The 121896-nt window shown below is 40.6% G+C and overlaps 5 protein-coding genes, 2 long non-coding RNA genes and 1 pseudogene across 17 annotated transcripts; 5 read left to right on the plus strand and 3 right to left on the minus strand.

Moving 5' to 3' along the window:
- Positions 1-1393: 1393 nt before the first annotated feature.
- Positions 1394-3702, minus strand: MRPL30 (mitochondrial ribosomal protein L30). The gene is made up of 5 exons (XM_069005922.1): positions 3559-3702; positions 3145-3225; positions 2548-2694; positions 1681-1754; positions 1394-1581 (listed from the first exon to the last, which is right to left on the minus strand). Exons 1-5 carry the CDS (start codon positions 3607-3609, stop codon positions 1449-1451), a joined length of 486 nt encoding a protein of 161 aa, XP_068862023.1. The 5' UTR covers positions 3610-3702; the 3' UTR covers positions 1394-1448.
- Positions 3703-3756: 54 nt separating this feature from the next.
- On the plus strand, positions 3757-8090 carry MITD1 (microtubule interacting and trafficking domain containing 1). Its single transcript, XM_069005915.1, has 7 exons — positions 3757-3976; positions 4135-4236; positions 4693-4829; positions 4912-4998; positions 5661-5776; positions 6101-6161; positions 6249-8090. The coding sequence occupies exons 1-7, from the start codon at positions 3823-3825 to the stop codon at positions 6342-6344; spliced, it is 753 nt and encodes a 250-aa protein (XP_068862016.1). The 5' UTR covers positions 3757-3822; the 3' UTR covers positions 6345-8090.
- A 1333-nt stretch (positions 8091-9423) lies between these two features.
- On the minus strand, positions 9424-11175 carry LIPT1 (lipoyltransferase 1). Its single transcript, XM_069029117.1, has 2 exons — positions 11099-11175; positions 9424-10899 (listed from the first exon to the last, which is right to left on the minus strand). Exon 2 carries the CDS (start codon positions 10648-10650, stop codon positions 9532-9534), a length of 1119 nt encoding a protein of 372 aa, XP_068885218.1. The 5' UTR covers positions 10651-10899; positions 11099-11175; the 3' UTR covers positions 9424-9531.
- Positions 11176-27580: 16405 nt separating this feature from the next.
- LOC138117328 (testis-specific gene 10 protein-like) lies at positions 27581-32980 on the plus strand. Its single transcript, XM_069027509.1, is given in 5 exon segments — positions 27581-27649; positions 29491-29646; positions 29961-30134; positions 30322-30399; positions 32831-32980. Coding segments are annotated over 5 exon segments (609 nt in total). The 5' UTR covers positions 27581-27598.
- A 3906-nt stretch (positions 32981-36886) lies between these two features.
- Positions 36887-40575, plus strand: LOC138118242 (uncharacterized). The gene is made up of 3 exons (XR_011155053.1): positions 36887-37068; positions 39293-39402; positions 40500-40575. It is a non-coding gene; the product is annotated as an uncharacterized lncRNA (long non-coding RNA).
- A 363-nt stretch (positions 40576-40938) lies between these two features.
- LOC138117335 (testis-specific gene 10 protein-like) lies at positions 40939-47020 on the plus strand (annotated as a pseudogene).
- Positions 47021-51858: 4838 nt separating this feature from the next.
- On the plus strand, positions 51859-121416 carry CRACDL (CRACD like). Of its 11 annotated transcripts, none has more exons than XM_069005944.1 (14): positions 55798-55880; positions 65366-65467; positions 76639-76801; positions 77230-77293; positions 93656-93732; positions 94689-94854; positions 97827-97962; positions 98331-98495; positions 99121-99189; positions 102368-102598; positions 104833-106411; positions 116171-116370; positions 118003-118135; positions 118955-121416. In XM_069005944.1, the coding sequence occupies exons 5-14, from the start codon at positions 93666-93668 to the stop codon at positions 119098-119100; spliced, it is 2892 nt and encodes a 963-aa protein (XP_068862045.1). In that variant the 5' UTR covers positions 55798-55880; positions 65366-65467; positions 76639-76801; positions 77230-77293; positions 93656-93665; the 3' UTR covers positions 119101-121416. The 11 variants fall into 11 exon arrangements, with proteins under 11 accessions (XP_068862064.1, XP_068862027.1, XP_068862033.1 ...); XM_069005946.1 differs by having other exon boundaries at positions 55800-55880; positions 65369-65467; XM_069005963.1 differs by lacking the exons at positions 55798-55880; positions 65366-65467; positions 76639-76801 and adding exons at positions 51859-52921; positions 53012-53384.
- On the minus strand, positions 53399-55613 carry LOC138105928 (uncharacterized). Its single transcript, XR_011148806.1, has 3 exons — positions 55290-55613; positions 54993-55103; positions 53399-53676 (listed from the first exon to the last, which is right to left on the minus strand). It is a non-coding gene; the product is annotated as an uncharacterized lncRNA (long non-coding RNA).
- Positions 121417-121896: the final 480 nt, after the last annotated feature.

Below are 121896 nucleotides of genomic sequence, written 5' to 3' on the forward strand. Positions count from 1 at the left end.
AATTTGCCTAATTTTTTGTGTCCTAGTACTTGCACCATCTCTTTAAAGAATGTCCTGTGCCTTAGATGCACTACACGTCCTTCAAAAGGGCTCAAATTCCACCTTGTACCTCCCTGTGGGAATATGATCAACACCTCACAAAGACTGCAGTTATAGCACACTGCAGCACAAGATGCTGTGCAGATGCTGGAAGAAAGGAGGGAGGTGAGAAAAGCAACATTAATTTATCTGCTTCACCTTTTCCATGCTATTTTATTTCAGCTCAAATTCTCGTTTCTGCCTTCAGCCCGGCTCTAAGGGCCATTACACTCCTCAATGCCATTACCATGGCCTATCCTTTTCCCTCTGCACAGTGCCTCCAGCTTTATGTCCCGGTGCTGATGTATCTATTCCTTTGAACTCCTACCAGTGTTTACTCTTCTCTGCAAGCAGGCAGCAAGGATAAACACTAATTTTCGGGGACTGCATCCCTCTGATCTTTTCACAACATGCAGTCATTAAGATTAACTCCTCTTCAGTGTGTCTAATGTGGGAGAGGCTCACAGCATGTTAAACTACATAGTTTATACTGCCTGGAATGCAACTACTTTATCATTTGATACAGCGGCAGCTTGCAAACTTTGGCTGCAGCTCTTAAAACTGTAAATGAAACTACGCACGCAGTAGTATTTTCTAAGCTGGCAGCCCATAATTCTAACTCACATCAGAGGTATGCTTCAGGATCCCTACATTTCTAAAGTCTGCAATTTTAGAACAGGAAAAGCATTAACCTTCACAGACTGCAGCTCTTAGGCTATTCTTATTGAACACTTAGGATCAGGGGATACATATGAAGACAGCAGGTTTCCTGAAAGACAAATTTGACAACTGACCAAGATGTGAGTAACTTCTGTTACTCCCAAATGGAGAGCTCACCTACTTTTTAAGCTACAGAAGAAGCCAGATGACAGATTGTTTGCTAGGGAATGAATGTGACATCTGGATAACCACGGTAAATCACTCTGTGCATAGCTAGTCAGTTCTCATGTGACTACAAAACAGAGGGCTTTTCAATTCCAATTCCCTCCTTTGTGCAGTGAAAGTCCTGCAGTATTGCTGTAAATCTTTACTGTTAGCTGTGAAATGTCCTCACCATCATTAGCTAGATCTATTCTACTCACTTCTCTGCCTATTTGACTCTATAAATAAAGTTCTCTAAAAGCCATAAACTGCAGCAATCTAGCCACAAAATTAAAACACGAAGACAGAGAGCCTATAATTAATTTAATATTTCATGTAACTATTAACAACATTGAATTTCATATCTGTACACCTGCAATCCTTCTTTAAGCATCAGTGTCACCTTTGCCATTCATACCAGAGTAAGAATTTTTAGAATTTCATACACAAACTCTTAACTTGGGATTTAAAATATTTATTTTATAAAATCTAAATCCAACCAGCACACCTCATGACTTAATTTCTTTCTGCTCCACAGGTTTCAGGCGCTTTTTAATGACAAGCTCTCCCCTGGTTGTCAGAAAGGTGCTGGACACTTCCTCTTCTGTTGGCAGCCCGTGGGGTAGTTTCAGTGGCTGTATTCTACAGGCAAAAGAGTCTGCTTAGTGAAGTCCTGTGACTAGAGGAGAGTTACATTAAATGTTCTAAATTTACCAAAAAATAAACAAACAGTTAGCAAACCTTATTAGATGTTTAATAACTTTCAGTCTGGAATTCACGGAAGGGATATTTTTGTGCAGTCTTGGCTGATGTGCCTATGTAAGGGAAAAAAGAGATTTTACAAATGTGTTGCCAAATCCCAAATCTTTGTTTGCTGAATTTTGCACACTACCAGTAAAAAAATAAATCACACTTGCAAATCTAAGATTTAGAGAAGTGTCATGCATCAAGAACACACATAAACATGCAATCAAAACCTGACTACAGTAAAATTACAATTTCAGCTTTATTCCTATTCCATTATAAATGTATTTTTCTTCCAACTGTTAATAATAGTGTAAATGAACAAGAGTTTAGGGACAAAACTGCTTCCTTCAGTTATATCTTACATTGATCAAGCACACATTTTTTTCTCTGTAATATAACACTGACTAGACAAATCTTTGCAGAATGTGCAGTTGGCCTGAACAATGTGGATAAACACATCTTTAACACAAACTTTTAGAGTCTTGAATTTGGAAGCCTTTTCATTGATAAATGAGTTTTATTTGCCTTCCTACAATATCTGAATAATATGACCCCCAGAGAACTGAATTCATAGTATTTACAAACCTATTTCTATTATTTTAGAAGAATTGTCAGGGTAAAGTTCTCCTCAGGCAATGCAGCACAATACCACACAGAGATATTCTGAATTCCCACTCAAAGCACATTTGGCACAAACATTCCCCTCAGCTCCTAAACACATCATCAGCTTCTCAGATTGGCTTACAGCTGCTATAAATGTAATTCTGGTTTGTGACTGTAAAACTGAGGTCCTTAAAAACCCCACCACCTTAGTGCTACATTTCTGACATACACAAAAAGTATAAAGAACAACAATCATACTTTATCCAGTCCCAGATCACGTATTATCTTCTTTTCCCAATATGGGCGACCAATGACACTTTTTATTCTAGTAATAACGTGGATTTTGTGGGGCTCCTCAGGGTCACCTCCATACTTTTCATGATCTCCAGGCCGTGGATGAAATACCTAGAATAAAAAGTTCACAAAACCGGAGGTTTTTTCCCTAAATATCTGTTCTACAGTTAACTACTGTCTAAAACATACTTCAACCTTGGTAAAAATTCTTACATATATTTTTCTTTTCAGGTGGTCAAAGCACCAACAAAGTGATCTCAAATTTAGCTTTTATAATATGAAGTCAAACACACTTTCATAATGGTTTGCTGATAAATACAGTAACTCTTGAGCTTGGCCCCACAAATGCACAGAAATACAAGGACAACACCCTGTACCAGCACAACACCTAATTCACGTGAATTTTATCAGGGAGCCTGTGCTCAGCCTCTAGATGGCAAGTTTTTCCACAGGCTTTAAGAATGCTTTTAAGGAAAAGAGTCAACCGACACCAGATGGTATCTTACAAAAATAAACTAAAACTGTAAATGGAAAAATGTAAAGCGCAAGTCAAACACATACCGAGTCTGGAATTCTCGACCTGGTAAAGAGACAACGAACCCACGCCGGGGACGCCATCCCTTCCATCCTCCTCCCCAGCATCTGCAAAGAGAGGAGGGCATAAGTCGTCTGCGCTCTCCTTACAGCTCTGAATAGTCGTAAACACACGATGATACAGCTATGAGTCCCAGCCCCACCTGGATCCCCACCTTCCCAGCGGCTGCGGAGCCCCGAACAGGATCCCCAACTGGATCAAATCCCACGAGACACCACTTGGATCCATCCCCTCGCCGGAACGCCATCTGGATCCCCACTTTCCCGGAGGCTGCAAGCCCCAGCCGGATCTCTCCACGGATCCCCACCTGGGTTTCCCCTCCCCCCGGACCCCCACTTGGATTCCCCCCACACACGCGATCCCCACGCCCCGATCCTCACCTTCCCAGCCCCTGCGAGCCCCAGGCCCGCCCGGCCTGCCCCGGCCGCCATCTCGGCGCGCACCCTTCGTTCCGGCCGGACAGCGGTGTCGCGGCACTTCAGTTCCGAGGGGGCGGAAGGACAGCGGTGTGACACGTCCCCTCTGTTCCCCCGCCCAGTTTCTGGTTCCCCGTGCCGCTGCCCGTCGCCATCCCGGTCCGTGTCCCGGTCCCTGTGCCGGTCCGTGTGCCGGTCCGTGTGCCGGTCCGTGTCCCGTCCCTGCCCATGTCGCAGGCGCGGAGCGATGGCACTGCCGCGCTGGAACGGGCCGGGGCGGAGACGGTGAAGCGGGCGGTGCAGCTGGACGCGGCGTCTCGGTTCCAGGAGTCGCTGGTGTGTTACCAGGAGGGCATCGACCTCCTGCTGCAGGTGGTGAAAGGTACCGGGCTGGGCACCGCCGTCGGGGCTCGGGGTGGCCCTGGGGACACGCGGGAGGGAGGGAGAGCTGGTGGTCTCCTCCCGGGAGAGCCGGACCAGGCAGGGCTGGGGAGGGCCGGCCCCTGTGTTTAACTGGCCCATGACTTTTTTGATTCACAGCCACGGCAGATGAGGCGAAAAAGCACCGCTACCGGCAGAAGATATCCGAGTACATGACCAGAGCCGAAGACATTAAAAAACACATTGAGAAAGAGAAACAAGGTATAAATACCTACATGGGGGATACCAAGAGGAGGGAGTCAGGCTCTTTCCAATGATGGACAATGATCAGGACACGAGGCAAGGAGTAGAAACTGATGCACAAGAAATTCCACCTGAATATGAGGAGGAACTTCTTTACTGTGGGGCTGATGGAGCACTGGAACAGATGGTCCAGAGAGGGTGTGGAGTCTTCCTCTTGGAGATACCCAAGAACCGTCTGGACACACGGTGCCCTGTGCTCTGGGATGACCCTGCTTGAGCAGGAGGTTGGACCAGATGTTCCACTGCGGTCCCCTGCAGACTGACCCGTTCTGTGATTCCATGAGCTGTGGTGTACCCCACGTACCCATTTGCTTTTAATTGTCTGTTGTTACGTGAATGTTTGATGGGCGAGGTGGCTTAACACAGAAATTATGTCCTGACCTTTACTTAAAAAGAGACTTACTTTCCTTTCAGATGGCAAATACCATAAACAGATCAGGATAGAAGAAAACGCAACAGGTTTTGGCTATGAAAAGCTTTTCCATGAGTACCTCACTGAGATTGTTTCTGAAGTTTGGGTGGAGGACCCGTACATTCGGCAGGTTCATCAGGCAAGTAGATACTCGGTGTAACTGATACAGATGTAGCCACTACAGAAATTCTGAGCTACTAAATTAAATAAAACTTTTTCAGTTGTATAACTTTCTACGATTCTGCGAGATGCTAGTTAAGGGGCCGTGCAAGGTGAAAACAATCCACCTCCTCACTTCCTATGATGTGGTAAGTGTCTAGATTTTGGGTTCTATTTCCCTATACTCAGGTGATGTCACATGCAAAACAAAATATAAAAATACAGACTTATTCCTACTTACCAGAACTTGTTGGGCTCAGATGCTTTCAGCAGAAAACACAGATTAAGAGAAAAATAAAAATGTGATAGTTGAACGTAAGTAATTTTTTAAGTTCAGAGTTTTCTCATAACTCTAGCAAGTTCTGGGTAAGCGGAATCTTAAACTGAAATTTCTGTGAAAGTTTTGTTGTGGAAAATGTCATAAAAACCAAAGCATCTGTTGAGACAAGGGTTTTTTTGCTCTTCCAACAGCTGTATTTGTCATTTTAGAGGCTTTCATGAGCGGAAATCTCTCAAGCTATCACTGCACTTACTTAAACTATTACTGCACTTATTTTGGCTCAAATACTACATATCTAGTTTCAAAGCACTGAGTGAGCTCCTCCTCCACATCCCTTAGCAAATATACCTGGTGTCTGTCTGCTTTTTATCCTGCCTTTGAAACTGTAAATTTGCCTTCATCCAAGTTACTTTTTTTTGGTTTACTTTGATACTAAAAACGTTTGTGGGTTTAAGAAGAGGTGACCAGAAGTAGAACATATAGTTAAAAAAAACAACCAAAACCCCATCACGTTATTTTCACTTTTGATAGGGTAGTGGGAGGAGTCAGCAGTTGAGTGTCTTGGAAGAAATAAAACAGTCATTGAGTAATTATGGAGTAACACTGAAGATTGACTTTTCATCTTCAATACACGATCGAGAAATCAGGTGAGTGATACAAAAATGAGCGAATTCCAGTTATTTGAAGACATACTATTTAACCCTAACTTTTGAGACAATTACAGCTGTGGTTAACAAAGTAAAAGGCAGTGGCCCTCACTGGATGAAATCAGCCCTCGATAGTTCCACATTTTCTAATTGTGAATATAATATTAGTTGTGTCTGTACAGAATGGTGTCTTCTGTGGTTCACGCAGGTATTGGTGACACTAGGAAATAATTGTGATTGAAACAAGGTGCTTGTGCATCACATGGATGTAACCTTTTTATCCAGTGTACTCATAGCATTAAAATTTGTGCATTTTTAAAACAGATTCAACAATGGGTGGATGATTAAGATTGGAAGGGGTCTTGATTATTTTAAGAAACCAAAGGTAAGGATGCTTTGACTTTTTAAATTAACTTAAAATGAGCTCTTCTACAATATATGCTCACCATGTAAATTCTGTTCATTTCTGCAGGGTCATTTCAGCATTGGATACTGTGACTTTGATTTGAGACCTTGTCATGAAACAACAGTGGATGTCTTTCATACTAAATACACGAAGAAAACATGATCAGAAATGACTGCTTTTAATAAGTGTTTTCATAAGCATAAAAATGTAAGACTGGAAGGTGTTGCTTGAGTCCAACTGGTTGTCCACAGAAGCAACTCTTTGAAGTACTTAGTGCAGCACAGCTTTTATAATCTATAGGTTTAAGAATATTTGAGACTTTTCAGTCTGAGACAACGCAACTACATGATTCCTTCACTGTACTTCTGTAATCTTAATTAATACAATCCATGTCTAAATTTTATCTTGATTTCATAATAGACCCTCAGTATTGTCTTTCAAAGGTCTCTTTACCGCCATTTTTATTTTTACTGTTGATTTTGTCTTGAGCCAGTTTTGGATTTTGTATCTTCAACTGACCACCTCACAATCATTGGAAGCTGGGCTGCCACATGTCCTCTTTTATAAGTAGTCTTATTTATTTCCTTTAATTCCTGTATTCTAGTCATGACTACTGTTTTGCTGGGTTTTGGTCAATCCTGTAATACTTTATTTCCCAGACTTTACCAGCAATCCCAAATTTAACATTCCGTTTTCCAAGGTCTTTGCCTACAAACGTGGTAGCATTCAGTACACAGTCATTTTAGGGTTGTCTTACGTGTCTCTGAATAATGGATTTTGGACTGGGAAGGCTGCAAACACCTGTATTCTCTTCCCTGTCACTCCTGTGTGTTCTTTGATTCTGTGATACATGGTCATACACCTGATATCCGTCCTTTGCGTTAGGTGTGGAAAGGATGTGTGATCCTCTCCAGTCTTACTCTCTGACTTTAAAGTCCAATGGCTGCCTTTTCATGCCACTCTCAACTGCAGTAAGCTAATTCCCTACTACTAGGTAGTCCCCTAAAAAGAGTAAATTTAAGTTTTTTCAGAAGCTGGATACCCTGAGTAGCTCAGTTGGTCAGAGTATGGTGTGAGTAATGCCAAGGTCATGTGTTTGGTCTCTGTAAGGGCCATTCACTTGAGAGCTGGACTTGATCCTTGTGGATCCCTTGCAACTCAGAATACTCTGTGATTCTAAGCAATATGCTATTTAGAATAAAGACAGAGTCTTCCCTTGTCATTCCTTCACCCTTTGGAAACCAGAAGGTATTACCAGAGGAGCTGCTTTTTTTCTTTTATACAAGAGTTCTTTGTTAGCAAGGATCTGCCTAAGTCATACACTCTGACATGAAAAACAGGCAGTGGCCTCTTTTTCAGGTCCCATCAAAATCTTTTCAGCCTCAGGAGTGACATGTGCCTTACACTTTCTGCCTTGTAATACAGTAGGACTCTATATTCTAGTAGCATGTTTATTGCTAGAACTTTTTCTGTCTCCTATATTTCTTTTTCCTGATGGTTGGTGTTTTCCATTATCTTCTTTTTTTCTTAATGTGCTATATTATTTAATTTTCTGTCATCTAATGCTGATATTCTTTTCCTCTTGCCTTTAACAACAAATCTGTTCCACAGCAATCAATAAGAAATGGAGCTGGTCTTTGCCTTGTTTTCTGGGTCAGTTTGCCAGTGGTCTGCCTTCTTTATCCTTTCTATAATAATATTTCAGCTTTGCAGTGTTGCATCAGCAAAATGAATAATACATGTGCCACAGAGCTGTGTGCTACTAGTCATTCCCCCAGACATTCCATAGGAGCTCCCTTGCTTGCTGCTGTGATACCAAGTTTTTAGTCACTGTTGTGAATTTTATTCAGTTATGTATAATATATGCCTATTTTTAATGGGAATAAAGGTTATTTTTTATTATTTGTAGCTTCAGTATTCTGTTTGATTTCTTCACTGAATTGGGAAATTCAAGGAAGCTGTGTAATGCCTCATAGATCCACCCATGTTCTGGAGAAGGCTTACTGTAAATACAGTAATTTCCCAAATGTGAAGCTTTGTGCCTTTTAACCTAGTCCAGCAATTTCAAACATAGAGAATCACAGAATTAACTAGGCTGGAGAAGACCTTTGAGATCATTGAGTCCAACCTATGACCTAGCATCACCTTGTCAACTAGACTATCCAGTCTTCTTAAACACCTCCAGGAACGGGGACTCCACCACCTCCCTGGGCAGCCCTTCCAATGCCCAATCACTCTTTCTGTGAAGAATTGTTTCCTGATGTTCAGCCTAAACTTCCACTGGTGCTGCTTGAGGCTGTGTCCTCTTACCCTGCTGCTGGTTGCCTCGGAAAAGAGCCCAACCCCCACCTGGCTACAACCTCCTTTCCGGTATCAATAAATAGCCTGTGTTCTGACCTAATCAAAATTGCATTACACTTATTCTTCAACAACAGTAAAATACATCCTGAGCCTTTCTTTCATAATTTTACTATATATTGAGCTATTATTTTTATTTAGCATTGAAACTGTCACTTCCTGTTCATTATTGCCTTTTAATGGAAAATTTCTGCTAGATGGTAACAGAAGGAACCTCTTTCTCCTAAATATGTATTTGAATTTCCAAATGTTCAGCTTTGATACCAGTACCCATGGCAGCAGGGACTCTCAGCTTTGTGCCAGGCAGTGCAAGAACAAAGGAGGCACAAACAGCCTCTGTCCCAGTTAGCCTCTCCTGCCGTCATCACATAAATCCCAACATTAAACTTCCTAATCCTTCCCCTGCTCTTGCACACGCATGGACAAAAGCCCTAACGCAGGGTGGAACTACAGTGATTCACCACCCAGTGATTCACTACTCAGTGCTGAGCTGAGCTCACTGCGGTGCTTGTACAGCAGAGGCACGGGGGTACCAGCACTCTGCAAGAAGGGACTTTCAAACAGAAACCAGGGAACATCCCTCTCCACACAGCTCAGGGGCTGAGACATGGCCTTTGGGCTACTACCCACAAAGAGCAGGATGCAGGCTGGGGCATCCAGTGCAGCAGCACAACACCAGTTTTGCACCTGCCCCATCCCATCTGTGTCAGCCATTTGTACCTTCTCTGCTACAGGGCCAATTTGGGATGCCCTCACCATTTTCCTGATTCAAGCAGCAATGATGTCTTGTCAGCAGTGGTTTCAATCCTACAGTTTGGGAACATCAGGTGCAGGTAGTGTGAAATTTAATTGTGAGATTAAAAAAAAGCACAAGATTGAACAGTTTGTTTTCTACAAGCTGAATTTTTCTCTTACTAGTGAACGTTTTAATTTTGTTTTCAGTACATTAAGTAAAAAAGCAGAAGTTTAACTTCCATTTTCAAAATGCAAGTCACATTAACATTATCATATTCTCACACAGTAGACTCCACCTGCTGTGCAACTCATCATCTTGTGGACACACTCTTAGCAATGTTGTCACAAGCGTAGTGGTTTCGTTTGGGCAAAACTTACTGCCAGTAAGACTCTTGACCAGTTCACTGTACAGTCCTGGTGGCAGCCACTGCTCTGGCAGATCAATGTTACAGACTTCAATCCTTCCATGCTTTACATCCATATTTACTTTAATGTCAAGAACAGAATCTTTATAGGCCATGTTAAAACAAGTGCTAACGCTGAACTTTGGTGTCTTTCCGTACACCCATTCCCAGGTTTGTAGTTCTTTAGTTTTGTTACTAATTCCAGGAAGCAGAGTCTCATCAGCTGGATTTATTATGGTGATATGGTGATCTATTTGGTGTTGTGTAGCATATTCTTTAGCAATGGCATCCAGGAGCATCTCAGAAGTTAAACTAGGATCCTCTTCAAAGAGATTTTTCACTGAGGCAGGCACACTAGGAGTGGCATTACTCTTTAGCCCTTTATAAGGACTTTTTAGCACAGAAGATAAAACAAACTTATCTGCATTACAGAGCAAGGTACAGTGGTGATAAGCACTTGTCCTTCCCAGCTTTGCAGCAGTGCCTGAGATTTTGTATTGCCTGTCTAGCAAGATGTCGTATCTGTCAGTGACATGTACATCTAACTGGGGTCGCAAGGCTTTCAGTGCCTTCACAACAAGCTTCAGGTTTTCCATTCGTTCATATTTTTTTCGGGTTGTGAAGAAAGTCAAATTGATATTACCTAAGTCATGGTAAACTGTCCCTCCTCCACTTCTCCTCCTAGCTAGTTTTATATTTTTTTGCCTCAATAGCCTGAGGTTGCATTCCTGCCAGGGATTCTGATGTCTCCCTATTACCACAGCAGGGGAATTTCTCCAAAGGAAAAGGACCTGTTGCTTCTCTAAATCCATGTGGTCATGGATCCAGTCTTCCACAGCTAGATTTTGGTAAACATCATTAGAAACAGACTGAATAATGAGGCCTCCACTAGCTGTGCTCCAGAAGCAAGCTTTTGGAGTTCTGAGGATGCAGGACAGCCAAAGGCAGTTCTTTATTGACTGGAGTACCATGTTTTTAATAACTGGACAGCGGATGGAAGGAATGCCTGCTCTGCTAATACCGAATGCGGCAGGAGCGCAGCCGGCTCTTGTGACTGAACTGCAATGCCAGTGGCAGCCATGAGACAGTCATGCACTTCCCACAGAAGCACGCGAGTTCCAAGGCATGGCGCTCCTCCGGTGATGCCGCTCAGACCCTGGCGGGAGCCTCCCAGAACATCCGGGGGTGTCAGGGTAGCTGCTCCTCGCGGCCCCTGGTGCCTGAAAGACCAAAGGAAGAAACGGAATGTGTATTTTCCCCTCACTCAACGCAGCCTTGCTAATGCCGTTTCGCTTTGTAGTCCAGCTTTGTTAGGGTTTTCTGCCTTTTTTTCCATGGGGTTCCTGGCGCGGTGTCCCCGCAGCCCCTGGCGCCGCGCCCCCGCCCGCACAGCCCCGCCGGGCGCCCTGCGCTACTCACGGCGGGGAGCGGAGCGGTCCCGGCGCCCGTGACCCTGCGGGCTCCTTGGAACCGGCGGCCTCGGGAGCACCTTCCGCTTCCCGGGTGAGAGGTGCTGGGGGCGGGCGCTGCGCCTGCCCTGTAGCCGGGGAGGAGTCGCGGCGCCGGGCTGGGAGCCGGGCCTGGTGCTCGGTGAGGGCCGGGGTTCCGCCTGTCCCGGCGCAGCCACGGCGCTGGGCGGGGGAGCGAGCTGGGAAGAAGCGGGAATGACTGGGTTACAGACTCACAGCATGGGTCAGGTTGGAAGGGACCACATTGGGTCTTCTGGTCCAGCCTCCTGCTCAAGCAGGGTCGTCCCAGAGCACGCGGCACAAAGTTGTGTCCAGGATGTTCTTGAATATCCCCAGTGAGGGAGACTCCACACCCTCTCTGGACAATCTGTTCCAGTGCTCAGTCACCTTAGCAAAGAAGTTCGTCCTCATGTTCAGGTCGAATTTCCCGTGCATCAGTTTCTGGCTATTGTTTCTTGTCCTATTGCTTGGCACCTTTGGGAAGAGCCTGGCTTTGTCCTCTTCACACCTTCACTTCAGATACTTAGGGGCATTGCCCACAATATTTACAGCGTCACGGCAACAAGAGGCCGGTGCACAATGCATAAAATGGATGATTTTTCTTGCAAGACCCAGATGTGCAGTTCCTCTCTGCAGGATATTGTGGATGCTAGAAGCTTTTATGAGTTCACAAGGCGACTGAAAGGGTTAACACAAATGCACAGAGACTTTTGAAATAAACAGAAACTCTCTATAATGCTCATGAAGGTATAGAAGCTAAATGTTGATAGCATAATTCGTTAACAAGCTGGAAAGTGATCAAAGACTACCTGTACTGCCGGCAGCAGATTGTCTTCAGATTTGCATTTAGGCCATTCGAGCAGACCTCAGCTACAATTCTTCTTCAAAAGCTGTTGTCTGTGCTTAAGCTCACACCATGGGACAATGTTCAGTGCTAGCTGAAGATTTTTATCCACAGTATTATCCCTATGGACAAATATGTGCTGTATTTCTCTCGGTGATGGATGTGTATTTCTAAAAGGTACATTGCATGTCTTTGTCTTCCCTTCTGCCTTAAAAGAACTGTGTGGCTGTAGTAGGGCAAGTAGAAAGTAAGAAACCATCACAACGTGTGCTGGTGGTGATTAGTGAGAGAAACAGGTTCTAAAAGGAACTTGGTGTGATGTGTGTGCCAGCAACTGGAATGTTGTACTGTCATATTAAAAAAACAAAAAAAGATTGGGAATTTTTAAAAGCAATTTGAAATGGGCATAACTTTTCACTGAATTAGACTGGTGATAATTTTTCACTGGGGTGAACTATTCTGTAATGTACAAGATAAAGAGCATGTGGACTTTGTCCATAAAAATGTGCTGGAAATCAACGTTGAAGGCAGTTGACAAAATACAAAAGTGAACCCATGCACTCTAGCACTGGTCAGAAGTATGGAAATGCATCTGATGTTACTAAAACCCAAAGAAAATGTGGGACCATTTGTTTCCATTTTGTCACTTGATTCTTGAACATTTGCAGTGTGTCATTTTGCCACGGGGTGTCCCTAAAAACCTACTGTGAACTGTTGCAGTCTGTTTTTCTATTCAAAAACTGTTTTCATAGTTAGAACCATAATTTGCTAAAAAATGTAAAGTGCAGAGTACTAGGTGGACATAAAAATGTCATGGGTCTGTTTCTGATAAGCTTAAAGATGAAATACACGTGCAACGATAAATGCTTTCCTATTGTTGAGGACAAATCCAGCAAGATAATTAGAAATATTCTGACGATAAAAGTATGAATTTGTAAATGCACAGCATGATTTATTTATCTCTTCTGGATTGGACGTTTAAAAATTTTTTATGTTCCTACTACTATTGTATAAATCACATATCTGTAAAATACAGCAATTATTATTTTCACTTTTGAAAACAATCCTGTGTATGAATTTAATTTCTTCTTTGATCAACAAAGCATTGTTTGGTATACAAAAAGCAATGCAACTGCTCTGCACAACATTAACCAGCATTAAGATATAAAAGATAACTGATCATATGTCCCTTAGAGGATACCTTAGACATACCAGAACAAAACCAATTTAAAATGTATAATGCCACTCCTAAAATGAATTTTTATGCAGAGTAATTCTGTTAAAGTTAGGAAAACATGAAATGCCCTTTTCACATCTCTTTTGGAGATAAAAATGATAATGCAGAGTCTCCTCTTCCACCTTGCCAAAATCTGAAAGAAAGATTTAGAAGAAATCCAGGATGGGGAGAGGGAAAAGAAAACAACTTGTCTTGCTCTGTTTCTGGAAGTTAAAATCTTCCAATTTGTTTTCTGACTTTCGGTGGGGATTGTATTTCAGAGGTGTTATTCACTCCTAATGTCTCAAAAGGTGAGCTGTATCCATGAGTGCTTAATAGTGGCTGCTTGCCAAAAGACCCCATTATTCACCCTGCACTGTCTCCAGAATATAAAACCTGTGCTAGTGGCTAGCAGGGAAGAGAGGACACTTTGTCTGGTTTCTCACCTTGACTTTGGGACTACCTAAAGCAGCCTCTTTCAAAGGCTGTTTATATCCTTGCCATGAGGAGGCAGTAGGAGTCACAGGGTTCAAAAGGCCTCCTTACCCTTTTTGCATCACTTTTCTTCAAAGGCACCAGTCTGCTTGTCCCTGTCTGTGCTGTTCCAGGAAGAAGATATGTGCAGCCAGAGGTACTGTAAATAAGAACTCTTATCTTGGGATATAAGAAAACATAAGAAGTAATTTCTCTCAAATGATTTTGTTGGTGGAATAAAGAAAAGCATAATTAGCCTCGTAATACTCTGAGGTTTTAACTTCACAGTGTTTGTAAACCAGTAATAATGTTAGTCCTGGCATTAAAAATCAGGAATGTGTTCAGACTGGGGTTTATTATATATGCAAAGCTAATGTTTGACACTGTGAAGAAACAAGTGTAGTGCTAAGGGTAATATTTATTCTGGATGATACAACTGGCACATAGTCTTACAAATAGATACATAAATTAGATGGGCTTTGGATAGAAGATAAGGTTTAATTAAAGGAAGCTACTTTCACAAGATTAAGTCAGCCTTATTTAACACTTATTTTGTTCTTGTCAGGCCAGAGAGATTGTGTGGCAATTGCTGGAGTTTTCATCTGTAAAAGTGTCTCCTTGGATATTAGTTTCTGGAAGAGATGAACCTAATTCGAGGTGTTCAGCTGAGCTCCCTGAGCTCACTGTCAGTCCCGGCTGATCAGCTGTGGCAGTTTCAGAATACCCATCTCTCTCCTGGGGCTGGACTGACAAGACTTGGCTGCTTGGCTTTGTCTCTGAAATCTTCTGACCTGTAAGCATTGCTCATGCTGCCTTTCCCTGCCTTTTGCTGAGGCTTTTGCATTAATCACAGGCAAGGCCTATGCTCCATGTGTGGGCCTGGGAAGTTTGGGTTAAAGGTGCTTTAAAAGAATTTTTTAAAAGATTTTCACTCAAAACAGCAATGGGCGGTGTCTGAGTATGCCAATTTATGATCCATCCCCCTGTTTCCATCCCCAAATAACTATGAAGAATTTAACTGTTATTTGAGGAAGTAACATTTTTTTCTGTCAAGATGTGGAGAGATTGTTGTGTCACTTGAGGAGAAGCTTGGCTTAACTACCTCCCCCAACAAAAAAGCTCTTCAAAAAGATGCAGTAGCAACCGGTCACTCAGTATTCATTTGTACTTAAAACCAAAAAGAAATATGAGCACCTTTCCTTGACTTTAGTAATGTTTATTGAGAAACTGTGCTCTACATAATAAACCTGATACTGAAAGTTGAATTTTCATAGATAAGAGTTATTCAAAAACCTCCCAAGATGAAATCAAGTAGAGAAATAATTAAAATTTCTATGGAAGTAGTGGTCATAAATATTTATATCAGAATTAACGGGAAAAGGGGTTTACTGATAATTTTGTACAAGATTTTACAATGCATCTTTTTAGAAATGTTTTTTAGGAATATTTCTAACCTCTCATTTTATAGAATTTCAGTCATATACACCTGTAGGAACTACAGATATTATGATCATTTTGGAAAGCAAGAGTAAAGAAAATAAAAGTGCAGAGACTGCATGCTTACTAGAAAGCTATTTAGGTAAGCTGTTGTGCTGGTACTGAGCCAGAAGTCAGTATGTCCATTACAGCTGCTTGGCTTCTGTCCTACAGAACTCCTGGCTCAAGGAAATCATGGAGTCACACAATAGCTTGGGTTGGAAGGGACCTTGAAGACCACCTAGTTCCAACTCCCCTTTCATGGGCAGGACACCTTCCATTAGACCATGTTGCTCAGAGCTCCATCCAGCCTGATGCTGAACACCTCCAGGTGTGGGGACTCCACAGCCTTTTTAGGCAACCTGTTCCAGTGTTTCATCACCCTCCTAAGAAGAAGTTAATTCTTCTTGAAAATAAATCCTTCTTCCCTATTATCTAATTTAAACCTTCCCTCCTTCAGCTTAAGGTCATTCCCCCTTGTCCTATCATTACATGCCCTGGTGAAAAGTCTCTCTCCAGCCTTCTTGTAAGCTCCCTTTAGATACTGGAAAGTCTCCCTGGAGCCTTCTCTTCTCCAGGCTGAACAACCCCATCTCTCTCAGCCTGTCTTCATAGGAGAGGTGCTCCAGCCATCTGATCAGCTTGGTGTCCCTCCTCTGGACTCCTCCAAAAAGGTCAGTGTCTTTCTCTAGCTCCAGACCTGGATGCAGCACTCCAGGTGGCGTCTCATGAGGGCAGAGTAGAGAGGGAAAACCACCTCCTTTGCCCTGCTGGGCACACTTCTTTTGCTGCAGCCCAGGATGTGGCTGGCCTTCTGGCCTGCAAGAGCACATTGCCAGTTCATGTTGAGCTTCTTGTCCACCAGCATCCTTAAGTCCTTCTCCCCAGGGCTGCTCTCCATCCATTCTCCTCCCAGCTTTGTGTCCATGTCACTGACAGATGTTAAATTGCACCAGCCCAGTATCAACCCCTGAAGAACACCACTGGTCTCCACGACATTGAGTCATTGGCCACTTTGAGTGCAACCATCCGTCTAATTTTTATCCACAGAATGGTCCATCTTGAAGTCCATGTCTCTCCTGATTGGAGACAAGGACGTTGTGCCAGACTGTGTCAAATGCCTTGCACAAGCCCAGGTAGATGACAGCAGTTGCTTTTCCCTCACCACTTACTTTACATCACTGCTGTAACCCCCTTGTAGAAGGCCACCAAATTTGTCAGGTATGATTTGCCATGGTGAAATCATGTTGACTGCCACTAATTACCTCCTTATTTTCCATGTGCCGTAGTATAGTTTCTTGGGGGATCTGTGTCATGGTCTTGACAGATACCAAGGTGTGAGGAATGAGACAACTCTTTTTAGAAATTAAAACAATTTATTAAAACAGAAAAATTGAAAAATTGCAAAAAAAAAACCTAACAAAATATAAAAATTTGGGATCCAGATGGCTCGAGAGATATGCCCCAGGAGCGCAGGGATTCAGGAACTTTAGGCTTAAGACAGCTCTGAACCTCAGGTAGAGAAAAAAATAAACTTGCAGTTTAGGCTGGTCAAAAAGAAATCTATTTCTAAAAGCCCCTAGAAAGGGGTAGGCTTCTCCAGCACTGCCTTAGCAAGCTGGAGAGGAAGGGAGAAGAGAGTGGGCGTGTCTTCTCTTACACTTTTATAGCTTTTGCTCCGCCCACAGTCCGCCCACAGCCCACCCACAGTCCACCCCCCTGGTTCAAGGCGGTTGGTGTTTTCCCCTTGACAGACCACCTCTGTCCACCAATGGCTCCTCCTGGTCAGAGGGGTGATATTAGTTGAGATAAGGGTCATGTGCTTATGGGGGGCTGGGCTGTTTGTTGCAACTGGGGTTTTTTTAAAATCTGCCTTGAAACCAAGATACAAGTAAAACATAAAAATACATCCAACACATCTTAAAACACTTGTAAAGGTATACAGTAAACACAGGAAGATCATTAAAAACTTGATTAGTGTACCTGGACTGATGGATTGATTTTAACATTCAATTTAAAAATATTAAGCTCAAATTAATTAAGGCACTTAATATGCAAAGACCAAGCACAAATAGGGATTTCATGTATGACAAGTCCCCCCTTTTTCTCTTATGCTCACATCTTTGGTCTTTGCATTTAAGTGGAGGTGGATAACTCTTCAGGGATAGATTCAAGCTCTTTAAAACTGTCCCACACTTGCTGGGCAATTTTTCTCTCCTTTCTAGTTTTCTTATTGTTACTATTATTGATATGCATAATCTTTTGAGCGAATGGTGGACGCTGCTGTTGTCCTTGAAGATCCTGGATCAGTGGCATGCTTTGGACGACAGTGGTGATTAGACGGATGAAACAAGGGATTAAACAAGGGAGAAAAATAAGTCCTGTAAGGGAAAGTCCAACAATAATTAAAGCTTTCTTCCACCATTGTCCTTGGAAAATATTTTCCCACCATTCAGAAGTGATCAAGGGCTGCCATTTCTGCACTGGAACATGGGCTAGTTTCCTGATGTTTTGGGTAATCTTGGTGATGGCTTCGCCGTGATCATCAATATGGATGCAGCAGTCTGAGGTGTTAAACTTGCCACATACTCCACCTTCTTCAGCTAGTAAATAGTCCAATGCCAGCCTATTTTGGTACACGGCTGCTCGAGTTTGCCCTTGCTGTGTGTTAAGTAGTTCAAGAGCAAGAGAGGTCTCATTAGTGATTACCTCAATTAGTGCTTGCAGTCTGATGATCCGGTTTAGCATGTAGATGGGAGTTCGGTACCCCCAGCTCCCATCCTGTGCCCATGTTGCAGGTCCATAAGTCTCTAGGATCCTCTCAGGTGGCCACTCTTCTTCTCCCCATCTCTGGGTCCCTCCTATTACATGTCTCTTAGTACGGAAAAGTTCATCATAAAGGGAGATTCCAAGGTGGGCTCCAGCGTTTTCAGCAAGTAGGAAGAAGTTTGGTTGAATGGCTCCAAGAGTGCAGCTCCCTTTCCAGCGAGGTGGTAAGTTGGAATAAGCTCGGTTACCACAGATCCAATAAAGGTCTTGTGGTGCTTCCCAGAAGTGGGGTTGTATACTTGCTGCTGTAATCCAGTACTTGGAAATTTGTGGCAGGACAGAATATGGATTTCCTTGATCCCAGCACTGCCAGAGTTTTTTAACAGGATTCAAAATGCAATTTTTGTTTTTAACCTTTTCTGCAGACCAGAATACATCTGGTTCTTGAGGTATCCACCAATGTTTTTGCCCATCAGTTACCAGGTACCTTTTGCATATTGTCTCACCAACTTCTTTTAAAAATTTTCTTCCTTTCCTCCAGATGCATTCTTCTCCAATAACAGTATTGCTTAGCAGCCAGGTTTCATTGTCATGTCTGGTTGTGGGGGAGAGATTACTCAGTCGGAGTAAATCGGGGGGTCCAAGACTGACTCCCCGCCAAGGCCAACTCTCCGATTCTAAAGTTCCTCCGCACACCCAGCAATTTGTTAAATTTAGCTGCTGTCCAATCCTTTCTGCCAGGTCAATAAACAAGTTTTTCCTTGACATCAAAGGATTGTTTTCTTTTTGTTTTTCCTTTTCTTCTATGACCACCTCTTGGATCAGATCAGTGTCATAGGTCTTTCTTTTTAACAAATCTTCTGTCTTGGTTATGTATCTAAAATTGAAACAGAGCCAATCGTCTTGGGAGGGGCACTCTCCCTTCTGCTTATGTATTTGGGTGCCAATGTTTTTGCCAATCCAGTACTTGTGACCTTTTTCTGAGCAGATACTCAACCTTGTTATGTTGTAACAAGATGGATTAACATAAGTATGTGCTCGGAAAAAGTGTCGAATTTGAAATGAGCCTCCTTCTGCCTGGTACACAGTCTTGTAACATCTGTTACAGCGGCTGTCGGCTGCTTGTGTAAAGGGAGGCCAGAGGACCCAGAGACAGATGACACTCAGTAGCAGGATGTTGCTCACTTTCCCCTTTAGGCATACCCGAGAGGAGCTGTCAGCATTTGGGTTGCCTCTGCTGGTGGGGGTTGTCATCTTTGCTTCTTTCGTCCTTTCTTTAGGCATCTCACCTTCAGATGGTTCTTCAGTGACCTCAGGCTTCTGGAAACTCATGGTTATTTTAGGGTTGGCCTTGTCAAAGATTAGAGTTATCGTGCCCATAATTTTGGAGTCTGATTGGACTGTTATTGGAAGAGAATGCTGGCTTCAAATGGAGCCTTACTATACAGTTGATGTGACAATATGGTTGTGTGAAGGCAGAATCTGTAAAAGGGAATAACAAAGAACAGAATTAACAGCAAAATATTTTCAACTTAGTTTAACAACTTGTAGCTAGCACTTATTACTGAGGTATAACTGGGGAAGAACTGGGAGTACAGGATTTTATTAACTTGGAGTGAGGGATGCTGAGTGGAGCTTTCAAACAGGGTGTTTAGTTTGATGGTTTGTCTGGAGGTTTCTTCTCTTCAATTGGTGGTGCCACCGGACCCTTCACTCTCTTGACATGCGTCCAGCCCTTTTCAAATGTCCGGACAGCTGTTTCAGTGGTTAGCTGGACCTGAAATGGACCTTCCCAGGATGGGGTTAATGACTTTTCTTTCCAGGATTTTATTAACACCCAGTCACCTGGATTGATGTGATGTAAATTGAAATCAAGTGGGGGAGTTTGTGGTAGAAAACCTCTTTCCCTTAGCAACTCTAGATTTTTGGCAATTATCTGTACATATTTTTGTACATTGGTGTTTCCACACTCTTTCACATTCAACTCTTGTGGTGTAGCAAGGTAGGGTAATCCATACAACATCTCATATGGTGAACAACCCAAATCAGATCTTGGCTGTGTCCTAATTCTAAGAAGAGCAAGTGGAAGGCATTTTACCCAGGTCCATTTTGTTTCCAGCATTAATTTTGTGAGGGTGTTCTTGATTGTCTGGTTCATCCGTTCCACTCTCCCAGAGCTCTGTGGATGCCACGGGGTGTGTAATCTCCAATTTGTTCCTAATTGCTGAGCCAATTGTTGTACAATTTGGGAGGTAAAATGAGTACCTCGATCTGAATCTATGCGGTGGACTATCCCATAACGGGGGATAATTTGCTCGAGGATCACCTTACTCACTGTCTGGGCTGTTGCATTGACAGTTGGAATAGCTTCCACCCAGTGGGTAAGGTGATCAACGATTACCAATAGGTATTTCCACCTCTGGACAGGAGGCATTTCTGTAAAGTCAATTTGAATGTTTTGGAAAGGCCTGATTGCTAATTCAATTCCTCCGCCAGTGTTCTTTTTCATTACCTTTTTGTTAACTTTTTGACAGATTACACAGTCCCGGGTTATTTGGTTGGCTATTTCATAAACACCAGTGCATCCAAAGGTTCTGAGATAGTGATCCGCCAGAGCCTTTGAACCCCAATGATTGCTTTGGTGGATATTTTGTAGAATTTCTCGGGTTAAATTTTTGTTTAAAATTTGGCGTTTATCTGGTAAATACCAGCGGCCTTGAGAATCCTCATTGGCACCAATTAAAACTAATTTCTGTTTTTCCTGATCAGTAAAAATGGGCGTGGGTAAAATGTTAGTTTGTGGAATAGTGTCAGATGTGGTGGTGTTAGTTGGAAGTTGGTTTACTTCCATCACTTTTACCTCTTCTTCCACTGCTGCTTCTTTTGCTGCCAAGTCTGCTAGGTTGTTCCCCCGAGCTTCTTTTGTGGTTCCCGATTGATGACCTGGAATATGCACCACTGAGATCACCTGAGGCAGTTGCAGTGCTTTTAGAATTTTTAGGATCAATTCCTTATGTAGGATATCTTTCCCTTTGGTGTTTAGGAACCCCCTTTCGGACCAGATTTTTCCAAAGGTGTGGACTACGCCATAAGCGTATCTGGAGTCAGTGTAAATGGTCCCGATGCTTCCTGCTAGTCGGTGGAGTGCTTTTTCTAGGGCATAGAGCTCACAGACCTGAGCTGACCAGGTCGGTGGCAGTCTGCCCTTTTCTAGCACACACATTTGGTGTCCATCGACCACTGAATAGCCAGAGCATCGCTTTCCATCCACCACTCGAGATGACCCGTCAATGAAGAGGATTTCCCCTTCATTGAGGGGACAGTCCACTAGGTCCTCTCTGACTTTTGTTTGGATATCAATTATCTCAATGCAATTGTGTTCAATTTCTTTTTCTGATGGGGTCCCATAAAGAAATTGAGCTGGATTTTGGTGTGTACACACAACTAACCTCAGGTGGTCTGAGTGCATGAGAATGGCTTCATATTTGACTATTCTTGGGTCAGTTAACCACTCTGCAGCCCTGTGAGCTAAAATGGTTTTGATTGAGTGTGGTGTATGCACTGTCAAGTCTCCACCAAAAATGAGTTTTTGACTCTCCGAGACCAGAACAGCTGCTGCGGCGATGGACTGGATGCAGACGGGCCATCCTCTGGACACTGGATCTAGTAATTTGGAAAGAAAAGCAACCGGCTTCCTGACTCCTCCCCACTCCTGGGTCAAGACGCCATAGGCAACTCCTTTCTCCACATTAACAAATAGATCGAAGGGTTTTTCTAGTGAAGGAAGGCTTAAAACAGGTGCTTTTGTTAATTTCTCTTTCAGATTTTGTAATTTTTGTGTATCTGAATTAGTCCAATTAAAAGGTTCTTCTTCTATTAGTTTTTCATATAAAAATTTGGCAGATTGTGAATACTGATCAATCCACAGTTTGCAGTATCCAAATAGGCCTAATAATTGCCGGATTTCTCGTTTTGAAGTTGGAGGTGGTAGATTTAGGATTCCTTCTACTCTTTCAGCACTGAGTTTTTTTGTGCCATGGCCAATTAGATGTCCCAAATACTTCACCTCCTGTAGCACAAATTGTAATTTAGGTTTTGACACCCTCAGCCCGTTCCTCCCTAGAAAATTCAGTAACTGAATTGTAGCAGTTCTTACCGTAGACTCCTGTTCCCCAGAGAGGAGCAGGTCGTCTACGTACTGAGTTACCTGAATCCCTTCGGGTGGAGAAAAGGAACTTAGCAAATCTTCTAGCGCTTGGCCAAAGAGTGTGGGTGCCTCGGTGTACCCTTGAGGCAGGCGAGTCCAGCGCAGCTGCTGCCTCCGTCCAGTGTCTGGATCCTCCCAGGTAAATGCAAAGATGTCTCTGCAATGAGAATCTAGAGGACATGACCAGAAAGCATCTTTAAGGTCAATAACAGAGAACCAGGCATGTGCTGGGGGTACCCGACTCAGGAGTGTATAGGGGTCCTGCACCAGTGGGTACCTGGTTTGGACTCTCTTATTGACCTCACGCAGATCTTGTACAAGCCGGAATGACTTATCTGGTTTCTGGACAGCCAAAATTGGAGTGTTGTAACTGGATTTGCAGGTCTCAAGAATTCCATCTTGTAATAAGTCCATGATAACAGGCTTCAGGCCCTTTCTTTTGTCCTTGGAGAGGGGATATTGTGGTACACGTACTGGCTGGCTATTTGGGAGCAACTCAATTGTTAGAGGTGTGATGTCCATTTTTCCCCGGTTGCCAGGTTTGGCCCACACTACCGGGTCAATGTGTTGCTCATCTACTAAAGATAAAACAAACAATTTAGTGGTCATTTTTCCACCCTGCGGTACCACCCCAACCCTCAGAGGTATTTGGAAGTCACGTCCTAAAAGATTGATCCCAGCTTGAGGTAGGTATAACACATCCCCTGTATGGGTACGTCCTTGTATGGAAAGGATTACATTTTTAATTACAGGAACAGCAAAGCTTTCACCATTAGCACCATATATATCTAATGTATCTTGAGAAATAAAACATCCTGGAGGTGTTTTAGTGACACAGGTTCTTTCAGCACCTGTGTCCACTAAAAACTCCACTTGTTGTCTCTGGGGTCCAGCTTCTAATTTTATCAAGGGCTCTTTAAGATGTTTTTGCCCCAGAGAATAAAGCCCCTGACCCCTTCAGTTGTTCAAAATTTGTCCCTCCATTTGAAGGACTCCTTGATCTCTCTGCTTTTTAAAACAGTACCACTGCCCGTGGCCTGGTTTATTACAGTATGTGCAAATTAACCTCTCAGGTCTTTGAACAATTGGGGTAGATTGTTTATTGCAAACACAAACCTGTGGCTGTTGCTGAGAGCAGATTTGGGTTTGCTGTTGTGGGATGCCCCTTTGGGAAGTTCTTTGTGTAGGAGGGTTGTGGTTTGGAGCATTAGTACTGTTATTCATTATTCGGCTTTTAGCCTTCATCCTCTCTTCATCCCTCCTAACAAAGACTTTTTGGGCTTCCTCTAGTAATTCATCTAGTTCCCTCTCTGGCCATTTTTCCAATTTTTCCAATTTTTTCCTGATGTCAGGCCAGGAGTGAAGCACAAAATGTACCTTTAGCATAGTTTTGCCTCCCTCACTGTCTAAGTCAATGACAGAATAAAGTTGAATGTTATTCCTTAACCGAGCCATCCAAGCTGTTGGGGACTCATCCTTTTCCTGTTCCCCACAAAATGCTTTTTTCATATTATTAACTCGAGGAACAGCTTCTCTAATCCCTTTTATAATTAAATTTCTGTAGTCCTTCATGTTCCTCCTGCCCTCTTCTGAATTTGGGTTCCATTCAGGGTCTGTCAGTGGTAATTTTTGTTCTCCAATTGGGCCTTGATTAGAATTATTTTCTCTGTCCCAGACTGTCACTCCTGCAGCTCTAATCAATTTTCTTTCCTCAATGGTGAATAAGGAGTGAAGGATGGATTGTATCTCTCCCCAATTATAAATATTAGGGCCGAGGAATTGATCAAATTGGTCAGCTAGACCAATAGGGTCAGCCATCAGACTTTTCATTTCTTTTTTAAATTCTCGTACCTCAGATGAAGCTAGAGGTACAACTACATAACCAATTCCTCCTTGAGCATTTCCCATGGGTACCTCCCTAAGAGGTAAAATTTTAGACTCATGGGGAGTGCTAAGGCAGGTGGGACAGTCAGGTGTTTTAAATGATTTCTTTCTAGTGCAAGATGCTGGGCCATCCTGGCTAGAAGAAATCCTTTGTCCGGTTGTCTTTTTGTGAGAGCAGGAAGGAATAGAATTTTCTTTTTCACTTTCATTCTCATTTTCTGAGTCCCTTTCGATTGGGTGGCTTGATGAAGGAAGGACCCTTTCTTGTTCAATTTGGACCCCCCTTTCTGGAGGAGTTACTGGAGGAAGGTAGTCTAGGGGGTCCCACTTTGGTTTATTTAATTTAGGTTTTTGTTTTTCTTTCTGTTTGTGTTCTTCTGCAATGGAAAAAATTTGGTTTGAATTTTTATTAAGTCCAATTGAATTAGATTTAGTTTCCTCTCCCAATTCTAATTTTTTGCTTTGGTCTTCATTTTGTTTTTGCCAATAATTTAACCAAATTTTAGCATAGTCTAATTCATCAGAATGTTTTGGAGCTTTGTAATGTACATAAGAATGCAAAGCCTCACAAAGCCATTTTTCAGAAGACCCATACTTGGGCCATTTGAGACCATCTTTGTTAATTTTATGTTTTGGCCACTTAAAAACACAGTACCTGATCATTTGACACTGGTCTTTTTCTTTAGTTAAAAGATTTTCTTCCCACTTTAGGAGCATTTGCCCTAACGGGCTTTCTGGGAAAATTTTGTATTTCTTCATTAGGTCTTTCTTTTTGCTATTCGCTTGTCCCATTTTGTTACTGGGAAGCAAACAAGTAGCTAGTGCAGAAGAAAAAAAATTTCCTTTTTTTTTTTTTTTTTTTTTTTTTTTTTTTTTTTTTAATTAATTAAATAAACCAAAGTATTGTATTATATAAAACAATTAAAATATTGCATAAGGAAATAATGTTACAAAATAACCTAAATTCAATACACTATCACAATTAAAAAAATGATAATAAAGTTATAAGCATAAAATACAATACAACTAATATAGAGAAAAGCAAGCAGGGTTAGTAGATATATAAGGGAATGAATGATGGTGAATCTGTGGGAAAATTAAATATGGTAGGCTGGTGAGAAACAAATATGTTGCAAGAAAATATTAATTTTAATTATAAAAAGAATAATTAGTGAATATTTAAATTGGTTAAAGTATAACTGAAATTTAGATAGTTTTATACATATATACTTAGAATTTAAGAAACAAGAGTTGTCTTTATTAGCAAAGGAGAGATAAATTTAAAATATTTATAATCGAATTAAAGGAAAAAGATTATAATGAATAACACAAACAGTAATTCAAAATATCAAAGTAGTGTCTTATGATTAAAGCAGATAAAGCAAATTACAACTACAATCCAATAACCCAAACACTCCAAACTAACAGGAAGTATAAAGGTGCTAGATAGCACTGACCAGAAGAGTGCAGCTAAAACAAGTTCACACATGCACTTAGAACAGCAAAAGGGGTGCAGTTCAAATTAAAAGGACACAAAATGGCGGCCGACCACGTGGCGGCCCGAAATTTCAAAATGGCGGCCGACCACGTGGAAACCCGAAATTTCAAAATGGCGGCCGACCACGCGGCGGCGCGAAATTTCAAAATGGCGGCCGACCACGCGGCGGCGCGAAATTTCAAAATGGCGGCCGACCACGCGGCAGCCCGAAATTTCAAAATGGCGGCCGACCACGCGGCGGCGCGAAATTTCAAAATGGCGGCCGACCACGCGGCAGCCCGAAATTTCAAAATGGCCGCCGACCACGCGGCGAAAAGAAAAAGAGAGGGGTTTAAAATGAGGTTTCTCCTCAGTTCTAGACCCGAGGAGACTGAGACACTAATAAAAATGAATTTGGGGCTGCGCACACCCCTAAAACGTGGAAACCTCCCCCCAGAAAGGCTGATCACCACACTCGATCCTCCCCTCTGTGTCTCTAAAGGGGTGATCCCTCGTGGTGCCCTTAAAAATGAACCCTTTCAAGCACACTCACACACACACTGGGGGCGGCCAACCCCCCCACACACTCTCTCACAAAAGGAATTCCACTCGGAGGTTCCCCAAAAACTAATAGCCCTTAAAAAGGGTAAGTCCCTAACTAAGTTCCCTTTAAGAAGGGTTCAAGCCTTACCACAAGTCTTTCTCCACCGGAGGTGTCCTTTCTCTGCTGCAGTAATCCTTGTGGGAGCCCAGAAAATCCAAGGAGAAAAAAAACCAAAAAAATCGCAAAAATTCAAAAATAGTAAAATTAACCAAAATACCTGGATTTTAGGGCAAAAATAGGATCCCGGAGAGCCCCCAAAAGAGTTGTGAGGAATGAGACAACTCTTTTTAGAAATTAAAACAATTTATTAAAACAGAAAAATTGAAAAATTGCAAAAAAAAAACCTAACAAAATATAAAAATTTGGGATCCAGATGGCTCGAGAGATATGCCCCAGGAGCGCAGGGATTCAGGAACTTTAGGCTTAAGACAGCTCTGAACCTCAGGTAGAGAAAAAAATAAACTTGCAGTTTAGGCTGGTCAAAAAGAAATCTATTTCTAAAAGCCCCTAGAAAGGGGTAGGCTTCTCCAGCACTGCCTTAGCAAGCTGGAGAGGAAGGGAGAAGAGAGTGGGCGTGTCTTCTCTTACACTTTTATAGCTTTTGCTCCGCCCACAGTCCGCCCACAGCCCACCCACAGTCCACCCCCCTGGTTCAAGGCGGTTGGTGTTTTCCCCTTGACAGACCACCTCTGTCCACCAATGGCTCCTCCTGGTCAGAGGGGTGATATTAGTTGAGATAAGGGTCATGTGCTTATGGGGGGCTGGGCTGTTTGTTGCAACTGGGGTTTTTTTAAAATCTGCCTTGAAACCAAGATACAAGTAAAACATAAAAATACATCCAACACATCTTAAAACACTTGTAAAGGTATACAGTAAACACAGGAAGATCATTAAAAACTTGATTAGTGTACCTGGACTGATGGATTGATTTTAACATTCAATTTAAAAATATTAAGCTCAAATTAATTAAGGCACTTAATATGCAAAGACCAAGCACAAATAGGGATTTCATGTATGACAAAGGCAAGAGTTACTGGCCTGTATTTCCCTGTGTCTTCCATATTTCGTTTCGAATCAGTAGGAACTTTCACCAAATTGCCACTACTTCTCAAATATGATGGATAGTGGCTTAGCCACTTCATCCACCAGTTCCCTCAGGAATGGGCCTGGAGGAAAGGACAATACTGTGAGAATGTAATGGTTATATGAATAGCTTTTCCTTCGGGGGAGAGCTGGAGTCGGGGTTTCTAGGAGCTCTTCACAACCATCCAGAATAACCAGATACCTGGAAGAAGACGAACCACCTCCCGGCTTGGCATGCGGAGAGGGGCGTTTGGGAGGGCGCGGCAGCTCGCCGGCCGCTGCCCGGCTCCCAGGGAACGCGGCGGGACGGATGGAGGGAAGGAAGGAGGGAGGAAAGGAGGCGGGTGTTGGGGCGACAGCGGTGATGCCCGGGGCGGCAGCAGACGCCAGTGCTCCCCCTGGCCCCGGTACTGGCCATGAGCGGCTCCCCGAGGCGCCGGAGGGGGAGAGCGGAGAGTCGCGCCGAGGTAGCGACCGGCGGGACTCGGGCGCGCCCCGGGCGGCGGCGTGTGCGGGGGGCCCGGGGCGTGCGGGGGCCCGGGGTGTGCGGGGGGCCCGGGGCGTGCGGGGGGCCCGGGGCGTGCGGGGGCCCGGGGCGTGCGGGGGGCCCGGGGCGTGCGGGTGCTCTGGGGAGCAAGGAGGAAAGGGCATCTGAAGTGGTTCATCACTGAACTACTTGGGAACGCAAACACGTTTTGGGGGGCTTAATCAGTCCAAAACGTTTGCTAACTCTGAGTGCTCCTGGTCCTGCAAGAAGGGCTGCTGCGGGTGTCTCTAGTGCTGCATGAAGCCGCGAGCGAGGAGTTCTGATGGGAAGCTGAATCCCAGTTGCGATGGGGTTGTGTTTTTGCAGTTTAGAGGATGGTGGTGAAATGTGTCACAGCAGTAAATTCTTACCACTTTATGGCAAGTATAGTGTACGTATTTATTTTAGGATATATAATATTGTCATGTTTTCCAAAAAGTGCTCTTTCAATAGTTGGTAAAAGCAGTATTGAGAGTGAGCAAATACTGTGTGTAAATTCTATGTGTAGATTTGAGTCCTTAGTGCTCAGTGAGGTACTGAAGGAGCCAGCTGCTCTGATCTGTTCCCTTCCCTAGGACTGGGGCAATGCATATAACTGCAGAACCTGAGAGTGCCTCTTTCAGAGAGAACAGAATATTGGGATGGGATTCACCTAATATAATTGATATGTCAACAGTGATGATGATTGTAATAGATATCTAGGCTGTCTTTATCATCAGAGGTACACCTAGGATATGACTAATTTTAGTATGAATGCAAAAAATTGATTGTAGGAATCACTTTCTAGAAATTACTCTTTGTAAAGACCCAAAATTAAATTAGTTTACTCTAAAACAAATGGGATTAGATGTGCAATTTTGAATTTCAGAATTGCAGTTTATCTTCAGAATCCGTTTTAGGCCCCTACATGACTTTCTGGATTTCAACAATACTTACTTGCACATTACTTTATTTCCATGGCAAAAATTTACCTTTTGTGGACCTTAAACAAACATGGTGGCCTACTTCCTTTCATATTTAAAAATTCATTAGCTATTCCAGGACAAATATACTTAATTGTCCTCCTTAGTTTTGAACAGATATATTTCAAGTTAATTAACATTTAGTTTTTATGTCCTTTTCTTTCTTGTTAGATCCATATTAGAAGGACATTCAGACATATTCTGCAATATAACAAAAAAGAGAAAATACAGACATTCAGAAGTTACTTTAAAGTATTATGTGGATATTTATTTTAATTAGATATCTGCTTCATCTTCATTTTGAAGAGTATATTTATCTGTTTTACATTGAAGTATCAATATTTACAAAAGTTTTATTTCAGTGAAGGTATTCTTTCATTTATGCTAATGCAGGTTATTTTACAAACAATCTGAGATAAAGCAGGGGAGGTCACCTTCAAGGCTTGATGCCTTTATTAAGTCACTGGAAAAGGACTGCTATAAATGTGAGACTGAGAATTTGTTGAAGGTATTAGGAAACACATTTTTAAGTCCTAAGTGAACCTCTACTTGTGGCAGCATGTAAAAAAAAAAATTACCCATCCAGGTGAGCTTGGGGAATCACTTTGGAAGAGGAGGAATGCACTTTTTAGAATGTCAGTTTATCTCATGTTAAACTACTAAAGCTATAACTACCAGGAAGAAAAACAAATTGATTGTAAACAGAAGGATGCGTAAAGCAGGAGTGGGCCAATAATAGAAGTTTTCAAACCAGATATAATTAGCAAGTGTTTTAAGTTCTATTGCTCTACTTTAACCTTATATCTCCATATTCTTTAAGGGAGTGATTTCTGATCCAGGAGTCTTGAAAATGCCAGGAGAACGTGAAGAACTTGAGTCAACACTGAAAATATATGAGTGTCATGTGGCAGAAATTCAGGGTAACTTCAAAGTTTTAACAGCTGAGAGCAAAAAAATTGTCAATCTTTATGAACAGGTAATTTTATTTATATTTGTATGATTAATAGAAATAACAAGGTAATGTGCAAGAAAAAATATTTTTGGCTTTGTATGAAAAAAGAAAGAATGCAAAGTATTTGTTAAAAAATAGAAAAAAAAGTTATGGAAATTCTGTTATTTGAATCTGTCAGTTCAATGCAAGTTTGTAAGTGCTGTCCTGAGTTAAAAATGCTTTCCTGAATCAAAGAATGTGTGCACAAATGATTACTACATCTTTGAAATTACACAGTTTCTGGGATGTTCTACATTACCAGCCATAGGCCATAGTAATATATTGATTATCTATTCCAGGCGCAGGAGGAGAGTTCCCAGCTTCATCAGGAAGTTATAAAATGCCCCAGGACTCCCAAAAGCACTGTGATAGGTCAAGCTGTATTAAGACACATGGAGATAGAAAGGGATACAGCACTGCCAGATTTCTGAAGGATGCCTACAGAACGTGATAGCTTCAGGGAGCAGGTACAGGTTTGATTCTGTTCCATCCCACCTCAGCCCCACCCCACAGGTTATTTAAACATGAAAACTACTTAGCAGTGTAATTAAAGTTGCTACAGATTTCTGTTCTGGTCCTGAGAATTAATTGCTTTACAAGTCTGTGGTGAGCTGAGACTTGTTCTATATGTGATTTTGTTGTTGCTCTTACTTGATAGAGATTTCCCAAGAAACTGCATTTAATGAAAAGGCTCATTTGGAACAGAGAATTGAAGAGCTTGAAACTACTGTTCATAATGTAAGGGAAAATAATTATTTATGGAATTTTAAATATAATACAGGTGATGTTCATGGTTAATCCTGCAGGACCAACCTGACTGCTATCAGGAAACAACAGGCTGAGAGCAGTGGATGTTATTTACCAAGACTATTTCCCTCTACTCTGCTCTGGTAGGACAGCACCTTGAGGACTGTGTCCAGCTCTGGGGTCTCCAACATAATAAGGACATGGACCTGTTGGAGTTAGTCCAGAGGAGGCCACGAAGATGGTCAGAGCAGACTGGAGCACCTCTCCTATGAAGACAGGCTGAGAGAGTTGGGATTGTTCAGCCTGGAGAAGGGAAGACTTGGAGGAGATATTTTAGTACCTTCTAGTACCTAAAGGGGATCAACAAGAGAGCTGGGGAAGGGCTTCTCACAGGAGCATGTAGTGACAGGACAAGGGGGAATGGTTTTAAACTGGAAGACGATAGGTTTAGAGTAGGTACAAGTTAGAAATTCTTCACTGTGAGGGTGGTGAGGCCCTGGAACAGATTGCCTAGAGAAGCTGTGGATGTCCCATCCCTGGAAGTGTTCAAAGACCAGTCTGGATGGAGCACTCAGCAATCTGGTGTAATGAAAGTTGTCCCTGCCCATTGCAGGGGGTGTGGAACAAGATGGTCTTTAAAGTTCCTTCCAACTGAAACCATTCTGTGATTCTGTGATTTTAACACTGTACCAAGCTTTCAACACTGTTACCCACAGTGTTCATATATCCAGGTTATGATAGGCATGTTCCACCTGGAGTAGAAGTGGCTTAAGAGGGACATAAGTCCTGCCTGCCAGTACTCATCAAGAAATCATAAACAGGCTTTTTACTGCAGTGCTCGGTGGAAAGATGAGCAACAATGGGCATGCATTGAAACCAGAAAGGTCCAGGTTGAATACAAGGAAATACTTGCTTCTCATGAGGGCAGCTGAGCAGTCCCCAGCCTTGGAGATTTTCAAGACTGGACTGGACAAAGCCCTGAGCAGCCTGACCTCAGAGCTGGCCCTGCTTTGGGCAGGGGTTTAGGCTAGAGACCTGGGTCCATTCAAATGTGAATTGTCTTATGACTGTGTATTACTAAGACCTGGTGCTTCAAAGCTAAAAGTAATTGTTCAGTTCTGGCAAGTTGTATTTAATATGGTTTAAGTACTTGTGTGTGCAACTGTTTGCTAACATATGGCACTAAAATAGAAAATGAATATAAATCTTAATAAAATGAATATAAATCTTATATTTACTAACAGTCTTGCTAGAACTTGATGTTTAAATAAATTAACAACATTGATTTCTGTAGTATATCTTTCTTCTAGATCTTGTGGTTACAAATTCTGGTTTATCTTCTTTTTCCCCCTCAGCCTTCTAAAATCCTACCAAGCTTATAAATATAATACCACAGTTTATAATATTAAACTGAGTGCATCTGATATGAAGAATACACTGTAGGCTGAAATAGCTCTGAGTAGTAAATGATTTTTAATCACACACCTACGTACGACATGTAGTGAGTATTGGGAGTCCTGTTTTAGGTACATCATCTTATTTCTTCAGTTCTTTTGGTACCCTTTGAGGGTGATACATCAACATGAAATTTATGGCACTAGTATTGAAAAAGGTCCTGTATCCCAGAGGCTTACTGACTTGCTCTTTAGAGGCCTGACCTTTGATTATAGTAACACAGAAATTACTACTGAAAGATTTGGTAAGTGAGGAGGGGGATGAGGTGAGAATTTTTGTACTTTAAAAGAGGTGTTTCAAATAATTTAGAAAGGACAGTCTTTCAAATGTTAAGTGTAAACATTTTAATAAAAAGACAGAGGTTTCTTTAAACTGAATATTTCAAACCAGCTTTGCTGGAGCCTGTGCAGGAGGCTTTGGATCTATTCTTTGTTCTAGCTACAGACCTGAAGGCCTCATGATGGTAACTTGGTTACATAATGCTTTATGCAAGTGTTTTACAGTGATTTCTTTACCCGGTTATTGGCATAGGTGTGTAACTTAATAGAGGCCTAAAGCCATTATTGGTCATGTTGTATCCCAAACTGTGATTTCTTCCTTCATACACTCACAATAATGTTTTCTTTTATGTTATTTTGCACTAAAAACTTTTAATGTTGATCAATGACAAACATTTTTTACCTCGGGCATGATTACCAACAAAAAATTTACATGAATAAATGAAAATATTCCCAGAGGTCTGAAAGATGGGAAATTGATTTACCTTCAAAAGAAGTGAAAGTCACATTTCAGCTCTTTGCCAAGTATCTTCAGTAAACTGAGTCAGGCCTTTAGTAAATAAGATGCTTGGACATTTCTTCTTCAGCAAAAGAGTTGTGCTAAAAACAGAGTAAAAATTGAAATAATATAAATTCTATAAATCAGCTCTTTTTTTCCCTCAGCTGTTAATGTTTGATTATATTTATAGTTAGATAGTGAACAGTTAGAACAGATGTGCAAAGTGGCACTAATGAAAGACACATCTCTGGAAACTGAGATGAAAAGACTGACAAGAAAAGCAGTGGATTCTGAAACTGAGCTGAGTTGACAGGAAGCTGAATACGTTTCTCTTAGTTAAGTAAGAGCGTGTAATTGCATTAATTTGACTCATAACATCAGCCAGTGTTCACTGGTTTACATAACTGTTATATAGCACAAAGGCAAAGGAATTTACGAAAGCTGCTTATGAGCCATCCTCCTTTTTGGAATGAAATTGTTTTCCTCGTTGCTTATTTATATGTAAATATTCTTGTCTTGTTGATATGATGATATGGTGGAAACCATCTTCAGTGAAAAAGTAAAATTCACTTAATTTAGAATTAGGAGCTTGCTATTAGAAACTACAGGGATTGATGAGTTTTGGTAAATTGCATATGAACAATTTTCTCTCCATTTTTTAAAATTGTTTTTTTATATAGAAACAGGCAAACGTGTAAACCAGTGAGTGTCGTGTTGTTAGTTTTAAAGATCCGTTTCTTAAGTCTTGAAGCCTTTTCATGAGAGGAAATAAAACTGAATCTTTGCATAGGGCTTATGGTCTGCTGCTCAGCTGGAATTCCTAACCATGTTCAGAAGCATGGTAGGACTAGACTCAATCAAAGCCTTTAGAGAATAAAACATAGATCAGCAAGTGCTGCTTTATAATAAATTGTCACATTCATGAATACTGTTGAATTGTTGAAAACTAGTTGCTGCTACTGAAAGGTCTTTTTCTTTACACCCCCAAACCAGACTGGTAATTCTTTTCAGTTTCTTGAACAGTGTTTGTCATTAATATTACTACATTTGAACAGATAATTTGGTTATAACTTGAAACAGGTCAGGCCTTCCAATGGATGTCCCAGGGGATGATTTTTATTTTCATTATTTTTGTGACTGTTTTATAATTGCCTGTTGCAAAGAATTCTTCTTATTTTTCTGTAATCCTTTACAGGATTATTCAGAATTTAATATACTGAGATTAAAGTTAACATTAATAAAATATCCCAAATAGTCAAAAATCGGCAGAAAAATATCAATTTTCCTATCTTTTGCAATTTTAATGACCTTTCCAAAAGAAAAAAAAATTAATATACCAATGTCTGAATTCTCCTGTTTAATGCTTCTGCTTTTCCAGTTTATTGAATGAAAAGACATAACTGAGTCTTTCAGAGACTCAGTGAAGCTTTGTAAAGAAAAATCTTGAAATGCAACTTAGTCAAGAGAAAATTATGCTTTTAGGTGAAAAAGCTGGTGAGTGGCAGATCCAATTTTTATAATGGAATTCAATAGGCTAATTTTAATATTCTGCAGTTGTCTTTTTTTTTTTTAATGGGTTGAAATAAAAGGTGTTGAATGCAAATAAATATACTTCTGAAAGTTTTAACATTTTGAGTGCAAAACTTTGGTTTTCTTTCATTATTGAAAGGTTTTTGCATTTTAAAATTATGTGACAGAGCTCTGGCAAATGTAAGTTTCAGTGACAACACATGCTGTCAGCTGAACAGCATGTGCTAGTACCAGTGTGCAGTGTCTGAGCACATCAGTTATATTTGTGATTCACTAAGGCAGTGGTAGCACCTCCCAGCACTGTAAGATACTGATGGTGGAAATGAGGAAAACATGCTTTATAGTATATTGTAGTATGTATCCTGTACTGTATGTTGCACCTTTTTTATATTATGGGAGTAAAGGAGATGAATAGAAGGATTTTTATTCCCGTAGTGCCAAGGAATGTGTTCTTCCAAAACTACAGCTGTAGAATGGCAATACTTTCCCTAATGCAGAGCAAGATACCGCTTGCCTTCTTTACAGCAAGGGCACATTGGTGGCTCATGTTCAACATGATGCCCATCAGGACCCCCAGCCTTCCTGCCAAGCTGCTCTCCAGCTGGGTGGCCCCTGATGTGTACTGGTGCCAGGGGTTGTTCCTCCCTAGCTTCAGGAATTCTGTTTATTGAACTTCATGAGGTTGTTCCCAGCCCATTTCTGCAGCTGGTGAAGGTCCCTCCGGATGGCAGCATGACTCTCTGGTGCATCAGCTACTCCTCCCAGTTTATTACCTCCTGGGTAATATCAGGAAAACAGTCTCTTACTTCATTTGTAATTACATGCTGAAGTCTACATGTTGCTTCTGTCCATAGTAATTCTGTTTAAACTTTGTTATAATACCGGAGAAAGTTATTTTCAATGATCTAAGTATTTGCTCTTGAAAAATAGATTTGTTCTGAGACATGTAATTTAAGGTTCTGATCTAAAGAGAATTCAGTTCTGTAAGTATAATTTATAGATTATTACTGTATTTTGAAAAGGTGCATGCTTCAGTGCTTTCTTGAAGGGGAACTTCTGCCTTTTTATTTTATGCTTTAGAAGTGTATTAAAAGAATTTTAATTTCAAATGGGTTGAATTAATAAAAAGTGAGACCCTTCTGATTGCATCCAGAAAACTTTTCAAGACAAAGTCTTTTACAACAAGAAGACATCTGTGCTTTGAAAGAAGCAATTGCACAACTTAATAAGGAGAAGTCATCTTTGCAAGACTGTGTGGAAGAAGGGAGAGAGAGAGGATTGCTACTTCTGAGGAAAGCCTGGCAATTAAAGTATGTTCTAATATTTAAATAGTCACAAAAGGTAAATAGGGGGATCTGTTGGGCCATCACACCTGCCTTACGTTGGTGTCTACAACAGTGCTGTGTGCTGGTCTAGTTCTGCTCCAGTTTAAGGGCAGCAATGAAACTCATGTTGACTCCAACAACAGTAGGTTTGACCTGCGCTGATCATCTCAATTTTGTATTTTGTATCAGTTATACTTACCGAGAGAGGAGACTTTACCTACTCTCCTGAAGTGGAGAAAATTAGCCAAAAAAATATTTTGTTTGTCGTAAAAGTTAGCCTCAGTTCTTCCTTGGGGTCCTGGGATGTGAAAGATGTAGGATTCTGAATAATATTGCCTTCCTTGTCATTGAAAAAACATCTGAAATATGTTCTTTTCATCTTCAGGTTTATTGCACAGTGTGATTTCAATCTATATAATGGAACTGCTCAGTTGTTAGTTATGAAACTGGATTTTTCACTTCAGCCTAAGTGACATGGATGTTGATTTAGGATAAACTAAACAAGGTATTTTTAAGCTGCTGTGGATTAATGCAAGAATTTGCATTGATTTTTAACAAAATCTTAAAGAAAAATGATTGCAGCACATCTTTCCGTAAGCACTGACTTTGCATTTTTCAAACAGTAAATTGTAAAATTGTGTCTGTTTTAGAGAAGAGATGGCTGTCTCTTACCTCTCTTGTGTCTCTAGTAAAAGACATTTTCTAAGCCTATGCTTCTCTTAGTATCTGTGTCTAAAGACAAGGGAGGAAAAGTAATATACTTTGTGATGGAGTTCTTTTTTATCAATTAAAAACTACCAGACTAGTAGTTTATTCATTATAGAAGAGCTGTTTTAACTTACCTAATAGGCAGAAGACATCATTTAGGTTTATGACTTTGAGCCAAATGCTATATTTGGATAAACAAAGGATTTAAAAATTTAATTAAATTTATTATATTCTGCAAGAAGATAACATTTGTTCCTTTATTTGCCAAATTAAAAAAAAGAAAAGAACTTTCAGCTCTAAACAGTATATGATGAAACTTGTAAAATCACAATCCATTTTGCATTAAATAGGAATTTATTCAGCTAGCTGAATAAAGAGTAATATAATATTCTTTCAATTTTTTCACATTTATACTCAGCAGTGGTGAGAGATATATTTTAATTTTGCATTTCTTTTAAAGGAGAAATATTTCAGATTTCAAGATCCTGATTTCAGAGTTGGAGCATTCCACAAAGTAGAGGACAAAAATTCAAGATCATTATAAAATTTTGATTGCTTTATAGCTTTAAATAAAAAATGGAATCATAGGGTGTGCTAATATGTTACAGCTTTGTTTCATGACTTGAAAAACACTGGAAAAGCTATAATTTATAGTTGGTTGGGCAGTATTGTCGTACCTGAACAGTTTTTTATTTGCTGCTTAGAAAATCTGCTGAAGAAGTCTCCGTGAGAAGGATATCACCAGTTTTCACCAGCAGCTGCAAGAAACCAACAAAGAACTCAGACTAACAAGAACAGAGAATCATTAGCTCAGGAGAACAACAGATTACAAGAGCATCTTTCTAATATTAAGCAAGAAATTCAGGTATATTTGTAGAGGGAACCCTTCACTAGAAAGAAAAGATGGTGTCTTTTACAAATAGCACTGAGAATTGGTGGGTCCTCACCTGAAATAATTCCAGGACTAGTTTTTAGGTTCATGTTTCAAACCCAGATTTTCCCCTTATTGCTCAGCTCACTTGTATAAAGAGGACCAGCTATTCTTACGCAGTGGCTTGGATATTTGTCTTGAGGAACAGCTAATTAATGGGGTTTTTTCCCTGATCTTGAAGTAAAAACAATGAGGCAGCTATAATTATCACTTACATGGAAAAGCACTATAAAGGAAGTAGCAAGTATTTCTTACAGCATATTTCTTTCTGACTGGCCTAGAGTACATAAAAGCTTATGGCTTTGACTTGCTAATAATTCAACACAATACACATTTTAATGAGGTTCTAAACTTTATTAGAAGTATTGTATTTATGTTTCTTCAAGAGCGGCTTTTGGATAAAAGATACTTGAAACAGTGGCTTATAATACAGCCTTACATTATCTACTGTGTTATTTATCTCTGTCCAGTTCCTAGTGAAAGTAGTTAAAATATTTCAAGTGTCATCTCATGCACACACAATACTCCTGCATTGATATGTTTTCCAAGCAGCTAGAAGTTTAGCTTAATACCTGTAGGAGTCCCTCACTGTAATGTTATGGATTTTCTTCTTTTTCTTCAGCTTCTTGCCTTAATTTAGATTTCCTGGTATTTGATCTGTGTACGTATTCTACTGCTTGCTTGACTTTATCTTCCTTTAGAAGTGCTGCTCAGTTTTAAAGGAGCAAATTAACTGCACCTGATGTTAGGTATGTAAAAATTTTAGGTCATTAAGGCTCCCTTTTAAGTGACGAAAAGTCCTCCAGGACATTCATCCTATCCCAGTTTTTAAAGTAATTAATTTTACCTCTCACCCTTTATTATAGAGGTAGTATAGCTAATGGCTTTATAAAGATCAGGTGCTTAATTCTTAGGTGAGACCACAATTTAGGTGAGACCACTTGCATTCTAAATAACTTTTCTCCCAAACATATTAATTGTTTCTCTTAAGTGCTCTCCCAGAAATGGTGAGGTTGGTAGTGGCTTTGACTGCCAAAGGTTCACCAGGGAATCACTTCTTCACCTTCTTCTGGAATCACAGTTGATAAGGATGATGTCAGCTGGTACAAAATACAGCTTCCTGTTGCTCCCAGGTACTTTTGAAAGCTTCACAGTGTTCTTTGCAATACCTGGACACTTGCAGAAGCAGTTGGAAACAAAAAATCTTGGTCCTACGGGATAAAATACTTTTTAGTAGGGTTGCCTCTAGAGTATGTATTGGTTCCTCTAAGCTCTTCCATTAATTGAGGTAATACTCCAATTATTTAAAGTATTATATAAATTATATTTATATAATATTATATATTATATAAATTTATATATTATATTTAAATTGTATATAATTTCTTTTCTTGGATCCACTGGAAAAGTTCACAAATTTCCAGAACACCTTTCTCAGTAACTTACAGCCTTTTTGCAACGGGAATAGGGGTTTCTCCATAGTCTTCCCCCACACCACCACACCTTCCCCCAGTTCTTGCAGCTGAGTTCTCCTAGTTATTTTGCACAGAATTTTCTGAACTGTGCAGTTCAAGACAGCCTTTCTGCAGTTTTTTATCCTTTTTCTGTTCTCTTTCTCAAGCAGTAGTTGTCAGAAATTCTGACAACTATTCAGACAATTCTGAATGTGTTCTCCAAATACTTGTGGCTTTATTTCTCCTGATTGGGAGTTAAAGACTTAGTTAATTAGGATATAAGCGATTCATTAATAATTAAGTTACTTAATTTTTTATCTGTCTTCTGCTTTTTAAAATGTAGGCTTTTGAAAACTGTAATGTAAAAAGAGATGGAACTGACTGAGCTCTGCTTGTTAAATGGGACAGGCTGTTTTGTTATGACAATCTAGCTGCTAAATAAACCATCTGTATTTTTCTTCTTAACTGCTACATTCCTTTATGGATGTTTTTCTTCATTCTAAGAAGACTTAGCATTATTTATAAGTAAAAAAAAAAAATTTCATGAATGAAAAATTTGGTTTATAGAAATACACATAATTTGAATTTTACATAGCCTTTAAAAAACTAGTTAATATAGCCCTAGACCTTAGATACAAACTAACTGGTTTTTTTAAGGTACAAGCAGTATACTTAAGCCTTATGGAAAAAACCTTTCTTCATAGGTACTATATAAAAAACCTGCAAAGTACCAAATTTAGCTTGATGATATGAAGTTGAAAGCCCAGGATTCAAAACAGTTATTTTCAGGCTGAAGCATGTGCTGAAGTCAGAAGTGAGTATACAAATTAAAACTGTTGGTTTTTAACTAAATATGAAATTTTAATGATATCTCCATGGAAGAATTTGCTTCCTAGCCAAAAAATTGTTTGCATTCTATTCATTTGGTTTAAGCTGTTTGAACATATTTTCATAGCTGTTTCTGCAGTGCAAAATTAATGTAGTATACTTAATTGTGGTTACATATATACACACACGTGTGTGTTTATTAAACTTAAAGAACCAGACAGAATAATACAGAGACGTGGAACTCTTTTGTCTTCATTACTTTATGGGATTAAAGTAAAAAGACATATTACTGCATTATATTTCTATACCTTGCATGTCTAATGTATCCTAGCAATTCTGAACAGATATCTTTTGCCCACTGAAATGTAGTCATCTTGAACAAATTCTGGTTCTTGAGAAGTCTCTCAATGTTTTGGCTAAATGGCAAAATTTTCAGTGGAAAGAGAATATCCAATACTGTATCTATAGATCTATAAATATCCCTATTTTGTGGAGCTTACTGTAAATTATTAAATAAACAAGCTTAACATGTTGGGAGAGAGAACTGTGAGCTCTTGGAGAATTACCACAAAGCCCATGAACAAGGAGAAAGCTGGGAAGCAAAATGCCATGAAGCAGAAACAGGCTTTTCCTGTTACACTGGCACTGGTCTGTGCAGAGTCTGAGAGCCACAGTTGGAAAGGGAAAATAGAGTCCATTGAAGCACAGATGGAACAAGTGAGTTGAAATCGTTCTTTCCATAGTTCACCCTTGAAATGGTCTAGTAGTATTTTAAAATTATGTTTAATGCCGCTTCTGTTTAAGAGAGATTTTCCACCATGAACTGTATGATTGTGACTTTATATAATAATATGGTTAAAATTCCACTAGTTACACTTGCAGAAAAAAAAAATCTTTAAAAAAATAATAGCAAATTTCAAGAAAAAAAAAATTAAATGCTCTCATGTTTGGAATGAATGAAGGCATAAAGTCACACACAACTCCACAACATACCTGAAACATGTCAAGTGCTTTGTCACCTGTCATGTTCCTGTCCCTGCTCTTCTTGCTTTGAGCTTCTCAATCTTCTTTCCACTGCTTTAGATGTCCCAAAGAGCCTCTGAAAATCTGAAGAACTTAAAGGAAAATTCACAGCTTGGCTTTGGAAATATGTTGTGAGTATATAAACATGGTTTTGGGGTTCTCCAGTTTTTGTTACAGATCATCTCTGCTTCCTGAATATCACATAAGCTGCTGAGGGATACTCAAGAACATCAGATACTCTAGAGGAATAAAACTGTTGCTGTTCAGAAAGTGGATGAAAACACAGCAGTAACTAAACAGCACAATGAGGATGGTGTGGCAGATTTTGACATTCCTTTAAGATATAATAAAACCAGTACATGGTCCTAGTTTGTGCAACAAGCCTGAAACCAGCAGATGTTTCATCCTTCTAATTCCTCCCCACATGCCTGCTATTAAGTGTAGGAATAAACAGGTCTCTTCATGAACACTATGTCAACATATTGGGTCCAAATTCCAAATGCCATATTCCGGTTCATACAGTTACATGCAAGGCATGTATCTAGAACACAGAAGTTTATATTCAAAAATCTTAATGTGCTCAGCAGTGCTCTGTATTCCTTGTGCTTTTTTTCAGGTGAGACGGAGCTAGAATTAATGTGATGTGCTCCCATATAATAATCCCTTTGGATGTCATTTCTAGCAAATCACAGTGCCTCACCTCTCACTTTGCTCTGTTAACCTTCCACACTCATTCTGCCACCTTCTGAAACTTAAGGAGTTGAAAGTGACTGACCAGGAATGTAAGTATCACTGGGCACAGTACAGGCATTTTTTAAAAAGGAAAAACCTAGGTTATGTTAATTTTAAATGTACAAAATTCTTAATGCTTTTAGTCAGACCTGCTGCTGCTGCCTTGTGCACTCCTCTTTAATGTGATTCTCTCATCTCTTACTCATACCTGAATTCACACGTGACAACAGTATAAATATGACTGACAGAATCTCAGCATTCATCTACATACAAAACCAAATTTTATTGCTAAAATAAGAGGATCTCATCTGAAAATAAAATGTGGTCCATGGCAGAATTTTCTACCTTATTAATTCTGCAGGAGTAGAATTCTAGGAAGAGAGTATAAAATGTCAGTAGCTAATTTTGCTGTCAGAAGCAAGAACTCTTCTAGTTTTTTTATACAGGAGTTATTTAAAGAAATAACTTTAAAGTTTATTGTAGAATAAATTACTGTGGCCTCTTAAAATTTGCCACAATTACATAGAGATATTTTGTAGGATTTTGGAAGCGGTTTTAATTCTTTTTTTTAGTAGAGTTTGATATTGCTTTACTGTAACTTTTAACAACAGAAGCAGCATACAAATGTTCTATTTCTGCCTTAAGCAACTCTCTTGTGAAAATGGGTGGAGAGCCTCAAAACATACGTTGGAAGAGAGGCTCTCTATTTCCAAATGTCACATCTACACAAGAAATTTGCATTAAGCTAGATGCAATCAAAGAACAATTAAATTAGCATTTCATTTCCACAGCAGAGAAGGTAGAAAGGGTATGTGAAATATATTAGAAAAATAAGTTTATGTTAATGTTATGCTTAAGGGATCCAAATATACTTTAGGATCATGAATGATCACTTTTTCAATTTTTTAAATGTTTAATTTGGCATTTCTCAGGGGCTTACTCCTCAAAGGGCTTGTGTTGTACACTCTTTGAAAAGGAGTCTGCTTCACTCCTTTGCAGGGCTTTACTATGAATACTCAAAAGTCAGGGCTTAAAATTACTATTGGTTTCATGAAAGATACCTTGGATTTTACAGCTAGTTTCTAGGTAAGCAGAATAACTGGAGCTGTTTATTAGCAATGAAACTTGACATGGAATTTAAAATGATTGACTGTTTTAGGAAGTAGCAATATCTTTAATCTTTTCTTATTTTCCCTTTAAAGTCAGGTTTTGTTGACCTTGATTTTTACAAAAACTACAAAATTAATGTGTGATACACAAATTATTTAAAACTCAGCTTGGATAAACTTTGAAAAGTTGTTCATACCCACTCAGATTATTCAGGTATTTTCAGTGTGATTCTATCACTGACCTGTCCATCCTCTGCTCCAACTGAGATGATTTCTTGTTCTTTACAAGAATAAGACTGCTTCCAGCAGTCTCTTTTAACCTTTATACCTTTTGCAAACACAGTGGGTAAAGCTGCTGTTTGCCATTTGGTTATCACTTCCAGCCAAATGTGTGTGATGTCTTTTGTATCCTTGTGAAATCTTCTATGATTCTTTTGATAGGGAAGGGTTCCAGCATATGACATTTATCTGAAACTTTTATGAGATCTAATATGGCAGACTCCCTGGATCCTTCTGTGAAGGGGATTGCTGGAACTGTGGAGAACAGCAACAGTTTCAGGAAAGAAAACTGCAGAAATGCAGTTGGACAGTTGGAGAAAAGTCAGAAGTTGGGAAATTTTCAATCATTTTTCAACCACTAGTTGAAAAATATCTTTTCAACCACGAGTCTTTCATCAGCCATGTATAACCTTCAGATAAGGCTCTTACTTTACACAATATTCCAGTGCAGAATCTACATTACTAGATTGCAGCATATTTATATTCAGAAGTGGAAAGTAAACCTGATTCTGAATAATATTGTTCTTTCAATGTTTCTAATATTGTTTATTTTCCTACATCTTCTTTGCCTACAGTTTTCAGTATTCTTTTGTTCTGAAATACAAATGTAGAATATCAAAACTGTTTCTCTGCCAAGGAACTAGATTTTTGAGTGACAGTTCGTAGAAAATGGGATGTTTCAGAATGAAGAAATCTTTCAGTTATGTTTGGTAAAAGAAAAAAAATTGACTTTTGCTTTGATAAATGTCTTTTTCTTTCTTTTTTCTTTTTTTTTTCCCGCTCTGTTGGCCTATCATCTGAGTTCTTCCAGTATCTTTCTCCTTTGAACATATAAGTGGTTATCTTCTGAAATTTCTGAGGAATGTGCTGGAGAGGTGGAGTGTTTGTTAAGATGTCTCAGTTCATAGATTTCCCATGACCTTTGGCTAAGCATTATTGTGCTTAATGTAAACTAGGCTTGAGTAAAACACAGATAAAAGTGTTGCAGCACCCCAAACAGACTCAGTTAGACAGACTATAATGTATACATGAAAAGATGAAGGGAAAATAGCATCCAGTTTACTTATGCTAAGATTAAAAGAGGCAGCTTTCTTTGTCTCTGTAGCTGACCCAATACTGATTTTCCTGATTCTCAGTTTCTGGAATTATTTTTTTTATATGTGTGTGTAGCTATGGCTCAGGTATGTCCATCGTTCCCTTTGCAGTGGAATATACTAGGTTTTATGGGTATTCTTTTTTAAGTTCCTCCAAGATATATAGATATTTAATCTCTTTTTTTTTTATTTTTTCATTTTCCTTTTTCCCCCGGTTTATTCTTGACGCTCCTGTAAATAAAATAAGTGTAATCTCACTCTGCTGATGATGCTGGTTTGTAGTACCACATGTTATTTCCTGCATCCAAACAGTTAAAAAATAGTTTTTTGCCTCAAAAAATGTGAAACTTCCGTCCTCTTCTGTAGTGAGTCTGTCTACAGAATCCAGTGATCCATATATTTCATAGCATTTTGTCATTTGTATCAAGTACATTTATATTAAGATATAAATTGATGATTTTATAAATCTGACAGAGGATTTTGATTGGGAAAATATGGAACTAATCACCCATCTTGGAGAGAAAGCAAATTTTATCATTGATCCCAGACTTCCTTTTCTATTTTTATCTTTTTTTTTAAAGGTTACCCCAATAGAATGCCAGTAAGCTTAATAAGCATACATCTGAAACCTTAAAATCTTTATTTAAATCTGCAGAGTAAGTGTGAGTAATACCATTCTAAAACAGAGCTGCTAAGAGAACAGCTGGGAAATGAAAGAGCATCTATGAAAAACCTGGAATCTGTGCTTGTGTCCAGTTGTGAGAAAGCATTTCAGTCACAGAGAGCAAAGCAAGAGAAAGACTCTGAAATTCAGTTTCTCAATGAACAGCTTGCTTTGGTAGAAAATAATCTGTGCATAAATGACCAGGAGAGTATTGCCGTTTCTATCATTCTTTCCAAGTGTATTTAAACAGAGGTGGTTTTATATCTAGCTGCATTTTCAAATGGCCAGTGTAGCTTGATTACCTTAATAGCAGAAGATACCAAAGACCTGCTTCTGATTCCTCAGTTATACTCTAACAGACTTTTCTACATAGTGTTATATTTTGCTCCAAAAAAATGTTCTTAATCTCAATTGCATGGTATAGGTTCCCTTTTAATTTTGAATAATTGCATGTGGCTACAAGCTTGGAGAATTACAGTTGCTATCTAATTAATGTGTATGGACTTCACAGTGCTGTGCAGAATCAAGATTTTACTCACCTCAGAAACAGAGCAGCTCAGTTAGAGTCAGAACTGGATATCACCAAAACACAGCTGGGGACTGAGCTCTTTGACAAGCAAGTATATGTTTTTGTATTGTGCTTCCTGCAGCTAATTGGGGTGAAATGCAATATAGTACTGAGACTTAGACTAATTAGTCAGATAAACAACAAAGTTTGGGTTTGCACTGCTGTACATCTCTTGTATGTTCAGACTATTCATGACACTAAATTTAATCTGTTCAGCTGTTACACATGCTGTCTAAATTAATTCTGTAGGTTGCCTATATAGCCAACAGAATGAGACAGTGAGATAAACTACCCTGGTTTCGGATGAGATGGGTCACTTTCCTGAAGATGCTCATCTCTCTTCACCCATTTATATTGATGCCTGTCTTGATCTATAGTGAAAATCCAGGTGAGTAGTCATTTATACAAGTGCTTTACAGCCTACTAGTTCTCTGCACCCTCTGGAATGATTTTCGCCTGTACCAACCCCCATTCTCCCAAGTACTACTTGAAGTGCTGTGGATGGTTCCCAAATGGCAGTATGACAAGTTGCTTGTTTTTTTTTTATTTTTTTTTTTAACTTTGCAAGAAGAGACTTTACCAACATGTAGGACCTATTTCATATGATTTGGCCACAGCACCAGAGAATGGTCCCTGTCCTGCTTCATGAATTAATTTATCTACATAGTCTTGGTGTCTTATATAGTTTCCTTATCTTTGAAACAACAATACTTCTCTATTTCATGGACATATTGAGGATAATATCTTACAGTTTGGGGTATTATTTTGGATATGTAAAATAGTGAGCTAAAAGAAGCAGAGTGATGTGATTATAGCACAGGTCTGAGAATGAGGTGTCTCATTTAACTGGTAAATTGTTGATATTCTGTTCTCTCATAAGTAAGGACGAAGGGTCTGGAGAGGGTATCTCTGCTTTCATGGAAAGAAATTAAAGCTCCAAACCAGCTTCTTAGAGCCAATCTATTCTTCTGGCACTGGTAAGTGAAAACCAGAAAATTGGCCACATAAGAAAAATATTATCATTAAAGTCAGTATCATGTTAGTACATAATGAGAGCAACAGCTGTGAGTAGTGACTGGTTTGTTTTGTTGTTAGTTTAAAGGAGTGGGTATATGATATCCTTGTTAAAACACTCATTGGATTAGACGTACTGATTTACTGCCTTGGTGCAGAACGAAATAATGCCTGAAATTAGGAGGTGGAAGTGCCAACACTGTCAGACCTTGAACAGGCACCAAAACAGTGATACCAGGAGGCTTGATCCATCTGTCTGGCTTTTTCTTTACCAGCCAGGAAAAGCACCTCCCCATCCCTCAGACTGCAGAAACAGTTTGGACTCCTGTGGAAACAACACAGACTAGATTCTTGTTATGTAAACAACTGACTGACTGAAACCAGGATCCCAGAGGAGTACGTACCTTCAAAACTTTCCAATGTATTATCCAATCCCACATACTTCCTTCCCATACAGCCAGATGCAGGAGTTATGGATTGATTCAATATCCAGGCCCCATCTCTTGCAGTCAAAATGACAGGTACTTCCATTTTGCAACTTTCCCATTGGGGATTCCAGCATCTCTTAAATATCCAGCAGTTTCAGGGCACTTGAGTAGACTCTAGTCCACTGGCCTTGCCAACTCAAACAGCACAGGAATACCACAAGCAGCACTGCTCTTACTTTTGAATAACCTTAAAATTAGGCTCTTCCTCCCTGGAGATGTTTACAGTTTTTAGTTTTAAACTTGCAGTAACCATGGCTATCTTCTGTCTTTCAGGGAAAATTGAGACAATGGACATGCAGTATCTCAGTAAGGGAATAACACGAAAAGACTCGCTCATCTGTCTTTCAGAGAAGCATATGATGAAAACTACATTTCCTTTTAAAATAAAATTTAGAAGCTGAAAATCTTAAATAGAAAAAAAGGGGCTTATAGTGACTGTGAGATAGTTTTGATGGTTTTTCAAAAGTGCTTAGTCTCACAGTAAAATAATATTTATTTAGGGAACTTCAGGAGCTTCACTGCCAGAGTTGTACAAATTCACATCACTTAAGCTCTACATTAAAAAAATCATCACCTCAACATTCCCATCACTGATCTCCTGATGGGTCTCTGGACTAGTCCCTGGAAGGCTAGGTGGTTCCACAACATTTAACTTCCAAACACTGGGTGGGAAATAAAAACAAAAGCATGAACTCTGACATTTCTTGTCGAAATATCAACTGAGTTCCACGGAATTATATTCATGGAGGAAAAGTTACGAGACGATTCAGAACCACAATATTTTGATGATACTCCTTTTATTTTGTTTTATTGAACTGTATCAAACTATATAGTCAACAGCAACTACTTGTAGTGGGATGCTGTAATCAAAAATTCTTAAAACAGTAATGGAAATAATGCTACAGAAAATATCAGCTTGTCACTGTTTTGCACTAAGTGTAAATGTAAATATTTTCATCTTTCTTACAGAAAAGCTCTTAACTATCCAGTCGTTCTTCCAGTTTTCAGGATAGGTTTTACTCTATATATGTCCACATTTTTACAAGAACATAAACACATTCTGTAAGTCTTCAAGTACTCGTAATCCTGAGGAGGAGCAAGCCCAGCTTTCTTTTTAACAATTAGTGGAATGGAGCTTCCACAATATGGAGCTACTCCTGACAGTTTCAGTCTCAGCTTAGTTTCCTATTTGGTAGCTGCATGCTTGTTGCATCACATGTTTTTGATAGATTGATGGCAGCATGCATTAAAAAAATACTGCCAGTTGAGGGGGAAAAAATTCTCAGTTCATGACTTGCTTTTGAGGTTATTATGCACTTCCAAGTTTAATTTATTAACTGAGATTATTACCTTTGGCACTTGATTAATCTTTGCAGTCAAAGGCTCCTCTAACTATTAAAAATAGGTCCCAATAATATGAGACAAGTTTCCTCGGGTCATTGATCTGGTTCTGGTGCCCCTAGCAAGAAAACACAGCTGTGCTAGACAGTTATTTTGTAGCTATTGCCAATCCTTGATAGCAAGTACAGGGAGTCTTCAGTCCTCTGATAGAACTGAGTCTACTCCTCCTTCATCCGAGTACAGTGTAGCTCTTAAATTTGTTGAAGGAAACATTGTGTCATTTGGAATGGTTTAATTTGCCTTTAATTACCATAACACTTTCTTCTATTTTTGATACTTACAAAGAAAAGAGGAAACAATCCATGTAGTCACCGCATTGATACTAACAATTATGGTGCTTTTTCTATTTGCATTACTTCCTTTTCAGGGTGATAAAATTCCATTCTAAGTAGTAAACTTCTGGCTAAATAACAAATGAAGCCTAATCTTCTACAGACTAGATTAGGAATTAAATTCCTATCTTGCTTGATGTTCCTTTTCTTTTTTCTTTTTTTTTTCCGGTTTTGTGGGGGATTTTTGCTTGGTGTTTTGTTGTTTTGGTTTGGTTTGGGTTTCTTTATCCTGGTTGGCCTTATGTGGCTTTTGCACATTCCTAGGGTACAGTGAGTTTAAGGACTAAAATTGAAGTAAGTGAGCCAGGTTCATTTAAAATTTTCAGACTGTTTTAAGCTAAGTTTTTCCTCAATTAAATCAATGTAGCTTTTGCATGGAAATGAACTCAATTTTTCTTCTGCTTGGTTATTTTCCATTTTTGAGAATTCAAGATATACAATTCATATATAATAACTAATATAATTCATAACTTCTTCTCCTCATCCAACTCTTTGTTATACTTTTTTTTTACTAGGTGGGCAGAACTAGGGTTGTTTCAGACTAACTTACAGAATCCCAGAATGGTTTGGGTTGGAAGGGACATTAAAGACCATCTAGTTCCAACCTTCCACTACACCAGGTTGCTCAATTCCCTTGAACACTACTTAGTTACTTGTTTATGCTAAATGGTTTGGGATTGTTTTCATTTAAAAAAAAATGTGCAAGAACAACTGAAACACTGGAAGTTTGTGCTACATTTTAAAAGCTTAAACGGAAAGAATTTGTCAGGTTTGTGTAATGTAGTGATACAGTGATGAATAGAATAGCCTGTTAGAAAAGGCTCTCCTAAAACAGAGCAGAGATCTGAATCTGGAAGTGTCTGCTTTGTATAAGTGATTTACATTTGAGTTGCCTATTTGCTTTAATGTCCACAATACTAAAGTTCTTGATAAATTTTATGTCAAGAACGTAGAGTGTCTATTGGGAAAAAGATGGAATAGTAGAAATGTCTGAAGTATCTATGCATGATGATTTTCCTCTCAGCTAGCTCTGGAAAGATTTAGAAAATTCATTGAGTCCAGAACGAAATAAAAACCAATGTAAAATATTGCCTGAGAGTAAAAGCAAGAATATTAATGCAAATATTTGGGTGTAATAATCAGCAGAATCACAGAATTAAGACTTTTAAAATGGATATTTGGGGAATTGATGAAATATGATCTAGGTGTAAGTTCCTGTTAAGTAGTGTACTGCTACTTCAGGAGGGTCCTCCTGGAGGGGAAATCTCCTTTTTCAACTGCTTTGAGACAAGTTATCAGGCATTGAAACAGGTATTGTAGAAACAACTGCTAGAAACTGGAGAGACTTCTTCCACAGCTAATGTGTGACTCTACATGAAGTATAATGAAACAGCAGTGCTGGAATTACTATTAATGCCCTTACTTTTCTCTGGGGTTCTGCTGCTATTTCAGCAGACAGTCTGATGGGAGATGAGGCAGACAGTCACCTTTTCATTCTATGGAGGATGTGATATCAGCAGTAAATTGGACAGTAACTTTTTCTTATTATTCCATCTTTCTCTGTATCTTTATTGAACCAGACTCCTTGCTCCAGTAAAGTGAAAAGGATGTGTCCTGCAGTTTGTGTTTCAGACCTGGTGGGAAATACCTTGTCTGTCTGATTTTTAAGTGATAGGAGTCCAAAGCTTACCTTACACATCAAATGTGTTATAACATTTTTATACAATAAAATCTAATCTGTCAAATGATCTGGATTGACTGTTAAAGAGACTAGGAAGTGCTTTCAGAATTCACACCTCTATTCATCCTTTTTTCTATCTTCATAAAATAATTGTTTAGGTCTCTGGTTTATTTTTGCAAGCAAAGGCATGTTGGTCATAATAATGGGTTAAGCATAAACTTTCACATATGTTCCTTTATATTAATTTTTTTTATAAGCTGACTGCTCAACATTAACATTCATGTTTGAGTAATAATTAAAGACAGCATAACCCATGCAAATGCACCTAATACTGTGAAAAAGCAACTGTGTTGCTTTTTAGGAACAGGTAGCTTTAACAAGCCTGTAAAAATAGTTTCTGAATAATGTTTAAAAAAAAAAGTATAAATATATATGTGCTACATAAAGTTTAGGATTATCTTCCACAAGAGTAACAATATTTTTCAGTACAGGTGGACTGATTTTAATTTGGAGGTCCTGGTTCTTCATTCCTTATTTGGCACAGCCACGGAAGTCATTTCAGCCATCCCCAGTGTTAATGGGACTGCTTGCAAGTAATAAAGACTGTAGGAGCAGACATAATGATATTAACCATTGCCACATTATGCAGTTATTAAAAGGCATATTGTACAATTTTCCCAGATGAGAGAAGATGATCATTGCATTATTCTGGAAGATGAGAAAGAGATTTGTTGTTTTGCAATCATATTGTCATATTGATTTTTTTTTCTAGAAGATGATCATAAAACAGTTTGAGAAATGTGATCTTGGTCTATAAAACTAATATGCTATCATCTAGAAGATGAGAAGCAGATATTAGATAAACTTAGTACAGATAAAAGGAGTTCTTTTTGGGAGTGGATATGCTGTGCAGAGGCCCATGTTCTAAGATGTAATTCTTTAGTTGCAATAATGATGCTTTTCCATGTAACATAATAAGGAAGTCAGTAAAGAGGTGCTCACCTACAAAGTAAAACCAGAAGATTCTTAAGCAATTTGGACTTTAAAATTCTTCTCTTATGCAGAGGAATAAGGGAATATGAGATTATAAGTATCAAGATGTAATAAACCTGCTTTTTCTTGAGTACTCTGGTAAAGTAATAGCCTTTTTATTAGGGTTAGCCTTTTCTTAAAAATTTTTTTGGAAATGAAAACTTTTAGTTTTTGCAGGAAAATTGCAAGGGGGTTACAAGGTCATGGATGGAGCCAAAGGAACTTTTGTCAATGGTGATGAGATACAGACTTCAAGTGACTTCTGACAGAAATTAATTGCTGCAAAATTTTTGATGGTTAAGGAAAAGAAACCATACGAGTATATTCAGAGAGCAGGATCACTGCTAAGTCTGACCTAAGTCAGAAACTGAGAGAAAGAAAAAAATGAAGTAATTAATTGAATTTGCTGAAGTTTGCAAACAATATATTTTATTTGACAAATTTGCTTATTGGCAATGTCTGTAGTAATAGCCCAAGAGGAATGGAACGGTGTTTGTTGGTTGGGAATTGTATGTTCTGTCCAGTAGTATATTCTAAAAACCTTCAGAACATGACTGAATATTAAACTTTGTTCTTATGTAAAGGGCAATAATGAGTTCAGAGTATTTACAGTTCTTTACTTTTGGTTGTAAACTCTCTAATCTGTAATACATCTTAATTTTTTCAGTACCCAGGAATTACTGTCATATATGCCCAGACTAAAATGTGTCACACACTTTGTGATAGTATCTGTTTCGTCATGTTGTGGGTTACTTGTGATTTTCTTGTCATTGCTTAGTTACAATATTTTTATTGGAAAGAAACCTGCACCAAAAAAATCTATTTATCATTTGTTTGCATTTGTGACAGTTATTTGCAACCATGAACAATGTTATACTTAATTTTTATATATATATTTAAATTGCCTTTTACCACAATCTTTTTACATAGGTAAACCTGAAAATACAATTCATGGTTTTTATACAAAATAAGAGTATTTTAAACTCAGCTATACTGTTATGATCAAAAATCATGTGGTTTGCATAACAAAGAAACCTATAGTATTTGTAAAAGTATTCATGCTAATTTTTAGCCACTGGTTATAGAGCTGTTCCCAACTAAGTTTGTTTACCTGTGGCAATGGAAACTGTCCCCATTACTCAGTAGAAGGTATTTCACTTGAGCATAACTGGTTTACAGGGTTTTTAGAAGAAAGAGTTCAGTACCTCTGGTGTCCTTCTCCTTCGTATCTCTTCTTCACACTAGAAGCAGCAGGATGTATGGATACAGAGTAGTATCTCCATTACAATATAGTCCCACCTTCCAATGGGGAAGAATTCATTGTGTGTTTCTGGGTAGAAATATTCCCCTGCTTCTTGTAAAATCTACGCAAGCAACCTTTCAGCAGCATTTGGAGCCTTGTATCTATGTGATTTATCCTGGTTTTTCCACTCAAAGAAAAGCAGATTTAGAATGAATCAGATTCATAGAATCATAGAATGGTTTGAAAGGGTTGGAAAGGACCTTAAAGACATCCAGTTCCAACCCATGTGGTACGGAGGACACCTTCCACTAGACCAAGTTGCTTGAAGCTCCATCCAACCTGGCCTGGAACACATCAGGGATGGGACATCTACAACTTCTCAGGGCAATCTGTTCTGGTGCAACACCCTCTGAGTAAAGGATTTCTTCCTAACACCTAATCTGAACCTGCCCTCCTTCAGTTTAAAACCATTGCCCCTTGTCCTGTCCCTATCTGCCTGTGTAAAAAGTCCCTCTCTCTCGTTTTAAAAGCCCCCTTCAGGCACTGGAAGGATGCAATTAGATCATCCCATAGCCTTCTCTTTTCCAGGTTGAAACAGTTCTCTCAGCCTTTCCTTATAGGAGAGGTGCTCCATCCCTCTGATCAACTTGGTGGCCTCCTCTGGAATTGCTTCAACTGGTCCCTGTCCTTCCTGTGCTCAGGACCCCAGAGCTGGATGCAGCGCTCCTGGTGGGGTCTCACCAGAACAGAGGGACAGAATCCCGTCTGTCGACCTGCTGGCCACACTGCTTTCAATACAGCCCAGGATACAACTGGCTTTCTGGGTTGTGAGTGCACATTGCTAGGTAATATCCTGCTTTTCATCCACAAGACACCCCAAGTCCTTCTTTGCAGGGCTGCTCTCAATTATTTCTCCCTGTCCACTCATAATCTAGGATTGCCCTGACCCAGGTACAGCACCTTGCACTTGGATTTGTTGAACATCATGAGGTTCTCCTGGGCCCACTTCTCAAGCTTGTCCAGGTCCCTCTGCACGGCATCCTGTCCTTCTCTTGTGTCACCTGCACCGCTCAGCTTTGTGCCATCTGCCCAAAGTGCAGTGTGCTGAGGGTGCACTCAATCCCACTGACGGTGTCTTTGATGAAGATATTGAAGAGCACCAGTCCCAAGGCGGAGCCTTGGGGGACACCACTCATCACCCATCTCCACCTGGACATAGAGACATGGACCACAACTCTGCATCCATCCAGCCAATTCCTTATCCACTGAACAGTCCACCGATCAAATCCATGTCTCTCCGATAAGAAGGTAAGGATGTTACATGGGACAGTACCAAAGGCTTTACAGAAGTCTAGAGAAATGACATCTGTCTGTCTCCCCTTGTTGACCACTGCCATCATTCCATCGTTTCTTTTTCCTTTCAGTCACTAATAAAGCTTGAACTTTAGCAACACTAATTGAAGATTCTGCTGTCAGTGTTAAAGCAGGTGGTTTTAGTCTTTGAGCAGAAAAAAATCTTCATGGTGTGGCGTAGTCTATGGTGGTACTACAGCTGAGTTTTTTGTTCTGTCCCCTTCATTTCTTCTCAGACCAACTAATCCTGTTGGTGTCAGTGTAGGTAGTGGAGTATTAGCAAAATGGCTAATCAGCAAAATCAGCATCAGATATAGTTTAGCAGTTCTGTTACTCAGTTTCCTTTTCTATATTTATTTAATCTTTGATATTGGCAGTTACAATGGTACAGTAGAATGCATAAGAATTTAGTATACGTTCCATATTTAACTAGTTAATTTGCATTAGCTTCTCCTTCCACATCATTTTGGAATGGATAGCCTTGCAACAAGAAATGCAAATTGATTTACTGATACAGACTGGAGGGTCTGTAAAGAAGTGTGATCTTCTAATAAAAGAAGCAAAAGAATCTTTTTAATGTATCTTGCACTCTTAATGATCTTTCCTCTGAGCCACTGAACTTTCACGCTAATTCCCAGCAGAGGGAGTAAGTGAAATGAAGATGAATGAATCATACATAGCTTGTGGTATTAACATGCACAGTTATCTGAACACGTGGAAAGATATTTCAGTTAGTTTTACATTTTGGACACTTTCCAAACAGAAGAAAAAGAGCTTGATAAGACGGATAAAATTTGCATGTGACTCCACTTGGATTTACTACATTAAAACATAACCTTATTTCATGGCAAGGATCAGATTTTTTTAGTAAACTTTGAATAAACAAAATTTGCTTGTAATTAAAACATTATGTATAAAGGCATGGCCTGAAATGATGTTCCCTTCCAATGGATTTTTATTCACCTGACTCTCTAATATACTGTAATTCGATTTTTCTCTAGGCTGTCTCACATTTTTATTAAAATCCATGAAGAAGTTTAATAATTTATTTCAGCAGATGCAAAAGTCTAAGCTTAGTTTTAAGTTTCCTATCTTGGGCTTCTCATCTATCTTTTATTTTTGGTGCTTTTATTTCCTGAGGTGGGAGAAGAACAAACATTTTTTATCTTGAATGCAGCCTACACCCAAGCAATTATATAGAGTACACAAAGCAGAAAACGTCTTTGTTGTCAGAGCTGCAGTGCAACCAAGCAAGTGAACAATGTACTTCTCAGATTTGCTTTACACGAGGATATCTCTTTCCTGTACATAGCAATATTTCATAAAATCACTTTTGCCAGTATAGCATGAATATTTTTAAAACAATGCTACTTGGCAGAAATAAAACCTATAATTGAAATTTTTTTTAACCCACAGTGGCTGCTCTGGAAGTAGTGTTGAAATTATTTTTCATTTGAAGAGTGAGTTAGTGTGCACCAGCTTTCCATTTTCATTTCTGCCTCCCTTATCAGTGCCCTAAGAAACAAGCAACCCCCACAGCATTTTCCAGTCTAATGCTTTTACCTTGGACTGCAAGGCAGTATACTGTGGTGTTCATTCATTTATCAGGCAACACCTGTATTTTCTATCCAAAACTGCTGTCCTCAGACTCACTGACTTTACACGGGAGAGACTCTTTAGAGACAAAAAAAGAAAAAAAAAAAAAAAAGAAAGAAAAAAAAAAGTGCTCATGTTGAAACCAGAACTCACAAGTTTGAGAGGAATTTATTGAAATAGATAAGATGCTGAAGTGGGGAACAAACTACTCGATGTTATTTTGGTCAGTTCTTCTAACCAGCTCGTCCAGCCTTCCTTTCTCACCTCTTGCACAGAAGCTGAGCTTGAAATACCCCATTTGAAGGTCCAAGGGCACTGCTGTTCACAGATGCAAGCAACTTCAGCTAGAGCCTTTCACTCTGATACCACCGCAAGGATCCTGACTGTAGCTACGTGCTGCAAGTACCCCGCCACCTCCAACACTCTAACTCGCTCGAGAAAATAACCTGGAGATGGCTCATCGCTACCTTAAGCTACTTCGGGTAGGCGACAGGGGAAAACAAAGCCGAGGCAGAAAGATGTGGCGGTGAAATCGGCCTTTCACAGTGCCTGGTCCACTCCTTCTCCTCAGCCCCGCGTGCCTCTGTGACCCGCCGCGGTCAATGTCTTGCCGAGGTGGAAAACACCTGAGCGCCGCACCCCGCCCGCCCCCGGGGCAGCGCCGCGGGCTCGCCTCGCCTTTGGCCCCGCGGCCGCGGGCGGGTCCTGGGCCGCAGGTGGCGGCGGGCCCGGGGAGGAGCGGGCAGGCCCGCGGGCAGGTGGCGGCAGGTCCGCGGCTCGGATGGGCCCGCGCCGCCCGGCTCCGCCGCTCCCCGCCGCCAGCACCGCTGTCCCGCCGCCCCACACGGGCTCCAGGTGAGTGAGGGCAGCGAGGGACCTGCCGGGCAGCCGCTCCCTCGGGCCAAGCCGCGGGCGCTGCCGTCGGGGGAGGCTGGGCGGCGGGCAGGGCTTTGCTTCCTTCCCCGCGTCTTCTCCGGAGGCTGTTTGTCTGGAAGCACAGCGACCGGAGACGCTTAATCTGAAGCAAAACAGGCGTTTAATTTAGAGGCCAAAGGTACCTCGTGGGACACCGGTTTCCACGTACACAAACGGCTACGTCGCGACCGGCGTTTCCAGGTTTCTCGAAGGTGTGAATGGGATTGAGGTGAACAGGCTTGTGCTCCCACCAGCCCGGCTCCCTGCAGGAAGGCTGAGCTCAGCTGGCAGGCATGTTTTCTTGCCCTAAAGGCTGTGATTTTTCCTCTCCCATTCCTCAAATATCTCTCAAAATGCTGACTGATCCTCTACCCTGAAATTAGCCGTAAATTGTGTGACTTTCCCCTCTCTTTAGTATATTTTTGGACACTAGACCTGAAATACCACAAATGCGTTGTTTTCATTATTATGCTAGCTTCTGTTGACGAACTTTACTGTCAACAGTATATTTAGTGTATTAAATTTTAATTGCCAGTGATGGATCTAAGGTTATTGTACAGGAATCTCTCCAGTTCAAAACCTTTTAAGAGCACCATGAAATTTTAGGTGTGAAAACATCACCCTGCCAGTTTTGCCATACGATTGACTGAAAACCACCCCATATATAAAGAGACGTTTATAGGAGCACCCCAACAATACAAACACTAATTGCTTGTGTATTTTCACACAAGTTAAAAACATAAATTTTTTTCTATAGCTATTTTAAATGTATTTAAATTGGGTAAAGTTATGCATGTCTTAGGCTTTATATCCATATAAGTACCAAAACAATGTAAGTATCAGCTAGAAGCATGCAGTGGACTGTACATTCTGTCCTTTGTCTGAAAGTAGATTGTTTTTCCAGGTAGACACACAAGATCTTCCAGAAGGTTTTCCTGCTCTCTTATTTTGCCATTATAAATCTTAGGTACCATAACTATCTCCCATAAATCTCTCTTTGGTTGGACATCATGTTCTCTACTCAGCACTGTACATTCTCCTGTATTTGTCATCATTAAGAAGTTCATTTGCTTTATCACTCGCAGATCATTAGCTTCCAAAAATAGCAACCATGCATCAAAGCCGGTTTGATACTGATACAAAGCTGTACATCATTTTTGCATCAGAGTAAATTCTCAGTCTTTGTATCACCATGCCAATAAACACTGGGGCAACAGTCCTTTTCCATGCAACATGATATGGATTGTTTTTATGTAAATTTTAAGTGGAACTGAGCTCTCATCAGCAGTTTCTACAGGGCAAAGATTAGATTACAGAAGGAAAAAAAAAAAGTAACTTTATTACTGGTACTTGCCTTGTAGCTCTTTAATCATTGAAAGAAGGCGGTTTCAGGGTAGGAGTTGGCTTATCATTAAAGGAAAGGGAGCAGGTGCATTTAGGTTTATCCAGTGATGAGGTAGGAGCTGTCTGTGGTTGTTTATAGTGGTGGGTAATTAGTTTGTCTATGTACAGACGTCAGAGTTTATAGAAACCAGAAGGTCATGTTTCTTTACTTTCACAAAGACCTTGTGAGCTTAAATTCTGCTGGGTTTTTAATTAAAAATGTTTTCTTTAGCATGTGCTTCTGGTTGTATAGGGTCTAATTCTCTTGGAAAAAAACCAGCTAACCTAGCAGTGTTGCTTCTAAGGCAGTGATGGGAATACGTGTGTGCTGCCTGCCACTGAGCTTTACAGAGGAAAGGGTTTGCTCACACTCAGCCTGTGGTGGTACTGACAGCCTCTGCTGTCCTCTGTTGTGCAGGACATTAACAGCTGTACAGTACTTGGCTGGCAGCTTCAGCATTTATAGTCAGGACAAAAGAGTAGCAAAAAGGAGGAAAAAAACTCCTTAATAACAAGGACTGGCACTGAACTGTTACCGAGGAACTGAAAATGGGATTGAAATATGGAAATGTCTCAGGCAAATATTTATTGCAGCAGCAAAGCTGCATTTCAGATTCACCAGGACAAAAGTGACATCATCGATGTCTAACAATACATAGACAAGTTCTCCCTGTTTTGTGTGAAGATTTAATAAATGGTCATTGCCTCATAGCCCAGCTGTTCCACTCTTGATTTCAGATGTGTGTTTCCAGCACAGCCAGTCGTTGACTGGAGAGTATAACCAGTACACATTTTAGATAGGGACCTGCAGAGCACTCACTGTGCAGAAAGTGAAGGTGACTCTGAAGTCTGTTGTTACTAGAGTCACAGATCTCTTGTCCAGTGCCCTGCACAGCTGGAATGCATCAGTTCTCTTGTCCTCTGAGGTCTTGCTTCATAACAGTAAGCTCTGGCTTTGGCCCATTAAACATAGTATATATCCAGCAATGCACAGTTCATTTATCTATTTGCTACAGAAGCCTAGAAGTGCCTTTCTGCAATTGTAGGTGCTGATGAACTGAGTATGTCTAGTTTGTTTAAATCCAGAATACTAAAGGATATCCACTTGAACGTGGAAATCTTTGTTGGAAGGCAGTAGAATGAAGGTTATACATGCTAGGATTGTAACATGCTCTAAGAAAAAGCTGCTTCCTTTCCCAGCTGTGCATATACTGGAAGAGAGTTAACAATCACAAGAGAGATGGAAATTCAGTCATAAAATGTAATGTATCCAAGGCATTAAAGATACAGTCTTCTCTTACTGCAAGATTTATCATTCTGTATTATTAAAGAGAGGAGAGAGTCTATGCAAAAAGGTCAGGAAAGGAGACCATTTACTTACTCATTTTCTTACAGTGAAACATCCATTCATGGACATAGTCACTTAATCTTTATCTGTACCAAAGCATTTCTGTGCATTGCTCAAGTCAGCAGAACTCCCTCAGAATTATTTGGGTTTGAGAAGGTTGAGTCCTCTCAGTTTATGTTTTTGAGCTGGCCAATACTTGCACAAATCTCTCCCCAGTGCCTTCTCAGTGTGGCACTGCAGCCTCTCTCATTCCATCACTACACATGAAGAGGGTGAAGCTAGAACAGGCTCATTAAATCTGTGTCATCTCATAAAGTCATTAATGGAATGATCTTCCTGATACAGTATCAAATTTGATTAACTTTTTGGAGATAGATGTAGGTAAAAGTGCAATATAAGAGGCAAGGTGATGTCTGGCTGCTCTGAAATACATTTAAAATGGAAAGTTTTGAAATTAGACATAAAAGTAAACAATGCAATCAGTATAGGAATTCTGGAGTACTCCATTTTTTGGTGTCTAAAAAGAGTGCACATAGTGGGTTGTAGAATTCTAAGTGTAAAATGCCTACATCTGTTTGATGAGTTTTAACAGGATGAAACTAAAAGTCTTGGCAGCTCAAAGCCAAGCAACTGGGTGTGTTGGCCCCTGAGAAAACAGAGAGGTCTGGGAGAAGAGTGTAAATGTATTAGTAGATGTTTCTGTGAAAACGATTGGCAGTGGTACTTCTAGTGAAGCTCAGACTTAAATAATCATTGTCTTAATTTCAATGGTACCGTTTTACTGTGTTCATACCTCTTGCAAGTCCTATTATTCCTGATGCCTGTAGTCTCTATAGCCTCAAAGGGAGTCAACAGAATTCCTCTTGGCAGTAGTAGCTTATCCAGTAGTTGCAGGAGTGTAACAGAAAAGTGTCTTGGAACCCTTCAAACAGCAGATGGTGCATCTGCTTTTGTACAGCGCTTTTGAAATGCACCTTGGGAGCAAATCCCACTGTACACACTGGTGATGCTTTAAATTCTGACAAATTTTGAAATAATTCAAGAGGAAGATTAAATCAATGACTTGGAGAAATATGCATCAAAACAGGTATAAGAGAGGAAGTGGGACTTCTTAGCAGTTTATCATCATTGACTCTTCATGACCTTGAATGAGTCTAGTGAAGTGTAATTACAAGAGTATTTACTTAGGGCAAATGGTTTTTTAGCCAGTCTGTTGATGTTTGAAGAGAATGAGATAAAAGAGGACACTGATTTCTTTGGTATTTCTTCCAGTGCATTTTGTTTCTCAGAATTCTCAGGCCCATGGTTCTCCATGCTCCCAGCTGCTCGAGAGCAGACTTCATCAGTCAGCTCCAGGAGTATGGAAAACCGGCTCGTGTATAAGCTGGCACATACGTTCTGTGCTGTACTCTGCCAGCTGGTTTTCTGGTGAAGTTTGTTGCTAAGTTAAGACAGAAGTAGCTTTGAAAAGAGTCCTTCAAGGAAAATTTCTTGACAGTACTGCAGCAGAATTTTTTGGTTTATGGAAACACTAATGATTTTAGGGATAATGTCTGAGTTTACAGGCAAGCCACTCCTGAGAGTACACAGTTATAAAAAGTGCTTCAGCTCACACTGCCAAGCTACAGTGCCTGTAAACAGTTTGTTTGTTCTATGGATAAAAATACACAATAGCTCTTCATTTTGGTTTGGTTTTTTTTTTTTTTTTTGGTAGCAGAAAAGGAGTTTATTTTTTCAAAAAGTCAATTTATTTTTAATGACATTGTTTAATATTGCATCCCTGAAAAGCTAAAAACTCGGTGTGTTTTGTTTTGTTTGTTTTTCATCTGCAGCACATAAAAGTTCTAGACAAGGGAGACAGGTTGCACTTTTACTCCTTTGTATCTTAAATTGGTGAGCAAGATGGGAAGATTACACAGTTCTCATTCTTCATGTCATTCTTCTTTTATCACATCAGCTTTGGCAACTCTGCTATTTAAAGAGAAGTAGAATATAACAAAGGAACGGCTTCATCTTCTAACTCATTGTCTAATACGATGCAATCAGCTGCCTGTATTTTACAATTAAGGGGTTTGTTTGATTCTACACTCGAGTAGATTTCTTCCCTTCCTAAAATGGAAAATATTCTAGAATTGACCAAAGAGGTTATAAATACAGTATAATGTGGAACTTAAAGGACTCGGGGCACTGTAGGCCATCAAAATTAGTAGCTCTTTTAATCTTACAGTTGTGACATTCTTTCCTTAATACTGGAATCAGTATCACTAAGGTTTTTTTCCAGGTATTGGGGAGTTGGGCAGATGCAGGGGTTGCACTGCATCAGCTGACCATGGAAACATGCAAGAGTTTCCATAGGTACTTGGACAGATCGGAGGTTAAGGAGGGACAGACACATGATCTGTCTATTTGTCCTTCTAACTAATTCCATTCCTAGAAGAAGAACAAATTGCTAATTTCTGCAGCTACAGGCCTTTTGAGTTGGTGTAGTGTTTAATGCATCACCATTGGGTTGACAGTTTCATAGCTAGGAACACTCCTATGGCGTAGGTCTTGGCTGGTAAGATTACAGGACAGAGAGGTTCCAGATCCACAATTGTGTCTTGCAGTGGAAGGCATGTATGTCTGGTCTACTCGAGGTCTGATTTTTACTTAATGATAGGTTAGCTTAAGAAAACTGTTGTACAAAAAAAACAACAGGAGAGGAGGAGAATTAATATCACTGCTTAGTTGTCCTAATCAGAGTATGGGAGTAGAGCAGGAATTAAGTATATATAGGAGTATCTGGTGAGAGTTCTCCATTAGGCCTCACAGAAACTTCAGATCTGATTTCCATCCTGTCTTCTGCACTGTAGGCTGGTTGTGTAGTGTGTTCAGACATGCTCTCTGGTGTTTGGAAGTAACCATTTATGCTGGTTTGGTAGACATTCACCTCAGAGTCGCCTGTTCTTCTCAGACTTTCTGAAAGCAGAGTTTTCATCAGAGAACATCAGAGTAGCCAAAACTGGGGAGATTTCTTGGTGGGGCTGGAAATCACAGAAGAAAGATAACAAAAGCGTGTCTCTCCAAACATTTTATTTGACGTTTTCCTTGCAGGGTGGGATGATGTTGAAAGTTTTAGCAAAGGATAAACAATGCAATTTTTAGAAATTTAAATGCAAATCAAAACTGTGGAGAGGTAGTGTGGTGTTCAGAAAGACTATAGGTGGCAGCATCATAATAAAATAGAGTTTACTTGATGTCTTTAGCCAAACAGAAATCAGCCCTTAATTTCTTCAACAGTGTGTTGTGAACAAATATATAAGACACTGTGAAACAAAAAGAGCATGAGAAACCTGAAGTTGATTATCATTTAAGCAAACAGTTAAAATACGTTAATCAGTCTCTTAAATCTGTGTGATGTCAGTTTTTGTAAACATGAATGAACATGCAGACTTGCAGAGATCCTTCTCCATATTTTGCTTGGTGCATCCAAGCTATCAGTGGTAGCTGAATTTTGCCACACCGGCAGATAATCCAAGCAAGAAAAAGAAAATGCTATTCTCATCAGCACTGTTGTCTCAGGATTTTAAAAAGGAGTATTTAAAGAAAGACAAGTTAGTGTATTTCAGTGAAGTGTCCTGAATTTTCCTAGGTGGCTAATGTCTTTGGGACACTGAAGGTGGATGAACTAAAGGTTGATTTTTTTAATGGAGAGGAGTACTCAACAGTTTATGAAATGGAGCCCATTTATTTTAGATTTAGCTTCCAAACATGAATACTTCTAACTTAACTCTGCAAAAAGATGTCCCTTGTTAAAATAAGGAGGATAACTTTTGTCCCTCTTACTTGCCATTAATGTTTATAGGAACAGTTAATGAGGAGCATTTTCTTATGACAGTGTGTGTTATAATTTTCTCCTAGTATTGGTTTATAGGAGAAATGAGAATTGTCCTGCAACCCAGGGAGAACTGTCAGACCCATTTGGCAGGGCACATATTCACTTTCTTTCTTGTCCTAATGCATTCCCCTGGAATCACTCAGTCCAAAGTTATCAAAGTGAAGTCATAGACTGTATCTGGTCCATGGGTTTCTTGTTCCTCAGCAGCCTGCTTTATAAGATACCGTAGAGGTTACTGCTCTCAAATATTCAATTAAATATGTACTTTTCTCAAAAGTTATTTGATACAAAATCATGGGAGCACAGGTATAGATATTTTTTTTTTTTTAATCTTGTAGCCTAGCTCTTTTCAAATCTTATTGTGAGATGAAAGTATGGTGCAGACTGTAAACTCAGTTTGTCTAATTGCTACTGAACCAACTGATGAAGAGTGCTGTGTTTCTTTACTGGTTTATTTCTTTAAAGTGAGGTGCTAACTGTACATCAGTGTTTTAAGGTGATTGTGCACATCACAGAGTTCTGGGTAACTTGCACCAGTGAAAGGATGCTGGGGAAAAAAAAAGTCAAGTGTCACTGTGAAAATTATTTTTCTTTCTAATGACTTAAGGTTCCCTTTTTCTGATTACTTCTACAAAACCTCTTTGACCAAATGCCAAACCAGTGTGAATTAAACTACTTAACTACTTCTGCCTGTCTTGTGTCTCACACTACTAGGCAGTGTTCAAATTTACCTGAGCAGCTTCCATAGGACTTCAATTTATTTTCTCAGAGATAGACATGAAGCAAGATTGCAAAGCTGAAATATGCGGGTGATATATATTTTTTTTTACCCAGGAGAAGGAGGAAAACACTTGCCTGTAGTATTATTCCTGTATTTCTTTCTTTCATAAGCCAGTGTAATGGATTAGAGACATTGTACTTTTGTGTAAAGGGATAACAAAGGCATCACACTCAACACAGAGGCTTTTAACATCTTCAGGGATATAATTCCAGTCAACTGCAGTAGGAATGAGGCACCTAACCTGAAAACCCCATTGTGCATCTTATTGGATAATGCTTCCTATTCACTGCAAGAAATGATGGCTCCCATCTCTATCTTTAGGCATTCAATGGCTGTGAAAACTTTACCCTCAATAACTATTCATCTAAACGGTGGATGCTCATAGGGAGTACTTCTGAACTTGTGAGCCCTGGGTGGGTGCCATGTCTGTAGTATAGCTCTGTCTGGGTAGTAGCTGTATGTATATATGTCAATTTCACCCTCTTTCCTTGTTCTCATACCTTGATTTCAAGGAAAGGAAATTTGGTTCTGTGAGCAAAGGTGGCAGCTGTCATGTGCCTTGGACATATCTCAGATCTGAACAGTTCAGGTAGGTGGACAGGGAAGTTGCATCTAAACTACTCAATAGTGCAGGAAATGTTCCGGAGTCAGGCTGTCATTGATCTTGTGTTGTTGGAACGGCCCTGGACACAATCCTGGTTGGATAGACTGGTGATGGCTTTCAACAAGGGGAGTGGATGTAGTCAATCTCTTTTGAAGATCATGAGAGTTTAGCAGTCTTGTTTCAGGTACAGAAATGTCTCTGGTGCCGCAGAACGATCCTGAGAGTGTTTCGCTTACAAGAGCAGATGTAGCCTGAGGCAGAGGCTCCTAGATGGTGGCTGCATCAACCACACCAAGCAAAGTGATTTTGTCCTTACCCTGACAGGTGTCAGTAGGTGACCATTTAGGTGTATTGAAGGGGAGGGGAAGTTGTGTCTTCTGTTTTGATGATTTTTTCAAAGCACAGTTCTATTTTCTGTGCTAGCCTGTGGACTTTATATAGCAAGGTATGAATGATTTGTGTTTGATCCCACAGCTAGAGAGAGTACTTCCAGTCTGTAGGGCAGAGGAGGTCATTTATGCGTTGCTGTAAAAGGCTGTGGGAGCAAATGCCAATTTTCTCACAGTCACAGCTCACACTTCTCTTAACACTTTGGAGCTAGAGGTAAGGTCAGTGGGCAGCAGGGTGCTGGCAGGAGTAGGAGTTCACTGGAACAAATGAGTATTCACCCAGCTAACACTTAATACTGTCATTTTTTTGCTGTAAGATTATAGCCCCTAACTCAAAGATGGTCTAGTACAATGCTGTTCCAACAGCTGCTGTAAGCAGAAGATATTCTGAGTATAATCAGGCTCTGTACACTGATGACTGATCACACAAATCTGATAAATTCTTATGACAGGATCTGTGGCTTTGAGGTTCATTGTAGAAGCCAGATTGTGCCTTATTTGCTGTTAAGGCTTAATAGAATTGCCCATTGATTTCTCTGCAGCCACGTCCCCCAAGGGATTTATTCATTCAGGGATTAAAATTGTTCCACGGTTGTCTGATTTGTTTAAAGCTCATGCGTTTCTCTTAATTGGAGACAGTGACCTCAAAAGCAGCCGAAACCTTCCATTATCCTTATGTGGTAGAAAAAGGTGTACAAAAAAAAAGTCATATTCTAATTAATGAAGGCTCCTACATCTCTACTTTTGTACCTCCCTATATCTGCTTGCTTGAGTCAAAAATGAGTTGAAATATCTGTCTGATGAATTTGTTTGGAGTGGAAGGAAGCCAAGAATTATTTTAACAAATGTTTTAGCTTGACACTGAGTGTGGAGGCTTAGTTTGCCAAGCTGGAAAAGTGAATAACTAGGCAGTTTTTGTGAGGCTTATATAGGGTGTGGGTCATCTTGAATGTCAGTTCCAATCTGTGTTACATATTTGTAGATGAGCATATATTATGAATGAATTGACATGTTCTCATAAGTTTCATGTTTCTCTGAAACAGCAGATTCGTTTTGAGAAACTGTGGCACATAGTGCAGTCAGCTGAGAAGCCAAAAGTACTTCAGGGAATCGGCTCCTTCTGTGTGCTGGACAAAATTTCTGAGGTATCTGCAAATGTGTCTGAAGGAGCACTGTGTTGGGTGCCGTGATGGTGTGAAGGTAACGAGTCTGGTAAGCTGGGGTGCAGAATACAGTGAGGAACGTTATGGCTCCTGGGAAAGGTGGATGGAGTTCAGCACAGGAGAAGGGAGCCTTCTAGCACAGCTCCTGTGAGCGCAGGGTCCTGTGGGTTGGTGGGGTGTGTAGGTGTTGTCCTGTCTGTGGCCTCTTGGCTGGAGAACAGGCTCACTTGCTTCTTTTGACAAGTGTGCCAGTGTTAATTCTTGCCACAGCTGTGAAAGAAATCATCAAAAGTCACCTGAAAGTCGATCTGCTGCTGCTGCTGCTTCTTCCACTTTTGCATGGGCATTTGAGATCACAGTGTAGTGTGTATGAATAAAGCTATATGTGGGCAAGACAGAACAGCGATCTGCTGCAAGGTCAGAATTGGGTTGTATCCCTGGATTCACTTGAGATCTGAGGCTGTCAAAACTTAGGTCAAAACCAGGCTTTTAGCTAATGTTAATCTGATGATGAAGCCAGGTCTAATTGTGGTAATTAAAAAAGCCCCCAAACAAACCTTGATTCCATGGATGAAGCAGAATTCAATTAAGAGGAAGGAGGCTTCTCTGAGTATCACTCCCTACTTTGTTCTGCCACCAGTGAAGTGATGCTCTGTCATTAGCCCTTTTTAGGATTTTTTTTGAATAGCTATTCTTGCTTTCCCTTGGTCTTTCCACTGCCTTTGCTACTGTTTTTCCTGCAAAGTTTCTCCTTCCTTGCTTTCATCTTTCACACAGAAACATCCCTGCAATACAAATATCTGCATTTGTGATAGCAATCTGAAGGGACATCTTTTCTGCCCCAGAACATCAGTTGCTTCTTTGGACTTGCCATGCATCTATGATGATGGTTCTGTTGCTCTCATTATGTTCTTGGATAAGGAAGCTCTGTTGCATTTTAGATTTGCTTTGAATTGCTTCAGTATTGCTTAAACCAGTCACAACAGTGTGTTATTAACTTGAAATTTAACAGTGGAAGACGATAGGAGAAAAAGAAATATATTTCTTTCCTAGAAGCAAGTTGAAATCATGGGTTTGTAATAATATACTACTGGATATCTGATATTCCAGAATCCCCAAGTGGGCTTCAACATTTGAACAGGCAAAGTTCACAGTTTTATGGGACTGAAGGTTAGTCCATTTCAGAGATACCTGAACCAAGTAAACGGTCTGGCTCCTCTGACATTTGCATTGAGTCTGCAGTCTATGGAAGGATAATGGTAGCTGGCCTGCTGTTTTTGTTTGTAACTCAACACTGTTAGCACAAGCATATGAGTGTTTCTATTTGGACTCTATTTCTATTTGATGGAGTGCTTTGAGGAAGTGCTGTCTGCTCTGGGGCAAAGAGGTTGTTTCCATGACCTTTCTCACTGTGAGAGGATTTTTTTAGCAAAAGCTAATCCTGTGAATCTGATATGAAATTACTCTATGAGCAGAGAGCACTGTAAATTGTCCTGTGTACACAAAAGATTTTTGGTCAGTTTTCTTGAAACTTTCTCTGCAACTCTTCCAATGAGCCTGATGTGGCAAGTTTCTTAGTCAAAGCAAAATACTGACAATTAGACTGTAACTTTAAAATCAGATTCTGTAGTTTTTACTTGCATTACTTCAACAGTGTGGTTTAATAACCAGCTCAGCTGCTTTGCAGTCTTATTCTGAATGAAAGTCACAAACTGTAGGTCAATCACAACAAGATAAGAGGATTATGTGTGCAGATAGGTACATCTCAACTTCCTGTCGGACTCATAGGTACTTTGGATCTATGGGTGATGGTGTGGGAATCTCCAGCAAGGGCTTCCTGGTTCCACCTCCACAAAAAAAACTTGCAAATTCTGCTGAAAAGTATTTCACTGTTTTCTCAACCACATCTGCTCCTACAGCACTGCATTTGTCAGCTGTATTTCCATAATATAAAGTCTAATTTCCTCCTAGCTTTTTGTATCTGACTAGTTGTTATTTTAATAGCCTCTATTTCTGAAGCATAGGGCAAAATAAATGTGACCATTCCAGTTTTCTTCATAATATTTGTAAGTGATTACACCATTTTGTTTTCTCCATCCAGTCTTCAGTATGGAATGTGGCTGGAATTTACAATAGCACTGAGCATCATCCTAACTCTGTTTGTTTGGCTATTAGAATTAGACTAAAGCTGAGTGCTTGTATTAGCTCAGCCCAAGAGTCTGCTGTGATGTTATTAAAACTTTTTACTCCACAACAGTCTGTACAGTTTGTAATGATCTGGAGACAATATCTGCTTTAAGAGGTTAGGGTAAGGAAGCAAAAGCCATCTTCTAGTGAAGGTAAGAGCGCTACTGTGATAGGAACATGCAGATGGTCTACTTACATGAGAAGGTTTGTAATCAAAATGGTCTTCAACTTTTAGGTAGTCTTTGTGATGTTTCTTGTTAAACTCTGAGCCACTTTGCTAAGGAGCAGCAGACTGCCAAATACCAGGTGAAACCACTTCAGCTTTTAAATGTCTTATTTAATTATATTGGATATGTAATGCCTGATAATGTGCTGTGTGTTAAAACAGAACGCCCTGACAATTTTGTGCTTGTAAGGAGCATTATTTACTTTGCTGAGTCAAAGCACAAGGTTGAGTGTGTCAGAACCAAAGTTCATTGTGCAGCCAGAACCTGCCTCTTGTATGTGGGGTGGACTCCAGTTACACCGTCACGAGTTATTCATCCTTTTGTCCCCCCACCCAAAGGACCTAAAAGTTACACCACTTGCCAAAGTTATGAGCAACTGAATATAATGAAGGAAATTAATACAAGTGGCAATGTTATCTCTAATAAAATATCACTGGCTTACAGTGAAAATTTGAAGGGAAGTTAATCAAGAATTAAAGACATTGTGTGCTGCATAAATCAATGCTTATTTCATGTAGCTGTAAAAGTGAAGGTGTAAATTGCTTACATGCAACTGTCCATTCTAAGACTTTCAAAACTAACTAAAATAGAAAATTACTTTTTCCTGGGCTTACAAGTCATTGGGGAAAAAAAAAAGTTACTTAAGTCCCATTTTCTTAAAGGCACTGTAGAGTTTTAGATCTTATTCCAGATTAGGAAAGTAGTTTGCTCTGCTGCGTAATTATCAAGTCATACAATATTTAGTAACTAGATCACACCCAACTTATTTTAAAACAGACTATTAAAAAACATACCATGTAGTTACTATAGCATGGAAACAGAAGATATATTTAAAAGAAGAAGGAACTTTTCTGCTCCTGTTTGGATGTTCAGATGACTTTCTGGGTATGTTAAGGCTTTGTTTTCCTCACTTTTCTTTCTATCCCCCTTTCTTTTTGTATCACTCTTTCCTGCCTCTAGTAAAACCCAAGGAAAATCTGGGCCAGAAATAAGCTGGAGAATCAGACCATGTGCAGAGAGCTGCCAGACTCACATAGCTAAAACTAAAAATTGTAGCAGGGCAGGAGAATAAGAAAAGGAGATTATTAAAAGAAACTGTATTTGTAGAAATTTTTCATCCTTTTACTTCAGAGGTTATGTACAGCAACCTGGAAGATGGTGCCTATTTCTTCTGTTCTGTCTGACTTCCTGTCTGGCAGCTCTGCATGCAGGTACCCAGAATCCAGTCCAGATGGGCTCAGCTCAGTGCTGGCAGTAGCACTGCCCTCCTGCTCCAATGATGGCTGTAAGGAAATGGAGAGTGATGGCAGCTCTGTGAGAGTTGCTTGGGGAACGCAGAGCAGTTGGGAACTCAAGTGTTGCCCTTTGAATCATTAGAATAATGGAGTAGGCACGTGTGTGAGGACACTGGTATCACTCTGTGATGCACATAGTTTTTTAACTTTCTAATTCTACTGAAATCACTTATACTTTATCTGGATGTTGTCCTTCAATAGTAATAGAAATTTTATGACTAGTCATGAAACAGTAAAGATTGTTAAACCCAGCCTAGAATGGATGCAATTGCATCATCATAAATGTATTCAGAACATACTCATACATGCAGAGAGAAATGAGCTACACTGGTACTTCACAGTGCTAGATTAAAGGTTGGACTCGGTGGTCTTAAAGATGTTTTCCAGCCTAAATGGTTCTATGATTTGTGCCTAAATACTGTATACTGAGAGCTGCATAAAGGCCATTGTTTCTTTCTGTAGCCTGCCCATCCCAACCAGCCAGTGTATATCTTGGGTACTGTAGTGTATTATGTATACTATAATGGGTTGTTTGTAAGGCCACTGGGTGTGTTTGCATCAACTTCAGCTTAGGTGGAACAAGACCTATGAACATGCAGAGACATGGACTGCCATGCAAGCTAGACAAGCCCTCTGAGGACTGAAGATGTCATATTGTTCTCTACTGCTCGTTGCTCTTATAATCCAGAGGTGCACATGTCCCCAGCCTAAATAATCTCACTAGATAGTGTGAGCTACTTAGCCCTCAAAGGGGAAAAGAATTCTTTGTTCCCCACCTCACAGCTCCTTTTCTCAGGAGATCCTCTCTTAGTTACCATGGATATGCAAACTGGTGGTACAGTCTTCCTATCCTTTATTCATACACCTACTAACATCTGTACCAGTGCAGCTTTCAAATATAGACCTGGCTTGTGCTGGATCTGGCTAAATCTGGAGCTGTTTTACACATTTCTTTGACACATTGGTTTTGCTGGTCGTTCTACCTTTTTGAGCAGATGTAACATTTCATAACTTGTCACTGAATTTTTATCCTTCCATTCATGATGGTGACAACCAGAAATCTGATTGTGAGCCACCAACGTGAAGCATATAAAGCAGCTTGGGAATTTCAAGAAATCTGTTTCTCAGCACCACTCCCTTGATGTCTGGGTGGTGTACAAAGTATCGGGTTACACAGAGACCTGGAGCAGGTGGGTCAGTTCCATACAGTTCAGCAGCAAAGGAATTTGCATTGCAAAAGAATTTATACATCTTATTCTTCAGTGGCACTCGAGCCTAATTGCACTTGATTTGACACTAATGGGCTAATTAAGGAATCTTTCTTTTGGCTTCAATGGGCATTGGATCCGAGCTGCTGAGACCAAGGACACTGAACCACTGGGTTAGGTTTATTAGCTTCATAACTGAGGTAGGAAGCTCTGGAAAACTAGGACCAGCTCTGTAGTATCAGCATTTATCTAAACATTAAGAGATCATGCACTGCAAATGTCACACTGTTCCCACTTACTTGACCATGTAATGCATGGAGAAAGTGGAGAGTAGGCAGGCTACTGGATGTCAGCTGAGCCACCAAAACCACAGGGGAAACAGAAAAAGGCAAGTGTATGTGCAAATTTATGTATATGGAGAAGCATTGAAGTAGGAGTTCTCAAGCTTTTGTTCACTTAGACTGTTTGGATAAACTGTTGGTCTTTTGTGCCATTCAGATATGAACCACAGTTAATATTTTTTTCATGACATTTTTTCTGTCTTTACCTTTAAAAGAAAGCTACAATAGTAATGAGAGGATTAGAAAATGTGTTTGTTGAGAGTGTTGCTGTGGTTATGATTTGTCCAGAGCCATGTGACATCTTCTCAAGTATGAATAGCATCAATATTTTTTACTGCTCTTATTTTTTTAAACGTATTCTTACAGCATTCAAAGGACTCAGCCAGCAAAAGAAGCTATTGTGCTTGGAAATGTGCAAACACTCAAGAGACAGAATTGTCTCTAAAGAATCCTGAGTTTAACGTAACAAGATAGGTAAAACATGCACATTCAGGCCACTCAGTAATACCTTACTGTTAGGCGTTTAGGTGGGGTCATAACAAGACTTTTTGGCACCTTTCCCTTCCTCCGCCTCTTGTGCTGTTTCTGTCCTCCTCCTGATGCCTTTCCCAGCCAGCTGCTGTTGCAGTTCTGCAAGCCCTTGTTCTGGCACTGCTCCTGTAGTGCAGCCCAGGCTGGGTACCCTGCAGGGGGCAGGCATGGTCCCATATCCACATCGGTTATTTCACAAGAGTCCTCATACATTTTCACTGAAAAGAGCAAGACAGTTGCTGAAGACTCTGGAAAATGATTTGAAGTTTCTAAGTCAAGTTTTTTTCCACACAGCATTTGTTTCTTTGGGAAGTCCACATGCAATTCTCTGCCCTTAGGTGCTGCACAACTTGATGTCTTCTCTTTGTACAAGAACACAGAATGCTGGGGCTGCAAATCCTGCTTCCAAGAAATAGCCTCAACACAGACCACTTTCCATCATTGAGATAACATGGTTCAGTTCTTCTTGGTACCTGTCTTTTGCTCTGGCTTGTACTTTGTTCCCTCTTAAAAACTTTTCTCCTATGCTAATGGGTCTCAAAGGGACAAGGAGAAAACGCCTGTTGGTGGAGCAAGGCCTTACCCAGATCTGCCAGTCTGCCTGCCATACTATTTTGGATGCCAGATTGACAGCAAGAATGAATTTATGCCATGAGATTGAAAAGGAAGTGTATCATTCAGCTGTTTGGACCAGCAGATGGCAAATGTAAAGGAAAAAAAAAAATCAATCTAAGAGCCAATCCAGAGAACAGACTCTAAATAAAGCCATCTGGCAAACTTATGAAGGGAAAGAAGATGATGAGACCAAGTTCTGCTTTAAATATCTGTTCACATTGAGAGGAAGTTGGTGGGAACTAGTACCATGGGAGATCAGGCTTCGAGCCTCTGAGGAGTACTGTGTGTCAAAGCCTGTGGCAATGTTGAGGACTTATAAGAAGGACCCTAAACTATCAAGTAGATAGAGCCTAAGAAGCAGTATTCCTGCCTGTGTGAGATCCTGGTGATATTCCACATTGAAGAGTGACTGCTTGATCCCCCACAATGGGATTGAAAAGGCCACACCTAGGAACCTCATTTGTAGAGAGGGACTAGAAAGATGAGCATGGACGTAAGCAAAGAGGGTGATCTAATGTAAGTTATAGATGCCTCATCCCTTCCAAGTGTTAAAGGCCAGGTTGGATGGGACTTTGAGCAGCCTGGTCTAGTGGAAGTTGTCCCTGCCCATGACAGGGGGGTTGGAACTAGATGATCTTTAGGGTCCCTTCCAACCCAAGCCATTCTATGATTCTATGATATCACAAATTCTGAAAGACATTGATAAATCTATTTTTATGCCAGTGCCATGGCATTTTGTTACTTTGCCCTACTACATAAGTTCCTGGAGAAGAAAGCTGGATGTGGTTTTGGACTCAGGCTTTTAAGTATAATTTAAAAAGAGAAACATAATCCATTGAAAAGGGAATCGATATTTTACATAAGTGCCCAGCCTTTCTTTTGGAAACTTGCTCTCAGGGAATGTGATTTCAGAGCCCAGAAGTCTAGCAGATGTTATTACTATTTCTGTTTTACAGGTCAGTGCTTTTGGTTTTTATGCTCTGAGAAATGCCTACAGCTGCTAGCCTGTCTTTTATGTTACGAAAAGAAGTCAATTCTGTATTGTATTCTTAATTTATACATGATTTTTTTTTTTCTGGTAAAATGGGAATACTGTTGAACATTGCAAAAACATCTAGTAACCAACAGTTTTGTTGGCAGACTGTGTCAACTTATTTCCATAAAGGGCAACAGTGGATAATTTTGCAGTGAACTTTATTCTTGACATCCAGGCCCGTGGCATTAAACAGAACAAATAATCCCACCACTCAGACTTAACTGCAATAAAAGAAAAAGATTTCAGTATTGTAACCTAATTTTTTAATGCCTCTGTTGATAATAAGGTTCACATGAGTGATGGTGTTGTAGCAGTATTTTGTGCATTAACTGTTAGTTTCAGACATTTACATGGGAAAAGGTTGCCAACTTTCACTGAACAAAATTTTCAAATATCTATTTCCTTTCCATCTCATCTGTGTTGTTACTGATTAGTTACTGTATCTGAGAAAGTCTTTAGTTTCCCTCAGTGTCTAATAGCCAGACTAACAAAAAGGCAGTTTTTCTGTCCCTCTACTCAGATGAATAATTCATTGCCCTGCATTTCTTGTGTAAAGTAAATTTCAACTCTTTCTTTTGTAAAGATGATTTACAAGAGGTCCTGGACACACAGAAATTAATTTTCTGCCTTCAGGCTCATCATTATCTTTACTGAGACGGAAGTAACATCTTATTTCTGTTAAATTTTGGTTAAAAAATTTACTATACTTAGTGTTAGAGGGATGGTACCCTTTAACTGAAGTTGGAGTTTAGAAGGTTTTTTCAGTGCTGTTGTGCTGCTATTCTCCCGAGCTCAGCTGAACAATGGGCTGGAGAGATGCTGGCAGTGTTGCTTGGTTACAATTCATCAGCGTGAATCAGTGCTTCATGCAGCTCCTTCTGCGGCTGAACAACCGGGAGACTTCTCAGCGCTGTGCTACTGATGTGCGCGGAGATGTGAGCGGATTACGGACCGTCTCAATTACTGTAACGCTGCACCTTCGCAAGCGGATTTGGACAGCAGCGTTTGACTTTCAGTGGTTGAAGTTAGGCAATTTGGAGCTGTCTGGTTTACACTTCATTACAAGTATATAGCCAAGTAAAGCAAATTTGTAACAGTGTGTTTTATTGCAAGGTGTGTTTGACAAGTTTGGTACTTTGGCATCCTTCTGTATTCATCAGAAGATTAAATCCTTCATTAAGTATGTTCCCCTGGAATAGACACGCAATTTGCTGAAACCTGCCTGCAGGCAAAGTGAAATGTAAGAGGAACTGCAGTCTTCCTCTTACTGCATTTGACCACATCTTAAGCTGGCATAAAATGAAGCTGGTGGAATTATGCCAGTTTAGACAATACGAAGATGTGATAGGTTATTTTTAACACTATGGAGTGGATTTTCTGTACCCCACCCAGAACCATTTTACTACCTACCTGTTCTTGCTGTTCAAGACATGACTGGAGGAGATGTTAAAAGAGAGGAGAGGTGTCCAGTTTGTGCTCTCCATGGAATCAGCATTTCCAACAGCATTGTTCCCATCTACATAGTTTTTCTAACTTTTACATGAATCCTGAAAGGATTTCCTTCTTCATCTGTCTTTTGGGCTCAGCAGTCTTCTCAAATCTACCATATTTGTGTCTTTCAATTTCTCTTTGCCTCTGTTAAGGCCCTCACTAGTAAAAGCTTATATTTGCCACACCTTTCATCTTGCCAAGCTTTCTCTGTTTTCTCTAGTATCTGCTATTTAATGCAGCTTGTTGCATGGCTGAACATTAAGACCATTTGGAAGAATTTGTAGGAAAAGTTGCACTGAAGTGCCATCCACTTCACTTGGTATGCAAAAGCTGAATCTATAGTAAAAAAATTAGTCTAGCACTATCTAAAACACAAATATTTCTATGAGTAGATTTTCTGCACCGTTTTGCCTCCTGGTGATGGTATCTGTAAGATGGCCTTTCATCCGAAAATTGTTTCAGAGTATCTGCACTGCTTAAAAATCAGTTGCACTGCACAGAGCTGTGGCTTCTGATTTGTGCCGGCTGTGTTGTTACGTGATCAGTTTTTCTTTAGCAGCAGGTGAGTATATATTTAATATCTTAAATTTTCACTATGTTTCCTCCAAATGTCTATTGGTTTTCTATAGGGGTTTTTCTATTATGAACCTCTATGTAAAACCTGGATTAATTTAACCCTGCTGAATTCAGATTGTGACATCCGTAACTATTTTGTCTGGAAATGTAAGTGCTTAGGGGATAGACTTAACTCTATGTGCTTTTCCTGTTTCTGCAATAAAATGAGAAAGGGAAATGAATAAAAGAACTCTAATTTTCCTATCAATATGATGAGCTTTAGCTCTTGTTCAGAAAGGTACTTGAAGTACCATAATACTCATCTGGTTTTGGGCAGTTATAATTGCTGCAGGGGTAGACCGATTCCCTGGATAAATAGGGACATTTATGGGGAGGGAGAGATATCAAGCATAGCTGAGAGACTGCTTCCTGACCTCGAGTCTGGGCTTAACACAGATTTATTGGGCCACTGAACCTGGCTACATTGAAAGGAGAGCCTTTTTGGGGATACACTACATGCATTAGGAGTAAGCATTAGGTGTGCCATTGCATGGCTGAGCAGGGCTGGCTTTCTGCAAAGACACGTGTGTGCCTTTCCCTTCCATTAAAGCATTGCTTTGTTTCTACCAGATAAAAGGCTGTTGTGGAGTAATTCCCTTTTAAGGTCATAGCTGGACTTCTCTAGACATGACTGGCCAGTCCTCCTGTCCCTGAGACCCTTCTTTAAAAGAGCTGTTGCCCGTGTGGCATTTGGGTAGTAGGTACACCCACTGCAAACCTCTCATGTAGAGATATGGGAGCTGGAGTTGGAATCCTGACAGAGTTGGAATCCTGACAAATATTCCTATCTGGGACTGGCAGAATCTACTTGAGCAAGGAGGGAGCTGCTCACATGTGCGAATGTGCTCAGATGTGATGGGGAAGCAGGCGGCTGGAATGAAAGGACTTTTTTCTGCACCGATACCCCCCAGCCCTCCTGGCCTCATGGGCCCCTCCAGCCTGTAGGAGCCATGCCACACGTGGTGTGCACAGCATTGCTTTCATGCCATTTTTACCAAGATGTTCCTTGGAGCCAGTAGAAAGCAAACAGGCATCTTTTCCAGATAATTGGGTCTTTGACATTTGTGTTATGCTGCATATGAATAGGCATTATTTCCTTTTGCTATACAGGATGACAGGGTTGGGTATACCCCATCCAAGGGACCCAGAGGCACTTTAGCTCTTCAGGTCTGGCTCAGCTCTTACTTCTTGTCTTTTAGAAAATACATCCTGAGGAATTTGCAAGCTAAATAGAGTAATTAATACAATGGTATGGCAATAATTTAAAATATTTACATGGCCAGAAAATGCAGAGTTCCTGTGTCATCATAAACTTCCATTATTTGCTTCCTTTCAGTTTTCTCTGTTGAGTTTGGCTTTATATTATGCTTCATAGTGGATGTGTATGGGTAATATTAATTTTTTTATTTTCATGTGCTTAATATTCTCTCATTGCATTTGTTAATGTTGAGGCTGTGCACATGATGGGTGGTTTCTTCTGCTTTATTTAATGACCAGATTTGAAATAGATTGTATTTTAAGATTGAAAACTTTCTGGTTTCATTGGCATGAAGAGCAGAAAATGTCACCCTCCATTTTTGTATGTGTGCTTCTTATTTTCGCAACAGGTCCCTTTTTATCATAAAAATAGCTCAGCAGCTCTCCCTTGGTCCTGGGTGCTACGCAGTGGCCTTTAACAAAGCCAGGAGTGACTTTTTGGCGTAGCCCTCCCTTTCCAGGAAGGACCCAGCTAAGCTTCCTGAGTAACATCAGCCTGTGCTAAGAATTCAGGTCAGGATCTCCCTGCTTGTTACCTAGCAACTGGGGGATACTGGTGCTTTCTCCTCTGACCGACTCCTTCCGCGTTAGACACAGGGATCACTTGGTGAAAGGATCAGGGCAGTGCTAATAACTCATGCTTCAGCAAGGCAGAGTAGCCCCGTGCTGGGTATCTGATGGGACATAGGGTGCACTGTCCAAGTCGAACTGAATTGAGACTTTCAGAATTCTCTGCACAAACTTGAAAGTGCCTCTGCTGGTTTTGCTACCACTTAAATGTCTGGCAAGGTGACAGATCCCTTTTGAAACACCAGTAGCCTTTTGTGGTGCATTGAATCTGACAAACAGGAACCTACGCAGGTAAGCAGCTGAAGAAAGTTTATGTCTGAGGTACTTTAAGGGTTGTTTTCCTACAGGTGAAATGTGTTTCTTGGTAACAGGTGCACAACATTCAATTCTGGGACTATTGACCTGCCTTTGTACTTATTAAAGTTTCGTTGGATGGTAAGTAAGAAAGTTAAGTAGAAAGATGAACTGTCTTGTCTTGTTCTTTGTGGTGTGTGTTTATAAATTGTTGAAAACGACCTTTAAACTTGTCTAGTTAATTTACTGTAGAATTGGCTAATGAAAAATCTTGAAGTGATCAAGAGTTATTGGTTGCCATGCTCTCGCTGCAACTCACTGCTTGTAGCATATTTGCAAAATAGAAAGCAGCAAGTCCCTCTGGCTATGTATTGTTTGCAGAGGCCAGCAATCATTGCCTCTGGTTGGTAACACAATGGGATTTGTTACTGCTTTTTGTTTTCCTTTGATAGATTACAAGTAGAAGCCCTTTGTTAAATGTAAAAATTAAAGCGATGTGCAATTCTAAGAAAAATACTTACAAAAAAATATTGTGTTCCTTGTGTTGTACCTTCTCTACTCACAGATAATAGAAATGGTGGGAATCAAACCAGAGTCTGTTCATATCTAGTGCTAGTACAGGGCTGGCATGATGGTTTTCTGAAGAACCACTCCTCACAGAAAATACAGTTTTCTTATTTTGAAAAACATGGAAATTAATGTCTCCAGGTGCATACAAGCTGTTTAACTCGCCTTTTTCAGAAGTCTATAAGCAGTACATTCCATCTCTTCAGATATGTGAATTGATACAGCTCCAATTAACTTGAGCAAAGGCCTACCAAGTGACATCAGCCAAAGATCTGGCTGCACATCTCTGGGATAGGTACACTGCAAGCATGTTTATAGTTTTTGCGTAGGAAGTTGTAGTGGTGGATTCTGAATAGGGACATAAAAGACCAGATTATTTTTAAGCAATATATTTTAATTATCTCTAATATGAAACTGTTCAATTTGAGTGTTGACTCTAAGCATTCAGAAGCTGATTTCTTCAGAGGGACTAAGTGCAGCTTCAATTGATGTTTTCCACATTTAGTATTCAGAAAAACAATTCCCACAGTCTCACATTGCATACCTGATACAGCAGCTGCTTTTCAAGTGTACATGTCCAATTTGGTATCCCAGACTTTTTGTCTCTATCATACTTATGGGAGAGCTCATACATTCATTCCTAGGACTCACAAGGTGTGTGTCCACATAAGAAGATAGAAAAAATATATACCAGGGCAGTGTCTTCATGCAGTTCAGGATGTCCTTTATTACAAAAAGCTCTCCCAAGTGTGTAACTTCATACTACTGTCTGATTAGGTGATGTAGGACAGAGTAGGAAAAATATCTGTTTGAGGAGGTGCTTCACGTTTCATTTAATTGTTCTGGTGTCTAGGTCAGCAACTTTCAGGAGACAGTTAATGGCAGAAACCTCTTTAGTAGCTTTGATCTAGCTATTTCAGTAAAATAGCACCCTCAGAGCATAGCATGGGACACGAGAGATTAAGTCACCCAGCACCTCCTGATCTTTCCTCTGTTCACAAAGTCTGGTGGCGTCCTCTTAGTAATGCTTCTCTGCCAGAGCTGGGAGTTCTGCTAGACGTCTCATTCCTTACCCATTGCTGTGACTCACAAATATTTTTAAAATTTTTAAGAAGAGGAGGCCCCTAAGCAAAGACAATCGGAATTTCCTCAGGCTTGAGCCAGTATATTTGCCAACTTCATGTAAAAGGCTAAATATTTTCCCATTGTATCTACACCAGAGACACTCTGTAGATACACAGATGGCTGGGCCCTTGCAAATCCAGCCAAGGGAGCGTATGCTGGCACTTCGGGGTTTGAAAAGAAGCTGGAATGAGTCCTGAAGTCTGGTATTGGCAGCCAGCATCAGCATCTGGGTGGTTGGATGTAGGAAAGAGCCAAGTCTGCAGAGGTTATTGAAACACTGGCCTTGCACGATCAACATTTCTTAATAGCTCAAACATGTACTTGGACTCTACAGTAGAGAGCAGGCTAGAGGAGGCAGGTGAATGCTTTCCCTCTATTTGTCTGCCAACGTGTGCAAGCCTAACTAGGAGCTGGGAAGCTTAAATCCAAGAGTGACCTCTGTGTCATTTAGCTATAGAGGCTGCCTGGGACCCAGTGTCTGGCTCTGGGCATCTGGCTGCCAGAAGAGGTGAGCTTGGAGTAGGGCAGGTGCAGAGAAGAGTTAGTAAGATGGAAGGATAATAGAGAGCTTATATCTGCGAGGAAATTAAGATGCCATGGCTTGTTTGGCTTTGAAGATGAAGGCTGAAAGGGGAGATGGACATCTTCTCTAAATACCTGTGGCAAAAGAAAAAAGCTGCTTCAAGGAAAGTATTACATTAGCACCGGTCATGTAGTCTGGGATTTTCTAACCATCAGAGTTACCAAGTTCCGGAATAGCATTTGAATTTGAATAGTTTTCAAAATAAGAATTTTATCAGCCTGTGAAGGGATTATATCAAGTATTTGCCAGCAACAAGGGACTGAATGCTCAGGAAATTCCCTCTGGTAGTATGTTTCCAAATTTTATTCTGAAACACCTATATGAAGCTCAAAGATGTAAGTGTACCAAAACATTCCTCAGGATTTCCCTAAGGAGTTTTTACCATATGGGAGAACTGAAAAAGTTCAGGCAATTCATGGAGCTCCTGCAGTGAGAAGGACCTGATAGGTGGGATACATCTCATAGTGATAAATCTTGCAAAACCACACAGCTAAAGAGCCTTTGTGAGCAAAATGACTCATCACTGACTTTGGACCTGCCCAAGGGATGAGCAAAGGCCAAGAAGTGCTGGGACCCTTCTCAGGTGCAGTGAGACTGGTTACTTTGGACTTGAGTTTTTGATTTTTTGCTGCGACTAGCTTTGTACATGCAGAATTTTCACCTACCTCCCTGGTAGGGGAGCAAGCAAAGCACAGCAGTTTGAGGCAGGGAGTTCCCTCCCCAGGAGCAATGGGATGACCCTCCAGGGTCTGTGCCATGCCTCAGACACAAGTTGTTCCTGACTGAAACCACTCTGGTGGTTTTACTCTGCACTACCTGCCTTGGTAGGAATTATTGCAGACCCACAGGAGGTGGGAGAAGAGCCCACACAAGTAGGTTTTGTTTGCACAGCTTTGCTTTTCGAGCTTTGATTAGGAATACTGCTCTGCCACACTCTCTCCTGATGGTGTCCTTTTTGCTGCCCATGGGGATATTGTCTGCTTCTCTGTTTCTCTTCCTACATCTGGGCTCTTTCTAGCATATGAATGTCAATGGCATTTAATTTATGAATCCTGCAGTACATTTTGTTGTGCATATTTAAATCAAGCAGAGATCAAGCATCGTTCAGTCACATGTAAAGGTGATGGCAGATGAGTGCTCTTTATGTCATGCTGGATTTCTGCTTCACACTTGCATTTATATTTGCCAAATTACAGGCAGGAAATTTTTGAATTAATGACAAATATTTCCCAACAGTAGTTACTTAAGTGCCTGCACATGTTAAATTAACCATAATAATCTTGTCATAGTCATGAATTAATAACCTGCATCTCATTGGGCTTTTGAGAATTGAAGTAAAACATTTGTGGTATATTCAAAGAAGGGAGCCTGGAGACAAATGGGATGTCTCCAAATGGCTTTACATTCCCATCCCCACCATCCTATTCCCCATGCCAAGTAAGCCCTGAAAGCTATACAGGAACCTGAAAATTAGGTTTAGAACAGGCAGAAAGGAAGAGATCTCCTCTGCAGAGGTGTGTCTCTTTCAGGTAGACTTATTAATTCCTGAGACGTCTTCCTCTTTCCATTGCCAAGAGGGAGATGCTGCCAGAGGCAAATGTGCACACAAGAGATTTCTGACAGACATCTTAAGCAGTGAGGAGCTTCACAAGGAAGGTGCTTATCATGTCAGAGGGGGATAGGGAGAACTTCTGTCCCAGTTGCAGAAAGGAGAAGAGACTGAGGGCAAGCGGTGATGTGGGAAAAGGGAGACATTTCTCACAGTGTATTCCCCACAAGTGGTCCATGGAACCCCTTCCAGCAAAGACCTGGGGAGAACAAATATGTTCCCTTTGCCTCCTGAGTTCCACTATGCCACAAGGTGCCATGGGGAGCTGGGCTGTAGGCCAGAGAGGGCACCTCAGTCGATGCCATTGGCTCCAGCAAAGCTGGACCAAGGGACAGGCCTGGAGCTGAGCATCGCTTCTGCATGACAGCCTCACTCTGGTCCCTGCTCTGAGAGCTGCTGCTTGAAGAACGTTGGGAGAAGCGTTTAATCTCTCTTGCGAGGAGAGGTTGCAGGAGCTAGGCCTATTTAGTCTAGAAAACAAAAGACTGAGAGGGGATCTCATTAATGAATATAAATGTCTCAAAGGTGGATGTCAGGAGGATGGTGCCAGACTCTTTCCAGTGGTGGCCAGTGACAGGATGAGAGCAATGGCTATAAACTAAAAACAAGAAGTTTCACCTCAACATGAAGAACTTCTTTACATTTGAAGATGACAGTGCAGTGGAACAGGTTGTCCAGGGAGGTTGTGGAGTTGCTCTCTCTGTAGACATTCAAAAACCCACCTGGATATGTTCCAATGTCAACTGCTCCAGGTGACCCTACTTTGGCAGGGGGGTTTGGGCCAGATGATCTCCAGACGTCCTTTCCAACCCTAACTATTCTGTTATTCTGTGATATGCTTTCTGCCTCCCAGTCCAAGGGAATGAGTAGGCTTGTGCAGGTGGTATAGGGCACACTAGAGCCTTGGGTCTGGATTTCTGACAAGGTGACAGGAAAATTATTAGGCTGCACTCAAGAGTTTTGACTTTCAAAAGTCTACAAGTCTGAAGCAGCAGCTGGAGGTGATACATGCAGAATGACTCACCAGAGGTTATATTTGTTGAGGTTATTGCTGCAGGGAAGGAGTGAAGGAGAAAACAAGAATCTGAGCAAGTCGCAGTTATTTCCATTTGCTCATGTCCTTGTTTTGGAGCACAGTGTGGTTTGGAGCATAGACCTGCAAGTAAATGAGATAAGAGCTACAGAAAAATATTTCCTCTCTTTCAAACATAAAATAACAATTACATCCTGAATGGATAGTAGGAATGAAAAGTTTGCAAACTCATGTCATGAAGGGAGTAAACGAAAAAAAATTAGGGTTCTTAAATTTGTGAAATCCTGAGTGTTTTTCTTATAGACTGTGGAGAAGGGTTCAAAGCAACGATGAAAAGACTGAGACATGATGTTTATTGTGGCATGGACAGAGAGCAATCTTCTAGTCTTTTTGTGTAGGAAATTATCTGGATTATTAAATCCAGCTTAACTGGACTCCTACCTGAAGCCTCTGAGGAAGCCATGTATTACGGTCACCTTGTGTTAAAAATCTCATGCTCTTTTTTCCTGAAGTGATCCTAATGTTACTAGTGTGGAGGAAAGAGAAAGGAGCCCATGGCTCATCTGTCTCCCATCAGGGCTCAAGAAAATAATTATAATTTGAAGTCTGAGAGAGCCTAAATTAGGAAGGGTCAAAAGAGGCTAAATAAGGTCCTTTCCAAATAAAAGTCTGCCACATGTACTACCTCAGAGCAAGCCTTGTACAACAATTGGACAAGAGGCTGTTCAGCTTTGCATTTGACCTGTGGGGTTTAATGCAACAGGAATGTGGAATGTGTTTACAAGGTAGCAGTTATTGCTGAAATATGTGAGTGCTGTTGCCTGGGGAAATTTCAGAGGATTGTGACTGTGCTGACAGTGGCTGTACCTTTTGGACAGACCGTGTGGATGTTGGGGAGGAAACTGGTCTCGAAGCTTACAATCTACAAAGGGAACACGGGGAATGGTGCTCCCCTTCCCCACCATGTCCCACTGCCATCCTGTCGCTTCAGCTGGATCTCACTCCATTCTCACTGCTCGTTCGTGCTAGGATGACCCAGGAAGGCGAACTGGTCCTTGGGCTGGAGACATGGCTTCTTGTTATCCCTGCATCCGAGGGGACTCCAGGTTAGCACATGGCTGCAGCCGGTTCAGCAGAGCAGTCTTGGCTGAAATGAGGTAGAGCTGAGGACTCAGGGCCCCTGATGGCACCTTTCATGAGCAGGTCCTGGAAATTAGCCTGCTTATGTTCTGGCTGGTCTCAGCTGGTAGGCAGGTGTATCTCTGCCTGGAAGGGCTCAGGCTTCTCCTAGAAATACCTATTTCATTCATTTCGCATTTCCTACTTTCTTTTTTTTTCTGTCTATTTTAAATGTTCAATATTAAAACTATTCTGCACATGGTTCGTGGATGATCTCAATAATTATTTCATCCTTCCAGCACAGGAATTCCCAAGGAAGCTGGTAAAGCCCAGCTTAATTTCATTCACTTTCCTTCTTACTTAAGTTTGCCTAATTTTCATTGCACTAATGGCAAAATATCTGCAAGTAGGCCTAGGATATAACTATATTCTGTGTTCAGTTGAATGCAACATTTTAAAAGATTTGTCATTAACTTTTAAAGAAACTTAACAAAATGGTTGAAATTACTCTATTGACTACAACCCTCATTATGGACCTGTGAAAACTGGGCCAAATTCAGCTCTAGATGTTAGCAATTGACTTCCTTGTCTGGTTAACTTGGCTCACCGAATCTCCTTCAGAACAGCAGATAAAGCTGAACAAGGATCTAATTCCGGGTACTGCTAAACATTTCTGCATCTTAAACTCCCATTAACCTCTGCACTGTACAAGAACACCCTTACATTAGGCTAATTGATGGGGCAGCAGGTGTCAGTGAGCTGTTGCTCAGGGCTTGCTGTGCTTCCAGGGGAGACTTGCTCTTTCTTTACCACAAAAGAAGTGTGTGTGTCTGTATGTAGGTGAATAGACAATTTATTGTATTCATGGTTCCAAAAAAGCAAGAAAGGATCAATGAAAGCCCTGTTATATTTCCGTGAATTTAAAGGCACTGAGACTTTATAACACTGTTGATATTTCTACTCATTCTGAATACCAAAAGACCTGGTATAATTATTTTTGTGAAATAGCTTCAGGAATGTTCCCAGTGCTGAATTCAACAGTAATTGCAATCGCAACATGTAGAATCAAATGTAATTTTGTTCTAACTGAAGAAAGACATTTTACTTTATTTTCCATTGCTTTTCAAGGAGAGGCACAGTGAATTTTTAATACTTCACTGACCCTTGACTCTGAGTGATGTTAGCCTGCTATTGTAAAAAAAAGTATGAACTTCTTCAGAACATTATTAGCAAAATACTCTATGTGAACACTTGATATTATTTAAGTTAAAAATACAGATTGTTCTTCCATCAGTAAAAATGGCTGGTACAAACCTAAAAGTCTGGTAGTCTATTGAGCTGTTTGTGCTCATAAATATAGCAGAGGATCTCTGGTAGGCAGCTAGCTGGGGGAGATCTTGTGTCTTTGTGTAAAACAGCTACGCCTTTATTATCCCTGCATGCTGAGGAAGAAGGAGAGCCAATGTGGCTTTTTTACTTTAACAGTTCTCTTAATAAGAATGCTTTCCATGTTGGTAGAATAAATCTCCTGGCCGCTCTATTAAATCACAAAAAATAAAAGACCAAAAGCAAGAAGGAAAGGGTTACGGCATAGGAATAAGACATTTCACTTGAGTTTGCTTTATTCTTTATTCTGCCAATGCAGACTCCCCCTCCCACCTCCCTTCCTGTAGTTCTTTTATATGGTTCTTTGCTTTGCTTTGGTTTTGGTTTGTTGGGGTTTCTTGTTTGTTTAAAGAAAGCATGCAAGTCAAGTTAAGGCTTTTCCCGTGAACAAAATATGACCTTTGTGAAGGTGTACATCCTCAAGTTACTGGGCTCTATTCGGGAAGAAAGTTCCCTTCACCCTTCTGGAACAGCCTATTCCCTGCACTATCCAGGACACCAGACTGGACAGTCCTAGTTATGCCTTCTGGCCTGTTTGTGTGTTCTGTAGCAATGCACCATTTAATAAAAACAAAAAGTTCACTTCTCAAAAGCTGCTTAGGAGGAAAGTTTATTTCATGGAGTGTTTCTCACTTCTCTCAGAAATTCTGAGGAAAGAAAGGACTATTAATTCTTGGGGGGCAAAAAGGTAGAAAAGGAAGGTTTTCCCCTCTCCCTCCCATCCCTTGGAAATGCATTGTGCTTGTAATAGAGAAAGGAATGTGCTGTTGGCAGGGTTGTGGCAGAAGGGCTAATGAGGATCTGATGAGAATCTGCACAGCCTTTGGAATAACAGGGGCAGATGCACCAGAGAGTAGTTTGGGCTGGTTAGGCAAAGGAAAAAACACACTGCCCAACAGCAGTGAAAGACTGAAAAAACTGAATGCCCAGAAAACCCTGAAAGGCTTGGGAAGATTTTTCTCTTGTAGCCCATAAAGCCTCACATGCTATTCATGGCAGACCTTGCCTTGTTTGCACAAAGGCTTGGGCTCAAAGCCCATGCAGCAAACTCTATCCTATCTCCTCTCTCCAATCTTCCTTTTAGCAGGTATTTTATTACATGACATCCCTTGATGTCTCTTCTCAGTGATCACAGGGACATCCAACCCCACCTTATCTTTACATCGTATGCAACAGGAATTTGAGTGATAGATGAAGTACTGCAAAGGCAAGGGCTGAAGCCAAGGGGCAGTAGTGTGTATAGTAGTTATACACACTACAGTAGTTAACGTTGCTGCTCTGTGTGGCACAGCTTGGTATTCTTCCACCTCCACCCACACTGGGGGTGGAAGAATAGCAAACTGGCTCAAGGAACAGCATTGGAAGAGATATGTGCTGGTGCAACTGGCTTTTATTAGTTATTTCTGAGAGAAAAGGCAAATCACTCACAGCTAGCTCTATTCATTTTGACAGTGGGTGGGAAGAGGATCAGAGGATCAGAGTTTTAAAAGAAAAGGACATTGACTTTGTATTCAGGTTGGGTGTTCTCACCTGGATGCTGGCCTAGGACCCATGCAGCCATGGAGAGGATGCTGGCAGCAAAGATATGTGAGCCAGCCTTGCTCTGAAAATGAGGAGTGGCTCAGAGGCTCTCACCACACCAATGTGGTTGTGCAATATGCAAATTTTTCTTTTAATGTAAGAGCATGCCACAAACATTGCATTAGCTGGAGAAAAACGTTAGCCACAAGCAACAAACCCTTTTATTAGCCAAAAATGCAGATAAGAAAAGATGGGGAAGGTGTACCAGCTTCAGTGGGAGACAGATGAAAATGAATAGCAAACTATCATTTAGACAGTGAACTGTTTGTGAAAATACCACATTTTGATGATGTTCCCATGGACATCAGTCAGTGTAAACAAATAGGTGCTAACAGCATCTGCACTAAATTATTAAAACAAGCAAAGAACACATGAAGTCATAGACTTTGCAAAGCAATACTTTTTGTTTACTGATTCGCAGCATTTGAACAAAATTGAAGGAGATGATTGTCTGCCCAACTTTGAAAACAAAATGCAAAGTTGTATACAAAAAGTGAAAGGATGTTTTTCTTCCTGGTTTGGCATGAAGTTTATTTTTGATATTTTATATGGACTTGGTAGTAGAAACCAGTGCAGTTTTCTCAGAAAATGTCTTCTCTGGGTAAGTTATTTTTAATAATTCACACATGATGAGGACACAGGCAGAATATGTACAGATACTGTAGAGATGCTGACATATGGTAGAAAGGCAGTGTGACCCTTCAGTCCCAGTGCTGGGACTCTGGATAAAGCTTCTAGGATGGCTGTGTGTACGTAAGCAGGCATTCAGGTGCATTTGTTCACTTGATTTAAAAATTGGAGGCCAAATAAAAAATGAAAAGTGAAACAAACTCCTTTGACCTAATGAGAGGTCTGAAGCAGGAAGATGTATAGCTTTGGAAAGGAGGTTACAGTTGTTATGAAATTCTCCTGTCCTTTTTATGAGATTTTTGGATATGTTTATACAGACGAATCAGATTCCCAGAGACCTGCACGTCACACATTTGGACATTCCTAATACCTGGCCTCATACATGCTGTCCTAGCTCAGGGGCAGCACTTTGCTATGCTTCTTAGACCTCCTGTTGCAGGTGGTTTATCTTAGAAACAAAAGCTCAAGATGATGGATGCCTTTTGGAAATGATTTTATAATTGGACATACTGTGAGAGATTTAGTTTTAGCTAGGCTCAAGCATTATCACTTGGGAGTACTGACAGTTACTTGGGAGTTTGAAAGGAGGGGACAATGATCTCTGTTAGCAGGAGGAGGTCTGAGCAGAGAAGTGTGTTGAACAGCAGGGTTTCTTGAGCTGTGTGAATACCTGCCTGCTGCCCTACACTTCCTTCTGCCACACCCCATTGCGCAATGTTTTCTCCCCTGGCTGCAGGGGTAAACCTTTGCTTGGGAGGCAGGTGATCACAACACACTTTTGAGCATGTGCTTTACCAAGGCATGGCACCCTGGGGCTGTGTCCAGGTGATGCTCTTGTTAATGCACATGCCAGAGAGCTGGAGCATCTCCAGGGTTGTGAAAGCACTGCTGGTGTGCCTGGGATGGCCGAGGACCATGGCAGGCGCCCTGGGCTTGCTCCCTCTGCAAACTTTGAGCTGTCCCCTTTCTGCAGTCCAAGTGACAGGAGAAGAGGCTGTGTGGCCTCTGGATGGTGCCTTCATTTCGGGTATGAGTCCTCAGAGAGGGGGAGGATGAGAAAAAGCTGCCTCAGCCTTTGCCCCTGGCATTTGGGATGGTTTTGGGTTGGTTACTCTCTCAGCTAGAGGAGTATCTTTGAGTATTTGGGTTTTCTTTATATCCCCAGAATCCCTGCTTTTTTTTCTTCCTTTTTTTCCCCTCTCCAAGTCTCCAAGGCTGTGTAATATTAGTAGGAATGCTAGTGTATATCATGATGTTCAGAGAAAAGGGCAGCTCTTCCTCTCATGTGAAATAATTTCCCTCAGTTCAGATTTTTTTAACTCCTCATGTTTCTTTGTCTACTAGAAAAGAGATATTCTTATACAAAAGAGAAATGAAAGGTGTTAATTGCTGTTGTTTCATTATTGGATACACAATTTTGAGTGTACTGGCATTTGGAAGGTATAGGAAGGGGAATAAAAACCTGTTGTGCTGCTATATTCCATCTCTATTCTCTGCAGTGGCAGAGTCTTAGATGTATTTCTTGTATCATAGCTTATCTAGAAAGGACCTAGGAAGGAAGAAGGAGAGGGAAAGAAGTCTCTGCTGGGAAAAGTCCAACATAGCAAAAATAGTGTTATAAAGAGGTAATATTTAGGAATTTGTCATCAGACATTTTTGGCTTATAAAGCTCATAATAAATTGATAAACCAAGTACCTCTAGTATTCCACTGTGAAAAGAACCACAAATACAATAAAGAAAGAGGAAAAGGTGTGACTGCCAGTGGTGTGGCAAATCTTGCCCTTGCTAACAAGGGAGAACCAAGGAAGGTTGCTTCTCTAGGATGAAAATCCTGCTGAGTTTTCAGATCACAGGATGATTTAATTAAGTGATGGGCTTCAGTAAATCCCTGGGGAAACTGGAAATGAGAAAGCTCAGCAGCCAAGCCTCTAGATCCAAGCATAACTGCACAATGAATACCACCCGTCCCAGTGGGTGCTGATTCAAAGCTGCTGGATTTTGTCAGTATTTCGTTGCACAGCTCTTAAACTTGTAGGCCATTGTAGACTTTAAACAAAGATTTGAGTGTGAAAAAATTTAGCTCCAGAGCAAAAACTCCGATCTCTGCTTACATCAGGGAAATGACAAGCAGTTACAGTCATATGAAGGGTAAACTCAGGATTTTTTTGTTTCTCCTCCTAAGTATCATGTTTGAATCAAATCTTTCCTCTGATGAATGTATTAATACTGGAAAGTTTGTTACAGATGTTGAGCAAGAGTCTTGAAAGATACCGTTAAAATACATTACACTGAAGGAAAAAGGGAAGACATAGATAGTAGGGTTTTCCGAGTTTATATATTTGGGAAAGAAAATAGGATTATCTCCTGGTGATGAACGCCAGTGTTTCTCTGACAGTGCAAAGGAAGCATTCAAAAGGAAAACCAGCTTCCCCCATGTTAATAAAAACATCATAGTAAATTTTAAGGTAGAAATGAATGTGATTGTCTACAGCGAGGTTTGGTGAGACACTAAGCCAGGCAGTGCCTGGCTTGCAGAGCATCACAGAGGGATCTCTGGCAGCTGCTGGATGCTCAGCAAGGATCAGTATCTCTTCACACTGTCTTGGGATATTGCTCCAATCCAAACCATCACTTGGCAAAGCACTCAAGTAAGTGGCTTCAGTGTTTGCTCAAAACCAGGGTTTGCTAAAAATGAATCTGTTGACTTTTGAGCATGTTTCTGAAAACCTGAACACCAGCACACTGCCTAGAAACATTTTGCAAGTTCTTCCAGCCCCCTCTGCTACCTGTTGATTCCCCTCCCTGTTCTGTTCTCAGGTTAAGGAAGGATGTGTCCATTTGTCCCTTGATGCAAACAAATCTCCCCTTGGTAACAGCAGGCACAAAACTCTTCTGCATCCTTGGTATGGGGTGGGTGGCTGCACCTTGCTGCCCTTGTCATAGTGTATGTTTGCACAACGTAGTGACTGCTGCGAGGGCGGCTGTCACTCCTACTCTGTGTCACCCACCATTGGCCTGGGACAGTCACGTGAAACTCTGGGTTTGCACTGGAAACTTGTCTTTTGAACTGAAAACCAAATCCTTATAGTTGCATGATGAGTTGAGAGGCAGTTTTTATAAAAGCTCTACAGTCACCCTGCTGCAAACCCAGTATTGCTTACCTGACCCAAACTTACAGGATTTATTTGCCATAATTTAAAATAACCATTTCCTTGCTGAGGATAAGAGAGTCTCTGGGCTCCTGCACAGGAGGTAGAGGCCACTGGTACTTGTGTCCAGTGTCTCCTGCACCCAGGTGCCTCTGATGCCACCTTAGGTTGCTTTCTGCCTCACTCCAAAGTTATCCTACCTGGACAGCCTTCCTCCCTGCACACAGCCCAGGTCTCTTGGGCAGCTCTCCCACAGCAAAGCAGCCAGTTTTTGCCCCCGGTGACACTGAGCTGTCTAGGGATGACTCTGGCAGCAGTGGTGGAACCTGGTGTTACGGAAATTACGCATGCCAGCCGCAATACCTGGGTTTGACTGGGTTTCAGCTGAATCAATAAGCTGAAAGACAGATTCCTCTATAAACGTGCTCTTTTTTAATAGCATTACAGCCTGAGTTGGGTATCTCTCAAGAGGGTCCTTGAACAAAGAAATCCCTGGTTAACCTGCTAAAGCAGTACATGGACAAACAGTATCTTTCAAACAGTCTTTGTGTGTTTTGCTGGCAAGGAACAAATCATTTATGTGTTGGACAGGTTTAGAACCTCCAGGTAATATAATATCTTCCTAATTTTCTCTTTGTCACTCTGACATGTGATCCTTAAAATAGTTGCAGATGTCAGAGCCAGCTGGGTCCACAAATACACTTGCTATTATATTTTATCATAATAAATAATAATAAAGTATTATTAAGATTCTGGAGAGCCATTCCCCTGTACCTCAACAGAACCCATTACAATCTTTTCTAGTAGTTGTTGGATGTTATGCTGGTCTCTGTCTACATTCCTGTACTTTAGTTCTATTTACTCATCTCCTCACAAGCTCTAATCACACTTTGGCAATTATCTCTGTCTGATTATTACAGCCCCAACCAGGATCAGTCTGAGGTCAGACAGCCCAACTTCCCCTTGCCAGTAGCGTCAACTCCACATGTTTTTTTCAATTGTTTCATCTTGCTCATGTGGATGGCACAACTCCTTCAGCAACAGGCCAGCATTGGCCCAGGATGGGCTATATCCAGAACAAATAATATAGAATAATGATGTACATTGACCTGCATCTTCCCTTAACCTAGGAATTTGATTTTCCCTCATAATGAAATACCCATGATTCCAGGGGTGATGGAGTAAGAGTACCACATACACACACACACACGGACACGGTGGCCAAGCACCTCCGTCCTCACAAGCCAGGGCTCCAGCCCTGCACCCTTGCAGGAGACACAGCAGTGGAGGGCTGCCTTCCTTGGGTTTTGGGCGCTTTTTGGTAAGACACTAATTCTTAAATATGTTAGGAAACAGCAAAAACTTGGTGGGCCTGAAGATTTGCTGCATGAGGGCAGAAGGGGGAGTGAGTATCTTTCTTCAAGATGCATGACTGGCCAGGAGAAAGCCCTTTAAGGTTAAGTGTCTTCCTGTTTACTCTAAGTCAGGAGATTTATGCTGCAACCCTGGTCACGTATTAGTGTTCCTCAATGTTTGGGGCATCCAGTGGAAACACTCTTTGTGACCTCAGATGTCACAAAATAAATCACACAAATCTTTGCACGCATTATGGCGGAGCTAACTTTTTTTTTTTAATTGGTTTTATTCTCTAGAAATTTGTCTGCCAAGGTTTGAGACAGGAACACAATTCTGGTTTGTCAGGAATATAATATACTGTCTGATTGAATTTTGCCAGAGGGAACATGTTCATACTTGCCTGCATGTTTCAAACAAATATTGTCACTGTGTGGGGATTTATCCCCCAGTGGCTTTACTATGGAGAACTAGTGAAGTATGGCATACAAACATTTGGATAAAAAAACCCAAACCCTCACCTGAGTGCAGCTGGATGCAGCAGGGTGATGCCAGTGAGCCACAGATAGGGATGTGAGTTATGTCATCCATAATTTATACAGAGACTGTAGGATCCCACTTCTGGATGTGTGTAGCTTATAGATGCTACAGGGCATGCATATAACAGCTGAAGCTTTAAAGGTATTGATTTACATTCCTGCCATTGCTACTGCAACGTGACAGCAGGAATCTGAGACCCCCTGTTTAACACAGCCACAGCCCACAATACGTATTTATCTGTCACCTCCCAGTGAGGTGACATTTACTTTAAAAATAAAGGTATCCTAGAATCACAGAATTGTTTGTGTTGGAATGGACCTTAAAGAACATCTAGTTCCAACCTCCCTCCCATAGGCAGGGACATCTTCCACTAGACCAGATTGCTCAAAGCCCCATCCAGCCTGACCTTGAACACTTCCAGGGGTTTGGTATCCACAACTTCTCTGGGCAACCTGTTCCAGTGCCTCACCACCCTCATCTGTGTTTTTTTCTAGGGTAGGTTCCTCATTAATTCTCTACACTTAAGGCAGATGCCCTTGACCAAAAGTTGCTCACTCTCGTGTTTGTGTTAATTGTAATTTGGTACCTGGTGGGTGGTGGCAGGGGGTGTTTTACACCCAAGGTGTGGGTCCATCTGGTGCAGAAGCCCTGGAGCTGCCAGGCAGTAGAGGTGCCTTTGCTGTGGCTGTCCTGCAGCTGTGTGCTGTGGCCAGGCTCAGGTGGCTGCGGATGGTTCAGGAGATGTGTTGTGTTTTAGATTTGAGTAATAAGGGTTTCATTTCCATTTCACTAACTTGTTGAATTTACGAGCCTTGTTTCTTAAGTCTCCCGGTACTTCAGTGGATCAAAAAAGCCACAATCTACTCACCCTCCCATCTGGGTTGTGGCATGACCATCTGTCACCATTACAGCCCAAAGAGTGACTCTACAGCATTTAACTCACTATCCAATCAATGGCATCCGTGACTTTATTCTCCCTTGACCATGGAATTATGGCTCTCCAGATGAAGAAAAGAGAGCACAGACTACTGCATGGGAAACGCAATTTAAATTACAAATATAATATCTTCAGGCTTTGGACGTGTACAGTTTAGCAATTATTTTTTAATTTAGGAACCTTAATAAGCAAAATAATATTTTGCTTTTGAAAAGTTAAAAAGAGAGAAGAAAATAAGAAAATCTGTTGGTTTATATTATACTTGTATTTCTCTGTTACTAATTCTCCCTAACTGTTATCTATTAAAAATAAAAAAAGGAATAGAAAGAATCATTATTTTTTCACATGTTTCTTTAGAAGGAAGAAAAACTACAATCTGTAGAATACTTCAAATTGGATATAAATAAGGGAAAAATACATGGGGTTCTCTACTATTGTTACTTGTACACTTATTCAAATGCTGTAATTTTGTCATTTTGTCTCTGGTCCTCAATGGGCTGAGAAAGGGAGATCAAAGAAGCCCACTTCCTCTGATGCATGTTTTTAGAAGCATTCAAGAATTCACCAAACTCAGTCTTCAGACAAGAGAGGCTGTCGACTAAACTGTCATGTACTATTGTCTTCTGAAAGTGGAAATAATCTGTGGAATCTATTATACCTTAGCCTATTAAGTACCATATAGGATATTTTTATATATTATGTATATTTTATGTTTATTTATATACACACACATATATTTAGACATATCTGGAGACATATATTATGTAAGCATACGCATAATATTCTATTCTATATTTTTATATTTTAGTAACTTGCCTGTATGTGTACATATATTTAGTAAAGTACTGTTATTTTGTTGATATGACTAACCCTTTTTGTACCTCCTTTAGTGATTGCCACATGAGTTCCTCAAAGATAATGGACTCTAAGATGAGAGAGGCTGAAGGAGATGGAGAGGACAATTCAGGTAGAATTTCTTCCTTCCCCAGTGAATGAAAAGTGCTGTGACTTCTTGAGCTTCTATGCCTTTGCTCTATCATAGAAGTGAATTTGTTCGTTTAGAGAACACATTCTGCCTTTCTCTTCACCTGTTTCCAAAAGCTGTTACATGTTTTCAGTATTTTCAGAGGCTTGAAATAAGATTTTTGCAGCATCTTGTGAACAAGCTAACTTTTTTACCCAACAAGATCCAAGAGTAAGTGAAATGCTGACAGGGATGCCTCACAATGCTGTCATACCAGCTTAAACAAACCAGGCACAAGTTGTTGGAATTCTTGTGCAAAACACTGATTTAATTTTAAACAGTTTCCTTCACAGAGCTTGCAACTGGTACTAATTTAGGTCTTCCCTTACTGAGCAGATTAGAATTGCTTTTCAAGGTTAGCACTTGATTCCTAGATGAATACTTTGTGATCTATTGAATCTTGTAATTAGCATTCAAAATATTCTCCATGTATTATAAACCCAACATTTAAAAGGCATTAGCCTCCCGACACTGCGCGTTCACCTGTGTATGCCTTTTCTACACTTAAATTGGTTTTGGTAGCATTGCTCTTATCATTACTGCTTAGCTTGCTGAACAAAGGCAGTGGGTTTCCAAGTAATAATTTCTTTTTTGTATCCTAGACAGTTAAGACCAAAGTTTTCCTTCACAGTTTAATTACCTCAAGAGGCAAGTAGAAACTCTATTAGGAATGATTCTACACCATTGGTTATTACATCTCATAAACATTGAAATCCATTCTCCAAGATAACAGTAATTTCATGCTATCAGTATAGTCTTGAAAGGCATTAATGCAAGAGTGGACTGTGTTGCATTTTCCAGGAAAAAAATCCACTTATGCAAAAAATTATAAAGAAATGTTATTGTTCAAAAATTTTCACATGCTGCTGGTTGTATCTTCTTTATGTTTCTTCACTTAGGAAAGAAAAAGTCAAAGTTCAAGTCTTTCAAAAAGTTTTTTGGTAAAAAGAAAAGGAAAGAGACATCATCTTCTGTGAGCAGCAGTCTGAAGTTGTGCCAGTCAACAAGTGATGTCCCAGCCTCTCATGACGTGCGCGTTAGTTACGATTCTGAAGATGAACTTGAGTAAGTCTTTGAACTCTGTCTCGTAAACAAATACAAAATTGCTACAATGTTTGTAGATTAAAGACACCCCAAAACTGCCTCCTCCCCTTGTTCAGAATGCTGTATTTCCAAATAGTTGCTTTTCGTAGGAAAGTACAAATTAAAATGGCTGATGCAAGGCAAATCAGAAGGGAATTGGATGGGGTGTAGCAAGAAATTAGTAATGAAAGAAGCTTTCACTTAATCATAAATAAGCCTTGGGTTATAATTTCAAAAAAATATCATTTACATCTTCAAAAATGAATTAGATACTCAGTTTATATCCTACCAGGATTGTCTTATGCCCCTAAAATGTAACTGCTAAGGATTGTTAGAGAAATGTAGACATTTATGCCAGAGTTTGAAAGCAAGGAAGGAGTAATGGGATGACTGCAACTGAAATCAGTAGGATTCAGAGGCTCTGAAGCCTTTTTTTCCTCTGTATACATGGGATTCATCTGACCTAAGGAAAAGTGTCTGCATTTGAGTTATAGAACCACAGATTCATAGAATGGTTTGAGTTGGAAGGGTCTTTAGACATCATCCAGTTCCACCCTCTCTGCCATGGACAGGAATAGTTACTTACCAGCTGCCTTTTATAATCAGAGAGAAGACAGCATTGCTAACAAAGCTTGTATCATCCTTATGCATGAAATAGGCTCTGGAAGTGTCTGTATCTCCCCACTGAATGTAAACAAGAGCTTGGGATAACCAACTCCAATGTAAATAGCCATGATTTGATGTCTGAAGTTAGACCACGAGTCACATCCTGTGTATCTCTTTGCCTCTGAAAACCCTGTCTTCATCCAGACATTGCAAAAACATTACCCACTATGAAAGGTAACCATGAGAAACCCAGTCTAAACATTCAGATATGTCTCTGGATGGAGAGGTGGACTGAAGAGCCTCTTGGCTAACTAAAAAGCAGTTCTTTGCATTGGTGGATGTTGTGCCTCTCAGAAAAAGCCTCCTGGTCCTCAAGCAAGAGGTGCTGCTGTGCCCCGGAGTGGGAAAGGAAACCATCCCAGCCATTTAAAACGACATTATTCGATGTGGCCACCAGGCAGCGCCAAACAACCAAAAGAAATTATTAACTACTTTTTTTTTTTTCTTTTTTTTCTTTGGTGGTTTGGTTTGGTTTGGTTTTTTCTTTTTGCTTTCATGGCATTGGCAATAGCAAAGTTAGTTAGTCCAGCTTGAAGCCCTAGGAGTTCTGGGCTGGCAGCACCAGGTGGTGTGTAGTGTTGTTGTTTGACAACTTATTTACAAGACATGGGTGGTGAGATTTTCTTTCCCTCGTGTATGGCTCAACAAGGGCATGTCTGAGTAGGTGCCATCTCTGGCTGTTTTGGCCGTATTCCTGTGCTGTAACTTGAAGGGTTGTTACATTATTGTTTCTTAATATCTATTTAGATAGACAAAGACCAGGAAAGTATTTGAAAGGAAGGAAAATTAATCCGAGCACACTAAATCTGAGGAGACATGTAGAGTACCTCCATTATGTGTCTGGGAGGGATGCATCTGCTAGAAAGGGGAAATGAGGATGGAATGCTGGGGTAAATGTGCCCATGCAATGGCACTGCCAGCGTGGCTGCCGCCCTTGTTAAATGTTGGTGCGCTGGGCACCACTGCAGCCCTGACTGGCACCTGCTCTGCAAATTGCTATAGATCTGTCTGACCTTGGATGCATTGCAGAGATCACATCTGCACTTTGATAAATTGTTCTTCTAATGTCGCTAATGCATTAAGCAGAAGTAGCAGGCCTTCCTTCCTTCTGCAGCAAGAATGTAGATCAACTCTTTCCTGCTATTGTTTTATCAAATATATTTATAGCAGCCATGATGAGAAAAATACTACTATCTGCCATGTTTGTTTACGTTTGTCCTCAATGTCCCTATGACAGTATCTAGGATCCAGAAATACAGTTCTTTTTTCTTTTCTGCTCAATTAACTTGATAGTTACATGAACCTGAACAATTCTGTATTCTGCACTCATTTGCCATTTCACAGCTCCCTGATTTAAAAAATTTTAAAAGGGTACTCTTAAAAAAAATGCTGTGTGCACATTTCTTGTCCCTGCTCAGTCAGGGTACTAACTAAGCTGAGGAAAATGAGCACAAGAAACTTCCTAGCAGCTAGCTCTCTGTCTGTGGGCCTTCTCTACCATTCCCATAAGGAAAGAAGATGCTCATATCCCACATGCACCATTTGCAAAAGGAGTTGCATAACACATGCATCAGAAGCAGGAAACAGAATATGAGAGAAACTGCCCACAAAGCATCTCCCACTTCCTCTAACTAGGCCACAAAGATTGTCCATGAAAAAACGTATCTCACAGGCTCATAAGAGAAGATCCGAGGGATCTTGATATAGAGAATAGCACCTTTTAAGGATATATGCAAATGATTCCATGTGAGGACTACATTGCCTGAAATGTTTTTGCTAATGATTTATACGGCAGAGATATATTAAATGCTGTACCACATTTAGATAGTAAAAGGTACTTATTCTTCCGATGGTAATGGTCACTCATTTGCAAGACATGTTCTTACATTAGCAAGAACTCTCAGTACAGGCTTGTTTATGTGAACTCCCTTCATTTTGCACCTGGGCTTGCCTGTGGCACTCTGACACCACTCAGCTGCTGGCTTCCACTCAAGGGGCAGTAGCTTTTTCCATAAGATATAACTCATCTTCTGGGGTTAAACTGTCTTTAACCTTGATTCAGTTTGTTAACGTGTCAGATAACAGCATTTACATTTTTTTTGTTGTTTTTAAAGGTGTTACTTAGATTTGCCTGAATGACTGTATTGTATTCATGGAGAAGTCTGGAATCTTGTTTGTGATGTATGCTGTGCATGCCTGTCTCCCATTCCACATTCAATAGACTACTTGAGTTAAGAGAAACGGCAAAAAAGTTTGCATGTTTTCACTCATTTGTTGTATTATTCTAGGACACACAAAGGCATTATGGGAAGCAGAGCTTTGTCACATGATAGCATTTTCATCCTTGAGACTGGGCAAGAGCCTGCAAGGCCAGTAAGAGTGTTTTCTCAAGAAAACGTTTCTGATCGGATTAGAGCTTTACAGGTAATTTACACAACATAATTTTTTTTTTTTAAATGCTGGAAGTGGAATGCCTTTCCAGGCTTGATTTTTTTAAATATTATTTGTGGTTGAACATTTGATTAGTAAGTAATATCTGTCTGCAGCTTACATCAAATATTGCATTTGTTAATTAGACAGCACTATCCTGTCTTGGTTCTACGTAAATGATAGCTGGAAAATGGATAGTTTATTTGGCTCCCTAAGAGAATATGTAACATCAGATGTCCTGTGCCCTGAATCATTCAATCATGAAGTAAAAATAATGGTAACTCATTGACCTCAGCTTAAAAAATGTTCTGGGAAAAACTCCATCACTATCATAAGCTAATGTTTTTTATGCCACGCTGAAGCTGAAACTCCAGCCCACCATGAAATTGGGACCTCCACCTCCATTTGGACTTCATGCAAAGCGAACAGAGGATGCTGGGACCAGTTCTGAAGATGATGGATTACCCAGAAGCCCTCCAGAAATGTCTTTGCTTCATGAAAGCCTAAACTCAGGCATGAAAACAAGAGTGAGTAGTTCCAGTGTTGACAAAAATGAGTGTTTAATGACTTCTTTTACCTATATGTGGAAGGTAGAATAAAGTATTTGGTTTTATGTATCACTGTTTTACCTCTGAGCAATTCAGAAATACCTTGCTCCAACTGGGAAAACACTCTCTCTCTGTGTAAACAGCTACTTAGAGTCTGTGTCCTATTGAAATATAAGTATCACACCAGAAAATGCAGAACTCGGAAGAAGAGTATGTGTTTGTGTGCATGCATGGCAATGCTGTTTTTTTTTATAGAGACTACAAAGAGCTGCCAGGCATAAAAAAAAATATAGCTGAAAAATCTGTATTCCTCCTTGAGTGTGCTGATAAGAGAGCTCTCTAATGTTCTTCTAGGTTGTCATTGGAAAAAGAAACATAAAATAATCTGAATTGTTTTTTATGATAGTTTTGTTAGACATTATTTAATTCTTTATCTGCATGTCTTACGCTTTATGTTTGCAGTGTCCTTGCTAATCCTTAAGACTATAGAGAAAACCAACTTACATTGTCAGTATCTTTGTGCACTTTGTGTAGATGGTTTCTGCAATTATATCCACCTTGTTTGTCATCTTTTACTGAATCTCTTCCTCATTCCATCCCACAGTTCTCTGACTCTCACAAGCACCTTAGCTCTTTGAGTTTAGCTGGAACAGGCAGTGAAGAAGAAGAACAGGTAACTTCTGCCAAATGTATTAAGGGACAAGCAATTATCCATAACAGTTTTTAAAAGAAATAGAAAAAATATTATTTTGTTGCCTGTCTGCTGCAAAAAACAGCTTTGTATGCGTGTAATTGCCTGCCTGTCTGTTTGCTGTTTTAATGCCTGTCTGTCTAATATAAAAACTATGATTATTTATCCACATAATTCTGATGCAAAGTAATCTCCCATTGATAATAATTAAGGTCTCTAGAAAAGCTCATATCCTTTAGCAAACTTTATAGACATGATTTAATCTCCAAGCACAACCAACCAGATTTAGACACTAAAGTAGTGTCCATTTTTTGAAAGACGGGAAATTGCAGTAAAGGCTGCTTGACTTATATGCATAAGATAAGGGAGAAAGCCTATTGAAGAGATGGGAACAAGCTCTAGATCCTCTGAAATCTGCCCAGATCCTGCTTTAAGTACAAAGTTACCTCACACTGTCACAGAAAGTGTTTGCCTGATGATAGTGGCTGACATTGCTGCTTAGGAGTCTGAGTTCAGCCGTCAGTCGGATTCCGGCTGTGAATTTTGCTGAAGTGATGTTTTTCAGAGCTCAAGTATAGGCGCATGGATGGCTTTCTTCAATCAGCAGCCAGCCGTTCTGGCTGATTAAAGGGCTGTTTTGAAAAGCTCTGAAGAGTCCCTTTTAGCTGTCTGCAGCTGGAGTCGTGGTGGAAACAACACAGGGGGTAGAGGGAAGAGCATTTTCTAGAAATAGGAGGAGGAGTGGAGGGAAACTGCAGAAATGAAATAGAGAAACTAGTCCCGAGCTGACCATTTCTTGGTAATTATGCAAAATGTATTTCAGGACCAGCTGCAGCAGGGCTCAGCAAAGATTTCTGGCCTTGCTTCTTAGATTCCACATGAAGCTGCTTGAAAAACTGCTTATATGCAGTGCAATATTAATATTTTTAAAATAAAAACAATGGAACACATGAAGAAAGTATTTCATCAAAGTTATTATGGTCTTACTGTAATTGTGTCCAGTCCAGATGCATGTTTGCTAAAAGAGGATTTATGTCTCCCTGTTGTTCCATTAACATTTCGTTCTGACTCACTTGCTGACTCCTGAGTCGTGGTGCTGACTACACAGTTGCTTAGCTTTTTCCACGTGCCCTATCATATAGCTCAGAGTTCTCTTCATCCCATGCCAGTTAGAGAGTGCAGCCAGAATGCAGCTCCATCTGAAGGCTTTCCTCCCAAACCACAGGATCTACTACCTGGCATTTCGGAGAAATTAGCCCAGCTTCTAGAAATCAGAGGAGAGCAGTTAACAGGGCTGAGGAATTTTTCACAACACAGCCCTGAGGTTTTGGGCAGCAGTGACACCTTGCTGCATCTTGGCAGCCTTTTGGGATTGAAGAAAGGAATCAAAACTCTCCTGTCTGGGCTTTGGGGATGGGGTTTCCTCATGGCCCCCCACCTTGTGCCACCCAGCATGACCAGTTGAAGGATGACTGAGCCATGATTTGGAGAAAGGGGTCTGCCAGCTCTTTCCTTCTCCAGTAGGCTTTGTCAAAGCCAGACTTCATGGGACAAACAACTTCTGCAGCCGGCTCAGAGCTGGCATTCACTAAGGCTGCTGAAATTTAAGTAACAAAGCAGATTTTGGATTTTCCAGTGTAATGGCCAACTCTGCGCACTGCCAACAAGAAGACATGCAAAGTTTTCGAGGAAAAGCAGGAGCCAGAAGAAAGGCAGGCAAATAATGACGTGCCTTGAAAGAGAACATGTGCTGTGTCTTTATCATGGAGCTGAAATGTCAATGTATTCACTGTTAGGCACTAGCGTATAATGCAGCCACCTATCGTTTGTTGTACATTAGTCATGTTTGACTACTAGACTGCCGATATTGTAGAGTTAAAATTAATGAGAGCATCCATTATTCAGCATGTCTGAGCTACCTTCTTTTTCTTAAGTAGAAAGTATGAGTAGAAGGTGTGGATCCAGCCTCTGCTAAAAGGAATGGGACTTTCCCCCTGGCCATTGAGCAAGCTGTACCAGGCCCTTACTACACTATAGAGTATCTTTTGGCTGCAGTGCATATTGCAGTATTCTACTTGCAGAAAATACTGATGCCTTTTCCCTCTCAAAATAAAATTAACACCAACCTGCCCTCCCCTTCTCCCATTCAACCTCCTTAGTAAAATACCAATTCCAGAAAAAAAAAGAAAGAATAAGAAAGACAAATGCCCACAGAAGAAAGCATGACAAAGGAGGAAATCTCCTCCCATGAAATGAATCAGAATTTCGAGCCTACAAAATGAGTGCTGTCATGAGTTGTCAAAGGTCATGTTAATGCTGTGACAGATAGTTTGGAAATACCATTTTGCCTGTTTGCAAAACTGAATCTGAGAGAAAGGAAGAACCCTTTTTAGAGTAATTTTAAATAAATTTTCCAGTGTCCTCTTTGCATCATCCCTGGAACTACGGTAGTTTTTGGTGAAGCTCACAGGCAAGCTGAATTCCAGCTTTGTGAAAGAACGACACCCTTGCAGCATTCAGGAGCTGTTTCTGGATGGGTTATTGGCCTCTAGTAGGAATTATCCATCACTTCCTTCCCCAGAATAGTCTACTGATGAAACTTTGCATTTCCAGTAAACGCAAATATAAATACATGAGGGGAAAACACTATTAAGTGTCAATGCCACTAATTCTTAATTCTTTTGTCTTTAGGAGGGTATTGTAGAGTTGGAAGGGACCTGTTGACATATAGGAAGCTAAAGATGCTCAGCACAGAACAACTGTGGGTAGGAGCCTAGACAAAGATGCTGGAGGACAGACCCAGAAAGGAAAATGGCCCTTTAGGTTCTGTAACTGAGCACTCTTCATAAATCTGTCTTCTAAAACATTCTGGCCATGTATTTGTGTGCTTTAGATCATCCAGTTAGATGGGATTTGCTCCTTCCCATTGGACAGTATATCATAATATTGAAGCAGCTAAAAATGCAGAATTGCTAACACCAGTACATCACATGCAACATTAGGAAATGCAATGTATTTTAAAGAAATGTCAAAAAGAAAAAGAGGCAAACTTAAAATGGTATTAAACATGGCTACTTATTTGTAGAATTGTTATTTTTGTGTCTTTGTTTCTTTGTTTGATTCTCCGTTTGGGGATTTTTATTTTTTTTTTTTTTTTCAGATTACATTGGGTTCTTCTTCTAGATCTCACTCTACAGATGGTCAGCTGTTCACTAGACATGGAAGTACCAAAACTGGATCTCCCCAGACATCTGACCGTACCATCTCCCCTACAGCCAATTTTGACACTCCACCTGAGCTTTCTGCTTTCTTGGATAGTTCTGCTGCTAAACATAAGCTTTTAATAAAACCCCGGAACCAGAGATCCAGTAGAATGAGAAAATTTTCTCAGGTACATGTGAAAATAAACAGTGTCACTTTTGACACAGACCCAGAAAGTTCTTACTGGACTTTGTACTTCAAACTCAGATATTATAAAGTCAGTTTGCAGCATGGATATTTCATTGGGTTTTAATAGCTGTTATCTGATGAATATCTGAACTAGACACTAGGAACAGATTAAACATTATGAGTTTACCTGTTAGCTCTTGATGCAGTGGTTTATATAACAATTTCTTCTTGCATTCACTGTGCAATACAGTTTAGTATCCTGTTTGTGATGCACAAGTTGGACTGACTGCTTCATTTCTTACTTAAAAGATTTTTTTTTAAGTGTTATGATCAACTTGTGTACTTTTCCTAGTCTGGAATATCCTGTAAAGTCTTGAGTCCTTGGGAGACTACTCATGGAGGAGCTGTTCTGACTTCCAAAATATAATTTGTCTTGTATTTTCAAAAAAGTACAGAAAGAGCAAGTTTTGGCCTATTAATTGGAGCCAAATTCTGTACATTAGGACTGTTTTAAATTCAGACCTCTCCCTGCCCCAAAACTTGTAAATCCTTTACATGTCCTACAGTGATTTTAAATAAGTTTTAACAGGAAAAAAAAAACCAACATAATAAAAATGAAAGTGTCATCAAAACTATTTTTAAAAGGCTATTAAAAAGTGTACAGTATTAAAAAAAAAAATCTTTTTTTGTAAACCATCTTTTTAAACACCATTTATCTGATTCTTGGTCATATTTTGTGAAAGGCATACCTTAGATTTTCTTTCCTTCCTCTCTTTCTTTCCTTTCTCTCTTTTAGCACTGAAGTTTTCAGCTTTTACTACACTGTTTGTACTTTATTGTTTGTGGGTTTTTTCAATGTTTTAAATACAGTAAAACCATTAATTTGGCTTGCTTATTACCAGAAATATTATTCCCTCTGTCTCAAAATATTACCCAGCTGCTATTCCGTATTTCTCCAAATCTGTGAGTGACCTTTCAGCTCGGTAGAGCAGTGCTGTGAGCAGCACAATGATGAGGCCAGTTATTTAGAAAAACATGTAACGTAATAATTCACCGATCAATCCTCCTCTTCCATTCTAACGTGGTTACTGAAATACGATTGCTTTGTCCAGGCTGCCTATAAACTGCCAGCTGACTGAGCCCATCTGGATTCCCACAGAGAGTGTTCACATATTTTGATAATACAATTTTTAATGTTTTCTTGCCCAACTCTGCCTGTGCACCTTGCTTCTGGCTAACTGATATCTTCTGCTTTTATGTTCTTGTGTATATGGATTGTGAATGCAGGTGGCATTGCAACTGGTTTTTTTGCAATTGCATTTCCAAAACAAGAAGTCACAAGCACCTTAAAATATTTTTGAAGTGCAGTTTTTGTGTTCTTAGAATTAGGGCCCACATCCAAAGTATGTATTTACCCAACAAACTACGGTGAAACAGTGAGCTAATACAGACACCATATGAAAAGGCATATTCAGCAGCTCAGTACTGTGCTTTCATATAATCCTGTGTATTTAGCCAGTCCTCACATCAAGTTTAATCACAAGACCTCACAGATAATTACATATGAATTTGTAAACTTTTTAACTACATATGAATTTATAAACTTCTATCAGATAGTTTAACTCTTGAAAGAAAAAGACTTTTACACAAAGGAGGCAAGGCTGTAATGTTGTATGACAATGGGATTAGACACAAGACTGCCATACGGGTCAGATCCTCAGCTGGAATGGAGTGTCATGACCAGATGGAATTGTTAGGCTTTTGCTCTTCCTTCTATGTACTCTTTCCTCTTCAGAGTCATGCTTTAGGAAGAATGGGTTGTTTTATTTTTAATGCTAGTGTGGAGTAGCAAAGTACAAAGGGACAGATTTTTCTCTTTCAAGTGTTGTTTTTTGCCTAAGAGCAGCACAACGTAGGCAGTATGCTCTGGAGAACCAATTGCCAAGGACAGTCGAATGGCCATTGTTCTGATGGACTTCCCATCTACAAAGGCATGAAAGCACTAGTTGTGCAGAAGGAAATGTCACTCATTGCCTTTATATTGCTTAAATGCATTATTCCAGGATCTGCTTAATTAAAAAAGCATCCAGTCAGTAGGTTAAGAAAACTGCAAGCTCAGCATTGGAGGCAAGTATTGCCTTTCTCTCTGAGATCTCAGTTGTAAATGTAATGATGAATAAGAAAAAAAGTGAAGCTGTACATGGTGACGGGGCTTTCTGAATTTCTTTTTTACAGAGGACCGAGTCTGAATCTCTGACTGATTTGAGCTGTACCCCAGAGGAAGAAGAAGAAGATGATGCTGTATTCAAACCCAGCAATCAAGAACTGCCATGCAGCACAGCTGCAACACAGAATGTGGCTTCTTGGCCAAAGCCCATAATGCCTGAGGACCTCCCCCCTGCTTTGAGACCAGTGATGACTCAGCCTGCTTCCGAGTCTGCTGCTGTACAGGAAACCCTGCTACCAGAGAATAAGCCGGAGGACTGCCAACCACCACTGGAAATGACATGTGAGGAGTCTGAGTCCTCACTGCTGACAGAAGACAAAGACTCTGCAACTTCTTCCTATTCCATTTCAGACAGAGAAGTACAAAAGCAAGAAGATTCTTCAGAAACACTGTTTCTGTTGTCTGGGGATGTGTCAATCAATATTTTAAATCAAGAAAATAAGGAGCTTCCTACTGTGTTTCCATTAAATAAATTACCATCTGAAGAAAATATTTCAATTAGTAAGAATAGTATTGTTTGCTTGGAAAGGTTGGAACAAAATAAACAGAAGGATGATCAGGTACCTGTGGAAATGCCCTGTAATGAAGGGGCAAAGAAAGAATTTACTCTATTGTCAGAGTCCAGCAAGGAGTTTTTCATGGATTCTTCCCAGCCCACAGACTCATTCCATGTTTCACATCCTGCTTCCTCAGTGCAGATGGGATCATCTACTTTCTGCTCTCTAGAGAAAATAAAGACTGCAGAGGAAGCAGCTGCTTCTGGTAAGGAGAACAGTCAGTCACTGGTCCACAAGGAGGAACAGTTGGGGAAGAAAGCTGAAAAAGCAGCCAATGAACTCAATGCCTTCAAAAAGTTTTCTGTTTCCTCTGCACGGGAGAGGCCAAGCACCAGAAGCCTGCATTTCCCAGAAAGATCAGAGTTGGAAAGCTCATTAAATACTGGATTCTTCCTGTCCAAAGCAAAGGTCCCCTCAAGAAATGAGAAGGGGCAAGAAGACTTACAGAAAGGATCAGATCTGGACGAGGAAAAAAGTAGCAACAAAAAGCAGACTTTGCTGCCAGAGTCCTACTCTGAGAACACAGGCCAACCTACAGAAGTTTTGGCTGGTTATGTTTCTCTGGCTGTTGATGCAGTACCAATGCCAAGCAATTCTTCAGTGGTATCTCAGAATCAGCCAAGTCGTAAAGATAAAAGTCCTTTACAAGTGAAACTTAGATCCACCTCACTGTCCTTGAAGTATGGAGACAACTCACCACCAGAATCAAAAGGGATTAAAAGATACAGTGCAGAATTTAATTTAGAAAATGAGGGATTGACTTCCTTTCTAAGAGGTGATAAGGCAGAGATCAGAAAAACAGCCAGTACAAATATTGGTGATTCTTTTAATGAAAAGATCAAACCCAAAGCAAAGTCCTCTGAACAGCTTAGTAGCAAACCTCCATTGCCTAAAAAGCCAGAGTTGCAAAACATAACCATTCCAAACACTACTGCAAGCAAGGATAAGCAGGACAAAGCTGTTCACTCTTCTGAATCCAGAAATGAAGACAGAGACTTGGAGAAAGAGTCAACTGCTTGTAAAGTGCCTGGTAAGACTCCCAAAACTTTATAAAGTTACCTTCACTTGCAAAGAGTGACCTTACCCGTGCGAGAGCATGAGGCAGAACTGTTGTATCTGTCTGGTGAGCATGAGCTGATGGCTCTGCCTTCAGTGATGTTGCTCCCTTATTTTCCCTTGCTGAAAAGATTATCAAAATGTCAGCAGGGAAGAAACAGCAGACAGAATAAGATATTTTTACCTCTGATTTTTTAATTTCAGGTATTGTTTAAAGGATGTTCAAAGTGACACTCAAAAAATAAAGTACACTAGCAAATATTGGAAAACAGAAATATCAAGCCACTAAGTGTCCCCATTTAGAGCTGCTGCATGACAATTCAAATTTCAAGAGCACATATTAAGTGTAGTGTCCTGTGTGGGACGAGTGACTCAGACCTCTAGACCTTCTTTTTCACCATAGCATTAAGGCAGAAATGCAATGAGGACAGTCACTGCCTGCCATGGTAAATACACCATTTATTTATTGCCTCCTGTGAGCTTTTCTTATTCATTTATCCATCTTTATCATTACTCATTCCTTGTTTAAAACAAAAATTAACAACCCTGAAGCTTCCTGGAGTTTAAAGCCAGGAGAGACCACAAGATCGTGTCTACTGCAGACTGTTATATTTCACCCTGTTGTCTGTCTTATATAATTGGGTTAGAGTTAAAAAAATGATCAGACGTCTGGAGACTAATATACTGTGGGCTACAGGCAGAGAACAGAAAAGGCTGGAAGTGACACCGCTGAGTTCTTTGCCGTGACAGTAAACAAGTGAGGTGAAACACACTAAAGCAGTTCTAGCAGAAGACCTCTGCTATTCACTTCAGAGAACAGCCAAGAATGGAAAAAGAATCTTTAGGTCTTCTGATACATGGAAAAAATGTTTTCTCTGTCCTGGACCTGTCTGGGCATGGGTTTGATGTTAAAAATGTGAGATAATGCTGGCCAAGAAAATGATAAAGTTTCTCTGTGCCATTGCAGAGCTTCCCCCCCATCTGGTTGCTCTTCTCTGACTGGGGTCATTCTCTGAGAGTCTCTGGTCAGCACCTCTGACCAAGACAGAAGGTGCTTCCCCTCTCTTGTCCTCTAGGGTGACAAACGTCTCTTCCTGGCCCCAGAGGCAACTTGCTGATGCCCTGAGTGACATCTGATTTCAGCAGTCCTCTGCTGCAGCATCACAGACATTTTTGCAGGACTTTGGCCATGTCCACAGTTTCCTGCTCTCCCTGCCATCATAAAGGAGGGGATTCATTAAGATCCACAGCTGGATGAGGTCCCCACAGCCATCCAGCCAGAGCCTCCCCACACCCTGCAGGCAAGGCAGGTGATGTATACAGATATATAGATATATATGTGTATATAATCCCAACACTCCCTTTAAAGGCATTTTCCTCTCTGTGCTGTCTTGAGTAGTTGATTATTTGTAGTGATGCCCACATCTCTGATGGATTGAGATTTTGGGGAGGGTCATAGTGGGACAAGAGAGAAGACCTAGCACAGTAGGGTTGTTCTGGCAGGGTATGGAGGAGAGCAGTGGGAGTACCAGTGCTCCCTCACACAGCCCTTTATCACATCCCTCTTGCTGAGTCCCAGAGTGCCTGCAGATGGACTGGAGTTTCTTCCTAAAGTGAAAGACAATGAGTGCTGGAGAAGGAAGAAGGGGAAGAAATGAAGCTGGGGAGCACATTTCTCCTCCAAGCTTCTTCTGTGGCTCCTCAGCCCTAGGAGGAAGGAGACTCCTGCCCTGAGGTGCAGGACTGCCCTCTGCAAAATAGGATCTGTGGGTGAGAGTTGAGTCTCGGTCTCCCTGGTAGGGATGCCTGCACCTGGAATTTGAAACAAGGTTAAGAATCCCTGCTTTGTTCCCCTCTACCTGGGAGTATTACAACAAATCTGTCTGGCCTGAGGTTGCTTAAAATGATGGTTCAGATTGGTCTGTGATGGCAATTAGTTTTCTTCCTTATTTACTGCCACACTTATTGTATCAACTTAAGCAAATAGTTTTGCTAAAAGGTTTGCTGTGATAGTTTTCCATGTATTTCCAGCTTTAGTTTATTTGGTAATGGGTTTTGATATGAGCACATGCCAGGACTCAGAGTTTTCTAAATAAAAACCAGTCTTCTCCAAGCTGACCTGACCCACTGCAGACCTCTCTCTTTAGACACCTGACCAAGCACCTCCTTTTACTAAGTTGCCACATCAGCCTCAACTGGCCACCTGAAGTAATGGGTGAATGAGGTGTGCCCACCTCCTCTGAGTGCCCTGGCACCACACCAGCTTTATTGGGAAAAATTGCACAGTGACCCCAAAAGTGATGTCCCTCTGTGAGGCATAGGAGAGACATTGGATGTAGTGAGGACTTAGCAGGGCAGTAGCCCTGCCCAAACGTCATCTTAAGATCTATGAAAAGTTTCTCTCAGCTCGGTGAGTCAGGACTGTGTCTTTGCAACTGCAAACAGGAGAAATCTGATGAACACAATCAACACAGCCCTTCATGGATCATGTGTCTTATCAGGCATCTCTGGCCTCCTGATCTGCCTGGACACACACTTATTTTTTTCCCCCTACAACCACCTAGCCCTCTCCGAGCCCTTGAGTTCATCAGCCCTTTCAAAGAGCTGCAATCACCATCAGGAGACACTTTATGCTGTCAGGGAGTTTATTCCCACTGCATGTTAGGAAATCCCCATGCTGAACAAGAAGACAATTGTGAAATGGTGATACAAGGGTCCTTTCTCATGTACACTTCTCATGTACACTCATTTCAAAAAACTCAGTTTGCTGCATCATGAGGTCAGGAGGAGCAATGCGGTTCATTCCGTTCACATTTTAGCTTTGCAGCACTCTTGGTACCAAAGGAACAGGACAGCTGATGGGATGCTGGCTTACCATGCCAGGTGAAAGCAGCACTCCTGCTCCCCAGAGCTTTCTGGGGAACTAGTGAGGGGTTGCTTTACCTCTGTCAGGCTGCAAGGAGGCTCTTTAATGTCTGTGTGAAATTAGTCACCCCAGGAGGAGTCATTTTTAAGTTTCTGGAGCTAAAGGCACGAGTCCTTGCAAGATTTAAAAGGTTAAGTTGTGTTGTTTGGAGTTGATACACTTTGCTATAAATCCTATAAAGGGCAGAAACAATTACCATCTGTTAACAGGTTATTACAAGAGCAAAACCATAAGCAATTCTTGTGTGAATCTGCGTATTGGGATAAACAAAAAACAGTGACTGAGGAGCTGTAGTGGGGAGACATCCTCTAAAAAGAGAAAAAGATCCCAGGGAAGAATGATGGATGTAATGGTAAAAGAAATTGGTGTGTATTGTCTGGCAAATACAGGCTCTGAAATGTCAAGAAAAATGTTTCTCTCTACATCAAAAAGACATTGCTTTAATGCTGTCCTGGCTACAGCTGAAAAACAAGCCTTTTTTTTTTTTTTTTTTTCCTTCCAAAAGAAGTTGCTTTCTCAGTTGTGTGAGGCTATTTTGCAACATGGCTGTTTCCCAGCAGTGAAATAGACTTTGATGCAAACAGCAGTTTCTTGTGTAAAAAAATCTCTTTTGGCATCGGTGGTATAGATCCAATCAAGTCAGATACCTCACAGAGCAGCCTAGGGAAGAAGGAAATGTCAGAAATACTTAACCAAATCTTTTAGAATAGCTCTGTCTGAAATTAAGGAATTGGGTGTGTATACTGACATGAATGCATGTAGTGCTTTAATAAACAAGGGAAATATGTAGGCCAGGATATTCTAAATGCTATATGCATTTGTAAAGCCCTTCTTAAAATAACTGGAGTTTTATAAATGAGCAAAGATACAACAGTGGAAAGAGATACAAGTGTGGAATTAAATATGCATGCATAAGCAGTGTTATAAAACAATGACACTTACATACAGAGGGTGTTATCTCCCTGTGTAAAGTTGTTTGGATTAGTTTTGAGTATGTTTGCTTTTAAAACACTCAGGGAATCCACAAGCTAGTTTTGCTTGCTGTTAGTGGTTTGACTTTCAAAAGACTCTAAATTCTGGCTCTGACCTTTTGCCTGCACAGATGTACAGCAAGAGTAACCACTCTTTGCAGTCCTTGCAGGCTTTAGATGTTCTTTTCCAGGTATGAGACTTACATGTCATAAAGAACCTCTGCTACAATGCGTTCACAGAGGCTTTTAGATCTAAAGAAAACATGTCTCAGATTCAAAGAAACCTGAGGCCATCTCTAAAAAAGACAGTTAATCCCTAAATCTCAGGGTAATGGTTAAATATGTCTTTGCTGTGTTTATCCATATAAGCAGCACACAGAGAAAGGTACATTTGAATACATGAAGCATATCTGTCTGTCAATAGACAGAAACAGATGCATACTTTTCTTTCACTTTCTATGTGTGTGTATAAACCCATGCACAATAACAAGTCAATCATAGCTCCTTTTGTACATAAAGATTAATGTTTTATCTTCACCTTATTGTTCATACAACCAGTCTGACCCACATTACAGGATAATATCCAAATATCAATGAGAAGTGTACACGTTTATTTCCAGAATATTTATGCAGAAGAAATTTCATCTATAGATCATAGATTTAGTCCGAGGAAAAAAAGAAGTTTTAATTAAAAAAAGTTTTAGTAGGATACTAGGAGGAACAGATACCTGCATTAAATGGGGTTGCAACAGGGAAATTTTCCCCCTCTGGAGGACCATTGAGGCAGCCAGCCCTGCTGCTGTCAGACCCTGTGGAGGAGAGCTCGGGGGATTCTGATCTGCAGGAGGGAATTGAGAAGGTGGCTGTGGTTCACTTGGCTTCAGAGCCTATCCTCAGTGGTTGATCTGGAAGCTGTGGAAGTGGTGAAGAATGCAGACAGAACGTCTGATCTTGTGACTGTCCCGTGTGTGTTGGGTGGCTGTGGGGAAGACATGAAGGCTTCAGCAGCCTCTGGGTGTGGTTTCAAGTGGCAGCAAAAGATCTCAGCAGCTTACATTAATTGCTGGTTTTAATACCTGGTGACATTATGCACAGACTGGCTTGACAAGTTTGGACCTGCTATCTTGCCATTGTTGGTGGCTTATCCCAAGGGGAAGAAGGGACTCTTCTCTTTCAAGAAAGCTTGAGGCCAAGCCAGCTCCAAGGAAACCAGGGAAAGAAGCAATCACGAGGTTAAAACTGAATGAATGAGAGACAAATTGCTGCCAGCAATATCCTTTATTAGCTTATGAAGTTATTAAGTAAGGAGTTGAATAGCACAATGTTTAAAATAACATGTTGTAATATGAAATGAAGAATATTATTTAGACTTTAGTTTTATTCAGAAAATCTCCCAAGTGTAACATGGAAAGATGAGGCACAGCCCTGCTTTGACAAAGGAGAAATGAAACACAGGGCATTTGTGGTGGCTGTGATCTGCCAAAACTGGCTCAGCTTTGGATGGAGGATGCCACTGCTTGCATTTTGTACTACTTTGTTATCTCCCTAAGAGTGGCATTTACCAGCTGGGAGTTTCTGTGCCAGCTGCTGTGCATGTGACATGCAGCAGAAGCAGGAATTAAAATCATCCTTTTGAGTACTTTTGGTTCCACTCTGGCTACCCAGTTCCTTAAATGCTGTGCTTTGCCACGTGGTGAACCATAAAGGCACATGGACTATCCCATGACTAGATAAGACAGAGCTTGTTCAAGGTGATCAGTCATAAACCAAGAAGGATGTGTGAATGGCACTTCCCTTGGGAACGGTCACTTCCTGAGAAAGCTTCTTGCCTCTTTGTGTCCCTTAGGGTCCCAAGAGCTTCCTAAGACAGTCTCAGGTCATCTTAAACTGCCAGCTCGCTTCACCATGGATTACTTCTCCACCTTTCATCCTTCTGGCTGGAACAATGGTGCATATATACTGCCAAGAAACCTTATCTAATTGGAGGTGGGAGGATGTAAAGGACCTCTGGGCAATGGGAAAGATAATAAATAGTGAATATGCTTCTTCTACCCCTTACAGTAATTCTGGCTGCCAGATGAGGCAGCAAATCCTGCGTGGGTTGCATCTGATGGTTTTTTTTCTGAAGATAAGGCATTTCCCCTGCCTTGTCTGCCTGTCCGGCTTTCTGCAGCAAAGACTCTCAAAGGAACGAGGGTAGAATGTAATTGCTTAAAGACACAAGAAAGCCTTTCCCAGCAGCAGATCAGTTCTTGATCCTCTGTATGTGATACTACTCTGCTGTCCTAAGTTGGCCCATACAGATACATATAAAATCTTCAATATTATGATAAAGAGCTTTTTTCCCCTACTATCAAAGTGACATTTGGATACCATCTCTTATGAAATGATACCTGGCTCTAATTTGACTGCCTTCTAATTGGCATGACTAGGATGTCTGGCATCTCATGAGGGAGAACTGCCTGAAGAGTAAGGGTGCTTGGTGACTTCATTAGAGTGTCTGCCTTATGAAAAACATTGTTATAATACCAGCCTCCAGACATCACTGTAGGACTGAGAGCCCAGGCAGTGCCAGGCAGTGTACAAGGAAATAACAGCAGGATGAATCCTAAGTTCATGAGGATGACAGAGAAATGGAAGCACAGGTAGCAGTAAGACCATTACATGTCAGAAATAGAGCCTGGGCATAGCAGTAATTTTCTCAGTGTGGATTGTGTGGTGGAAGCAGAGGAGGAACAACCTTGATGTTTACATAAAGCTCCTATGGTGTGACAGGAAAAATAGGACAAAACACAAAGGGGGATTTGGAGTCACAGCAACTAAGATGTACATCACTAGCAGCATCAAGGCAGAAGCCAGGTTCCCAGTATCATCAAAAAGTGTGGGTGGATTTAAAAGGACCTTCAGGATAAAGACATTGGAGTTTTTGAGCACCAAGACATTACAGATGGTGAAGGAAGGTAAAGAGGTGGTAGAAGAGGATGCATGTGGTAGTGTGTCTGCAGCTGTACAGCCAGAGAGCTGTTCCTCAGCTCTGAGGAACTCTGGATATCACCTTCAGTCATGGCAGCTCATCTGTGTGCCGCAGCAATGCTTTGGGAGCTGCTGAAGTGTAGTGCCTGGTTTTACTGGGCAGTGCACTAATAGGTCCTGCCCAAATTGCCCATCACCTAAAAAGGTGCAGATGGGCTCACGAGCATGGCTGCAAGCAAAGGAGGGAATGTGATGGCAGATGCATTAGCAGACATCACATCATTACAGCTGTGTGTGTTCACTTATGAAGATCCTAATGAGGTTTGTCCTAAGATACTGAGAGAAGATGGGCTAGCAGACCTTGACTTGCTAGTGGTTGTCTTGGAGAGCTGGGGAAGTTAAGGGGAACTGACTGATGTGTACAGAAAACCATTCCAGGTGAAGTGGTGTAGTCCTTCCATGTCATCTGATGCTAACACCATGTCATCTCAAGTGCCAGTTCTGACCATCATATTTTAAGAAGATTTGAACCAAACTAGGACAATTCCTACAAAAGAAAGACTGATCTAGAGAATATGATTAATCAGAAAAGTTAAAAAAATAGGGAAAACATGGTCTAAGTCTTCAAATGCATAACAGGCTGTTGCAAGGAGACTATGAGTAATCTGCTCGTGTCCGTAGTGTGTAGGAGAAGTAGTTAAGGATTTGAATTAGAGCAAGGAAGATTTAACTTGCCCAATAGGCAAAAAAAAAGTAGAAAAAAAGAGCTGTGCCATAGGATTGGTTGCCTAGGGAGACTCTGAGACCTGTCCTGTTTTTGGAGAGTTATATAGATACATACAGTTTCTATGAAACTGATTTTTCAGCTGATCTTGCCTTGCAGTTGAAGAACAGACTACATGACATATTGAGATCTCTCCCAGTCTATCATCCTGTAAAATGAGATAAAAATGAAGTGAGGAGAGCCAATGGAAGGCAAAAAAAAAACCAGTGATGGGAAAAAGATTATGGGAGGAACAGCTATTGTCATGCAAAGATGGGGGTTAGGTGGGATGCAGAGAATTGGAGTAACGTGCTGTGCAAGAGGGAGAGAAGCTCCTTCAGTCTTCAGGGCCTCTGTTTTATCTGTGCCACATTTGCACAGCTGGACTTCTGGTTTTTTTCTTCCAGAGGTTTTCCTGCAAGATTGCATGAGGTGAATGTGAAGGGAAATGCAGGCATCAGCTCACAAAACATCTTGCTTTGGCATTAAAGCATGGAGCTTTTTCTCTTTTTCATTTTTTAGCTGACATAGGCTTTACAGTGTTTTCTTGTTCAAATAACTACTCTCTGGTGAGGTATAAAAATGACTTGAGAAAATCCCTGAGCAAAGCAAGTTTGTGGGCTTTCATAATATGCCTGTGTTGGCAGACTCCAGCTCTTGGGAGAGCATCATCCCTTTCATCTCCCATGCTTTCAAGAGCATCTCAAATGTGCCTTCAGAGATATTTGCTTGCTTTCCTGATCAGGGCCACATTCTGCCAAACTAGCCCATAGTGGTCCACAAATGTGTCTGACAGCTCCACAGCGTCCCATGGTTGGCTCTACATCAGCAGAGTAGCTGAGCCCCCAAGGGACCCTAGGGCAGTAATCCTTTCTGGCTGGGTCTGCCTCCTCCCAGGTCCCTGAACAGGGTGCTGACTAAGTAACAAACTTTTCCTAAGAGCAGGACCACACATGATTTGAGGATGAGAAGCTTAACTTCTGTTCCAAAAGAGCCTTCTGTAAATTTTGATACATTGGTGGTCAGAAATGGCTGGGAAAGGTAAAATCAACCTTCTTGGGTCTAAGGTTGTTAGTCCTGTTCTTGTTCCTCATTTAAGCTACAGAGGAGCTCTACCATTAGCTGGGAAACTTAATTTTGTGTTCAGTGTGAGTCAAAAAATGGAGAACCAGGGGGATGGAACCAATGGAGCTGCTGAGGCTCTTCTCTTGACCCAGTTCTGTTCAGTGAATAGACAGGATTTCCTGCCACAGACTATTTGAATACAGGGTATTTCTCTTTCCCATAACCCTGGATTCTGCATGTCCTTGGGTAGCAGTTGTGAGGTCAGCAGGGTAACACTTTCAACTTTCTTCTCCAGAAATTGTCTCTTTTTTTGTGTGTCACTGAAGTCTCAGTTCTGGTAGAGCACAGTGGAAGTTACTGGCCCCAGAGAAGAGCATGGTCAGCATCAGCAGGGATAAGTCAACGTAAACCTCACATCAAAAGACCAGGAAGCCACTCTGAGGTTTTAGCAGTACTTCTGTGTGCTCAGACACCACAGACTGCTGTGCACAGGCACCCATGGCACATGCAGACTCCCGGGAGCTGGGGAGGGAGGCTGCTCCTGAAGGGATGGAAGGAAAGCAGGAACCAGACTAAGGCATGGACTGCTGTGTGGACATCAGAAGAGCAGGAGCCAAGGGCAGCCACAGTGGGGGGAAGAGGTTGCCTTTGCAACACCACAGTCCCTCTGTGTCCACCTTTGAATTGTCTGTTGCTTGTCTCTAAGATGCCATGGAAGAGGGAGCAGAAGGGGCAGACCTTGGGAAATAGGTAGATTAGTGAAGTTTGATTAATGTTTCTGCATCTCCTGCATGTGAGGGCAGTGACACTGTGACTCCAGCTGAAGAAAGATGCAAAACATTTCTCACCAGTAGAATGATAACTTAAACCTGTGAGCACAGGAAAATTGCTCTCTGGAGACCAAACTAAACAGAATTCCTATTTATCCAGGCTGATTTCATATCCTGGGACCAATCAGTATATTGAGAAAGTATGAGCTGAAGCTGATTACAACTCTTTTTCCTATAACCATGTACATAAATAATCTGTCAACAGAGAAAAGCGTGCCTTCCCCCGTGGCTGCTAGAGACTCTGGAAGAGATCCTGACACTCCTACAGAACCAGCCTGGATTTCCATTGCAAGGCAAAGGCAGAGGGGCATGCGTCAGGAGAAGGAACTCGACAGAGAAAAGCTTGGGGCTCCAAATAATAAATCAAATACAGAGAAACAGAATAAAGGAAACGAACAAACAGAGGTACTTGCAGCACAAATTTGTGATGCTTTTATATCACCTCCTGTAGTACTCTTTGGATCTACTGCTATGTTACCAGTCATGCCATAACGATTACAGATACTTAATGAGTACAACTATAAGTAACAAAGACACTGCTCTCATAAATGTGTTACAGATTCAAAGTTCTCTGACTATTCAGATATGTAATTTTGTATCTCCAAGAAATCCTGGAACTCTGTGAAGTGTGTAATATTTCTTGGCATACCTACCAGATCTAACATGTGTATTGCATGCTAAAATATACAAAGTGAGGTGCTAAATTGTAGTCTCTGATCCTTCTCAATGCAGAGGAAATATGTTCTCTCTAACTATCCTTCTAAGCACAGCCTTTCATTGAACCTCTTATACCTCCTGACTGATTTAACACTGAATGAACAGCTTGGTCCCAGAAGCTCCTAGGTAAGAATTTTTAGAGCCTTGAGAAGTGAAATAGGATAAAAATAACTTTCACACTTGCAGAGAGTGCCAAGATATAAATTCTGGTTCCCTGTATATGGATAATTCAGAAGCCCATGTGGTACCATGGAATATGGGCTGACACTGCCTCTTCAGAGATCCCATGCAAAACAGGGTGATACCTGTAGGAAATGATCTTCCCAGATGACAAAGCTGTGCCAGCAGAAGTGCTTGGCATGAATCCAGAACACTAACCTGCTGCCTGTTTTGCATCCTGCACAAGTAAGAGCCCTGCTCTGATGCAGGAGAATGTGTGTCCTATACCAGTGCAGCACTCCCAGAGCAAATGGCCTGCTTTCTTGCTTCAGGTGGTACTGCTAGAACCCCAGACAGGTGTATTATATCCTGGAATAAGAGAAGATTTTTAGATGATGAAAAATAGCAGTGGTTAGATTAACAAGAAGTAATACCTAATAAGATGTCTAGGCAAACTTCTGAACTGCAGTAATGCCCAACATAATCCCAAAATACAGTTTCTATGTCAGAACAGGAAACTCCAGATTTTAGCTGGCAATGATCCCTGAAATTCATGCCATGCACTTTATTTCCTTATAGCAGCTAACAGAGAAACATGCCAAGATGCTTCTGACTGCAGCATGTGAGGCTTGGTGCCACTGTACTACTCCCACTTTCTCCTTCTCCCACATGGCACCAGGCACTATCACTTTAGGGTAGCTTTTGATACTGGCAAGAAAATCTATTGGAGGATGTGTTTGATTTCTTCTTTATGAAAAATCCCTTTACCATCAACTGTCCAAAAATACAGTGCCCTAGCCCACAAAATTTGGGAGATGGAAGAAAAACATGAGAGAATGAGGCTGTTTCCAAATCCTATGTATGCTAGTAGAGATGTGCAAAGGACTTGGAATACATTTCGCAGTGAAGACTATCATTATCTACTCACACCATTATGAATAAGAGATACAGAGGTATAGTTTTAATTTGTAAAATTGAGTATCATGGATGTTAACATGAAAACACTGTAATTTTCTGAACAGGTATCAGCTCAAGGGAGAGGATTGGGACCAATGTCTGCTGAACTGTGGCAGGCACCCCATCCACTACCTTTGCTCGTGTTCTTCCAAACTGAACTCATTCTCCCTGCATTACTTGGATTTTATCCCTCTCTGTGCCTAGGGGCCAGTGAAGCCACAATGGAGCAAACCTTCATACTTGGCACCTAAAACCACTTCTGAAGAGCAGAGGAAAGACACAAAGTCTGAAGCAAAGCCCCTGCTGAGAACCAATTCACTGTCACATGATGCCCCTGGTAAGAAACAAAATGCTTAAAATGTAGGCTGTTACCTCACAACCTTGTCAGAAGAAATCCTGCTTGAGTGTGCTGCAAAAGGAGTAGGGGATAGATCCTAATCTCTTCCTCAGCCCCACATCAGCTAGGGCAAAGAGTTTTCTCAGCACTCACATCTGGAGTTTTATTTGGCAGCATATTCTTTTGACCAGTTTGATTACAAATAAAAGAGTAACAAAGGGTAGCCAAAAACTTGGGTTGAAAGAAATGTGAATCAAGAACTCCAGGCTCTTTCACAGGACAGAAGCCCAAATGCACTATCCCAGTGTAAAATGTAAGCAAAAATATTTTCAGTAGCATTCAATTTAAATGTGGCTTCCTAAGCAAGCTGGAATGATGTGATCACAAACTGTCTGACCATCAGTCCTCCCACAATGAGTTTGTTGTAAATCTCTTTGGTAAATTAAAATTTCAAAGAAGGGCGGAAGTCTTGAAGTAATAAAATTCCTGTGAGGTGGGGGCTGAGTAAAGGAGGAATACTTTAGCTAATGAAAAGACTCTCTCTTCTTTGACCTGGGTGTTAACATAAGGCACAGCAAGGAATCCAAGTTATCATGTTGAGTTTTGGTAAATTTAGGGATCAAAAGATATTAGTGATGAAAAAACTTTATTATTTAGAACAAAGAATGGTAATTTCCTCAATAACTTATTGCAGAAGAAGCTTCCATGTGAAATGTAAACATTTTCTAACACAGGGCAAGGCATGGGAAGTATTCAATAAAAGAGGGTGTTTAGTTGCACAGCAAGTAAGTGTAAAATGTCCATGTGTTTTATTCACAGTAGCTCCATCACCTGCACTGGTGGATAAGGAGGAAATAAGCCACTTGAAGAAAGTCAGTAATGCTGCTCCAGATCAGCCATCATGGATGGAGCTGGCCAAAAAGAAATCTCAAGCTTGGAGTGATATGCCGCAGATTATAAAATAGAATGATGCGAACAAGTAGCATCTTTCATAATTAAGTCAACTACTTAACTGAACTCCTACAGACCAGCTAATCACAGTGAAGAATCTCTTGATACAGAAGGGTTTTATTATACAGCTGTGGAGAAAGTGTGCAATAGGTGCAGTCAAAAAGTTTACCTTCAGTTTTGTAGCAATCAGAATTGCAATGGCAATGGATTACTTAAATTATGCTAAGGACATACTTACCCTTTGGAAAATAAAACTTTTGCCTTACGTATTTCCTGCATTTTCTGCTTTTAATGATGTTTGCATCCAAACAGGATCTTTGCTAAACGTTGCTGAACTCCTGTTGTTGCTGGAAAATTCTATTTGTTATGGTTTTCTCTGTTTACATTTATAAATTGTGCATTAACGTCCTGACTCTGTTGATGTGTTTCACTAGAATCACATGACACACTTTCTACCAAAGCTGTTAGGCCCATGGAGGTATTCTTGAATAGCTGCTAGTGAGTACTCCATTAACATGTGTTGCTTGAGCTGCATGTTTGCCTAACTGAGCCAGTGGTACAGTTTCTGGGGTTAGGTTGCCTTTCAGGAGGCACAAATACACACATTTATATGTGACCATGAAAAAAATTCCTCCGTTCTTTCTGTGAGCAACCTTGGCTGCACAGTGTTTTCAAGCAGGCGAGCAGTAAGGAGACTGAACTGCAGTTGGAAGCTCATCAATGCATTCACAGTTGCTTTCCTACCTGAATTCATCTGGCTGCAACTGGCTTTCCATTATGTCAAACCTCATGCCCAGTTAGGAGGATGGTGTTAATAACAATGGTCAATATGAATTTAATTAAAAAATAAGAACTGAGAATCCTGGAGCTAAAGTTCAAACTGAGATGCTGGGGAAAACTGTGAATTTCATCACGGCATCAGCTTCACATATCACCACCAATATAATCTTAACTCTTCTCATTAAAATCCAGTAATATACAGATAGCACATCTGTACTTGACTACCTTTATGTAACATCCTCATGCTCATTGGCCTGAGTCTCCCCCACCAGCTTGTGACTCCCACTCATGAAGTCTCCTAGGTTCTTCACCTTCGCTTATTTAACAAGATTGACAAGATAAATCATTTGCTGCTGATTGACTGAAACTACTCTGAACATATTTTAAGACCTCCCTATGAGTTACAGAAGCAAAAGACAAACCCTGTGATACCCCACTGCTAAGACAAACATTTCATTTTGTGTATGCATGGGTGAAGTACTACCTTAGCACTGCAATCCCTAGGTTTATTTATATTTATTAGTGGTTTTGTTTTTCTTGTCACATTACATTCTCTTTGGAAATATGTGGGGAGACTTTAGGAAATGTAGGATTTTCTAGCACCTGCGTTTGCAATTTTGAACACGTGGGAAGGAAAACCCGAGCCCTCTCAGTCATGACAACTGCATTTTGCAATGAATAAAGAAACAGAGAGTTGGGCACGTGAATATCCAAGACACTGCTAAAGGCTTTCAGTCAGGTTGTCTTTCATTGTTAAAAATAGGAGGAGGAAAAACTAGTTTTGTGTTTGTCAGAGCCTTAGGACAGAACCAGTCAGCCTGCATCCCTGCTGGGATCAGCCTGCACAGCTGCTGGGGGCCTGGATGGGGCCGTGCACAGACCTGCTGCCGCCCATCACAGAGCTGCCAGTAGTCCCGGCCCAAACAGGGTTCTGCCAGCTGTTGCAGGGTTTTCTCCTTCCTGCAGATGGTAAAAGGCAGTGTGAGATACCCACTGAAATCAGAAGTGGCAAGACAGCTCTCTGTCCACACCAGATCCACACCAGAAATAGTAACTTAATTACAGGATCTGCAACCTTGGGCTCAATTGCCCAATAGGCAGCGATATGGGATACACATCATAAGGTCACCCCAAGACAGGTTGGTTGTGCAAAAAACTTTCACACTTCTCCCCCACAAGCAAGCATGAACATTCCTTAATCTCAAGTAATTTTTTTTTCTTTTTTGGTATTCATATTCTAGGACCTACAGTAGAAACAGGCACATTTTCAGATACAATAAAAACCATCTTAACTCCCTCTCTTTCCAAAACACCCTTTCTGAAACAAATAACTAATTAGCATAAAGTGTAATGTTACGATATGCTATTACCTTTTGTAGGAGTCTTGAAAAAACCCAGTTTCTCTATTAAAGGAATATAACATGTAAAAAAAGACCAAATTTGTACCCTCTAATTATTGCCACCCCATGAAAAGGTTTTCAGGAAATGTAGTTAAAGGTACATTCTGTGTTCTTACAATTCCCTCCCTGTTTAAAACAATTAAAACTGTGTTGAATCATGACTAAATTCCTGGAGCATGGTCTGTGCAGCTGTATGGGGAAGAGTACAAAATCTCTTGCTCAGGAATAATGGAGATGAAAGATGGAGGTATCATGGCAAGACCTGCACCACCTCGAGGGGAGCCAGGCCTGTGTCCAACCGCCTTGCGGACATGTCAAGGAGAGGAGGTGAGGGAGCGACCGGCTCTTCACTGGACACAGGCCTCCTCCTTGTGTAATTTGGGATCTAGATTTGGGAGCATGCCAAGGCGGGAAGCATGGGCTGCACATCAGCCTCTGCTTTGCCTTTGACTGTGACATGATCCAGGTATTGCTGCCTTAGGGTTTCCAGTGGTTCCGCTTGCCTTCAAGTTTCCAGTGCCAAGTGGGTGACAATGACTGCTGTGTGTGGTGACAACCAGCATTGTGGATTCCTATGAGCTCATGAGCAACCTTCATCTGACCTTTCAGACCAAGACTGCAGCCCTGAAG

The sequence above is a fragment of the Aphelocoma coerulescens genome, chromosome 1 (genome assembly GCF_041296385.1).
Source record: "Aphelocoma coerulescens isolate FSJ_1873_10779 chromosome 1, UR_Acoe_1.0, whole genome shotgun sequence".
NCBI classification, from domain to species: Eukaryota; Metazoa; Chordata; class Aves; order Passeriformes; family Corvidae; genus Aphelocoma; species Aphelocoma coerulescens.

Coding starts and splice junctions, on each gene's coding strand:
- MRPL30 (XM_069005922.1), bottom strand. CDS start 3,609: ATGGCGGCCGGGGCAGGCCGGGCGGGCCTGGGGCTCGCAGGGGCTGGG. Junction 3,226..3,558: donor GGCTCGCAGGGGCTGGGAAG/GTGAGGATCGGG, acceptor CTCTCTTTGCAG/ATGCTGGGGAGGAGGATGGA. Junction 1,755..2,547: donor GTGATCTGGGACTGGATAAA/GTATGATTGTTG, acceptor TCCCTTACATAG/GCACATCAGCCAAGACTGCA.
- MITD1 (XM_069005915.1), top strand. CDS start 3,823: ATGTCGCAGGCGCGGAGCGATGGCACTGCCGCGCTGGAACGGGCCGGG. Junction 4,830..4,911: donor ACATTCGGCAGGTTCATCAG/GCAAGTAGATAC, acceptor AAACTTTTTCAG/TTGTATAACTTTCTACGATT. Junction 5,777..6,100: donor ATACACGATCGAGAAATCAG/GTGAGTGATACA, acceptor TTTTTAAAACAG/ATTCAACAATGGGTGGATGA.
- LIPT1 (XM_069029117.1), bottom strand. CDS start 10,650: ATGGTACTCCAGTCAATAAAGAACTGCCTTTGGCTGTCCTGCATCCTC.
- CRACDL (XM_069005926.1), top strand. CDS start 55,807: ATGGGCCCGCGCCGCCCGGCTCCGCCGCTCCCCGCCGCCAGCACCGCT. Junction 93,733..94,688: donor AGATGGAGAGGACAATTCAG/GTAGAATTTCTT, acceptor TTCTTCACTTAG/GAAAGAAAAAGTCAAAGTTC. Junction 102,599..104,832: donor GAATGAGAAAATTTTCTCAG/GTACATGTGAAA, acceptor TCTTTTTTACAG/AGGACCGAGTCTGAATCTCT.